Raw genomic sequence first — 138,023 nt, 5'->3', positions numbered from 1 at the left:
AGTTTGAATGAAATTCTTTAACTATTACATATCTCCTCTCCATGTCACGGACAGGTGCTCATCCAAAAGTTTGTACATCATGTTCAATTATTGGAATCCAATTATAAAAACTACATCTTGTGACAGATGCAAAACATGCCCAGCTTCCTGCAGAACAGGACACAACCAAAGCATGTGGAACAAAGTTCTGATGTTTGGTCTTAATATCGCTGTGAAATGCTTACAACACACTAACAGAACCAAATCCTTTAACATGTATGTTCAATGTTAAGTCACAAAATAGTTTCTGGTCTTGAAATATTTACTTGGTCTTGTCAATTAACTGGGAAAAAATCCAGAAACCAAATTTAAAGATGTCATGGTTCAATTCAAACTTGAGTGAATCTGTAATTTATTATGACAGGACATTTTTGGATATATGGGTATTTTCTATACTTTATACATGTTACGGTACACTGGCAGAACAAATTATTTGTTTATATATGAGTCATGTTTCCTTTTTAATTGGAAGCAAAGGAAGGATGGGTTTGGTGGGCAGAAATATTATATGTATTATACTGAGTTCTTTTACCTATATGCTGCATTACTTCTTGTATACAACTTGGAAAATGAAAGAATACAAAATAAATAAATCTGTAAATTTGAAATCATCACACAGATGCTGTTTGATGTGTCACGTCATTTAATTTGCATATAAAGTTCACGTAGTCACACAATAGTTTTTTTCCCCCATATCAAGTGTACCTCTTACATCCTTGCAGTGAACACAGCACATTTGTCAACAATAACAAGAGCTCATGATGCAGAAAGTACACTGAATTGTAGACATTTCATATTAAATTGTCTGCTAAAATGCATCATATTTCACATGAAGTGGTACATACAGGCAACCTGGTGTTAAAAGGCTCCTTAATTGGCAGGTGATTGGATGAACACTCTGTCCTCACACCTGAACCACAGCTGTAGCAATCTTAAAACATCTGCAACACCAGCATTGGAATAAAACTGACCAGAAGTCAGGTTATTTGTCCCATACAATATGAAAATGTTTAAAAGGCAGAAGAGGCACAACTGCTAGATGTCATTATTGGGTTACTGGTCTTAATTAATGACTTTAAGGTATTTTACAATCAATAGAAAACATCTAAACTCATTTACAGACTTGTCAAATCAGAGAGCAGAGTCTCCACACAGTCCATGTTTGACACATTTGCACCACAGCTGATTCAACTTCCACAAGCAGCAAAGTTCAAAGCATGTTTCTTATCAAAATCTACTCTTTGGACTTTTTCTTTTTCTTTTTCTTTGGGGGAAGTGACTCCTCGTTGATATCGTCACTTATTAACTCTTTGTCCTTTTTACACTTTTTCCTTTTCTGCTTTACTGGAACGTCTTCCTCCATAACTTCTGTTTCCTCTAAAACAACTGCGGCTTTTTGCTTTTTACTTTTTGAAACGCAGTCCTGCACCGGCTCCGATGGGCTGGATTCTGTATCATCGCTCTCCTTTTCCTCACTGTGATGCTCTGAGGATTTCTTCTTCTTTTTCTTCTTCTTCTTCTTCACCTCAGCATCAGTGTGAAGCTCAGCGGTGCTCTTCGGTGAAGGTGCTCTGTCTTCTTCGCTCTGCTCTGCATTGTTTTTCTTCTTTTTATGTTTTCTCTTTGTTTTCTGAGAATGGTCCTCTTCACTGTTTTCTACGCAGATCACCTCATCCTCAGCAGGAACTGCGTCAGTTGTTTCCTCTGTGTCCTCACTGGCTTTCCTTTTCTTCTTCTTCTTTTTGGGCTTAACGTCTGTTTCAGGGCTTTCACACACTGCATCCCCATTTAACTCATTAACGCTCACGGCAGATTTCTTCTTCTTTATCTTTTTACTCTTTTCAGCCATATCCTCCTGCCCCTCCACTGACTGGGATGATGGTGAAACACCCACTGGTGAATCACTTGCTACTTGGCTCTTCTTGCCATACTTAGCCATGAACTCAGCCTCCTGCTGCTCCAGCCTGGCTAACTTGGCGCTCATGGTCAAGCCGTGCCTCGCTCCTCTAGAAAACACAACAGTAGCACTGAAGATTACATTCTGTCCTCTATTATTTCACTTTATTTACTCTGAAATATGAATATACATTTTTAATTGAACTAAAAATAGTTGTTTTAAAAAAAAAAAAAACAGCCTTCAACTTTAATATGGGAATGAGCACTCATGCTTTGTTGAATTTTATGGATCAACTTACTTGTGAGCCGTTCTTCCTCCACAAGCCTTCAGTAGATCGGCATCAGAGAGGCTGTTGAGTATTAAGGAACAAGTACTTCAGTGAATAAATCAAAGAGGGTGAATAACAAAGTAATTAAAAGAAGACTGATTAGAAGAAACAGAACATCAGCTGTACAGAATAAAAGAGGGAAGATGGCATGAAATCAAGAAGTTGTTATTGTCATGTTGACTGTGATTAAATATTTGGAAGCTTTTGACAAAAATAATGATGAATCTGATGAATAACAGCTGCATCGGATGAAGCTCTTACTTGGTGGTGCTGGAGAGATCCAGTTTCTGGTCTTCTTCTTCATCTGAGCTGCTGCTGTCGTCAGAGCTGGACGACTTCGGCTCCGGATGCTTCTGACCAGACAGCAGTGTGGCTGACTGAAAGACGAGCACGGAAATAGATTGAATTGATAAGAAAATGTACAGGATTGTTGTGCTGAGTGCAGGATCTGAAACAAACTAACCAGCATGTTCATGTGTTTCTACTTTAATCCTCCAATAATCAAAGTTTACTAGACTGGTGCATTCATTTGTAATTGTTTAATGTCGTTTATAACCACTGTCACCTCATTCACATTCAGCCACCACAAAATATTTTCAGCCAGTAGGAAATGGTGGAATAAGATTTGTTGGAGTCTCTAATTTTGCAGGATGAAGGATATTTAAAACTCTGCAGAGTCAACAAGCTGCATTTGGTGATGTGAATCAAACAAAACTGATAAAAATGTTAACTTTTCTTTCCACTGTGGGATGCAGGCTGTTAGTTTCATGCTGCTGATCAACACACATGCAAGAAAGACAAGATCTCACACACAATTTAAGCTATATGGATAAACTGACAGTAAATACATCTAAAATAAAGTGTAAAGTTGGTATTAATGTCTTTTATGCGAACTTTTAATGGATAAAATAACTCACTTAATATTTTCACAAGAAATAAGAAACAAATAAACACATTACCTTGACAAAGCATCCATAAAGTTTGTCTCTAGCCAGCGCGGCCTTCCGTGGTCTTTTATTGGAGATCATCCCATCTTCTTCTTCTTCCTCCACCGTCTTCTTCAGCATAATACCGTTCTGGATCACACAGAAAACCAGAAAACACTTTACCTCTACACTAATCGGTGTAATAAGTGAGTGATCTGTAGTATTTAAAAAGCAGTTTTTTGTTAAAAGTGACAGAAAAGTTTTTTAGCTTTCATTTACACTTCAAAGTTGTTGCTTTGACGTATCAAGCTGCTCCTGAAAAGATTCTCATAATGACACAACAGAGTAACTAACTACAGCTACATTCACACATGGAGGAGGTGAAGTTTCTCCAGTCCTGAGTCACGCAGTAAACTTCGCAAATGTTGGACTAATAAATGAGCCGAATATAACTAGTGATTATTTTCTCATTCTGAGGTAAGTTAACCTGCGACTGCAGAAAAATAAACATCCAAATGTACACGACTCACATAAAAACCTTTACATAAATGTGTAATGATTGTATCTCTACCTTTAAATAAAATGTCCTGATCATGTTGTAATGAGTGCAATGATGTGTGTTCAGTCCCTGTCAATATATGCAGTCTATCCTGAAAATGTTTCGGGAACATTTCCTGCATGGGGTCATGTGTGAATGGGAGCAGGGATCGATATTCAGGGAAATCTGTACCGACAATTTCCCATCTCAAGACGTGGTAATATTTCAGGGAAAATACGGCTGTGCTGCGAATGAAAGCATTAATAGTAAGGGACGAGCATGAGAGGGTAATGTCCGTCTGACAAAAAGACGATTTCAAGCAGAGCCAGCAACTCAATCACAAAACTCCTACAATAACAAATTTGAATCTGTGACTCATGACAATTTTTTTCACAAGTGATTTGATACCTGACCGGCAATACAAGTTTTTTAGTTTGCACACAAGCTCATTTTTTTTCAAGAAAAAACAGTTTCTCATCTGGCAATTTTCTGGAAATAATAAAATATGTCTTCTGCATCATGCTGGACTGTCCCTTGCCACATCTATTCTGACATTACTATGCCACAAGTGAATAGTGGAAAATCAGTAACGGCACCTGAAGGGTTATCCCAGTCATTTACCAGGACCTATGTGTGTGTGAAAGAGGCTTTTGAATAAGTGCTCAGACATGTGAGGTTATTGTAAGACCTACCTGATCAGACTCCACCTGCAGACTGGAGGAGGCCTTATTAAAAACATGATCCCACCAGTGGAAGGTGAACTGATCTCCTTCCTTATGGCCAACCTGGTAGAGAAGAGAAACACACAGTATGAGTCTACAAACTACTTTCTACACAAGACGACTACTACAAAACTGTTTAGATCAAACAAGAAACACTGTCGGTTCATTAAAATTAAAGTCAATTCTGCAGGAAATCAAATAAATGTGTATCGTCTTATACTCACCCCTCCTTTGTCACATTTCACTTTGACCTTGATAGCTTCTGATATGCCGTTCTCAGCTCGGCCCAGTCCTTTACCTGAGGACACAGTGAACTGAATAAGAAAACTGCAGGAGTTTGTCACACTGCAGAGTTTGAAAAAAAAAAAACTGAACATCAGTATCGATGAAGTATCTCACCCTGTTCCCAGCCGTGTCGCAGGAGCTGCCGCTCGGCAAACTTCAAGCCTCGACTTTTCTCTTGTTCAACTTCAGCCATCTGTTTAAAGGACAGTTTGAAGAAATATAAGATAGGACACAAAAAAAATCTGATCTATCTAAATCTAAGCTACTGTTTTTATTGTTATGAGGCTTCAGCAGTCTGAGTCAGTCATATCAACATTTACAGTCTTTTTAGTATCAAATCCCCTCTTTGTGTTTCCCTGTTGAGCTGAAGTGGAAGTAAAGTAACAAAAAGAGGGACTGCATATCCCCACTGTTGGCACTTTAAATGAACATTTAAAGAGGTCCTTCATGTACTCGCAACAATACACTTTATGATATTAACTTTCTAGATAACAGGCACTCTCCCACTTTATGAATATGAGCATTCTTTCAATTATGACTATTTTAAATCATGACTTTTATCCAGGCCTATTCATTTTACACTGCTATTTTTATTACACTATTTTTTTCTTGTCTTTTAAGGGAAACAATACTTTGTTTTTCTTATGTATGGAAGTGCATAATGAAAATGACAATAAAGGAATCTTGAAAAATATCTACTTGGTTTGACTAATATGGACAGCTGAAGCTTCATATTGTCATAGTGCGTATTTGCACAGAAGATAGATAGATAGATAGATAGATAGATAGATAGATAGATAGATAGATAGATAGATAGATAGATAGATAGATAGATAGATATACTTTATTGATCCCAAGCTGGGAAATTACAGTGTAGCAGCAGCATTACACAGACACATAGTGACGATACAGTGACAATAACAACATATAGTATAAGGATATAAAGAATAAGAATATAAGAAAAACAAACTATACATAATAAAATAGCAAAATAGCAGGAGACTTGTGTATTTTGGTTTTCATCACTAACATTTTAAAGTGCATTATTATGGTATCTTATTATCTTATTATTATGTGGCACACTGTTAAACCTCCAATAAATGACTCTATTCTCTTTTTAAGACAACGTGGATCTTTATATAAAGTACCTACATGTCATAAGTGGTACTTTTCTAACCCTGTACTACAATATGCCAGACTCTGCTGCTGCTACTCTGTATTTAAACTTAAAGTGTGTGTTAATATGTGTGAGTAGTGAAGATCTAAGGTTATCTATCAACCTGCTGCTTAATTAATCACTTTTAAGGACATTAAGGAATACAACAATATGACAACAACCCGTAACAACACTTGGACAGTATTTGCATCTCTTCCTCTTGGTAACATCACACTAACACAATAGAGATTAAAAACTAAACAAACCTTTTGATGTCTTCTGTCACTAACATTTCATCACTGACACCGCCACACTGGAAAAAATATATATATTTAAAAGTGGTAATGTGAGTTTTTAGCCATGCGGTTTGAGCAGCAGGCTGACATGACACAGGAAACACCTCACACGTTTATTCTTCTTCTTCAGTGTTTGTTAGGAGTTGGTAAAACAACTTAAAAGCTCACTACTGCCACCAGCTGGACAGAAGTGTGGGACAAGACATTACTGTAGGAAAGAAGGGAAATTCATATGGAATAGTACTGCTAATAAAAGAGGAATACAAATAAATACATTAATTAACTTATTAAGAAGAATAGACATAAGTCAGCCTTTTGCTCTGTGATATTGCTACTAGACTGGTCAATATGTTGAATCTGAACATAAATGTGTTTGGTCTGCAGTGCATTTAAATAGGAGCTTGTGTGTAAATGGATCAGTGAAATAAATAGGTCCCTTCTAGCACATATCTTTGGGATTGCTGTGTGTTGAAAACGCCTTTTTAATAGACTGATGACAGTCAAATCGGGTGGTGATTCACTACACAAAAATATATACAAAACCTCTGAAAGAGGAAAAAACCCAAAATGTCCTCAAGTACAGTTACATAAAATCACACAAAAATCAACATGGTAATTACATGATATAAGATCTTCACTAGACTTAAGAGTTATGTGGGTTTGAATAATGTTTGAATGGAAAATGGACTGCATTTCTATTCACATTTCTAGATGTCCCACCACTTAAAGCACTTTTTCACTACAAGCCACAGTCACACACACATTCACACACTGATGGCAGGCTGCTGTGCAAGGTGCCTGCTCATCAGAAGGAGCTAATTGCACACCGATGGCACAGCCTTCAGAAGAAAATTGGGGCTCAGTATCTTGCCCAAGGAAACTTCGACACGTGGACTGGAGTAGCCAGGCATCAAACCACTGATCTTCCAATTAGTGGACAACCCAGTCTACCTCCTGAGCCACAGCCTACTTAGCACTTACATGCCCAAAGACTGACTTGCAAAACAGAGAGGGTCACAGTGAGAGAATAAGTAGCCTTGCAAGAAGTCACTAGATGGCAGTATTTCAAGCCAAAGAATATACCATCTCTGGAGCATTCAAGTGATTGTAGCACTCCAGGTGCAAACGTTTAGTGATCTTCACATCAACAGACGTATGGGTCTGGACTGGTCTGGACGCAGATGTTCAACTGATGTAATGGCAGCCCTCCACTCTAATCACAACATATCTGGCAGATTATCAACAAATGGTTCACTGGATTCAGGATCTCCCAATAAAAAATCCTAATAAAAGACCAGTTCACTACCTAACATATTATCAAACCTGACTGAAAACAGTTTGAACTCTCTGCTTCCAGTACAATGAGAAAATACAGACCTCAATCAAATATTGTGCATTTTCATTATTATGAATTTCTCTTTAAATGTCTCCGGAACACCCAATAAAGCCTCTTTGTAAGAATAGACAATATTTTGAACCTCTTAGTATGTCAGCAGGCTTTTCCCAAAACTCAATTACTTGTTATTACATGTGTCTGCATGCTTGGATCTGACATTCAACTCTTTAGTAGAGGTACTCTGGATACTGCGAATCCTGAGGCCATGTTTCCAAAATTGAGAGATAAAGATTTTAATATTTGGAATGATGTTTGTTTGGGTGTAACAGAAAGTTACACCACTGTGCTCGGTGAATACCTTTTCTAATCTTACCAGGACAACTGACAGCGACTCTAACATGATGACTCCCCCTCTCAGTGTCCTCTGCATGGGACTGCTGCACGGCCCCTATGTGGCCTGCAGGAAACAATTTTATTTCCCCTGCTTTTGGTTTCCGTGCAGCAAGGATGTGTGCTCCACCATGACTCCATCCACGAGTTGTTTATCTGTGTCAGCACTCAGCAGGGGGGGGGGGGGGACACCCGTCCTGAACAGGCTGGTTATCATGGCTGCCCTACTGTTTGGGAGGAAGCCTTCCAACTGCTGCCTGCAAAGGCTGGCTCACAGGAGGTTATTACACAGCTGTCAATAAAGTGTGTGTGTGTGTGTGAGAGAGAGAGACAAATTGTGTGGGTGTAGATGTGTGTGTGTGTGTGTGTGTGTGTGTGTGTGTGTGTGTGTGTGTGTGTGTGTGTGTGTGTGTGAGAGAGAGAGAGAGAGAGAGAGAGAGAGAGAGAGAGAGAGAGAGAGAGAGAGAGAGAGAGAGAGAGAGAGAGAGAGAGAGAGAGAGAAAGTGTGTGGGTGTAGATGTGTGAGAGAAACAAAAAGAATGAAAAAACGATATATGGCCAGAAGTATATAGACACCTGCAGGTATTCACTAATGGGTAATTTTAGTCTAGTGACGTTTTTCATGTTTTCTTATAGAATAGAATTCTATTTTGGACAATATTGTGCTTCCAACTTTTCTGTTTCAATATAAAAAAAGTGCCCTGAAGTCAATTAAGACGTGTTTTCTTGGATCATAATTGTGGAACTGCACCTGTATGCACAGAGTCCTAACTCCAACCACACCAAACAGTTTGGGACCTGACCTCAGTGATGCGAGTGCATAGGAGCAAATACCTGCAGCCAGGTTCCTTGTTATAGCCATTAATGTCCAAAAAGATTCAGGTGTCCACATTCTTTTGACCATGTATACTGTAGATCACTTGAAAGATGAAACGTAAAAGGAAAAGCAGCAAAGGAACATTAATAATGTGCGATTGATATTGTGTCCGCCTCCAATTCAAAATATGTTTTTCTTCTTGTTTCTTTAGTTGGAACTTTGAGCTTCACTGTGCAGAATGATGTATGTGCAGAGTTTGACACTAGAAGACACATTCATGAGCTGAAAAAACTCCCTCTGTGCTTACCAAAAATCTAAATTAATGGTGTGTACCTATGAGCATGATTTGTGACATCACAACAACTTTGGGAGCCAGATGTTGTCAAGTATGCAACTTACATAAGTGTGATGTGGAAACTTCAAGCCTCCAGTGCACAAACACTGAGAATGGATTTTACAGTGAAGCTGGAGATGTCATTTTTATGATTTTAACAAGGTAATTGTTTTTAGTGGAAAAAATATATCAGACAAAAAATGTCAGAGGGGATCTTTAACATATCTCCCTGCCAGAGTGCAATGAAATTTGGTCGACCACAGAGAGTACTCTACCTGTTTGTAGCCTACATGGTCCTGGAAAGTCCAACAGACCTGGGGATAAAGAATCGACTCCATTATATGGGGATTTTACTCATGGTTGCACACATGGCTGAGAAAAACATCATGCATAAAAGTGAGTGGCCATATGGTTCTCTAGCAGGTAAAAACAGTTTAAAGGTGAGTGAAGGTGATGCGAAATATATTGAGATGATATTTCACCAAACATTAACTAGGAACCCAAGAGATTTAATACAGATATACTTACAAACTGCAGACCAGAAATAAAATTAATGTAGTGTAAGGCAACACCTGCAACCCCAAATGTTGAAACGTTTGAACTTCAAAGTCCAGAAATAATCTAATGCTACATCTGTAAAACTGAACACAGGGTGCTCATGTTTAGTTTGTGACTTCAATGAGTTACAGTTAATGTTTGCTTGCCTATGCCTTCACCAGTGGTCCATTCTTGTAGCTTACCAAGAAGCAAGCCACACTGAACAGCTGATCAATGCTTCCATACACTGATAATGGTATGATGTTGTCAAAGAGTTTGTTCTCCTTAACCCTCCGGATACATCTACCAACATGGACTCTCAAGCAGGCAGTTGCTGAAGTATAGGTTGGGGGACCATGCCCATATAAATCAGCTAACAGGAGGCTTCATTAACACCTCTGATAAAGACTCCAGGCTTTGGCAGTCAAGACATGTCAGGTAAATAATAACACCCCATTCGTCTTTATAAAAGTCAAGAAACTAAGTGAAAAACAGACAAATGAATCTTATCAGTCTACACCTAGATAGCTTTTACATAAAACTCATTACATTACATTACATTACAACATTTAATTAGCAGATTCTAATTAACTAGAAATGTGTTTACACTCTGTCCATGATAGAGGGAGTTTGACACCCCTGGATGGATATTCTAAAGGTGTCGTTATCTTTCAGTTTTATAAAGCAGAGATCAATTAAATCAGACCTATCCACAGTATTAAGCATGACCTTAATTTATTTTGCTCTTTGAGACCCTGATTACATAACTTACTGATGCTCTTAGTTGAGTTGGCTCATTGCTGTTGGCAGAGGCAGCATTGGCACAGTGAGCCGCACCATCTTAGTTTTACGACAGGCTCCACCACTTGCCAAAAGGCCTGGAAATGCTTGTTTGACGCACATCTAAGAATGAAATCATAATCACTTCAGACCTTTTTAGATTATGGTTGTTAACACTACCTACATTATTGAGACTGACAAACACACATACACATAAAGGACTAGACACACATACACAGAGAGAGAGAAAGAGAGAGAGAGAGAGAGAGAGAGAGAGAGAGAGAGAGAGAGAGAGAGAGAGAGAGAGAGAGAGAGAGAGAGAGAGAGAGAGAGAGAGAGAGAGAGAGAGAGAGAGAGAGTAAAAATGCGTTCATCTGATCCTCCAAGATGTTGCAGCTGTAAAGTTTCAAGCTGGTTTTGTAGCCCATGTATTTTTCATGGAAAATCAATCCAGGCAAACAGAGAAGGTACAGCTCCTTTGTTGAGTCTTCTCCGGCCTCCAACCGTCACAACAAAATCACCTGTCTAGAAATGCCTACAGAGGTGAGTATTTTATGTGGGTTGGAAGTTGTGTCGGCTCTTATTGAGCGACTGACCCCGAACCTCAGGATAGGCTGGAAACTGACTAGTACATCGAGGCACACAGCAATGTAGACAATTTTTTCTCTTGCTGTTGATATGTTAATCGTTTCTCCTTAATCTTAAAAAACACTCGATCGAACACACGGTCGCTGTTGCTACTCAGGTCTCCCAGAATCTCCACTATGACCAGAAACCCTAACCCATCTAGCAGGATAGATTTATGAAAAACTGATTTATTCATGTTTATGTCATGTTTTATTCATATGTTTTAAGTAATATATAATCCCAGTTTATAACTATATAAGGATCAGGTCTTATTCTGCCGTGTTTCTACAGAAGCCCAGAACAGAAAAAAACAAACACTGGCTCTAGAAAGGTCAACGTAGGCCACCATAGGTTCTACACACTTGGAAGGGGATCGAGATATTCAGTTGGTTGCAATCTTCAATCCCACTATCCCATCAAATCTTACGTACTGATCCTTTAAGAGACACTCTTGTTGACCAGGCAAATTCTCATGCACTAATTTGTGCATTCAATACGATGACAGAGCCAGAAGACATATGCAGTTAGCTTAGATGAGTATAAAGACTGGAAACAGCTGGAAACAGATAGCCTGACTTTGTCCAAATTCGTAACAACATCTGATAGCCAGCACTTCTACACCTCACTAATTACACCATACACTCATTTGTTTAATCTGTACAAAACTAAAGAGTAAAAACAGGAACGCATGTTGTTCAGCTGGACTTTCTCTAAAGCCGGCCCCTTTCTCTAAAGATTGTGAACACAAACCAGACAGCTTCATACCTCTCCAAGAGCAAAGTCAAAAAGCAGTCAGGCCCTTAAATGGACACTTTCACAAACTGTTATACATTCTTACAAACAAGTATGGTCATAGATGATCTCACAGACACCTAATGGTCAATAACTTCAAACAAGGACATTCTTCAAATTTAGCTCATGCCTCATGATCCACTCAGTTTCTAGGACAATAGGCTAAAGGCAAAATATATCTCTAGCTAACCCTAGAGGTCAGCAAACAACCCTCACATAGAAACAAGTTCAAGGGTTCAACTAGCCTATGAGTAGGATTTCTTATATACCACAGTGTCACAGTGACATTACCATGACATTGAATGAGAACAGACATTGGCACCTTAGTTTGAAAACATTTGTAACATATATACAAGAAAGAAATACATCTATTTAAATCTCTCTCACGTCATCTAATTCCTGCAAGAAAGTGAATAAGCGTATTCATTAAAATATAACTATTCCTTTGAATTTGTTGTAGATATTCACAGAGAATGAATTTTGGTAACACCTTGACTTTTCCTGAAGTGGCACCATCAGGGTATAATTTATAATAAAAGAATAATCGAAAACTAACTTTTACTGCAAGAGCACATTCATGCTGGCAGGAGGATAAACTATTTCCATCTATACTAAGGCCACAATTTAATATTATGTCATTTTTTCTATCTATCTACAGTTCATAGAGATAAACAGAGCTGTTTCTTTCCACCTGCAAGAGTCAGACAAAAGTTCTGCTTTCCATCAGGTGTTATCCCTCTGGACCATTTATCCTCTAAAAATCCCTACACACTTTGACATGAAGGTCTGCAGTCGTGCTGAAGACAAAAACAACACGCTCAATCCCCCGCCTCTCCAGAACTCCCCAAACTCTCCTCCTTCTCCTCCTCCTCCTCCTCCTCCCTCCTCCAGCAGTCCCCCTCCGCTGTCACAGTTTTTCCAGTTTCTTTGGCTATACTTCAGGACCCTCCCCGATGGATGCGACTGGTCTCTTTCTTTCTCTTTAACCCTCTTCTAAATGTTGATACCGCTTGAAGATTTTTCTAGGTGTGTAAAACGTTGAACTCATTTCTTCTCAGTTTCTTCCTTGGAAGTTGATTACCACAACTGCAATATTAGAGCCACAGATATAGTCGGGGAGTTCTTGACCGCCGGCAAGGTGAGTAATCGCTGTCACTAAATTCAAACCAAACCATTATCATGGCGCTTTTATTGCTTTGTTTGAAAAGCAGGGTTTTTTATGACAACTGTAACATGATTGTTTAACAGAAACGACTATATTGTTTGCATTTGCGTACTGTATGGGAATGTGCTCTTATGGAAATAGTGCGTGCAGAACCAGTCCCAATGCGTGGTGAAAGATGTCAATTGCGAAAAATGACTGTATGATTGCTAAAATAACCCTATAGACACTTATACTGTAGTGTCTTAACTGTAGTCTTCTATTGCGTGAGTTTACAGATGCTTTTATGAACCTTATGGACTTGATTCGCTAAAATATGATATGAAATTAATCACATTTGAACAATCCCTTGCAAAAAAAAGTCTTGCAAATCTCTCTTGGCATCCTCTAAAAGGTTTAGGCTCTGTGTGAGCTGCCACAGGCATTTTTCTTCAGTTTTCTTAAAAGATGATACCTTGCACATGTGTTGTAAACTGTGTTGGAAGTATTCAGATCATTTACTTGAATAAAAGTACTGCAATGTAACCCCCCCTACATATAAGTGAAGAAGAAGGATTGTTAGCCAAATCAAGTAGCAAATGTAAAAGTACTCTCATACTGTTATATTTTAATGTTTATTATGATATTATTTTATCATTACTGATTCAGTAATATGTAAGAAAAACTTGCTGGGTAGTTTGATCTGTAATATGTGGGTCATGTGCCATATTTTAGAGGCTCATATTGAATGTAAATGCTGCAAAGTAAAAAGTAATGATACCCGTAAAATAAATGTAGTGAATAAAAAAAAAAAGAGTATTTGCATCTTATATCTATCAGAGTAGAAGTTATTATGGAAATGCTCTTATAAATTACAAGTTATGTTTGCAACCAACAATTATTTTCATTGTTGGTTTATCTGTGGATAATTTTCTCGATTAATTAATTAGTTGTTTGGTTCATTAAAATATCACCAAATGGTGAAAAATGTCAATCAATGTCTCCCAAAGCCCAAGGTAACGTCCTCAAATGTCTTGTTTGGACCACAACAACCCAAAAATATTCAGTTTTTCTTTTGAAAAAATACTTCAAACGATTAAATGATAGTCTTTAATGGTTGCCAATTAATTTAATAGTTGGAAACGAATCGATTAATCATTTCAGCCCTATACAAGAATTCAAGGATTAGGTACAGTACTGGACTAACTGTACTTTCCACCACTGGTTATGAAAGATAACATTTCATTACCATTTTTGGCACATTTTCAACACAGTTTGGTGCTTGTTCTTTATTCATGTACCCTATAAGTGCATAGACCTCTAGTCAACACACTGTAACAAAAAAGTCTGTATATGTGTGTTCATCAAGAGTCTATTATTAAGTCAGCTTAAAAGAACATAACAACCAATGCTTATCAGTGAGTGAACATAAGCCACTTGTTTAAGTAAACTGCTGGCATTGTGTCACCACTTTAAGCACTTGCTGTTCTTATCCTACTCTGACCGAGTTTTTTGGCATCTCTGGTTCCCCTTTGAAAACGTCTCCAGCCACTATTAAGAGAGTGTGATGCAGAAAAGCTGTTCTCCTCTGGCATATCTCTTCTACTGATTCATTGCAGAGGAAGTCGCTGGGAGAAGGTCTGCTGTTTCCTCAGTGCTGTCCTCCTCCTCCTCCTCCTCTGTTGTGTTTGATTTTCATTAAGTCGTTCAGACTTGATCCAAGTGCTGGATCGACCTCTTGGTTCGTTGTCCGGGTCACAGAGGAGATGTGACTCAAGCCAGTGAAACGTGGCGGCAAAGTTTCTGTGGCTCATACAACTTGTGACATCCTGTGTGTGTGTGTGTAATGGTGTGACTCAACCTTTATGTCCTGTCAATGAAGCTAATCAGATGAAGCAGATGGAGATGGAGTGTTTTTTGTTCCCTCTCTGCAGATGTGAGAGGCGCCAGTGGGTTGGTTATGCTTTCGTGCTTGTGTTGTGGATTTATGTGGCTGGAACACAGTGTGTGACACTGAAAATAGGTTGTTTACAGCACTCTGATATGCAAAGGACCATTGATTAAAGGGAATATGATTAACTATAGCATCACATGGGTTTATCTGTTCATGCACTGATTGTGTCCTCATTTGATGTGATGAATTATTTTCTTGTGATGGTGCTGATCTTTTTGCTCTTGTATAAGAGAGTTTTTTGCACTTTCACAGGTTCTTCGTAGTTCCTTGTTAACAAATTGAGTGACACTTTTACAGTCTTGATCATCTGGAAGTTTAGAGCCATAAAATGATAAACTGCTGTACGTTGAGGTGCACTGTTTTGGAAACAATTATTTTCCTCTGTGGAGCTGTAAAATCAGCATGTTGACTCACCATTTTTGCACTTATTGCTAGTGACTTATGAATGAAGACTTTTTGATTAAGTAGACCCTGGTACCATTTAACACAAAAACATCTGTGAGAAGGGCAAGATATGATTAACTATCAGAGTAAATCTCAGCCACCTGGTCTGGACTCCTGACCTCACATCTGCTCTGGCAACCAAAAATCCCCAGGAAGTCTCTCTGACTGCAGACTGAACTTTCCTTTCTCCTCATCCAAATATTCCTAAAAGCATCGTGCCATTTTATATGTGTCATTAATTAAATATATTGCTTTAAAAGTTGAAGCCTGCATGTGAAAAATAACACAACTGTATCTCCCTGAAGTAGGCCATCTTTGTTTTTCCTCTGTGTCCTCATATGAGATCCTCATAGAACCCTCCCCACCCCTACTTGAAAATGTATCTGCCCTCCTCCAGACTGTTTCAGCTATCAGTGGTATAATGGTGACCCATTTTTTCCCCCTTTTTGTCTGGTCGAGCAACAAATTCGTCTCTTGTCTGACAGCTGAAGATTTGGCTGACTTACCATCTGTTTGTCCAGGAGAGGGCTCAGTCTCAGGCAAGCTATTGGATATGTTTTGGTTGGAGATGACACTGGCCAGAGACACAAAGAGATGAGGTAGTAATAGAAAAAGTAGAACTGAAGTAAGAGTCATTTGTGTTAATTTGATCCCCCTGTCCCTGGACGTTTTTAAAATTTATTGCAACACCATACAGGGCACCCAGAGTGTCTGCATGTTGTCCTTTGAAAGCCACAACTTTTCTTGACAAGTTTATACCCGATGGCCACACACTATTCTTGTGCTATTTAAGTGAGATCACAGACTGAGGTCTTTGTTTATATTATCCCTTGAAGCATGGACTCTGCTATAGAATTACCTGTTTATAAAGTAACTTGAATTGTTTTGCACTTTAAAATGTACATTGTGAGGCATCTGGATTTGCGACATTGTAACATCAGGCAAGAATCCATCTTGGTCAGTCATGGGAAGGACTCTCGTGTGTTCTTGTGAATCCAGCTGCCTCGTAAGGTAAGAAGGTGATAGATGGTGAAAGATAGCCCATCAAATTACCTGCCAAGTATTTTTTGAAATGCCTGCCCTTTTCCAAACAATTGCCAAGGACGACCTCTCAGATGTTTCAGTGTAACAAACCATCTGGTGTGTCAGGTTACTTTAAAATGGTCATCTAAAAAAATAGAGGATCGGTCAGTCAGTCAATCCACCACTTTGGTGCAGACTGAAATATACAGAATTACATTTTGTACAAACATTCATGGTTACTAGAGAATGAAACCCACTGACTTTGGTGACTTTTTTTTGATTGCCAAGATATCCATGGTGCCCAGAGTATTAATCCTAAAGACTGATCGCCCAAATTTTCATCTAGCAACACAAGCAGGTCAAAGGCACTTATCCAGTGAAATATCCCAACATCTGCATGATGGAATTAGTACAGAATGGTTGCCAGATGATTGTCCTATTGACTTTGGTGATCATTTAGTTTTGTGGTTTTGAGTGAAATGTCTCAATGTCTTAGCTATTGAGTGACTTTCCTTGAGCACCCTCTTGTCCTCCTCAGGATGGATAATGATTTGGTGATTCCTTAACCTTTCATTTAGGGTCATCATTAGGTCAAAATTTCAATTTGTATATTTTGGTTTATTTTTAAATAATATTTGCCAAACTTCAGACATTCACATTATCATCAGTTGTACTTTGGCATGCATTAAAGCTGCTAAACATCACTTTACTAGCATTGTCACTGTGAGCATGTTGGTGTGTGGATGTTAGCATATACAGTAGCTCAAAATACAACTGTACAGACTTAGAGCCTCACAAAACCACTAGGGCTGTAGACTCTGGTCTAGTTTGACATTAACATTTGGCACTAAACAGTCATTGTGATGCTATTTTCCTTGTGTTGTAGGGTTTTCACATTGTAACATTAATAACCAACAAATATTAGGCCTATATCTATCTTTTATTTACAGTATATCTTGACTAGTGCATATTGTCATTAGAATTTCTGTTTGTTTGACCCACACTCCCATTTTATACAACAGTGACGAAGTTTTCCTAATAAAACTTAACTAGATGTAAAAAATGACCTTTGTTCATTCCCCAGGCTTATATTTTTGATGTTAAAATAGTTCATGATGCAAAAGACAAAGAGCACAGGGAATTCAAAAGAAGGTGACACGAGTTGGATATTCCTACCACAGGCTTATATAAGCCTTTCAACCCCATGTGCTCTGCAGCCTTGCAAATAATTTGGAGCAGACTCGACTGCAGCCCTCCAGCTCAGGGGTTTTGGGTCGCTCGCTCTGCTCTGGCTGTGGAACACGTATAGTTTCATTGGACCCTGGCTCAAATAACCAATCATAAAAAGCAGAGGTCGGGGGGTTTGGGGCTGGAACAGAAGGAGGAGCTAGCAGTGGCTTGGTGGAGTGACCACAGACTACTTGTACTGTGGTGAGGGTCCTTCCTGGAGTTGCTTATGTTGGTGGTTGGTGGGTGGCGTTTGGGGTAGTGGGTGGAGCAGCAGTGGAGACATTGTTCATTAAGATTTCAGGGGCTTTCATTGGTGTCTATGTCTCGCTGTGGTGTCTATGCAGGATGACTGGAACCAAGTGAAACCTGAGATGTAGAATTAGAGGAAATACAGCACCAAATTCAAGGCCCAGAGGGCTTCTCGCTTTTTGTTTCCATCTCTGTGATGAAAATAGGCTTATGTTTATGTTTATGTTTGTTTTTGATTCAAATTAAATCAGTTGCACAGATGGAACGCAGAGTGTTTATTTAGTCAGTTATGACATGAAATATCATGAGTTTGCCATAAAAGATGTGAGTTTTGCATGTGAAAAACAAATGGCCTTTATGTCATGCTTGGCACCAAGAGGACATGAACTGCTAGAACTCTTGATGTTTTTCTTGAGCTCAAACCCAGATCCATTCCACCAGCTGTGCTAAGCTATGACTCTCCCAGTCGTCCATCTTGCCTTTTATGAGAAGACTTATTTTCTTTCTTCTATATTCTATTTTCCAGGCGACTTCTGAAAGACAAACCTGAGCTCAGGAAAGGCAGCATGACAGATTATCACTATTTTTCAGCATCCCCATTACTCACAACAACACACACTCTGTCTGGAAAAAAAGGGTTCTTTGTGAAATAGGGCACCGAGAAGCCAAAAGGGGTTTGCTGTTGGAAAAAGTAGCAGAGCGAGTATGGTCTGATGGCATCGTTCAAGGACTTTTCCTATCACGCGCCTCACTTCATTCCAAACTCACTTCTGTTTACATGTCAAGAGGAGGAGAATGCTCAGATACAGACCTGGATGTACATGCAAGATGTTTCCTATCGGCTTCCTATTGTTTGTCCCAGCTTTCATTTCCCTGGTGCTCTGCACTGATGAGTGAAGACAGACGAGAGAGCGTGGACCTGAGAGACTGTGGAGAGCGTGTTTAATTCTGTTTTTCTTTTGCCCTGTTGAAAAGATACTGAAAGAAACTCAGTTGAAGAGATGAAATTATTAGGTGGAGACAGAAGATAATGAACCAGGGAGTTGTAGTCAATTAAAGAGTAATGAGAAAAACATGTTGTCTTCAAAGACATTGTCAATAAATTGCTGACAAGATACTCTGTGGTAACTTTTGGTTTTGTAATGTGTTAACAGCAAAATTACTTCCTTGCACATTAATTGGTATATAGTTGAAGCTAATTTGTAGCAGTTTTTGAAAAGCACTATTAAGCTTCACTGTGATTAAAAAAAATCCTCCATGACTCACAGGTGACCTGCTGTGCCTCCCGCTGCTTCTGTTTGCCTCTGGGCATCCAGAAAAAAGAAAAGTGTTAACAGTTTCCCCTCCACTGGGTTTCCTCAAGTCGTGAACATCATACCCAAACAAGATGACAGGTCTCCAGTTCCATCGCTCCCTTTCACACAGTGTTTGCCCTCCCACAGTGTTGTTTGCCTAGGATGTCCTGTGTGGTGGCTTGTGTCTGGCTCTTGTCCCCTCTTGCCCTTTGTCTTCCTGTTGTGTTGGACAGATTTGCAGGTGTCATACCAAAAAGCCCCTAGAGACCAATGTGTTGCACAATGCACATGACAGTGCCAGCATTTTCTATTAACTGGATTCTGCAGAGCCTATCTTTCATCTTTCACTAGCCACAAGAGCATCCAACAAAGTGAATTAATGACACCACCTGTAGGGTTTGAAACTGTTTCAGTCTAGTGACACTGCTGGGAAAAGCTTAGAGAATCAGACTAAGTAAAGGAACATCTCTGAGGGTTCACCTTCAGGGTAGCACACGTGGCCTGAGTTTTTGAGTGAAGAAAATAAGGCTTTAACTTCCAGATGCTTGCAGGCTGAGGCCCATCTGGAGAGACGCAAGGAGAAGGAGCTTTTGGTGCTATGTGTAAAAAAAGAAAAAAAAAACTTCTTTAAAATGATCACAGTAATAAGTTGCAGGTTTCCACCTAGTCCTCCAGAAAGGCAGCACACCATGTACCAGAGGTAGGCCAGTAAATCAATGGGGTTTAACTTTGAGGAATTTATTGGCCCAGGCTGGACTTCCTGGAAATTGAGATAGAGAAGGGAAGCCAATAGAGATAATAACTGATAAACTATTTTGTTGAACTCTTCTTGTCTTGGTGGTATCCTTACGGCTGGTTATTTTAATGTTTTGCCAAACCCTTCCAGACTATCTAGGTACCTCACATTATCTAGGTACCTCACATACAGCTTGACCACATGGCATTAATTGAGATGCACATCTGTCTCCCAGTGTGCAGCTCCTACTCTCCTTGTATAATGGCTGTACTCTCCTGCAGGCAACACTTGAGTCTTTGCTAAATCACCCAGGTGTCGCATGACTTTTCCTTGGAGAGGAAATGGTACAATAGTTTAATCCTGAAAACAAATGGCAGAAAAACATCATCAACAACATCAGAAAAAAAGATAGCCACACCGGCTCAAATGGTTTCCAGATCGCTGTGTCGTAGCAGCTGCAAAAAGAAAAAGAAGAAAAAAAAATCAGCCATCCAGTCACATTAGAAGTGTTGTCTTAATCAAAACCAGATGCAGCATGGTTAAAGTCTGTTACTGTAAATTGCTCTCTCTTTCATGCAGCCATGACTTAGAGAGTCATATTAAAGCTGTTGCATGGGAACGTTGTCCACAGTATGAAATATGTTGTTCTTAAACCTTGTGTCGCAGTGAAGGATGAGGCTTCCTGTGATATTATTCAGATACCGCAGACAGTCAGAGGGATCAGTATAATCTTGTAAGTCATCAAGGACCCCCCAGGTCGCCCATATTTTATCCAACACAGTAACAAAACACAGAATTTTTACAATTGTTTTTATACAGTAGGCATAAAGAATAATATAACTCTATTGGAGAAACGTCATTCTTATGAAGTGCAGCATCCACAGGTTTGAGATTAGTTTATAATTGGGATTTTTAGACATTGTAGCTCATTCAGCTTCTGTGCTCTTGGTCAGCTTTGCCAAAGCAGATGGAGTTTGATTTCACACCTCTCCAACAGAGTTTGGATAGCAGCTCCCCTGCCACGAGGGTCAAGACCACAAGAGTAAGCAATCTGCACAGTCTTTAGCCAAAACAAAAGTCATAATGGAAAGAAAAGAGAGCGCTGTGCCTGTGTGAGTTGAGGTACAGGGAACAGGCAAGGTCTGTGTGTGCACATCTGTGTTTATGTCAATGTTCGATACAGAGTTTTGTGATGACTTGGCAGTTTTGGCTGCCTGCAGTGGTGAAGCGTTTCCCTTTAGTGGCTGCAGTCTGATCGGCTGTTTCCCCTCGTAAGAAACTACAAGTAAAACAAGCGATTGTAGAACTGCACAACAGTGATCGACCAGCCTGTGAGGGATAGACTGTAAATCTTGGCAAAGCTGTGAAATAGATTCAGAGTGTTTTTGCATCTGTCACTGTAGCTTAAGTAAATCCAGATGTGCACGATGCACACATGACACCCCACTGCCATTGTAAATAAATCTTTTCACCAATGACAGTCACTATATGACCGTAGAATGACTAAATTATTATTTATGTGTTAGTAAAATCTTGTCTGGACTTCTCTTCAGCCTCAGGATGAGTTTGGTGTCATCAAATTGCAGAAAAAAAACTAAACAATGTACTAACTTGGTCTCACCATATTTTCTGTTTCCCCTACACTGTGGCCACAACTACAATGGCTCCTACTGAAGGTGTAAATCTTTAAAAACAACTCACACATTTTTATTTTTTTTTCTTGTTTTTAAAGCTCAGTTATTACTTAAAACAGCTGAGAACTGTAGTTTTTAGTAAATGTTATTCAAACAGGAGTATAGAGTTCCTTTGCTGTGGACTATTTATAGCTGAGGACACATTTGGTGCTCTAATGAGTAGCTATACCGCAGCAGGACTACAGTGGAAGATGTCACCTAGTGCAACAACGTGGCTCACTGACAGGTTTTTAATAGTTTTTGGACAATCAGACAATTGGATAATTTGACAGTCATGTGAGAATATTCACTCTGCTCATTAGGTAGATGTATACGGGCAAGGCTGTAGCCAGGATTTTTCAAATACCGAGGTCAAAAATAAGACCACAATTTATGTGACTGTTCAATTTAATCCATCATGTATTTATACGGCTTTCTTGCTGTGCATTTCTCAGTCATGGTCATTCTTGTGGTCCAGTTCTTTCTTATCACTTCCAACTTTGCAAATTAAATCAACTCCTATTTCAGTATTCTACAACTTCCATGGTTGTATTAAAAATTATAACTGCAATATATTATTTTCTTTGTTTGTTCTTAAAATGTGGAATGGAGCACGGCCTGCTGGGAAAGGGAGAAAAGGGCTCATCCAATGAATGAACAGTTTGCAAAATTGGGTCAAGTCCAATTCACAAATGTAGACAACATATTTCTGGTGATTTCAAGGCTTCACTCCACCGCTGGCTATAGCCGGATACTTTTGTTTTGACATGGCAGCGGAATCTTCAAGTACGTGTCACATGACAGTCTGTTGCTGCAAGGATAATTGTCTCGTCGGCTATTTTCACTTCCCAATTAAACGAAACTTCAAGAAAAAAATACAGAGGACATGACCTCGGTGCCCTCAATGGTAGCTACGGCCATTTATACGGGGCAGGAGTGACACCATAAATACAAGAAGATTCAGAAGAAGGCAACGTACTTTGTTGTTAATGCAGCTCAGACCTCGGTTCATTCTCCGGCTAGCTGCTAGCAACTATTGATTTTGCTCGTTGAGGTCAGATCACGTTATCACCACAATCGCACCACTCTACAATTTGTGTGTGACCCGAACAACATTGCTGTGGTCAAATCTGCCCAAACTAATTTTACCAAGGTGTATAACATACCAAAGTCCGATTGAACCAAACTAAATAACACACATTTGAAAATACAAGTCTTGCAGTTCCTGACGGGTTTGAAATCAATTAGAAACCAAGACAAGAACGTCTCAAGTCTTTCTGTCTAGTAGTCTAATAGTTAAAAAACTAAAACTAAACAAGTACTCTGGCAGCATTTGTAGTGATGATGTTCTGGTTACTTCCACATGAACAGAAATGTTGGCATATCAGCTTCACATGACCTCATTGCATACAGATGTTTCTACAGGTGGGGTGTCATATTGTTTGCAAATAAATTAAACATTAATGTACTGGACCTGTGCTCTAGTAATTTGGCAGCAAGACAACATTCAGTACAAGATCAGTACAAGTCCAAGTTAAAGTCTTGCCCTGAAACAATAGCTTTTGCTTACTTCTTTATAAATAATTACTGACTTTTTCTTTTAACAAAGGAGTTATTCTGCTCAGAGGCAACACGATCACAGTTTGTGATTGTTGGATTGTTTTAAGAGTTCAGTGGAGGTTGAATCTGTTTTCTTAAGCTGTTCTGAAGATTTCAAAGGCTCTTGACCCCATAGTCTGGTTTGTATATGTTGGTGGAACTCTGCGTACTAATAAATATGGATGAATGTGTTGGCCTTTGCATAGTTTTATCATGGGAAGATCAGCAAAAGACACAGCGACTAAAATTCCTTATGAATCTTTTTTAGAGCAGTGTTTCCCACAACTTTCTGACCCTGAGAAAGGAGGACAGAAATAATTTGTCTTTGAGGCGATATTAAGCGAAGAGAAAGACAATGATTAAAGAAATTAGCTTGTCATGGTGGGAAAATGAGCATGGGGATGATGCCCTGTGATGATTTGTACAAAGTATTACGAACGAAACATCAGATAAGCCAATGGTGTAGACTAATTAAATATTACTAACATGCTGAAGGAGAGGCTACAATGTCAGGGAAATGTCACTGTGCAGCTGCAGCTTTTACTGGACAGTCTTTCCAGAAATGTTGTCATAAAGGGCTGCTAGAAAGTTAAAATATCTTCACAACTTTATTGTTTGAACACACTCAGGTTAAGATGTGTTTTTAACTTTGCATTGTGAAAGTAAAGCTACATGAACATCTCTAGCATGATCCAATGTTTAGTTTTCTTTTTTTTAAAACATTTTTTAAATTAAGTCAGGGTCAGTAAATCCATAATATATAAGACAAGACAGAATTGTTTTGTAAATCATCCAAAACATTGGCTTTTTAAACTAATTAACTAATTCCTAATTGACTTTAATGAGTATAGATCTGCAATAATTAGGCTATTAATCAATTAGTTGACTGATTTGTCTATTTTGATAATAATCAATCCGGTAATTTTCCTTAGATGTGAGAATATTCTGCTTTTCTTGGTCTTACATGACTTTATAAAATAAGAACTATAACAACAACTATAGGACAAAACAAGGCATCTGATGATGTAACAGCAGGGATCTCGGATATTTCAAAATATAATTTTCACTATTGATCAATTTTGTATAGACCAAAAGATTAATTGATTAATCAAGAGAACAATATGAATAAATAATTGTTAGTAGCAGCCCTTAATTGAGGCCTTTCTCACATACAATATGAAAGACAGCACAGCTTAGATTAAAAACACTTTGAGTACCATATTACACACTATTAGATCATATTTTAGTGGAAGTACTAAAACACAATCATAGCACTTGTTTAGTTATATTACAAACATCGCAGCCTGACTCACAGAAACATTCATAGGCAGGAGTATAAAGAGCTTCCTGGAGGGCCGCGGACAGGCAGTTAGACAGTAAAGCGCAGGAAGAGATGAGGAGGAAGTTTGTGTCTGAATCAACAACCTGCCTGTGATTCAAGCTGAAACAATGGCACAAAGGACATTCCAACAGATCCATTAAGCATTGCCGCCATTAGAAATACCCTGCTTATAGAATCATTATGTTTTCAAATAGTTGCAACATGATACACAGATGTTTGAAATTCCTGCGTCGTTATGTGGTCGATGTGTTTTTCATTTAAGGATGGATTCAGTTCATTACAACTTGGATCTTGAACATGTTGTAACAGTCATCACAGTTTAGAGAACAAGTTTTTGGTATGACTTTGACCTGTCGTCCTGTCACAGTTTTCCTGTTAAGGGGTTATTACTGATATTATGGACACTCTAGTCGGTTTTACCTCCAAATAAAGAAGTTGTTACAAACCACTCTACCAGAGAGCTCATATTTCTTGCCCTGTTGGACTGTGCATGTTCCCAGATCTCAGCAATTACTGTACTCTGTTGAGTGTTGAATGTCATCGTAACTCATATAAATGATGGTAAGTAGTAAGAAGATTGTAAAAAATTGTAAAAAAGTGGGATTATTTTTTAAGTACTTTATTTTAGCTACAGAAAGTGCTGATTTCTTGTTGACATCTTTCTGAATGAGGCTCCCTTTGGTTCCACAGTTGAAGTTGAAGTCAAGGTTATCATGGTTTGTTTAACCACCAGGTCACAAGGCTGCCATGTCAAAAGCTCATTTGCTGCTAATTACAGTGTAAATCATATTAACAAGCTTGGATACTATTCTGTAATTATGTGACAGCACCACACTGTGGAGGTCTATGTGACAAATTGTGTCGTCCTGCATAAAACAAGTTATTTTCTGGTGATCCCTCATGCTTTGAATTTTGAAACGCTTCTTATGAGCTGCTGCTCTCTAATGTTGTGAACCGAGAGGTTTTTCGCCTGTTTTCTAACTGTGACTTTACAATGCAGAGCAATGTTTTTGGTCATGGTCTGTGGAAAGGCTGTGTTCTTTACAAGAACTCTATGTGTTTCTGCACATATTATGATCCACAGAGCATTACAGCACATATAATTACAGCACTGTATGGTCATGTCCCTCTAAAACCTCAGCCAGAATCTCCATTTTGGGTTTTCCACCATTTCACTCACTAATGTTTGGATATAACTCTAAACTTGTTTTAAGAGACCAGACATGATTTTAGTCCAAGGTGTGCAAGTCTGTGTTTTCTGTTTATTCTCCTGTATTCATCATAGTGTCTTACTGTTTGAGTTTGTTTGTGGACCCCTCTGCTTCCTCTGACCGATGAAGCCACAGTCATCCTGCCTGTGGTTTTGGTCTGGAGTGTGGAGGACCAGGCAGCAGTTTGCACTGTGGGTCTGCGTACTAGAGCGCACGAGCCTCAAACGTGTCAGAGTAATGCAACAGGGAGCGCAAAGGCCTCCAACTGGCAAGAAGCCCAGCTCTACGAAAAAACACTTTCACTGTAAACCACATCAAATCACACACTTAGGCAAAAAGTAAACATTTCATGGAAAAAGAAAACAACGATTATTATTTTTTTGCTCTTGAACATCCCCAAAGATTTTAGTTATAGCGTTTGTTTTTATTTTATTTTGTGACAGCAGCACTTGGCATTAAACACACTTGGAGTGCTTGTGCAGTCATTCAGTCACATTTGGTCAGAAGGATCAAACCATGAATTTATTTTTGAGAATTAAAGGATCTAAGAATACATTTGCAAAACACACTAGTAAAAAAATACAGAAATTGACTGGCTTATTGACCAAACCAACAACTACTCAGTGATTACTTCTTGATTAATAACTACAAATAAATGAATTAGTGGTTATTTAATGATGACTCAGTGTCTGGCTGAACTCCGAACATAAACGCCAACACCGCCACTATCAGCATTTAGAACTGCTCAGTGATGATGAGGAGGATGGTGCTAACTAGAGTCTGACTAATAAAGCTACAGTATCAGCCGATATTTCCTCATTGCATATATATTTGTATCAGAACATATTTCAGCTAATAAATGATAAGTACAGAAAGGAATGTTTTGAAACAGTGTTACTGTAGTTCACCAGAGAAAGTTTTTTTTCTATAAAATGTAATCCCCACCACATTTATTTAACGGAACCTTATCAAACATGTGTATTTATGTGAATATATAATTATATAATTATCAGATTTGTTCAACTCTGTAGTATCAATATAGGTTTTGGCCTCATGAATCCAGTATTGGTCAATCCATATTGACTGTAAACTATCTGTATCACAAGTCCTCTTTCTCACAAGACTTTCTAAAACAGCAAAATTCAAGCCAGCCCACTAATGTTGCTCAGGGAACAGTGGTCTATCATGGCTCAGTAAGTATTTGTTTGGGTCAGGGGCATCATTAGTGGGAAGCATGATTGTTTTTTTTTTGTACCTGATTGGAGTAATATGCCATTCGGTCTTCAATCTATTGACAGCTATTGGCAGTTGATGTGGAAACAGTCAAATGTTACTTACATTATCCACCAAAATTGTCTCGAGTGACTTTGAGGTGAGCGATAGGCCATTCAGTTGCTGAATCATGCTTAGTTTTATATCGGCAATGTTTGGTTTAAGTAGAGGTTCATACGGTTCGTGTTGAGAGATCGCTTTAAACCACTCCCCATAGTTTCACAAATAAGTCCAGCTTCCATCTCAGCCAATTCTTAATGGATGTTTTCCAGATGCCAAAGCTAAAAACAACTTGTTCTTAAACCAAAAAGTAGTTTGAAACATAAATCTCTTCATTAGATGTTTCTGTAGGATGTTTGTCTAAAAGTATACAAGTTTTTATCTGCCTATTGTTGTTGCAGTTCCTACCGGTTACAGATAGGAGTCAATACACAATCAGCCTGGCACTCAGTCCACTTTACTCTATGTTGAACTTATGTTGATGCCCTCATGTGGTCCACAACAACAGAGTTGCCATGGTGACCTTATCACTGCTGTTGTCCATGGGCTCTGTTCTCCATCAATGCTGAGATGGAGGCTGTGAAATAAGCTCCAGTACCTCTGACTCATAGTGGCCCTCTCCAACACAAACACACACACACACACACGCACACACGCACACACAAACACACACACACACACACACACACACACACACACACACACACACACACACACACACACACACACACACACACACACACACACACACACACACACACACACACACACACACACACACACACACACAGATCTAGCTTATCTAATTGTTAGCTCTTTACCACTACAGGAAAAGGTGTGGTCAACCTCTCAGATCACATTGTCTTAAATCTGCTTTCATTCTCACGTAGGTTACGTTAATTTTAAAGTTGTTATATTTTTTGGTCTCCAACCTTGGGGTGTTTGGTTGGTGGGTATACTTCTTTATAAAGTATAAGACCTAAACAGTGAAGTGAAGGGAAGCGAAGTGAAGTGAAGCGCAGTGAAGTTAAGTGATATTCAAGACAAATAACTGACTTTAGATCTTCAGCCTGAGGAATCTGTGCTTCTCACAGTCATTGGTTCCCCCTGGACCCTGAACCAGAATGAACGTAAATAGGGACCATGAAGACGGGACACATAATGTATCCTGTTTTTCTCAGTTAAATAATGTATCCCAGGCCACAATGCCGGAGGTTGCCAAATGAAAGCTGGCCTGACGTTGCTGTAGAGATGATATGAGGTGATTTCATTAGTTTTTCCATTGCAGCTCCCCTAATTAACAGAGCCTTAAAATTACTCGAACCCAAGGACAGATTGGCAGGCCTCACTGGGCATCTGTCATTGTATTTAAGAGCCTGTTGGTAAGAGGACATTGATGAAGATGATCCAAATTATTTATTCCCATGTTATGACTGGAAACTTTAGTGGGGCGGATCTGCTGACTCAAGACAACATGATTGTCTAAAAAAGGAGACAAAAGAATTGCGAAGGTGTGCAGTGTTTCTTAAAGTTCAAAGGTCAAAAGTTCAAGAATTCTCAGCTCACTTGCATCAATCTTGCAGATAGAAAAGACTGCAGAGCTCACTCAGCGAAATTCAGACTTCCAAGATCTCTGCAAGGCCTCCCCCTCCTCCCTCTCTCTCTCTTTCTCGCTAGATCATCCTTTTGTCATGCAACTCCCCCGAGAACAGTCAAGTGCATTTGAGCTGCCAAGAGTTTTCCACTCAAAAGCTTTTTCCAGTGTGGGGGTTCAGCTGTTGTGGCAGAATACCACCTTTTACCATATGATGTCTTTACTGTAAACGGAGTGAAACGTGTTGATGTAGGCGTTGTGATTTCTCACTGGATAAAGTTGATAATGTGGCAAAAATGGATGCACACCATGAAATCTGTGGGTGTGTGTTTTTTTTTTCTTTCTGGAGTTGAACGTGTGTTCTCACATTACATTTTTGGGTGTGGCATGTAATTGTTTCTCCACGTCCCCAGTGTGTTGTTAAGGGTCTCTGCTGCCCCCCCCCCTTTTAACCCCACCCTCCACCCCTCAAACAAAACCACCCACCCAACATGAGGCATGGCAGCAACTGGGGAGTGAGTGCCAGCCTCACTGCGGTGCTGCAGCCGAACCCATCCAATGCGCAAAGACGAGAACCCAGATGCAAAGGATTATGGGTTTACAGTAACTCTGGCTTAATGTGAGGGTGGGATCGGGAGGAGGGGGAAAGGGGACTGCGGCTGCGGTCGGTGTGTCACATGGAGGACTCTGGGTAATTTATTCCAACTGGCAGTTTCTGTCAGTTTTTGCCCTGGAGCAGTTTTATAGATTTGTTATTCTAGGAACTTAACTGTAAATTTGTGACACAAACCTTTTGCTCACTGAAGGCTGCGTTCTCATTCGGAGGGTGTTTTTCGATAGCTATAATGATCACAATCAGAGGGTGATCATTTAAATCTCCTTAAGGCTGTGATACAGACTACAACTCTATAGGCCAAAGTTTCAACTGTAATGGTGCACAGCATTGCTTTAATCATGTGCAGTGTGACCATCATGTTGCTAGGAAACATTTGACTTGATTTTTGTCATTTGGTCTCTCTTTCTTTATCTGCTGCTCAAGGTTTTTGCCAATTTAAAAAATGCTCAACATGCTGCAGTGTATTGGTTTCTGATTTTCATGATGAGGCCTTGTTAAAGGGCCCCCAGAAAGCCACAAACTCCTATTTGCTAAAATGTTGTCTCAGGGAGCTAAATTTGACAACGTTTTACTTTGTACACAGCTTACTGTAGGTGGAGCATTGGGGAGTAAAGCCTGATAGAGGAGCAATGATTCTTCATTTCTGCTCTCTCATTGTTTTAATGGCATTATAATACAGTTTAACCACTCTATATCCCTCCCTTTGGGAAACTCTGGCAGATTAAATCACTCCTTAAAGTTCAGCTGTATGCTGATGGGTTGGGCAAGCTATTCTTATTTTATAACCAGCTTACATTGCAGTGACTAATTACCTCATTAAAACAGTCATCATTAATTTGAGGGATTAAAGAAGAATAAAAAATTGATTCTGATTACTGTCTTTGACTTTGTTATTTTTCACTTTATTTATTTGCACCGCAATGACAAAGTTCAGGAACCTGATACCGTATTTAAAGCGCACATTTTATAAAGAACATCTGCCTTCATTTAAATGGTACTCCAAGTTTCTTGATTTTATTTTAAAAGTATTCCCAGAAGTAATCCTCCTATTTTTTTCTCAAACAGCTATAATTGAATGCATCTTATTTAATACCACACAAGTTAAGTCAATTTTATTTATAAAGTGCAAAATCACAACAAAAGTTATCTAATGACACTTTTCATATACAGCAGGTCTAGTCCGTACTCTTTAATTTAAAGAGACCCAATATTCCCCCATGAGCAAGCACTTGGCAACGGCGGTGTGGAAAAAACTCCCCTTTAACGGGAAGAAACCTTGATCAGAACCAGGCCCTTTGTGGCCGACCATCTGCCTTGACCAGTTGGGTTGAGAGAGAGAGAGAGAAGCACAGCAACAACAATAACAACAACAACAACTACAGTGATAATAATGGAAATATGACAAAGAGATGAGATGACAAAGCACAAAAACTCAAAGGAAGAAGCAAAGTTAGTAACGTGCATTAATGGGATATGAATGCATTCAGATGGAGAGGGAAAGGAGGAGAGAGAAGCTCAGTGCATCATGGGAAGTCCCCTGGCAGTCCAAGCCTATAGCAGCATGAACTAGGAGCTGGTCCAAGGCAAGTCTGAGTCAACTTTAACTATAAGCTTTATCAAAAAGGAACGTTTTAAGCCTACTCTTATTTCTAGAGAGGGTGTAAGCCCCCTGGAACCAACTAGAAGATGGTTCCACAGAGAGGAGCGCTGAAGGCCTCCTATTCTACTTTTGGAGACTCCCGGAACCACAAGTAAGCTGCATTCTGGGAGCACACTGTTGCAGTGGGGTACTATGAGCTCTTTATAGCAGTATCCACTTACAGTTTTGGTTTCTAGTAAAATACCCTAAATACAAAACAAGCTTGCCGCTTTAACTTCACATCCATCATCGTCAAGTTAGCCTAAAGTGACCTTATTATGAACTGTTTTCCATCAGACATTGTAGTGGTGATGTGGTGCTGCTATTAAAATTACTTATTACTAGGATAGCATGAAACAAGACATAAATTACCAGCAGTTTGATTCACGTTATGCCAGACAGGAATGCTTTGCACCTGCAGGAAGTGTTATAACTCTGGAGCAGAAACAGTCTACAGTATTTCACCATGTTGAAAGGCAACATTTGGTAGCCTCAGTATTAAGGATGGAGTTTTAAAATAGTGCAAAGAACAAAGGCGTTTTAAAGTGTTTATGCTATTGATTCTGGAATAGCATGGTGGAGTTTGCAACACCAAGATAGTCTCAGAAGCAGCTTTGAAAAAAAAGAAAAAGATAAGTCTGGAAGGTGGAGATGTGTTCTGCAGTTTCTCCGTCTGACTGACATCAGAACAACTCGACATGAAAATGAACTTGTGTTTGGCGGGACTCTCTCTGTCTCTGTCTGTCTCTCTTAAATCTCAATCAATATGACTGCCTTTATTGGCATGACGTTATGGATCAAAACAAGTTGCCAAGGCAAAACGTCACATAACAATAGAGTATAAATAGTAAAGAATAAAATGAAATAAACAGAAAAGAGAAAAACAGAAAAAAAAATCTCTAATTTCTTTATATTTTGGACACCTTGTGAGAAAATGAATTTCAGTCTCAACTTCTCCTGGTAAAACAATGAATTATCTTTGTTGTTTGTTGCCATTCTGTCTTAAAGCAACCAGTTTCAACATCAAGTTTATGGTCACTAAGTTCATATCAAGTCAGGGTTTGTGTTTTTGTCGGATGTTTTATTTGGGTTGAATATTGGCTAATTGAAACACTCTGTCCAGTAAATGATAGCATTCCAGTTTATTTATTGATTGGATTATCTGTTTTCCACTGCTTGGAATATCTTACTTTATTATCTTTGCCTGTTTGTTTCATTCGTGCATTGGGAATTATTTTCATAGCATTACTTTGACATTTGAATATGATTTCCTCATTTGTTCCATTCCAGATATTTTTATCGTTTTTTATCCTGTCTCTCTCTCCTTCTTTCTCGCTCTCACTCTCTTTCTGTCTGACTCTCTTAACACCCCCCTCACTGGCTGTGCACTACATAGAATATGTCATTCAGACTATTTTATTTTTCTTTCCCCCGCGACTTTTCCTTCCAGTGAGTGACTAATATTTTCTACCTCAATTAACACTGCAACTGCATAGAAATAAATAGAGAGACAGAAATCTGAGGTTGGACGGAAAGGAAACGGGGACACACAGTTTGAATCAACAGTTTGATCAATGCCATGTGCTTTTCTTAAAACTTAAAACTTAAAAAAATAATGGAAGCTAAATAATGGAAAGTATTATTTTAATCACAAAGTGTTGAAAATGAAAAATATTTGATACATACATAATCTATTTTGGTCTTTTTTTTCATTTTTAATAGCTGAATCCATCCAATACAATTAAAACACACAATATTCTGCGGCTGGTCCGCTCTGCATCACGGCTCATAGATAATGCTTTGCAATTGTAAACACCTTAAATGGTTTGTAGTAGTCTAAACTGTCAAAAATGACTCACGCAAGTGCAAGTTGTTGTTCATTTTTTGTAATTTAATGTGTTTCCAGACTCATTGCGGCCCTAGATTGTTGTTGAAATATTTAAAGTGACTGCATGTTACACTTTGTTGTTATTAAAAGGTGGTTATACATTTTGGAAAATACTCAGAGAGAGTTAGATGTGACGATCGATACGGCTCTCATGTCTTTTGGTTCAATATGAAGAAGAAGGCAGTTAGCTTAGCGTAGTAACCACACAGTGACAACAAGACCTCAACAGCAATTTATCGCTTTTGGAGCTGTTGAGCTGTAGACATACAGACAGGCAGATATTTTTTTTACCTTTGGACCGAGCCATGCTAGCTGTTTCCCACTGTTTCCAGTATTTATGCAAAGCTAAGCTAACCATCTCTTGGCTCCAACAACATATTTATTGGACGGATAAATATGTCTCATCTTCTCATCTAACTCTCGGAAAGTAAGCCATTTTCTCATAATGTTGAACTCCTTCTTTAACAGGTTGCTGTTGCTTTATGCTTTTGATAAACACATTAGAAAATGAGGTCCTGTTTCTCCAGTTGAACTAATATGAACATACAGTCCGACCTGTCAAGTAAATGTCTCTCTTGCATGAAATTAAATCAAAATAATTTTTTCAGTTGTCAGTGCTTACACATCCTGAAGGGCCCGTGATTGGAACAGAATACGGTAATAACATGGGTACTTGAATGTCTAGTGAGATTAATATAAGACCAGTGCATCTGTTTTCATTTGGGCTTTGTTTTCACTGAAGCCCCTGTGCGGTTCTGGAAAGAGCGTTGCGGGACCCTTAAACCCGCTCACAGCATTCCTCAGTTGGTACAATGCATGTACGTGTGGACTGTTGCTTTTTCTCTTCAGTATAAGTCAAGAGAAACCCAGTGAATTAGCAAAATGTCCTCAGAAACTAAAAATAGTTTCTCTCTGAACTTGTTTCAGCGTATGGGACTCATTTGATGTGTGTGTGTCTCTAGAACATGAAAACACATGATCAGTCCTTGAAAGAGTTGGAAACTCTGTAGTGGGTGTTGGATGTGTGTATGTGTATGCATGTGCACGTTATGTGTTTGTAAGTGTGGTGCACATGTACGTACAATACGCCTGTGTTGTGTGTGTGTGTGGTATTTTTGCCTATTTTCTATTGGTTTATAGAACCACATGAAAGTTTCACTGCGCTGGATGAGATTGTCTGTTTTTTTCATCACGAACAAGACCAAAAATATGTTGGAGCAACCTCTACTATTGTGGTTTTTTTAACTGATCGTGGTCCAGACTTTATCTCTTTAACCAGTGAATGTGAACTGTGTAGGTGTACATATAATGCTGCCAGTTAGCTTTTAGCTTCATTCATCAAACGTAATTAGAAAAACTGTAGTGACATCATGCTACTTGTGCTTTTCTGCTGAATAGCCAAACTTCTCAAAGTCAAAATGTTCAGCGGCAGACTGGAAAAAGCTCAAAGGAAATTGTATATATGTACTGTATATATTGTATGTACATATGTATTATTGCACATAATGTATTATTTCTATTATTCTAGGATGCCTAACAACATCAGGAAAAGTGACAGCTGATAATAACTAGCCTTTTGGCTAACTCGGGTACATTTTCATTGCACATCCCTTTTCAAATAAAATAAATTGAAATTGACATTATGATAATTTAGGACTGATTGTAATGGAGTTGGCAGCCATTATGTGAGAAAGTGGAACGAATAAGAATCAGTCCATGGTTGTAGTTGTAGTTTCATGTAAAAGTTAATTTTTTAAAGACTACCTGCACTCCTTTATTCCACTAAAAAGCAACTCCTTGAAGACTCATGTATCCAGATGATGATATACTACCACCTGGAGCTCCAGACAACTACCTGCAATCCCCTGCAGCCCCCCCGCCCCACTACCTAAACTTGCAATGCAAACAGCAACTGAGTTTAACTTCAAAACAACTCCGTCTGCACTCGTTAAGCAGCCCAGCCTGCTCTGTTTCTCAGCATTTAAGAATTCCCATGTGGTTTGAAGCCTTTCTCTAATGAAGCACAATTAAAATGAAAAGAAGGTAATGAAAAATATTTACCCCCAGTCCAATGGAGTGGCTGGTGAAGTTGATGACTCCTCTTAATAAAAACCATATGCCTGTTCTCATAAAATTCTGTTTTTGTGGCACAGATTTCTTAGGCGTAAGCTTTTGTGCCAACAAGTGAATTAACTTCTGACACCGGGTAAGAGAGTAGTAAGAGGCAGTTTATCAGTAGCAGAAGATCTGTGCGCTCAATCTGATTTATGCTACAGTCCTCACTATGCCAAATCTCCAGCAGCGATAACCAGACACTGGACAGAATCAGATGTAAATCTGTTAAATGAGCTTCTGATTGATCTCAAAGGTGTTTATGATGGACAATCCCAACAAACCAGGCGCTTAGCCAGTAATGGGCCTGGGCGGCACCGCCTCATCCACATTACTCACTGGCCTTCCCAGCCAGTTTTGATCAAAATACATTTTGTAACTATAAATATAAAAAGAATATAAAAGGATATAAATAAATATAAACTTGATTTAATGTTGACTTGACGTGTCAGTTGAATTTGTAGCCTTATTGGTTGCCCTGGTTCTGACATGCAGATTTCCTGAGCTCCTTTTAGCCAACTAGTATGTTTTACATGCAATGTTATATTAACACTGCAAGCAAACTAAACAAAGCTTTTAATTAGTTATTTAAAAGAAGTTAAGAGATGAGAAACTCTACCGCCTCCATCGCACCTTGGCGGTAGAGCGCTTTCTCCTGGTCAGCCTGATATGTATTCACCCATAGCTGCGGGAAGTTAGGATGCTGAAGGTGCTGCAGCCTCCAGGTGGCTGTTAAATATTTCCTTTTGTGTTGTTGCAATATTTTTATAATATCTGTCGTCTGCAAGCTGGACCGGCAACAATAGACCCTTTGCACTCCCTGTAAAGATAGTTGAATGGGGAAATGAACCGGGCGTGAGACCCAAATGGTACATGCCTGTTAGAATTGTCTCCGGCAGCCAGATTACTAAAAACTGTAGTTGTCAGGACAGAAATTCTTCAGAGGAAAATGTGATTAAATATTTAGCTTCTGAAATACACTTTTTAGACAGCTCTGATGCAGCTCAGGATTTATCGGGAGGACGACTTCTTCACCCCAAACAATTTCACTGTATGAACCTGGACGTTGTGTTTGAGACCTTTTGGATGTGTAGAAGAACACAGAACATCTATAAACATTAGATGCTGACTGATCCTGCCAGCAAGTCACTTTGTGCAATACAAGAGTTAATTAGTCTTCCTGTTGCAAATATACTGTATTTTATGCTGGATAGGCTATAAAATACGCTTCTTGTCTATACTGCCTTTACAGATTGATGCTCTGATTGGTTGAGCCGGTTGGATAAGTGGTTTGGTCGCTAAATTTTCAGTTTTTCAGTTTGTTCTTTTTTCTTCTTTTAACTTTTCATGAGTCAGTATTTCTGGGAAAAGACAGCCCATCCACTTTTGTATTGGCCCACCCAAAATACAATCTCTGTCTACGCCACTGCTACAAACACATCAATAAAAACCTCTTATTCTAGATTATATTCTTATCCAATAAAGAACACATTTAGTGTACATACTTGAAGTGACTCTGATGGGAACTGAACCACTGACTTTGGCTGAATTACAGGCATGTATCACTCACCAAGCCACAAGGCAAATTCATTTCTCATCTCAGGAAATTTCCCAAAATGAGCACAGTGACTTAAAATGCAAATATGTGTATAAAAAGTGAGAGAAATACGTTTCTCCACCAAAAACAGATGACTTAAATGAGACATTGCCAGAAAGTGGTTTGACAGTGTAGTGATACAGTGGAAACTTCTGCCAGCAACCAGGGCCAAATCTCCAAATAATATTCTACAGATTTCATTTTGAGTTCCTTATCTTCTTCTAATTCTTACTTAAGTTCTAGTAACGTAAAGCTAGCGATAAGATATCTTTTCACGCAGGAAGAAGTGAAAATGAATAGTTAATGTCACAAAAGATATGTTTGAGAGTCCATAATATATGACATAAGGGAGACAGGGCTAGAATGATAACATAGTTTGACATCGGAGGGATGCTGTGGAAACTTCTGCCAGCAACCAGGATCAAATTTCCAAATCATACAAACGTTTTTACTCATTCAGTTTTGAGTTTATCTTACTTGTGCTTGGCTGAAATCTTACTCTGATCCTTGCTCAAGCTGTAGTCTCCTAAACATAACTCCATGCTCCATGCTCATGTTTAAGACATTTTATGAAACTTTGTTGATTAAAAGTTGGAGAGACGTGAGACGTGTCCTCCCTTTGTTATACTGAATCTGAGATGGTTGTACATTAGATGTTCAACCATCTCAAAGACGTTAATCTTGATCTGAGGTTGCGATGTCACTGTCCCAACATATCAGAAAACTCCCAAAGGCAACTTGTAGATGACATGAGAAGCTGTCGTACCGTAGTTCTGTCAGAGGGGACTTGTTGAGAAAACAGACGGGAACAGGCCTGACAGATCTTATGTCAACACGCTGTTCTCTAGAAATGCCGTTACATTCCCACGATGCTTTTACCAGAAGGCCTATGCCACTGCCCTGCTGAACTTCTGTCCATTTCCAAGGGATATTTTAAGGGCGAAAAAATCGTCTCCCTTTTGCTCCCTGAGAGCCTAACAGGGTCCCCGTGCCGAGCTGCTCTCATGGGCCTCTGCTATGATCGGATCCAGATGCTGCCGGAGTGTGTAAGGGGACAACAGAGGAGTGTGGAGGCTTCACTGCAGCACTGATTGATAGAGGTCACGATGAAGATGGGAGTCACGTTTCTTGACTTTGGGCCCCTTCACTCTCTCTGACTCTTTCTTTCTTATGTTCTCACTATACCCCATCTATCCTGTTCGCTGTCAGGTTGTCTCATGCTGCCTGTGTTTTATGTGCCCTGTTGGGATGGTGTGGAGCACGGCGGGGAGCAGACAACGTTACGCTTCAAGTTTGGCTCTTTGCCTCACCTCTGCTGCGCATTTAATGAACTCTTTTACAGTCAGAGGCTAAATCTCAACCGCGATTTATAGGTACCGAGAACCAGATTTCAATTAATCTCTCTCTCTGCCACACAGTGAAACAGCAATTATAGTGAATGAAAAACAAAAACAATGAATGCAAATCTGTAGCTGAGAGCGGGAATGGAACTTTTTTTGTGCTTTTTCCATCTCTGTGTGCAACATTTTCCACTGTACGTTTGTTTCACTAAATACTACACAGTTATTCTCGTGTTTAAAGGCTGAGCAGATTCATCACTCATTTAAAAACAACACACTTGAAACAAGTATTGCTTTTGCTTCAGATGTTTGGATTTTTGTTTTTCAAAATGGTATGTCAAATTCTATAAACTTTAGTTTTTATAGGAGGTGGACACCATGAAAAATAAAATAAAAAACACCCCAAAAATGGCTCAGAAATGGGTTGAAACACTGCATCTCTTGGTTAAACAAAACTTGATAAGCTAAGTACAGTATTTTGTCTTGACTGTGTGCCATCTAAGCTGGAATATTTCGTTTTTTCTATCCCACTGGAAAAGTCTGTCCTCTTTCCCCTCAGGACCATGCCGACTCTGCAGAGCTCCGCTGTCCTGCTGCTTCTTAGCTTCCTCATTGGTCTGTGCTTGTCTCTGAACCCGAGAGACCCCAATGTGTGCAGCGTGTGGGAGAGGTGAGGCCTGTTTAAATACGAGAAGCAAATAAATTTTGTTGTTGTGGCATGAAATTAAACAGATTTTCTCATACAGAGCATACATGTGTCTGAAAGTTTACTCTGTAGTTTTAACAGGATTCAGGAGGGTCAGTGTTGGTCAAGTACCTAATTTGTCACTGAAATGACAAAAAAAAAACAAAACAGTATTATTTGGCTTGAGAGATAAATTCATAGTTGATCACCTGCCAAAGGGCTAATCAGAACATCATCACTGCCAAAATCAAAATTCAGAGCCAACTGGCAAGTGTACAGTGTTAATTTCCAACCTGATTTATGCCAAATATGTACATCAATCCATAGCTTTCAAGAAATCCAAGAAAAAATACAATCAGATCTTTTTTAGTAGTGTCTGAGCTAATTTTTGCATTTTAAATTAATCATTTTAAAAGGCAGAATTCAGATGGACAAAGAAAGTACCACTTTACAAACATATAGAACAAGACAACTAATATCATTTTTGATGTTATTTGAAGGTATTTGAACTTGTTCAAAAGTGAAACTAATCTAATTTCTTTAAAAATCTTTTCTTTAATAAGTATGTTGTTCTGCTTTTCAGCTTCACCACCTCAGTGAAAGAGTCCTACTCTCATCCATATGACTCAGTGACAAAAGAGCCTTGCTCAGACCCTCGGACCTCCTATAGATGCACACGCCACAGGTACCAGCAGCGTGATGACTCATTTTGTGCAGGACCGACTTCCTGTTCCTGTTCTTGGTAATAGAGAGTCAAAGTTGAACTGTGTTATTGTCTTTAGGATCACCTACAAGACAGCTTACAGACAAGCAGTGAAGACAGACTACCGCAAGAGATACCAGTGCTGTCCAGGCTATTACGAGAGCAGAGACAAATGTGTCCGTAAGTAACAAGAAAACAACATTTTAATGATCCTCTCATTTGCGTTCTTCATCATTACTGAGACCGACAGTTGGAAATTTGACATGGAACCAGTGACGAAGGAGAAGAGAGGTTTGGCAAGTTTCAGTCCTCAGCCAGAAGGGAACCAGAGGGGAGTTTTAAACACTATTAGTTCAATTTATATCAGAATAAACTGATCCACAGAGTCGATTGTCAGCAACTTTAAAAATCAGAATTAGCCACTCAACCAGTATGTTTACATATTAATCTGATTATTATTAACACTCAATCAAAAACAAGTGCAAAACGCAATCACATCTTGTAACTGCAGTCTCTAAAGGACTCACAACACTGTTGAACACTCCCTTTGAAATGTTATTTTTCATTATATTAAAGAAGTTCAAAGTTTAAAGCCCAAATTCAAATCTGTGTCAGATATAGAAATATAAAACCAACTTACTGTAAGTGTCTGTGGCTACAACCACAGGACCAGTATGCTCCTCTAAGCCAGACTCAAAACAATATCAGTGGGTAAACTGCAAACTAAAACAGAATTATAAAGAGCTACCTTAAAATCAACAAAGGCACTGAAGGAATAAAGTTCTAAAAAATTATATATATTTGTATTTTGAAACATGAAAGACCCAATTTGGGCTTAAAACATCGTACTTTTAAAAAATAATATAATAAAATAGACTGTGTTGCATGTCCTTGGGAGGTTTTATCTGATCATCATTTTACATTTACTGCAGGAATCTGGTTCCATGTAAACGTGGTTCTTTGTTAGGAGATATACAATAATCAATTTTGAGTGTTATTTGGCATTGCACTGTGTAGTCATAGATCCAGCGCCGAAAAGTAAGGTGATGCTTGAACATAATGATGATGGAGGAATACTTTCAGCAAAATGTTTGCTTTGCTTGTGGTGTGCAAGAGAAACAATGTTGAGGAGAATAACATCATCACATTTCTGTACTCACAGTAAGCTGTTCTTTCCATGCAGTGTGCATAGTCAATATGGGTAGCACATGACACGAGAATTACCTAAATTATGGGTTCGATTTCCCTGGGGCTTCTCATGCTGAAAACGTACTGTATGTACTGGCTGCTCGGGCTGCTCTGGCTGGAATTATGAACTTGAAACTGTGTATTGCTGCCGTAGTGTGAAAAACCAGACACTCCCATCATGGTAATTTTCATATTTTCATTTTCACATAATTTCGACAACTTTTATTTAATTAACAAAACATCTGTTAGTGATGAATTCAAAGGTGTGGCTCAGGGGTTGAACAACAGAAATGCATGACATGAATGTGTTCGTGATAACTATGAACCCCAAAAACACCGGAGCCGATGTGCAGTCATGGAGTAAATTATAAAGAAACAAACATACATCAAGTTGAAAACAGGCTGTCTAAAACTAGAAGGACTTGTGAGGTCAGGTCAGGGTGATAGATTTTCACTAAAATTGTAGTTTTTCTTTTGTATTTTATTGTTTTGATAGTGAAGTGAAGTGTTTTAACTTGTTATGCTTTGATTGATGTGTGTTTTGTAGATCTATAAATAAATTTAAATCAAAACCATGTTCATGGAAAAAACATTCCTCCATTTGGATTTGATTCGTTGAATGCTAATTGCTTTATCTTGATTTTCTTTTTTTTAATATATACTTTCAGATGTTAAACAAGTTCCAAAATTTGAGGTGAATGTATGTAAAACTGCTCTGTACCAGTCAAAAACCAGGGCTTTCACTTGCTCTGAATACTCTGTTTGTAGTTTTACCTCTACTTCCCCATCCATCTGATCGGATCAATTGCACATGCACTCATTTGCATATTTCGGAAAGGATTGAGGCTCGAATGTGTACAGATGTGTTTAGGGAGTTGCCATTTTTAGTAAAGAATGTTATAAAGAAGCTTAATCTGACTGCTTTTGTTTGTTTATGTAGCCTATGGAGCAACTGGAAGCCTGCCGAGGGCCAGATTCCAGGAGCCAACCAATTGAAAATAACACAGCATGCATAACATAAATTAGAAGTTTTTTTAAAACAGTTTTTTAAACTTTTTTAAACATGGAAAGATACTCCAGTTGAGTATGTCCTCTTTAAGCACTTAACTTTAAAGTTAATAGTCAGTTTTAGGCAGTTATACTTCACAATTAATGTGCAGTCACAGGAGTAAAAATAAATACCAGTGAGTTTCAGCTGTCAACAGTTATCTTATGACACTTATAAACAAAGTGAAACATGCACGGTCTCACATGGGTTGAGAAAATTCCAGCTTCGATTTACAAACTTCTCGTACATCACTGGATAATTTCAGAAAAGAATGATGGTAATAACAAGGTTGCTGTGCTTCGTGCCTGAAAAGCTGACATTCTGGAGATACATTTTTTTCACCAAGCAGAGACAATATCCATTTTTGGTCGTTTATCGTTGAGCCATCGTTCACAGTAGTCTCCTGCGATACTGAATGCTGTATGTGTTTATTTATGTGTGTGTGTTCGTGTGTGTGTGTGTGTGTGTGTGTGTGTGTGTGTGTGTGTGTGTGTGTGTGTGTGTGTGTGTGTGTGTGTGTGTGTTGTGGAAGGTTTTCTTTTGTAACCAAAACACAAAAGCCTTTGGTTTTACACACTAACATCAGAAAAGCCAAGATGAAGTCAATTGATGTTTTGAGTTTTGTATCAATATCTCTGCTTTCAACATGTCATCTATGACTAAAATTACTTCCTAAACCCACTTTCTGTACAAGCCAGTGTTTTTTTTAACTTTCTAAATATATATAATTAGATTTAATTATATTTACCTCCTTCATTTGACGACACGTGAGCCTTTTCTTAGTTCCCCCCAAAATCTCCAACCTCTACACCTTCAACTACAGAGGAGAAAATAATCATTGAAATTATTGTTTGTGTTTAGATGGAAAGAAAAAAGTGTGCATACAGCTCATGGTTGGAAAACACTTGCAGAATTATTGGTTCTCAGGCATAAATGCATGTTTGAATGAAGTTAATTAATAGCTGAACCACTTACGATGCTGGCATGCACACAACTCAAATAATCTCTTTTTCTAAAAAGAGGAAGCTCCTTGACAGTGTGAATGGTATCTAAGGCTGGTGCTGTGCTTTCCATTTGCACGGCTGAGCCCAGCTGTTGGGCTGGCTCATGCATGTTTATGATGGGTGGAATAACTCTATAGGGAAAGAATACAATTCAGTTGAATGGGTTTTTGATTGAATAAAAAAACCCTCAAAAATGTACATTTGAAATAGATTTAAGTGGTGCATCGTCTATAACTCTTATATACTGTTCAGGGTTAAATTTAACCCATATTATATCCGAGAGCTGTAAAAATACTTTTTTCTTTTAGCCTGAAATTTGATATATTCCCCTAATGTGACCCAGAATATACAAAAAAGGAAATATATTTGACACGTTTCAAAAATGTTCAGCAAAAAATAGCTCTCATGTTTTATGTAACGTTGGAGCATAATATAGTGTCTTTTATATTGTTAAATCATAAAAACTAAAGAGTAAACCTTGCTCTCTGAAAGCTTCATGAAGGATAAATCATTTTTATCTGTGACTGACGAGGTCTTTATGAATGATTTGTGGTTCAAAAGTTTGGTATAGAGACTATGTGACGAAATACATTGACGAGTTAGAATATGAACAGTATGTGAGGGTTAATTACTACTCATGTAGCACTTTTCTTATACAAATGGCATTACACTAACCTTGCTAATGTACTATGTGGTGTAAACTGTAAACTGTACCTGTTTATAGGTTATTAAAATCTTAGGTAACATAACAGGGATGGATAAACAAAAATATATGTGCAGTCTCAGTGAGGCAGCGGGTAAAATACAGAGCTAAAAGCTTAAAAGCTTTTCCACTACTATATGGAGTAATACTAATGCAAACCTGACAAACCTACTGATTTTTTCTTTTTAAAAGGGCCCCAGCCTAAGCACTGACAGTTCTAGTATGCCTTGTTCTACTATGCCTTGCATGAATGAATGTTTTAAAAAATGTGTATTTATATAGTTATTCATGTTAAATAGCATCGCGATCAGTTGAAATGAACACATTTGGAACATGACATGTGGTGTTAATGAAGGGATATTTGAGCTCTTAGGACCACTGTCCTATACAAACTGTACTCTCTACACTGTACAACAGGTGCAGATAACTGCACACCTCACTGTATGTTATCAGCTGCATATTAAATATGTTATAATATGCAGTTAAAGTTGACTAATCTCCACATAGCCAAGTCTGTTACTAATTCTGTCTCTCATCAACAGCTCGCTGCACCAAGGAGTGTGTTCATGGCCGGTGTGTCGCTCCAGACCGTTGCCAGTGTGAGGGAGGCTGGCGAGGAAGCGACTGTTCCAGCGGTATGAGGCAGCCTTTTTCCCCTCGCTCACAGACATTTCCTCACCTCTGTCTCTCTAGTTTGCTCTTCCTCCTTACTTTTAGTCCTCGTGACATTTTTCTCTCTTTCTTTTTTTCCTTCTTTTTATCAAGGCACACACACACATATGAAAATAAACTTCGTATACACAACAGGAAATGACAACTGGACACTAATCAAGTGGCTGATATTCACATACACCACTCCATCACACATAGAGAAGGCCTTTCCAATGGAAACAGCAAGGGAGCATTACAGCATCCAGGGCAATGAGTCATTAATGTCAGCCTGAGTCCAGAAAACTGTTTACTAGTCCAGAAGGACACCAAGCTGCACCTCCCCTTCGTGCTGACAGTAATAGTCGTCATTTTTATTACAGCTTTACCTCATAATTATGCAAAGTGCTCTAAAGTGTGAATAAAACAATCAAGTGATATAAAGATGAAACCTCTGACAAAGAGAAGAAACAACACACATTTTGAGTTAAATACTATTTCATGTACTGAAAGTCGCTACAGTCCATTAAAAAAGAGTTAAGAGAGACATTAAATCTGCTCTTTCTACTCACTGTGATGTCTTTTAATAGAAATAGTTATATAATAGTAATTCAAGGCACAGATTCAGAGCAGTGAGTCTAACCCTGTTTGGTTTGTATGAAATCTCCTTAAACTTGATCACCCAAACAATGTGGAGTGTGAAACTGGAGCCGCATTTCACTGGGCTGCTGTTCCCCTCGCTGAAATGAAGTTTCCACTACCTTCAGCCCGTTTCATCGCGCTCAGCTGGGTCAAAAGTACACAACCCTCCTTCATTTTCCCCCCTGTTCCTCTGCAGAGAGAAGGAATTAGCTTTAACGGGTAGTGGTTGATGTCTTGACAGGGGGATGATGGGAAAGGGAAATGGAAAATGTTACCCCACTCTCACTCTTGCAGCTAGCTCCATCTCTCCTTACACTCCCTCACTACCAGACCTCACTACTGTCTTCAATTTTCTCTTTTCTTTCATTGTTTTCACACGTTCTCTCTACTCTTTTGCCACTCTCTTCTTCCACTCCTCTTTCTCTCTCCAGGCTTGGCTCCACAGTATTGTCCTATAATGGAGTCTTTTTGGCAGAATAAGACCCGACACTTCCTGGATGCCTGTGTGTTGAGCTATCTAACTGTGGGAAAGAGGAGAGGGGCCTGAGGTTTTCATACTGAATACTCTCAGGACTGTTTGCCCATGAATATGGAGACTCGAAGAGAGGAGGGGGAAGTGTGCTCAACACTCTTCACCATATACAGGAAAGAAGGAGAGTAAAAAGCGAGGAGGGGGAGAGCTGAGATGGAAGAGACTGAAAAATGGGAATATAGTGGTAATGGTGATGACTGAAAGTAATAGAGAGGGAGGACTGTGGCTCATTGGGAGATTAAAAATGCTGTGTCAAAGTAGTATTTGCTTTATGTAGCCTTGTTTCAAAGCAGATTTTGATAGAGGGATCAAGAGAGCTGGAATTAAAAATGAGTAGTGTGGTCCGGTTAGATGTCCAGAAGATTATGTGGACTTTGGACACAAGCAAAACCTAAAATACCACTTTAACAATGCACATGGGAAAAAGAAGAATTTTCCCACCATATCAGTGTGCATTCCTTATAAACAGCAGTGAAGTGTTGCCAGTTCTGAAGTGTGTGATAATCAATGTGTTCACACTCAGTGTTTGTTTCACTATAGAGGTTTTGTTAAAGACACTCTGTGTGGATACATATTCATGTCGCTGAAATGAAGTTAGTAAAACTTAATTTATTCAGGAAGTCTCATTCAAAAGCAGATCAAAAGCTCTTTTGCAAGGAGACATGAGAACCTATTATACACAAACACATTCTCAAGTATTATACAAAAAAACAGCAAGTAAAACTTATGCTAACTTTAGTTGGTTTTGCAGTTCATCCCAGTAGTGAGGTGCAAAGTAGTCGAAACCAGTCTTCTCCAGTGCAGAGTTAGTATTATACAAGGAACAAGGAATGCATCTCAGGATATTCAGTATTTCTGCAGCTGTAGCACCACTGTAGGACAATCTGCTGTCTAAGATCATCATGATGCTTTTGATGCTCTACTGTATTGATTACATTTCCATTCAGGGCATGAGTTATAATCCAAAACATCAAAGTTTGACGCTGTTTTGAAATGTATTCTTTCTGAAAGTTAGAAAAAGCTTTAAATTAAAGACAAATAAAAGAGTTCTGGCAGTCATCAAAAGCTGACTATAACCCAATGATGGTCTTGTGTGTGGCAGATCCATTGATATAGAGAGTTAAAGCTGAAAACTGTCCTGGGACTCAGGGGCAAAGATCAAGTTCAACCTCCATACAGCAGGTTCATTTCAGGGCATCAGTTGCCACAGTAATCGACACAGACCTTCAGTAAACAGGGTTTCTGAAACAGGGGCTTTCCTCTGACCACAAAAAAACAATTTTTCATAATTGATTTGGCCATGTTGTCGTATTTTTTGAAAATGTCACTACATTTAAATGTCATATGTGAATTTTCTGTTGTGGTTTGTGCTTCAGGGCCAGTGAAATCTGTTGTGTTACTGTGATAAATAATCAAATGTAAATAATCAAACACGCTGTAAGTCATTTAACTACCACGCACAGATGCAAACACTTAGAAGGAAAATGGCCATGAATGCTCCTTTGATGTCAAATGTCAAATTTCTGGCAATGTTGGGTTGATCTCTGCTCGCCATTACAATGATAAAAGTTCGACACACTTAGGCTAAGATAAGTGTTTTTGACAAAGGTAAACAACTTCAGCAGCACTGTTAGAGAAAGTCGTGCACTTGGGGATGTATGTTTACATGCAGATAAACAAACAGATGAGAGGAGTTTTGATGTTTGTCAGTGGAGGGCTGAGACTCTGCCAGCTGGTCCCAGTACAGTTGTTGGAAAAATCACACATCCAGCGTGGTAATTTCACCTATTCACTCACCCACTGTCTGACTGTATCAGCTCTGTACACTCTTCAGTAAATCTCCCATGCTGTCCTGGAGAATGTCTGTGTAAACTGTATTCACTGCTGCAGCTGAGTTTCTCATTACTCAACGTAACACACTCCGGCAGACCCTCTCTCCAATGCCCACACAGAGAACAAGTGAAGTTATGATTCATTTAAACAAAAGAGGCAGGGGTCCTGCTCCGAGTTAGTGCAATAAACATTACGGTCCATGGCAGCGCACTTTGCTCCAAGCCAAATTTGGCTGTACTCGACCTTCTGTGTAACTGTCAAAGGAGTGCTTGTGCTTTTCAAAGCTGTGGCAAGGCAAATGTGCAGAAGAGGCAAAGGTGAGGGGAGAAAAACTAGGACACATATGACGTGTATCTCAGGCCTTGGTGAACAGTTCATTGTGTGCACGAATGTGTGCTGCTCACCATTAAAAAAAGATGATTAATAGAGGTCAGCGTGAAATTGTTGGAACCATTTTTAGCTTGAGAGAAGATAACTGAAGCCCATCCATCAGTGATGTCAGCCCTATCGGATATCACATTTTCTCCATCATGTCCAAGACAGTTGGAGTTATTGATGAGAAATTTGAAGAATGCATGCATGACCGATCTGGGTTCTCATAACGCGATAACGTGACCCAGTGGACCGAGATCACTCTTAATCATGAATTGAAATCCAAAACTTGCGCGAATCTCCACTGCCCGCTACCCATCCCCAGAGCTAATCCTAAGGCTTCTGTAAAATTAACCATTTAAAACTTGTCCGTCTTGTGAGCTCCATGCAAATCTCCTTGCCAATTTGAAATTTTTGGTTGGTAATATAACACTCCTGAGCTAAAGGGGCCGATTTCGATTTGGAAGCATGTGGGAGATTGACATGAATGTGTGGAAGAGACAGTATGTACCCCCAAGCACTCCTCCTCTCTTGCGTCTGTTCTGTTCTTCATCTTTACGCTGCAAAATCTAATCAAATCTCTTTCTGTTTATTTGTTTTTCATGACATCATGTGTTACTGTAAGTTTACGCCACAGTATACGAGGGGAAAATTGAATGAGAAAAAACAAAGCTGACTCAAAATCGCCATACTTGCACTGTATGCAAGTTAGAGTAATCATGTATAATCTTATTTTGCTTCAGTGTTTTTATTTCCTTGCATGTGGAATAGGTTTGACTCAATGTTTAGAGAAGCAGGCGCATAGTATTACTGGAAGCTGACTGGTTTGAATCGCTGGAAAATGTGGGCAATGAAAGTAAGAACCTCCGCGGTGTGAATGTGTGTAGCTGTTGGAAGTGCAGAAATAGGGGTTGTAATTTAAAAACGCGCAGCATAAACATGTTTTCTAAGACTGAAGTAATGTCCTATGTAAGTTTAGATGGTAGTGTTTGATTTTTATCAGATCTCTTTTTTTCCAGGTAGTCTTGGTGAGATTAACCTTTTTTTTGGAAATCCAGAAAAAAAAATTCATGTTTTTTCATTGTTCTTTTACCTTTCAGCCTGTAATGACAAACAGTGGGGTCCGGGCTGCAGTCAGCAATGCAAGTGTGAGAACGGAGCTCTCTGCGATCCCGTCAAGGGGGGGTGTCAGTGTTCTCCGGGGTACATAGGGCGCTACTGTGAAGAGTCTTGTCCAGCTGGCACCTTTGGGAAGGGCTGCCTGCAGAGGTGCAAGTGTGGGACTGGAGGATCCTGTGATAAAGCAACAGGAGAGTGCATGTGTCGGGACGGATTCACTGGGACTTTGTAAGTGTGCTACAAAAAACATTTTCAAACAATATCTGAGGAGATGCATTTCAAAATAATTTGAGTTCCCCTACACTCAAAAAGGTGTTTTGCTTATTGTTGCTTCACTTGGACGTTTGACCGTTGCTGTGAATGAATGAATGATGTAGAGTTTGACACTGAAACACACAGTTTTTTTTGGACAGGAAAGTCTGTCCAAACTTTTTACTGGTACCGCATATACATATATTTATATAAATACCCTGCTTTAAATAATTATTTGTGTCTGGTTATGGTCTTTCCACAAAAAAAGTCCAATTGCCTCGTTAAAATCCTTAAAATTACATTTCCTCCTTTTTCCCTCATAAAAAAATCCAGAATCTGTAAATATGCAAATGTTTTTCATCTCAAAAGTTTAACTGCTGGATTCAAGCTGTCTGTTAATTCAATAAGAAGTCCATTCTCAGTGTAAAATATGTTCAGTGGAGGCTTTAAGTCAAAATAAACTTTTGTAAGCTGCATACTGTTTCATGATTGGCTTAAAAGTAGTTGTGATGCAACAAATCACGCTTGTAGATTTAAACTCTTTAACTCAGATTCCTGATGAGCAGAGCAACTTTCCTCTTTCAGCTCAACATCTGCAAATACATCAGCCACCGTGAAGTGAAGGAACATGAAGCAAAGCACATTTCTGAGTGCCGCGGGGACTTAAACCACATGTTACAAACTTTGACAATGTAATCTGTCAAAATGTGCTTTATTTTTTGGTATGAGACATTTTTAAGATCTAAGAGATGTTGTTAATTATTTCATCTGAGAGGCACTTGATATTGTTAATTTTTCAGGAGGTCTTTCTAACACTGATCCTACCACATTATTTTTGTTTCTAAATGACAAGATGGTGAAAAAAAAGCCCCTCATGTATGTTATAGTCCATGAGTCATCTGTTACGCCCTGTTTTTCAGATGCCCCTGAGGATGAGTAAGGAATGAAAATTCTTCCCCACTAGATATTAGTGGAAACTGTTATACTGCCAATGTGAAAACACAACACACCACTTTGAGCTGAATAAAAAAAAAGAAAAGGGGGCGTGGGGCTTGGCAACAGTGATTATGGGATAAAGCTCCTTGATGAATTGCGCGTATTTGAAGTATATCCATGTTATTTTACCTCTAGGGTGCATTAGAAAATGTAATGTCCCAAACACTGAATTGTACTACAGGTAGTTTCAGCCAAGAAATCTGATTGGTCAAAGACAAATTCCAACTGCGCTGATGACTCCCATAAAGCATGGATTGCAGCTACGATGCCAGGTCCTGTAGTAATAAGGGAGCTACTGTTTATATTTTTTAATGCTCTTTCCTTGCTGTCTATTTTTTTAAAACTACTTTCCTTCATGGTGGTTTAAGAGTACATACTGTTTGCATTGTAAATTTGTCGTCTAGAAGGACATTTTTGGAGCGATTATGCATGTAGAGTTACATGATTTCCACATTTTTAAGCTCTGAAAGTGGTGATATCAATATCTCAAGCTTTGTGCTGATGCTTTATTAACTAATTTCAAACTGTTACAAAACAGTTCAAAAACATTTACTCAATTCTTCAGGAATGTCCCTGGATACATGGACTGTTTTTGACTAAGTGGTCCATTATGCCGTTATTAAGCATCTACTCTATCCTTTCCCCCAGCTGTGAGAAGGTGTGTCCCAGGAAATGCCAGGCACGATGCCCCTGCCAGAACGGTGGTATCTGTAGGGGCAAAGGGATCTGCGCTTGCCCCCATGGATTGATGGTACGTTTTCAAGTTGAAGCCCACGCTGACTCTGCTGTTATCTGTGGATGTTGTCAGATTTTTAAGTTCAGAGTGAGCTCATTTGTTGTGGATGTTCCAGCTGGCTCCCAACTTTGGACAAGTTTTTTTTTTTTAAATACTGATTTATTTCTAAAGACATTTCTGAAGGCAACCTGTCATCTCTGGAGATATGCAGATGCAGAGTTTTCCAGTTATGTGAAAAACTCATCATGAGGTTTTTTTTTTTTGGAAGACATGCATGAGAGGAGTCATGATTGCACTCCCACCAGAGAGCAACTATCTGTTTTTTTGATTCCAGTTTTTGCAGTGATGCATTCACATTTGACATTTTTCTTTATCCCTCTGTGCAGGGTGAAGTTTGCACAGAGCGTTGTCCAGAGGGAAGATTTGGACCAAACTGTGCTGAGGAGTGCGTCTGCCACAACAGGGGCAAATGTGACCCTGAAACTGGACAGTGCCAGTGTGCTAAAGGTTTCACTGGTACCAGGTGTGTATGTAAAAGTGTGTGTTGGAATGTGTGAAAGAATAAATTATATTCCTGCATGTGCCTTTCTTTGTGTCCTATGGGCCCATTCATGTCATTGTGTCTGGTAAAGTCTTCTCCCTCCTTTAAATAGTTGTTGATTGAAGCCCTGTTGTGTCTTTATGGAAAATTATAAATCACTAAAATTTTTAAAAACTATTTATCAGGAATGAGTGATAAATACAGCCTACAGTCTAACATTGTACCACAATACAAAAGGATGTTAAGATTTGGTTTCATGAGTGAATCAACAACAGACTTCTGCATCATTTCCTATTTGTCCAGGTCTTCTACTTATCTATATAACCTTCTGCTTCCCGCCCTCAGGTGTAATGAGGAGTGTGCTGTAGGCTCGTACGGTCAGGACTGTAAAGGTGTGTGTGACTGTGCTAACGGCGCTCGCTGCTACAACATTGATGGAGGCTGCTTATGTGAGCCGGGCTTCAGTGGTCCACAGTGCAGAGACAGGATGTGCGCTCACGGCAAATACGGCATGCACTGTGAGCGCATGTGTCTCTGCCAAGACAAACACACTCTCAGGTGAGTGAGTGTCTGGAGAAGATTTAAATTATGGAAACATTTCTCTGAGGCAGTGCTAATCAGAGGTCCAAATTTAATCATCTCATTGGTCAAGTTAATGAAACTTCAATGAGCTGAGCTACTGAGACACCATTTTTCACGAGTTACGTAGCTACTGGTAGCCTCACATATACATCTTAGCTCATAGCTCATCGGAGGCCTGGGGCCCATTTTACCAAATTTGCAACACCCAAGCTGCGAAATGCAACATGAGGTCATTTTCCTCTCATGTTCATTTAACTATTCAAAAGAAACACAATACTTACTGACCCATGCACAAGGATTTGCGGGTGGCAACATTTTTAAAACTGAGCACTGAAACTATTTGCAATCTGAGCATAAGCAGTGCTCACAAATCACTTTAGTGAAAGAGGCCCCTGTCCTGTAGAATTAGTAGAGTTTAGGGTAGACAGTGGGGAAAAGTACCCAAGATAATTGCCAAAGTCATCAGTTAGTCTTCATCCTCAAACTGTTCTCTTCTGAACATGAAACATATCATTTAGAAAAACGTCTAAAAAAGCAGAAATCTCACCTTCGTAAAGTCCAAGTATGTTTTCAAGGCCATAGCACCTTTTGATGGTTGGTCTGATTAGCTCGTTGTTGACATGTGTGTCCATAAAATGAGTGGGAAGAGATCTGTTAACTGCTGAAGACTGCAGTTGCAAGTGGTTTTACTCTTTCAGTCAAGGCTAACATTAGCTACCTGTTAACTGGAAACCCATGAACTGTGGTCAAAATTAGCCGTAACCTCTAATATTATTTCAATTGTCATCTAGCAGCACAGACTTGGCAGAAATATTCATAAGTATGTTTTTATTAGTTTTCAATAAGTTGTGTTTTTGTTGCCTTAGGATGAGCCTTTTATATGTTTCTACAGTAGGCCAGAATAGACACACCAAACACTGCCTATTTTTTGTGAGTGTCGTGGCCACTGTTCTCCTGCATGCTTGAAAGGGGAGGGGTGTTTAGTTTGGTTGCAATCTGCAACCTCACCGCTAGATGCCGCTAGACCTTAAACACTGCACCTTTAACTGTTTACACCACACATTTTGCTTTATTGGGGCTGAGTGGCTCCACACATTTTATCATTGAAGTCCAACAAATAAATGGTACAACCGCATTTATTTTATGTCTTTTTTTGCTGAATGAAACCCCCTCTCAGGACTGTGTGGTCATGTACTGGCGGTACTCACTCCTCCACAGACCCATTAGAGTACACAGCTTACAGCAACACATTATAGTGTAATTTATCATAGTTATAGTTATTTTCTTGTTTTGGTTTTTCTTTTGTGTGTGTGTGTCTGTGCTTCTTAAAGTCAGCAGTTTCTTGCTGCTTCATTGTGTTTTTGTTGCGATTTTATCTTATGAATTTCTGTTTTCATTGACCAGCTGCCACCCAATGAAAGGAGAGTGCACATGCCAGCCAGGGTGGGCTGGACTGTACTGTAATGAGACCTGCGCTCATGGTTTCTATGGTCATGGTTGCCTGGAGCCGTGTTTGTGTGTAAATGGAGGGGTGTGTGATGGCGCCACCGGCCAATGCCATTGTGCCCCCGGGTTTACGGTGAGTGTGGATGAAATTATAAGTTTATATGAATCAGTCTGTATTGATAAACAATAGCTCTCAGACATAACATAAAACCTCTTAATTGTACTGCATGTGTAATGTCAATATCTCATTTAGTCTGCCTTCTAGGGTTTATTACTGATGTTAATATGTTTTATTAATATAGGGGATTCACTGCGAGAGTCCATGCAAAAGTGGCACCTACGGCAAGAACTGCTCCCTTGAATGCTCCTGTGACAACTTCGTTGACTGCTCACCGATCGACGGGACGTGCTTCTGCAAAGAGGGTAAAAAGTTTACACAGAGATTGACAGTGAGAAAAAGGAAGTGTGTCTGAAAGTCAAAATGTGATTTGCTGAAAGACTAGTCACAGAACCTTTTATCAACCATGTAACTGGTTTAATATGGCTGATGGTCCATTGTGTTTCTGCAGGCTGGCGAGGGCCGGACTGTTCGGCCCCCTGTGCTGAGGGAACCTGGGGCCCAGGATGCAACGCCACCTGCCACTGTGCCAACGGGGCAAAATGTAACCCTGCAGATGGATCCTGCACGTGTACAGCCGGCTGGCAGGGGGTGCGCTGTGACCAATCATGCCCGGTGAGTGCCTGAAAAAGACCTTTTAGCTTAATATTTTTGTAAAGTTTCCAAGATGATTTTTAAAGATCCATCACTGTGACAAACCAGAAAATCCAAATTCAAATCCATTATATTTTCAGAAACGTAATAATTATACCTCACAGTGCAAATCACTCTGTGCAGAGTGCTGACTATGATTATTATGAATGATCTTTAAAATGCAGACAAGCACCAAGAAAATCTAAAAAATTATATTTCATTAAACTTGTGTCACTTGGAATGATAGATGAAGTTATTACCCCACTACTTATCAGTTTGTCTCCCAAAGCTAACAAATGTCCTGGATTCAAGCCACAACATTGCATAAAAACACATGACACTTTGTAAGATAATACCAACTCTACAGGATAAGAAAAATGCATACATGTTTATTCGATGTCAAGCTGAGTAGAAAAATGAGCTGTTATCTTTGATAAGACTAATACATAAATCATAAGGGTGATGATTATACAGAACATGTCAGTTGTGATTGGAGAGTCTGTAGAAGTATTGTCCAGCTTTTCATCCCTTACCTCACCCTCTGTATGCTTTAATCTGTTTTTGGACGTGTACTTCTCTTGTCTTTTACTGTGCCAACCCGCCAGGCTGTCTATACTACAACACACTGCCAGTGTAGTATTTTGTCTGATTCTGACTAAGCTGGCTGACTGTTGAAGAGATTCCCCTGACGATTTTCTGCCCATTGGCATTTGTTCACATGTGCAGATGGGCACGTTTGGGCCAGGCTGCCTGAAGAGGTGTGATTGTGTTCATGCCGATGGCTGCCAAGCTACCACTGGGGAGTGCCACTGTCTGCCAGGCTGGTGGGGTAAGTGATGACGTCTTCCCGGTTTCGCTGCCAGCTTGGCTTTAGTATCACTGATAAGGCTCGTCCAACAGAGCTGAGTGAGCCACAGGTTTTCAACCATCCTCACTCATGTTGAAATAATGGACTTGAAGGATCATCAGTGGTTTTGCACATTTTTGATCATTATCTACAAATCTACTTGACATTACCATCTTTTTTCTAAATATACCATCAATTTGACAATCAGTTCAACCCTTTTTCACTCATATTTAAGTGTGCATGGATGCTAAAATACCTGAGATTTCAGACAAAGAAATTGCAAAACAGCAATATTTTCAAAGCAGGAAACAACCAAATTCATATTATTACGACAATCCGTCTTGTATCATATGCTTGTGTCAAAAGCCTCCCATAAGGAGCTACTGGCTCGGCTTAGGTGTAATGACAGTAAGAAGCAACTATTCGTTCAAAACAATCCTAATCCTAAAGAGGTTAGCATAGATGCAGCTATAGCATCTGTTATATGGGAACTGGAGAGTATTTCTTCATTGGAAAAAGAACAAAGAATGGCACTGGAGGCTTTTCTCAATGGAAAATATGTTTTTGCTCTTCTCTCGACTGGCTTCAGCAAGAGCTCTCCTAGTATGTCATATGGTTCGTTGATCTGATTGGTTGAAGTTAGCCTGTGATAGACAATGATAGACAGATGGTTTATCCAATCACCTGCCAAGTCTTTTTTGAAAGAGCCTGTTTGGAAAGTGACTTTCCGAACAGTTTCCAAGGACGACTTCTCAGATGGTTCTGTGCAACAAACCATCTGGTGTGTCAGATTACATCATTTGTCCTCAGGGTTGTATTTTTCATGCAAAGGAGGAAAATAATTCAGTTCATTTAATCAAGTTTTAGACCAAAGCGCAAATTTAAGAAGTTTCTTAAATATTTTCTATTTTAGGCGACTTTATATATATTTTATATTAACTATATTTCAGGGGTAAAACTGTGTAGTCTCAATTTATACTTGAACTTTTGATAACTCTATACATTTCACTGCTGATGCTGGTTAACTTTTACTGAAAGCAGGACTCACCTTTTTCCTTCCAGGTCCTCGCTGCAGTGAGCCATGCTCAGAGGGCCTGTGGGGGCGCCACTGTAACCAGACCTGTTTCAAGCATTGCCCCAACAGTGATACGTGCTTGAGGGAAAGCGGAGCATGTGTGTGTCGCCCGGGCTACTGGGGAGTTACCTGTCAGAACAGTGAGTGTTGTTATTGGACAGCTAACACACAACACAAATCTGATTAGAAGAAACCCTGAGCTGTGCTTGATTGACTGTGTAACTTCTGCACTTGTTTACTCTTTGTCTGGCAGAATGCAGAGCGGGAATGTATGGTGACCAGTGCAGTATGTCCTGCCCGTCCTGCAGCCAGTCGTACCGATGCCACCATGTGACAGGAGAGTGTGATTGCCTTCCTGGACACACCGGACCCAACTGTGATCAAGGTTGGCATTTAACACCAATAATTATAAAGCCAGGTACAAATTGAATGTTACTGTATGCTTTGCTGATTTCAAACAGGAATATTCTACATAAGTCTCTACGTAAGCTAGTGCAGGTCATTTTACAGGTTGCATTGCGTGTGTTACAGTTTGTCCAGCTGGCTATTACGGCAAGCATTGCTCGGAAGTGTGTGTCAACTGTGCCAACAACTCCACATGCGACCACCGGGATGGTCACTGTGAATGTTTGCCCGGCTGGACGGCTACTGACTGCTCGATATGTGAGTATGACATTATAATGCAATCAACAAAAGTGCATTATCCGTAGTTAAATGCGTTGCGATTGCTGTGTGCTGACTAACATGAAATGTAACTGCAGCAAGACAAATACAGCTGATTGCTGCAGCAATCTCACCATAACATCCATGAGGCGCCTGTGGTGTTATTAACTTACTGCTATTATGAGCACATAAAGGCAACTGTTATAATCAAGGTCCTGATAGTTGTTTTGAACGCCCTCTTGAGTGTCATGGCTTTGCCTTACAGTTTAATATTTCTCAAGAGTTAAAACTTTTAGTAACTTCTAATACATTCTGAACACAAATCTGGTAAATTATGAGCACACAAATAGAGCATTATTATCTTTGCAGCATAAATAAATACTTGGATGTTATGTTTATCGTGTGTTTTTCAGCATGTAGTCCAGGACGTTTTGGTGCATTCTGTACTCAGACCTGCTCTTGTCCAACCAACTCCATCTGTGACCGGTTTACTGGGGAATGTTTGTGTGAAACTGGAGATGACTGTAAACAAGGTAAAAATACAAATGGATTTTCCCATGAATACAAAGGCTAATACAGAGACTTTCATTGACTTTGCTCTCCAATCTTCTTTGTGATTTAAGTGCTGTGACGTTCATGAGATAATCAATCCAGTTTGGTCAGTCTGATTCTTGGAAAATGATGGTTAAAAACTTCTTTCAACTGCTTTGATTTTCCATTTTTGATTTCAATGATAAAAACTACCCATTTCCTTCTGATTGTTCCACCTCATAGACTGAAAGTTAGTTAAAAGCTGTTGTAGCTGCTATACTTGAGTTTTCTTTTCACCCCCTCTTTGACAGACTCAGTGCAGTCAGGCAGCGTAATGGTTCCTCTTCCCCCTGGTGAGAGGGAGTCATGGGGGGCCATTGGTGGCATTGTTGTGCTAGTCATCCTGGTGGTCCTGCTGCTGGCTCTCCTGCTGCTCTACCGCCGCAGGCAGAAGGACAAGCAGAACAACACACCAACTGTCTCTTTCTCCACCAGCCGCACAGTCAATTCTGAATACGCCGTCCCAGGTACAGTACACAGGATATTTCTGACAGGTCATACAATGTAGTGAGAGTCGATCAGAAGATTTTAAGTAGCTAAAACACAAGGAAAAATATTCTAGATGTCTTCTGAGCCAATTCTTCAGCCTGAATTACAGGGAAACCTAGACTAGACTAGGGCCAAAACCCAATGTCCACACTCACTTTGAGTCATGTTCCTGTTAAGTCCACAAGGGATGTCCCACTGTCAAATTGTCAAGTGCATGATGGCTCCCTTGCAGAAATTTTGAGCCCTTTATGCACATCTTCTGTAAGTCTGCATTCCTTCAGACTTTGCCTGAGTGAATTCCACATAGTTCATAGCATTGTGATGTTAAATAAGGGGTTATATGGGGAAGCCCAGAAGCATTTTTAAACAAACAAAAAAAATGTATGTCCAAATTTACAAAGAAACACTACATTAACAAGGATTAAATATGATACATAAAGTGTGCAAGCATAGGTTAGATTAAACACCTAGTTTATTCCAATGATGCCATTTTGACATAAACAAGTAAACTGATTGACTATTACCTCTCATCCACTCAGTAAGGCAAGGGTCTGGACCACCTTCAAATCAGGCCCTTAATTGCCTTGGCAACGAAGAAAGTAAAAAATGTAAAATAAGAAGGTCCAAACCCACAATCGTATGTTACATGTTTTGGTATCGTCAGGGTAATGTGAAAAGTCACAAACTTCTTTCCAATTACTATTCATACCATATTACACTCTCTAGCAGTGACGTCAATTTAGCCCATTAGGTTTCAGGGTTTATGCTTGAGTGGGGACATTGAGATTGGGCCCAGAGTTTGGGAGGTTTAAGGTGCAATGTCTGGCATTTTAAAACTGTCAATAATTTAAATTGTTTTACATCTAATAGAGCTGCAACTAAGGTTTCTTTTCATTATCATTTAATCTACTGAATACTTTCTCGACTATTTGTGTGGTCCACAAAATGTCAGAAAACAGTCCATTCAGCATTCCCAGGTTACTCTTCAAAATGTCTTGATTTGGCTGACCATATTCCAATCTCCAGCCCCAAAGATAATAATTATTTGGACTAGAAGAGTATAAAAACAGAAACATATTAAAATTTAGGAAGCTGGAACAAGTTTTGCCATTTTTGCTAAAAAGGGGGGGGGGGAGCTTGATTATTCAAAATTGACTTACGTAACAACTCATAAATTAACTAACTAATCATTGCAGCTCTAATAGATAACTGTCAAATGGTCAAAATGCCAAGACAACAGCCTCTACTGTATCTCATGCAAGTGGTTTTGTGAGTGTGAGTGTTTCTCAAACATGAGCTCATAAATCCCATAAATCTGACTGTTTTAGTTTTGTTGGAAATCATGTAAACGTGTGCATGTAAAAGAGTGAAATCATTTTTAATGCTGACTAGTAAACATTAGGTTACAGTTCAATTTTTACATTGGATATGTAGCATTGTAGCACAAAATTATTCAGATATATTTTGTTGCAGTTTGTGCATAATGTGGATTTAATAATGTTTTTGTAATGGGCGTTCCACAGAGATGCATTTTATTAACCTTGAGGTAATTTAATTGCAGCAGACGTGATTCCATGTGTTTGTTTTGGCCTGCAGATGTTCCTCACAGTTACCACCATTACTACTCCAACCCCAGCTACCACACACTGAGCCAGAACAGGCCTCCACTGCCACACCTGCCCAACAACCATGATCGCACCATCAAGGTGAATGTCAGCTTTGATTATCTGATACTAAATGTAATGCTGAACTGCAGCAGTGGGACAAATATACAATTTATCCAGTTAACAAGATGTAGCCATGTATCCAGGACTTAGTCTGTTACTATATACTCTTTTGTGCTACATTAAATTGTCATTACTCTATGTCAAAAGCATGTTTTTTTTTTTGCACTGATGATTTCTGATTGGTTTATTATTCTTTCTATCATGCAGAACACCAATAACCAGCTGTTCTGCAGTGTGAAAAACATGGAGCGGGAAAGACGGGGCCTGTTTGGGGTTGAGAGCAACGCGACTCTGCCTGCAGACTGGAAACACCACGAGCCCCGCAAAGACTCAGGTCCGTCCTTATGACTCTCAGATTGAGGATAATTTAAATTACAATTTAAATTCCACACTTTTGCAGAGAAACATGCGGCTGTAGAGTTAAGTGAAATGAGTGGATTAACATTTACAAGCTAATAAAAGTAAGGAGTTGGTTTCCTGACCTCCTGGCCGCAGCTTTATAAAAATAATCTGTTAAACCTGCAACCTGTAACATGTGATCTTCTGCTAACACAGCTAAAAAGTAGTTCCTTATTGAGTGTCAGTGGAAAGTTTTAGTGTCTGTCATACCGTAATAATCACAAGTTTTTGTCATCTGGTCAGAACCATCTTTCAGGAAATAAACATAGAATATGTTTGACAATAAAATAATCATTCTTAAAGACCTTAAATAAGAAGGAACATCTCAGCTATTAGTAGCCTAAGTGTAAAAATACCTGCATTGATAATTGCTTTCAAAATGCCAAATGTAACAAAATATTCTGCTCACCACAGAAGTAATGTAAGTGCAGAGAAATTCAACACAGAGCCATGTAGTAAAAGCTAAAAAAGAAAACTTTGAAAGTATCTTTTATACAGTATAAAGGAAAGTTTATCGACCATTACATCTCCTTTGGGCAGAAAATCATTTCAGTCAACAATACACATTTAATGTGTGACTATAAAAACAATAAGGATATAATAAAAAAGAAAGCAAATGCTAAATGTATCCAAGACGTCTTATCTGCTTTTGATTAATTTGTCTTTTATTGTTTACAGGAGCTTTTGGAATCGATCGGAGCTACAGCTACAGTGCCTGCCTCGGAAAGTATTACAATAAAGGTAGTTTATCACCCTGTTTTCACCCTTTATTTATCACATGCTCATAGAGACAAGTAGAAATATCCAAACTACGTCAACAAGGTATGAAAGCATAGGTGCTGTATTGCAAAGACTTTGATCTTTTTAACATATCTTTCTTTTGTTGTACACCCATAAAGCAAATAAATACCGACTATAACTTATCTTAATTATTTTAATCCAAAACACTCATTACCTCGGAAGTACTCATGACTCCAATTATGTCTGTTAGCCAGGCTAGTGGCATGGTTTTATAGATGTTACAATGTTGGACTGTCAGTCAGTCAGTCCACTTCTAGTCCAGACTAAAATATCTCAACAACTTTTATACAGACAGCCATGAAATCTTATCCAGACATTCATGATCCCCAGTGTATATATTGTAGTCACTTTGATGATCTCCTGCCTTTTCATCTTGCCACATCATCAGATTTGAATTCTGTTTTGTTCTTGGGTCTATGATGAATGTGGTAAACATTTGGTTTTTGACCAAACATCTGCAAAACTAATGACATTCCCATCAAACTCTGCTGTGCCCTGCGTTTAAGGCTAATTAGCAAATGTTACCGTGCTAACACACTAAACTAAGATGATGAATGGTTGTCAACAGTGTACCTGCAAAACATTAGCATGTTAGCATTTTGCTCCAAGCACAGCTGGGCCTAATTAAAGTCTCACATAGTTGTAAACAAGGCCAAAAACTCTTATTCTTGTTTTTAACCATTATTGACAGCTGAGAAGTATCACTTTTGTTGAAAAATGTGTCCTTTGAAACCAGCCAAAATAATAAGATTGAGTATTGAAAAATGTCACAGCTTTTGAGGTTGATAAAAAATGATTTTGATTATTCACGGGTCATGATATTTAACTCTCCATCAGGTTTTTCTTTAAACCGTCTCAACCCATAAAATGAAAAGGTATTAAAACTGAACTTTTTTCAGTCAGTCTTGGGAAATCATAACTCATAAAGACATTGAAAAAAACTTGGAATGCTTTCAAGTTAGAGCCCAAACTAGTAGTAGTAGTCTTTGATCCTGCTGTGCTGCTTTCTGACTGTCAATGTGTACTTCAGATGTGTTTTAACTTTCTTTCTTTGCATCCTGTGTGGCGACAGAGCTTAAGGACACGGTGGCGGTGAGCAGCAGCTCTCTGAATAGTGAGAATCCGTACGCTACCATCAAAGACCTGCCCGGCCTGCCCTTCTGCCCCCCAGAAAGCAGCTACATGGAGATGAAGTCGGCAGTGCCCAGAGAGAGAGCGTACACTGAGATCAGCCCTCCGCCATTCAACACAGCTACCTTACGCAGAGGTGAGCAGTATATGTCCAACGTACTGATTTTTATAATGTGACACAGGCTTCAGCACAGCATAAGTCAGTGTTGATATTTACTGATATATTTATAGTTATTTTAAATCATATCATCGTTATTTTTGTGACCCGATAACACACAGTATTAGCTTGCTGAGGATGAATGTGAAAGAGAAGGTGACAAGAAATGAAACAAAGCAACATTGAACATATGTAAGCCATCAGAAACAAATAAACAACATACAGTACATCTGACTTTCATTCCAACAAAGAGTCTCAAAACTGTGTCTTAAAGGTCAACCAGTGTAACAGACGAGCATGTTGCAAAAATGCATCATCCTTCCACCTTTAATCAAAATCAGATTATGCACACATGTCCACCAATGTGATGATGATGCGATTTCAAAGAAAATTCACTAAAGTAAAAACTCATTTGGGTTTTTAAGAGTTTCGACCAGTCAAACTTGAGAAGAGGATTTGTGCTCATGGCCTGTCTGACAGATGGGAAGGATGGACTTGCTCACATCCGAGCCTGTTGAATAAACAACTGTTTACAAGAAAGCACAGAAAAGACTGAAGGGAAGAGTCTTCCTCTTCCGCAGGAGAGAGGAAAATCAGGGTGGCCCAGGATGTTCTTTTATTACCGCTGCGTTTTATTATAGCATAGACATCAGTAATACATCAATGTTCAGTCAGTTCAACAGTTCAAAGTTGAGGAGGATCAAACTAGATTAATGGAAATATTGGCTCGAAGGAGGTGGCAATGTTTTCCCTTGAAGTGTTTTCCCTCTAATGAAGTCGAATATCACCAGTGTGACGCTTGAAAACTTTGGGTGAGGAAAAGAGGAAGAGAATCGCACTCCATTCCATCACAATACACTTTAAGGGAAGAATGCGGTTAACGATAGAAAAACAAACATGTTAAGTCAGCTTTGCCTTCGTAATTTAATAACAGGAACAAAGTTTGTGTAATTCATCCTTGCCTGTTTGAATTTGTAAATGTGAGCTCCAGGAGGCAAACTGGTTAAGTATAGATCAAAGTCAGTCCAGTGAATCCTTTTTAATCCTTCAATCTGAAACATCAAACTAACAAATGCAATGAAGTCTGAAAACTGAGTACTATCACAGACCAGGAATTACTAAAAAGTCAACATGCCTCCAAAACCAAAACCAAAAAAATCAAAACATGAGGAGAGCTGGTATTTTATTTAGAACATGCACTGGAGTTAGAGGAGGACTGTGTGGATTTAGAAGTGTGTAACAGGGTATCTGCAGATCATTAAAAGCATTGGATTGAGTTAAAAGGTAATAAGTAATAAACAGTCTTCAATTTCATGTACAAACATCTGACATTTTTTCATCACGCCAGCTATAAAATGTCTTCATATGTGATTGCGGGCTATCGGGGATTGGGATTGTTTTGACAGTGGATTGTGGACGCTGGAGTTTCAGTCGGCAGAGTTTGAATCATTACTTATTTTCTCTAGTCAACAGTCCATAACCCCTAAATATCAAATTTAAAGTAATGTATGACCAAGAAAAGCACCATATTCTCACATTTAAGAGCCATGAACCAGTGATTGTTTGGTATTTTCGCTTGAAAATGTACTTAATAGCTTAAATTGTTATTTAAAAAGTTGCCAATTAATTTTTATAATCATTGCAGCTTTAGCAAAAACCTAAATGAACAAATGAATGAATCTTGTTTCATTGGTTAATTCATCCATCCATTTTCTGCAGTTTATTCAGGGCCAGGTCACATGAATTAAAATGATATCATTAGGAATTTTATGTACAGTACCCCATATTGTCCCTGCTGATATTCCATCATACTTACTTTGGCTGTTATGATTGTGAAATGGATATTAATTGCATTCTAGCCTATGTGGTAATAAAAATGTGTTAAAAAGTATTAGATTGAACTTGGTGAACCCTGCACGAGGTCTGGTATAAGGATCACTTCTCGCTCTTATGTCTGTTTATCTCTGTGTGTCGTTAATCTTTTCCCTCCAGAGCGTCAGAGTTCCCTCGGTCACGCTCCTCATGAAGATCCCCAGAGCCACTACGACCTCCCTGTGAATAGTCACATCCCGGGACACTACGACCTGCCACCGGTCCGCAGACCCCCTTCCCCTAGGAGAACATCTCAGTGACAGTCACATCAGCAGAACAAGTTTTACCCCGCTCCTCACTTCACTTTGAGGATGATTTCAGGCCTGTGCTCGCAAAGAAAAGAGCAAACTTTATGCTCTGCTCTGACAGTCAGAGCTCGGACCACCCACACGGCAGCAGAGCCGTCTGTCCTTCTGAGGAACTATTGTTTGCTGTGGATGCCCCCCTTTCCAACTCAACACCGCCCCTCTGTGGGCCAAAGTGGTACTTATCTCACCGTGACAGACTTGTCATCCAGACTGGGGAGCCAGCGAGCTGCATTGAGGAAGGCTGGACTGTGGCGACGCCAGTGGGGCTTTTGCTGCATTTACCTCCCATGGGAAAAATACGCCATAAAGACTTTGCGGTTTAAGGGAGCAGCTTGGGAATGTTTATGTGTTTGAACTCATCTAAACATGCTGTAATTGTAGTTTTCCACACGTTTTGCTTGCTACTGATCAGCTGTTCTGCATGTTAGAGGATCCCTTTTTATCAGATTTACAAAGTTATTTCTGTCTTTACTGCCAAAGATGACTAATGTAGACATCGTTTACATTGTTATTTTGCTTTTTTTGATTAACAGTGAAGTATTTTACATCTTCAGAATCCACCTTTTTTACAGGCAGCTTTGGATGTATTCATGTACTTGCTTTGTTTGACTCTTTGACTAAAACAATGTAAACTGCCAAAAAAAAAAAAAATTTTGTTAATGTGTTAACAGCAAACAAAGCATTGAAAAAAAAATACTGCCATTAAATTGTTTATTTTCTCCGTTTTAAATAACATTGTTTATACTCTACTGTCGTTTCTCAGGCTGCTTTACCAGCACACCATGTTTACCACCTGAAAGCAGCATGTTTTACAATGATTCATGTGATCATCTTTTCCACATGTGGCATTTAGAGACAACAAAAATACACGTCTCCTTTTTGTTTAAACAAAACTGGTTCACTTATTGCTGCTGTCAGATTTAAACTTTGTAAATATAGATATACATATGTTGTTATCTTCACATTAATGTAGAAGAACTGCCCTATTTTGAGATGAACATGTTTTTAAGTGGTTTGGGATGGGTTTGTGTGAGGTCATACACATTTTGCTCATTTATAGATACCAAAGGTAAACTCGGTGTATGTAGTGAAAATAAACCATCATCAAACTGAGAATAACAAACCAAATCAAAGCAGCACTATGAATGTAATAGCAGTGGACTACGGCAATTCCTGTCGGCTGATTAGGGATTTTGCCCAAAACCAAATTGTTTAAATAAGCAGGCGAAATAAACTTTGACAAGTTTTCTAAATTAGTTCATTTACATGTCTTGTTGTCAGCCGATGTCTTGTGTTATTTTTTAGGTCATTTTAGAAATACTTTACTCTGTTTTGTATCAAATCTGAACCAAATGCAGTTTGTTATCCTGCCCATTAGACAGCAGAAACCATGTGTAACAGAATGGATGTTCATTGTGCTTTAAATGCTGTTGTGTTTAGATAGAGGTTCAGCTTTTTACATATGACTATATATATATATATATATTTGAATGTAACCATGGGAACATGTGTATATATGTAAATAAAATGGCTGCATTTTTCATCAATGGTTTTCAATGACTATATAGTAAACAGAAGAAATTAGGACAATGAATTACTGGAAAAAAGAATTTACTCCACATTATTTTCGAAAAGGAAAAAAAAAGCACCAAAAAAAAAAGAAAAAAGAGACATTCATTATATCAACTGAATGCATGGCTTCACCATAATGTTAACAGCATCGTTGTGATAGATCTGACACAAATCCTACTTCAAGCTAATTACAACTTTGGCATTAACAGCTCACAACAAGAAATCCCTTTGGGTAACATTTTAAATCCTCAAGTCGTTAAGATGATTCATGAGGCCTCCGTCGAGATTTTAACAGCGAGGGTTTGAGATTTCACAAAGGCCTTTCGAGGGTTTTTGTCATGTACAACACATCTGTGTTTTGAATCAGACTCTGAGTGTCTTTTTTCTTCATTAACTGAAACTAACACTGCGTACAAATGTTAAAGAGCAGCTGTCCAATTCTTAAGAAAACATTAAAGAAAAGGGTTGTACAGGAAGTCGTTTTTCTGCTTTTTAGCCAGTCAGAAAGGCCTCTGTAAAACCCCCGACTACACCCTTTATGTTATCTGTCATAAGTGGGATGATTCAGTTAGTAGTTGTGCATAGAAAACACATTTGCATACAGTAATCTGGTCTCAGAAATGTACTTGTACATATGAGACAATATCAAAATATGTCTTTGTTCCTTCTGAATATTAGCAGCTGGCCATTACTCTAACTAGTGATTGTCACTGACTTTTTTAAGGCACTTTCAAAATGTCAAAATCTGAAGGCAAAAAAAGGAATCTAATTTGGCAGAAGTACCATCTATTAAGTACAATAGAAACAAAAAAAATGAAAACAAAACAAAAAACAGCCATCAAGTATTTTCCGTAAATGCTTTGATATTCTTTTCTCTCGAGTATAAATGATTTAAAGCTGCCTGACTAGAGTACAAATCTACCTGCTGTGCATAACTGGCGAGACCCTCAATAAAAGCAGCGCATGAAGCCAAAAGTCACTAAGTACACCAACCCTGCAATCCCACTCAGATCCCAAAATCATGGCTGGGGATTTGCAAAGCCAGTAAGCTTAGAGGAAAGGAGAGAAGAAGAAGAAGAAAAAAAGCCCTTATGACCAGTTTTTAGGGGCAACACAAATCAGAGGATGTCTGATAGTCACAAGGCTGCAATACAAGGCATGTGAGCAAAGAGCTGATTGTTGATGCTTTTTTATGCCCTCAGAAGGCACTTTTGTATTTATCATCTGTAAAAAAGCTTGTTAAAATGTAACACAAACTACTGTTGTAGTTCTACTTGAACAGCAGCATCAGTTCTCTATTGGAGTAGTGTTTATACCTAAGAAATGTTATAAATACTGTGTGTATATATATATATATATGGCACCAAACTTTTCAATAAAGACTTAAAACACAGAACTTAAATCCTGATAATTCCCCCAAATAGAAAACATGATGAAACATATTTGGAATTAGTAAAACAATGAAGCAACTAGTTTAAATGTACGTATCTGGCAGAGAAACACCTGCGGCTCTGTTGCCTGGGTAAATTCAACTTATCCAACAAAATAACAACATCCTCATTTCCACAGACGTTCAAAAACATAATCAAATACATTTCTCTGGAGTCAAGCTGTTAACTGAAGAAAAATAGATATAAATTCATCTCAAATAATTATTATCTCTGTGCGCGCCATAGGTGCTAAACCATATCATCTAAATCCACGTAGAAAATGTTCAACACTTCTTTTTGTGTAAGGCTAAAGTGAAGAGACTGGACAGAACATGCTGAACACCCTGAGCTTACAGTACTTTGGCTTTCTTTGGAGAATTTTCAAACATAGTTTCTTAGAAAAAAAATAAAAATAAAATAACCGTCTTGGTTATTTTTTGTGTAGTATATAAAGATAGTGTAACACTGTTCCAAAGAACAAGGGAAACTACACTCACTGGCTACTTTATTAGAAACACCTGTGCAATTTAATGCAACCCAATACAACAGCTCTGCCATAAATTCAACATTTATGAAGTTTATACATTTTAAGTTTTTGTTGATATAGTCAGAAAAGGTCATCATTCTAATCAATGTTAATTATTGAGGTTGTAGTGTGTAGTGGTGGTGTACTAAGGTGCATTATAATGAAAGGCGTTTCTAATATTTTGTGCACCCCATTTACATACATGAGGAGGGCAAAATATTAGGAACACCATTTAATATTATGTAACCCAGTGCAACACCACCACTTTGTACAACCTCAGTAATAAACAAAGTAGAATAATCACCTTTCTGACAATGTTAACAAAAACTGAAACTGTAAAAGCTTCATAAATGGAGAATTTATAGCAGAGTGTTTATATTGGATTGCATTAGATTGAACAGGTGTTCCTAATCAAGTAGCCACTGAGTGTAATTTCAGCCATAAACATCTCCAACATCTCAAATAAAGATTTGATCAATTTGATGGGCGACAGACATGATCAACAAACCCCGCAGGATTCATTTTCCTGTTGTCTGTATGGCTGTAGAATGGATTCCCGTACCCAGAGTTATTCCTGACGGGGGTCACTAGCTGTGCGTGTTGAGTGTTGACAGCCTGGCCATTAAATGTGAAACCCCGACTCGGACTGAAGCAGAGGCACTGGTCAATGGAGCTCTGTGTGTGTGTGTGTGTGTGTGTGTGTGTGTGTGTGTAACAGTGAGTGTGCAAGCAGAGCAGAAGACAGCACAAGCATTAAGCACAGCACACATGCAGTAATATAACTTGAATATACAAACTCAAAAGAAGCTATAGATATGAAAATCCTGTGCCCTTAGCCAAAACCTTGAAGCAAATCTAACCTGCAGATTAATCGTATACAAAACAGGACAAGATCATATTAAAAAAAATAAAGACAAAAATCCCAACAGTAGAAAAATAATTCTCCTATGTGGGCTAAAGGATGAGGTGGAGAGTTCAGGCGAGGTGCTGTCTGGTTTTACATGACGGAGCAGTTCTCCGGCTTGACACGACCCTGAAGGAAGAAAGTACAGCGTTAAACATGAAGAAAACAAGAAACTGGAGGGATATTAACACTCCAACAAGACCTAACAATGAAATGATTTTTGTTAGTGAGATCTATGAGTAGGACTAAAAAAATGCTGTGTGAACTTATTGGTTAGCTGTTCTTTTTCTATTCTTTATAAAATAGTTTTTCCAGTGAACCACGGTGCAATATAACCACACAATAAAAGTGTTTGTAATAGCCTGAATATGCAATTCAGTAAAATTCGCTGCACTTTATTTCTTGTAGTGACTAAATTTCAGCTTTTTGTGATTTTTTCAATGATAGTTTTCTTCATTTGAACAATATGAGCAAGTTTGCAACAATAAAAGTGTATTTTTGAACACTCAGGTTTGACTGATCAGGGGTTTGTAAATTCTGAATAACTGACTGTTGTTACATTTCATCAAGCTGCCTTGTATACATACATTTGTTTGTTCATACTAGTAGCTGAAAATTAAAACAACAGAAAGCATGAAAGCCAAAAAATATTTGCCTCCAAGGAGAAGACATATCAGATGCTCACTTAGCCAATCAACAATGATTTTCAGTATCAATGAATCTGCTGATTAATTTCTTGATTGGTCAATTAATTGCATCAAGAAATTCCAGAAAACAGTTAAAAATGTCTGTCACAGTTTCCTAAAAAACCAAGTTGGTGTCCTTAAATTGCCTGTTTTGTTTGACCAACATGCCAAAATCCAAAAATATTGAAGTTACAATCACATAAAAACAAGACAAGCAGCAAATCCCCATAAATGACTGGCTGGAGCTGAGGGCTGTTTGGTACTTTATAAGTGACTATATCGATTAATTGAGGAACCCCCAAGGTCTATTGCAAGAATTATTTATTTTACTCAACAGTGCCAGCAATTTACAAAAGTTGCTGCGTGCTGCTTGTTTAACTGTAATGTTTCTACATGAGCATTTTTAATAAAATAGTTTAGTCCAAGATGCCTTTGAGAAGGAGTGTCGCCTCTGCATTCTTGGATTTGAATCAATATTTCATTATAAAATAAAACACAATGCTGATCTGCTTCATGCTGTGCAATTACTGATGTTCATTTTGTAATAAAGTAGCTGTACAGTACCTGTCTGGGCTCGTTGGTGCCCATGAATGAGGAGTGTCCCACGAGGCCTTCAGGTAGACCACCGCCGCCGCCGCAGCCGCCCGAGCGGTCTGACGGCTGCCCGCAGGAGTCGCAGATCACCGTGCGGCTCCGCAGGTTGTACTCGTTGTCTCCGCCGCTCGTGCTGTGAGCTCCCTGCAGGGGGCGACACACACACAACAGGGTGAGTTACTGAGCACTGCTGCTGGACCAGGAGCTGCTGCAGTCACAGCCGGCTGGGAGCTGTGTTGTTTCTGATGCATAATGTACGCTATTTTCAGATTTGCTGGATTATTTAGGGGATGTCTGAATAGAAGAGGAATTTACCATTTCGTCATCGTCATCATCCTGGAAAAGGGTGCGTGTGACTTTCCTCATGGCCATTTCCTGGTGGTGAATAAAGTGAAAGAAAGAAAACAAATCGATGAAGTTTGGAAGTTGGAAATGAATATACATGTAAGACATTTTCTACAAAACATGAAATTAGACCTCTCCGTTGGCACTGATGAGGATGGTTTGCAGGAGGTCACCGGTGCCCCAGGAGTTCTGGTTCTTCCACACCAGGTCAGTGGGGGGGTTGTGGCTTCCACCACCAGATGCAGCCCAGATCTACAAAAGGTCAAAGGTCACAGAGTTGGAAAGAGATCATGTACTTGACCAATCATTGTTGAGCTGCTACTGAAATGTACTTAAAGAAAGAAAGAAAACAAGAATCGACCACATTAAACCACAAAGCAAGCAATGATATTAAAATTTTAAAAAAGACAAACACGAAACAAGAAAACCTGCTTAACGTACAGTGACGGTTCCTCCAGCCTTCAGGCTGAATTTGTGTGGAAACTTGTAGGCGATGGGGCTACCATTCCCGATTTGTCTCTTCACCTGCCAGTTGGCCAGTGATTGGTCCTACATGACAAAAATGGGAAGAGAAATGGAGGATGGACGAGATAATTTTTTTAAAAACTGAAAAAGGAAAAGATGGAGGCAGAGGTTACAGATAATTATGTCTTTCCTTCCTAGAATATATTTTATTTTATATTTTTTGTCAAAAGTAACAGCAAAAAAAGAAGAATAACAACTTTGACGATACAACAATCTTACAAATAACCATAACCAGTATATGTAACCAGGACAGTAGAGTGTGATGAATCATCAACTATTTTTAGGATAGTGAGTACGTCATCTTTTATCTTTAAAAGACTAAAAGACTGTCAGAGGAAGCTGTTTCTCATTTTAGAGATTTTAGTGTTTGGAAAATCAGCAGATAGATAGACTCAATTACCTCATCAGCCTTGTTGCTAAGGCGGATGTACTTGCCCTCCAGGTCAACCTCGTCCACAGTGACACGGCCGCTGGCGGAGGCGTGCTGACTAATGCGAGTCTTGGTCACGGTACCCCCCACAAGGCTGGAGGTCTCGCTGTCGTTGTCGTTGAGGCGGCGCTTCTTGGCGCTGGCTGTGCCGGAGGAGTTGCGGCTGCTGGAGGCGGTGGTGGAGGACTGAAGGAGGCGGCTGGTGTGGCTGTGGGCTGAGCCGGAGGTTCGTGTCACCGTCACCTTGGTGGGCGGAGGGCTGGGTGACAGACGCAGCCTGTGGAGAGATGGAGGTAGAGGTTTAGACAAAGGGAGTTGTTGTAATGTGCAGACACGGTTTCCCATTAGAAAATTATATCGCTATAAACTTCAACATGAGCATGATGAGATACTGAAGAAAACAAACTGATCTTATCAGAAATAAACAATACATGATCATATATTTTACGAGCGGAGTGTTTGGCTACTTCAACTCATCTTTTACACATTTTAAACATTATTATTTATTTATCTTGTTGTCACCAGCATTTATTGCTGAGCACCTCTTTTTATCCTTTAAGGCACATTTTTGATATTTATGAATTTACCAAAGAAAAAAGATTTTGTCAGGTTTTATATGGTGATATTTTTAAGGAAAATTAGCCCACAGGCATTGATTGATTCAGGTGATGGTGTAAACTGAACTGAACACCTGGTGTGGGCGGTGTCAGACAGACCCTACAGAATGCACAGACACAAAGTATGACTCAAGATTTAACCTTTACGCATATATTTGCAGCTGAAAACATGCTTGGTTCAATTGCTTTGACTTTTGTTGATCTGTGACAGAAAACACACAAACCATGTCCACCACATCATAGCCAAAAAGTATGCAGACATCTGAACATTACATTCAAGTGTGACTGTTGACCAACTCTTTCCAAAACCACGGGCATAAACATGGTAACTGCTGTAACAGCCTCCATTCTACTGCAAACACTTTTCACCAGATTTTGAACCTGGCCTCAGGGATTTGATCCCATTCAGCCACAAGAGAATTAGTGAGATCCAAACCCTGATGTTTGGCGATAAGGCTTGGGTTACAATCCATGTTACAATTAATGCCAAAGGTGTTGGATGGGGTTGAAGTCAGGGCTGCAAAACTGAGAAAACCTTCTCTTGAATCGCTCTGTGCACGGGGGAACTGTCACGTTAAAACAGCCGAGGGTTTTTTTTTATGTGTTGAAAGCGAACTGTTGTCTACAAAAATCAATGTTTGCTGCAACAATAAGATTTCCCTTTTATAGATAGGGCTCCCAGACCATGAAAATGTGCTTCAGCTGAAAATGTCTGCATGCAGAGTGTTAGTGATTCAAGTGTTTATTCATGACACAGTTTTCTAATTTCAGCTGATCTGTCCTGAATTTTTTAAAGTTCATAGAGAGAATAATAGTGTCACTGTTCATATTCTGTTTCTGTAATGAGGATCATGATGACAATGCACATGTTCTGCCTCCTGAAGTTCAGTATTTTCCTGCTTATACCTAAAACCAACTCTTCACTTTCAGACAGACTTTCATATGTCTCAGGACAACTGTGTTTTACAATGATCTTTGAGTTGTTCTCACCTCTCCTCTTCTCCCTCCAGCAGCTTCCTGTAAGCATTAATCTCCATGTCCAGGGCCAGCTTGATGTCCAGCAGCTCCTGGTACTCGTCCAGCTGCTGCTGCATGCGAGCTCGGATTTCAGATATCTCCCGCTCTTTATCATCAAGCCGCCGCCGCATCAGGTCCCGCTCTCTCGACATCATCTCCTCAAGCTCCCGTACCTTGGACTCACTCATAGACAACTGATGTGGAGAGAACACAAAGGTTAGTCAATTAAGACCGGCCAATTAAAGAGTCTAGTTATTAAATCAAGTGAAGTTTCATGTTAAATTAATTGTCTGTTAAAACTTTGGAGAATTTGTGTCAATATCAGTCAGCCACACAGCAGCAAGGGCTGTGACTATGTGTGTGTGTGTGTGTGTGTGTGTACCTGTTTCTGCAGCTGGCTAAGCTGGCTTGACATGCCCTCCAGTCGAACACGGGTCTGCTGCAGCTCTTCATGGGCGGCGCCAACCAAGTGGTTGTTCCTGTCAGCTGAGTGACGGGCGTTCTCCAACTATCAGACAGAAAGATGTTACAGTCAGGCATCTGAACTACCTGCTAACTCTGCGGTTTGACAGTAAAATACAGATAATCAGCTAGTCCATGTTTACTGTATTTCAAATGATTTAGTCAGTGAAATCTTCAACTCTCGTGAATAGCAAAAGACCACAGTAAAAACATCTTGTTGCCTCCTTCCTTTTAAGTTATCTAATTTGAAAACAGAAATTCCCTCCTCAATATTTCTATTTCCCCATGCCCCCTCATTGCTATCTTTGGTGTGTCTCCTGTTGTGGGAAAATTAACAAGCTACCAAGCTGATCTTGTTGCATTTGCCGCTCTCATAGCCAAACGCCAAATATTGTTGCATTGGAAGAGCCCTAAACCACCTGGTACAAACTCCTGTTTGGAACAGGTAATGTCATTCTTGTATCTTGAAAAGATAAAACATACCACCAGGGGATCCCTTAAGAAATTCTACAAAACTTGGGACACATTTCTTTCTTATGCACAACATCTACTGTCATCCAATACCCCAGTCTGATTAGTTTTATTTGAATTATTATTATTATTATTTTTTTTTAAATATATATATTTGGTGGTTACATGTTTTGTGTTTGTGTGCATTGTTCAACATAAGGAAAACTGTCAAACATGCTTCCTGTGAACATCCGTACTAGTTGTATAATTCTCTGTGGTTTGATCAATAAACACATTTGGAGAAAAAAAAGTCCCGATATAGGTTTTCTCAAGTGGTTTTTAAACACAGAACTGTTGTGGCTTCATTAGAAAGTAAATTCAATAACAAAAATCCTGATTAATTCCTGATTAATATTCCCACAGGACCACACAGTTACGCCTATTAAATTAATCCCCCTCCTGTATGTAGATAAAGGCGACAATTATTGACACACATTTTTTAATGGTGTAGATAAATATTGCACATTATCTAAACTGTGTGAATTTGGAGTTCATTAAAGCTAATTGCAAATGCAAAACAACCACAGACACGGCTAAACTCCTATTACTACTACAAAGTAACAGTCACTTCTTGAACTCTAGGTGGCGACAAAGCAGCGTCTCCAGCAGCATCCAGACATACCTTAGAGTTGTAGGTCTTCTCCAGTTCTGTCTTGTACAGGGCGACCTGCTCCTCATGCTGGGCTCTCAGCTCCACTAGGGCCTCAGCCAGCTTGCTCTCGAATTCCAGCTGTCGCCCGCTGTCAATCTCCACCATGCGAGACTCGTGCCGACGCTTGGACTCACGCAGCTCCTACAGATACCAGCAAAGAGAGGAGGACTAATATGAGATGCTGGAAAAACCCATTTAACACCGGTTGCTGATGACTATTAGTCTCAGTAGCAATTCAGGTTTATTGGATTCTGCTTTTATATCAAAACTTGTGTGACTAGAGTTATTTTGACTTTCTCACTTCTTTTTACTTTATCACAACTTTATCTAGCTATCCATAAACTACTTGAAGTCAGTTATATTTAAGGCTCTATGTGCAATTTTAAAGTTCCCACCTGTAAAAACCTCCTGTGGTCAATGAATTTAATAGCATTGATTAATCAGTCGCTGTGCACTAATTACTTTACAGACCTCCAGCGGAGTAATCTACTTCTCTGGTGACCTTTAAGCGACTCCCAATCATTAATTTTAAATTTGGAAAACACTGTTTTGCCAGTTTTGGTCCAGGTTTGACGACAACCAGAAATTAAAATTGTGACTTCATTATAGAATTAAGATGTTTGATAAGTAAATATACTATATAAATTCAACTTTTACTGCATTTTGGCATTTTTATGTAGAAAAAACTGAAGATAAGATAAAAGGTAAGCAGCACAAGAGAGAATCTGTGAGACAGATCTGTTGGAGGGAATGCAAAACGAACAAGTAGGTGGTTGGAAGCGAATCAATATCCTGTGGAAAAGATGAAAAGTAGGACAGATGACTTGGCAGCTAAATAAAAATCGAAAAGGCTAAGGTGAAGAGTTGGACCTCGTTGTAGATGTTCTTCTGGAACTCAAGCTCCTCTTTCACCGTCTGCAGGCGGTTCTCGGCATCCACTCTCCTCAGCATCTCATCCTGCAGCTGCCTCTTGGCATCGGCTAAGTTACCGTCCACCTGGGAGAGGAGGAGGAGATGGAGAGAGGAGAGAGATATGAGAAATGTTTGTTGATGTAACCTGTTCCTCAGTTTGGCCAGTAGGTGGAGCAAAGCCACAACTGTATCCACATCAGTCTTATGGTAAAACTCATTGATAAAACAAACAACAGAAAATGCAATTTTGTCTGCCTCGCCACCTTGTCCTCATTCATAATCAACTGCCTGAAGGGTTTACATAGAATTACTCCTTCCATTTAGGTATTTGTGGCCCAAAAGCACCCACACCAAAACAATAATTTCAAATGTCAGGAAATCTGGTTTTTACACAACTACTGATTTTAGACTTTTTTGACTATGGCGAGCAATGCAAGTCTTTCGAGGTTAACAGAAAGTTAATCTAAACAGCGACAGGATCACAACACATCACTCTTGTTCCTGTTTATAATTCATGGTGATGTGTGATGGGGAAGATGTGCTCTATTAGCTGAAATGATTCTAATCTTAGTAGGCACTTGCTGTACCACAAAAATAAGCATTTTTTCATGGTTTATGAATGGGTTTTTACTTGCCTTTACTGTCTACAAACAACCATGTAAATCCTTCAGTTCTCAAAACTGTTTTTACCTTGGCCAGCTGGGCTTTTAGGTCCTTGACCTCAGCCTCCAGGGCTCGTTTCTCCCCCAATGCAGTAGTGAGAGAAGCATCTTTAGAGTTGAGCAGGGCCTCCAGGTCTCTGAGCCTGGCTAGAGCCGCCTCCAGGTCAGATTCCTTCTTGCTGTTCCTGTGAAGACACGAGACGGACGAGATGTGAACATTAGTTGCTTTTTCTTCAGTAAGTATTGCACACTACCCCCTGCTGTAATTACTGCTCTATAATATCCCTGCTGGTGAGTTTTGACTTGTGGCCTCTCTCTGCTCTCTCAATGCAGTGTGTCTGTTTGGTTCATGTGATATATCAAATATATCACATGCATATCAAATAATTTTGCTCTTTTTTCCACTAATGCCTCTGCAGTTTGGGCACAGGTCATTTGGCCTCTTTGGCGTTGTGTAATATGTGTAAAGGTTCAGACCAAAGTTTGATTGCCAGACCTTTGCTACAGTTGATAAATGCTACTGAGTCACAATAAACCGAAGACTACCCACCTCTATAATAATGTTTTACAAGACAAGTGATTAATGAAAAAAGCAGAAAATAATGATATAAACTTATTAGGAACAAATTGACAAAGTCATGAACAATTGGAATCATGAGATAAGATAAAAAGTTTACCTGGTGGTAGGATGAAAGTTAATGCAGAAGGATAATATTCTGGGACATTTACATGACATGGTTCATTCTCTACGCCTTGTTAATGTGTTTCAACTCAGCATATGGTCATTTTGAGTCATTATTTACTTATAGCTTCCCGATCCCTTGTGTTAACACTAATGAGAACATGTTCCCATTTTTTTTTGCAGAAAGTGAAACTTGATAAGCATTGGATAAATGAACCACAGTGACAGAAGTTGTGCAGGACACAAACTACCATTGTACAGTGGGGTGAGTGCAGCAGTTGTCCACTGATGATGTGAGCTGAAGTCAGGCCAACACATAAACGTACTGTTAGTAGCCTTCCGTACAGAATAAGTGCCCATTAAGCTCTATCTCAAGGGAATCTGTGTTGAATTAAGAGAATTCGTGGTTGTTGCACACATGCTTGTTTGTGCACACGTGCTTGTTCATGTGAGCACCGCCTCTCTTGTAACATCAGGAACCGATTTTACTTTAGTGGCTGTTGGAAAAACAAACAAACTCGGATATGCCCATTGAAAAACAATACATTCCCTGCAGAAGATGAAGTGAGAGAAAGGGAGAGAGATTGTTAGCAGTATAGGTGGTTCATGCAGAGCCAAGAAGGAAATGAGCTCCCTGTTATTCTATTTGGCCCTGTGGGCAAGTCTTCATTGTCACTAATAATGGCCATCTGCTGGCGGAGATGGCTTCCAGGCTGCTTACGCAGTCCTCACGGTCCTCTGGTCACTGCCAGCCGGGTGTTAGGAGAGCCAGTGTAAGGACGAGGGGGCAGAGTGAGCTGCAAATGCACTTTAACTTGCTGGGAGTGTGTTTGTGCCAGAGTTAAAGTTACTCAACGGCAGAATGATGATTTAAAACAACGATCGAGTCCACTTACAAGCAATTAACTCAGAATCTAATGTGAAACTGTAACTTCAAACAATCGATACGTATTACTGCATTCAACAATCAGTCACGAAAATTCAATTCTGCTTCTTGAAAACAAGACGAGACAAACTAGTGGAACGGCAGGGCTACACTGTGACCTCACGCTTTGGGGATATACAGAAAAGGCAGAAAAATGAATGGCTCTTTTATGTTCAGAAAAAGTCTAAAATAAAATCCAGAGAAAACATTTCCCTGATGTTTTACAGATGTACAATGAAGCTCAGAGAACTCGAGTGGGTTGTTATGTAAATGCCTCCCAGACTGCTCATTGTTCATATTAAAAAATAAAGAGGAACACACACACACACACACACACACACACACACACACACACACACACACACACACACACACACACACACACACACACACACACACACACACACACACACACACACACACACACACACACACACACACACACACACACACACACACACACACACACACAACACTTATAAACAGTATAATTAATCAATTAATGGTTTATAACACTATAATGTAATTGTTTGCACATGTAAGTGTTTATTGATGTATTTGTCAACAAATGTAACTCCTCCAGACACTAAATGAATATATAGTAAAACATAGTTGTAACAATATGTCTTCATAAGAGCTATAATTGTCAAATATTGTACATAATAACCACTACATGGCCTTATACCTGCTTATAACTGCATTATAGAGTGTAATAAACCATTTATTAACATTTATATGCTGCATATAAATGATAAAAAGGGGTGGATTAAAGTAAAGTGGTACTGAGATGCTAAAATCACACAGGTCCAAGTCCCACTCCCACTAAAAAAAGACGCTGTCCTTACTATGTAAAACCCAGGAACATTGCACACATGTATATAATCTCAGGAACTTCTGCATATTGGATATTTATATATTACAGATTTATTTACACAGAGATTGTTTATTGTATATAGTGTTTTTCCCACTGTACTGCGGTGTCATGTTGAAACACCCAAAGTGGATCAATAAAAGATATTATCGTATCTTAGACATACACACACGTTTTCACAATGTGGATTATTAATGGTGAGTTGCAAGTTTCTTATTAGTTTTTATTATTAGTTTATTAAACAATCAATCAATCCTGCCTTCATGACTTCAGTATCTAATTAAACCATTTTAGAGAGGTGACATCATCTAATGACATCTGTCTGTGGTGCTGTTTAACTGTATTTTACTACACAGAGGTGTTTCTAATATTTAGTCTACCATCGCTGATATCAATGGGATTGACAAAATACTATTGCTGGCTGCTGTGTTGGACAACATAATTTTTTGGCACGGCCTAGTTAATAAACCGACAACTAAAAATATATCTTCTTTGGACACTCACCAGTGACCTCTGGCAGAGCACTTAACCTAAATGAGCAGATGTTGGGACAAGATATTCATGCATTACTTTGCAGCAATGCAACAATTCATACTTATTGGTAGCCCAGTCCAAATACACTCCTCCACTGTTTGGCTCAGTAGAAATAAACACACATTTGTAACCCTCATATGAATTAACATTGCATTGGAGGTTTGCCACATACAGTAGCTTACAGAGATGAAAAAGACAGGCAAGACTTTATCCCAGTCAACTTTTTTGTTGCAAAACTTATTTTGACTCATAAAGAGAGACAGGAATGTGACTCTTTACAAACCAGGTGTACAAGTGCTTGAGATTATGGTTATAACTTTACAGAGAAAAACATACCCATCAAAGTGTCAAGAACACACACACACACACACACACACACACACACACACACACACACACACACACACACACACACACACACACACACACACACACACACACACACACACACACACACACACACACACACACACACACACACACACACACACACACACACACACACACACTAATAACACCTACAAACATTCCCTGAATTCTTGCAAGTACAAAGACTGGTGCTGACTGTAAAGTAGGCGCTGCATTTGAAAGTGTCAGCCATCCATCAGCGTCAACACGTCTACAAGACAGGCAGATTAGTAACCAGAGTAAAATAAAACATGGTTACTGCTGTAAAATGTTAACGATTATTATCTTACAGTGACTACGACTTTAACCATCTCTGGTCGGGCCATATTTCCTAAAACGTATTAACTCTAGGTGATTATTAACTCTAAGTAATTTTCCAAGCTTGCTGTTGTTATTGTGGAACATTTTCACCACAGTGGAGGTCATTAACACATTATGGACTTTGAATAATAAATAGAAATTACCCAAAACAAGTCTGTGTACAGAGGCGCGTTTTCTTTTTATTAAATTTGGTAGTGAAATGTGAATGCATTAGCAATACGTACACTCACACACTTTCTCACATTTGTTCACATCTCCAGATAAGCACTGCTTGCAGCTCTTTGTCTAGATGTTGATATTTTTTCAATGAAACATTTTAACATTCTGATTCTGTGGGCAGATGAATGCTTGTTAGTGTATGTGAGTGCTGCTGTGACTTTCATTAGTTAAATTGGCCTAGTGGATCAGCTCAAGCAGTGAATTAATGGACAGAAGTGGCTTTGGTCTATTGACATGCTGCTTGATTATTTAATTCTCTCTTCATACACAAATAAGAGACAGAGAGGGTGGCTTAGAGCAGAATGGCATGCGGTGTAGAAATGTGACAAATGCTTTTAATGGAAACTTCTTATTCTACTCTGGCTTCAGTACAAGTGGCCCCTGTGAGATGTATTAATTACACTACATAAGCGAAGAGATGCCTTAATCATGCAAAGTAAAAGCCATTTTCTGAAGGGAAAAAAAGTGTCTGCAGGCATGCAGCTCTGTGGAGCTGTACCTAGGCCTAGCGTTGCTTTAAAAGTCAGCATGCTAACATCCTCACACTGGCAATGCTAACATGCTGATGTTTAGCAGGTATAATGTTTACTATGTAATGATTATTTTCAGTATTAATTAATCTGCCAATTAACTTATTATATGCTCATTTATAAACATGCCAGATATAATTTCTCAGTCACAGGTGATGTTGTAATGTCTTTTCTTTTTGGACAACCAACAGTTCCAAAAACCAAATATAATCCATTTACTATCATGAATGACAAAGAAAGGAAATAAATCCTGAAATATGATGATATTGCCTTTGTGCAGTCAATATTTCATTGAGTTTTATATGCCATTTCACAACTATTATTATTCCATGCTGGAAATAGCTTTTAAATTTTAAATTTTTCATTCAAGTACTACTTTGTTTATTTCCTTACGTTTGTTAGCTTATTGTTCTATATTGTGTTTATGGCAGCGAACATCAAGACACACACACAGGCCAATAAACAGATTCTGATTCTGACATGAGAAACTGAAACCAGCAAATATTTGTAATTTTCGATTTTCAAATTATTAAAACAATTATTCGATTACCAAAATAGTGAGATGATTCATTTTCTGTCGATCAGCTAACCAATTAATGGACTAATGGTTGTAGCTATATTACCATGTTCATTGTCTTAGTTTAGAATATTAGCATGCTAACACTTTCTAATTAGCATTAAAGGCAAAGTATATCTTGAGAGTTTTGCAGGTATTTGGCTCATAAATCAAAGTATTGGACAAACTGAAATTCTACTTCTACTATTTCTTGGTCTATAATAAAGGTCACCAAAGTCAGTAGGATTCATCCTCTTGGAACCATGGTATGGACCAAAGTGGTGAACACAGCTAGCATGGGTAAAAGTCCAATGGGATGAAATAAATGTAAAAGAAAAAAAAACTAAACTTGATGATATTTATGTAAAGAACAGAGGTAGAGTATAATGAGACATGGTGCTTATGTCCGTCCTGGACAGGGACAATTATGTAGCTTAACCTGACCTCTGAACTTAATGTAGAAAACTACTATGTAGTTGTTAGTATTACTGCTGACATTATTAGTTCTCAGGAGCAATTCTTTATTTTATTTCTTTATGCTACAGTATGTGTAACAGCTGCATTGTGCAGTGCTTTGGGTAATTGGACCAGAAGTACATTACCAAATCACATTCAATATGGGGTGTCCTCATGCGCCTGTCAAATAGAAGTATCAAGGGCTTTGAACAAGGTTGTGTGAAGATTTTTGACAAGATCAACTGGCCATCCCGCCAACACTGCAGCTCTTGAGCCTGAATTTTATCATAAACCAAGAATATATATGAATACACAACATAACATTTAATTTGGAGTGTTTTTCTAGCCTCAGATAGGTGAAAGAACAAGCCAACTCTATGCTGGAGCTTACTATATTCACATTTGACCAAGAAGCTTAGTGATTTTGTAGATGTAGTGAGCATTTTTGTATTGACAGGTTGGCTTTTCAAAGACATCGGTGGTAAATTAAAAGCAATTCATTTTAATTTCCCAACAACAGCAGCAGCAGTTTGGCATCAATTAACCACCAACCTATGCTGTAAATTTTTTTTTTAATAATACTTAATTTGACCATATTTATTTATGTAAGATCACTGGGTTTAACATAGATTAATTGTGGGTGTGGGTCAGATTTGATACCACAATTAAAAAAATATAAATAAATTTAAAAAAGTGATAGTTTAGAATAATTTAGTACGGAGCAATCCAGCCCAGAGAGATGGCTCCTGGGATGAAATGTCCACGCCTAGTCTGTTAACAAATATTAAAACCTGATTGAGCTGTTCATATATAATAATGAATTAAACCATATATATTTTAGATTACATGGCTCAACTGTACTGCACTGAGAAAATAATCCACAAACAGGAGTTATAACAATGACCATTAAAAAGTGGCTTCAGTTCAGCACAGCGGTGAAATGAACTGATCTGCTCTTTGGCATGTTGTCTTTGCTTCTGGCACCTTCAGGATGCAGTTCCTGGATGGCTTAAAACACTTTGTAGCATCTGAAGACAGCAGGAGGACACTGGGAAATATTGTGTGTGGGTGTGTGGGTGTGTGTGGGTGTGTGTGTGTGTGTGTGTGTTTGTTTGTGTGTGTGGAGCATAGACTGTGGTGTGGAGGTGTATTTTTTGCATGCTTGTGTTCTGTGTGCTCTGTGCTGTAAGTGTGAGTGTTGCAATAACTGTGTACTACTGTGTAACTCAAGTGCGTGTGTATACTGTGTGTATGCATGTGTGTGTGTACATGACATCAACTCTTGATGTGTTGTGAAATATGTGTCCCGACACATACAGGGCGTGTACGTCCTTGCATGCGTGTGTTCTCATATAGTATTTACATAATCCATGCAGGGTATGAGTGAGATCACCATGAAGATGTTTGCTTGACTACCTGTTTATATAATTCTATGAGAATTATGTAATTAGAGAGCCTCAGCATAAATATCCCCGGACTTCGTGTTTACATTCTGCTCCATAAAATCTCTGAAGTGTCTCAGCTTGTGCTAGGAGCACATGTGTGGAGTCGCTCTGCAGCTATTTTTAAGATTCACGCCATTAATATTTACAATACAATAGACAGTCAGCATGAGACAAATATGGTGCAGAGAGCCAATAGATATGCAAACAAATGCTGATTACATTTGGGAAATTAGGTAAATAAAGAGCGGGCAGTTTCATCAAGATAAGGGAAATCTGTTGCAAGTAAAACAAGGCAGACAGAGAAAGTCCTCTGTGCCACAAGGGCAGAGCTGCAGGTTTTATATTCTGCACTCAAAGAGGAAATTAAAAGCATAAAAAGAGATGTAATTTTGGCAAGCTTTGTTCTTGTTGTTTTGAGTGTAGCCCACTTTTCTTATTCGTCATACCTTCTCTCCTCCCACACACAAATGTCTGCTGTCTCGAAAAAAAAAAAAAAACTGAAAAATAAGAAATGTTTACACATCATTCCACCATTTTTAGCTGCAATATCTAAGCATTTTAAGGCGTTTTGTTACAGAGCAAATATGTAAATGACACATTTTGAGTCACAGAGACAAAATGGGAGCTATTGGACAGAGACAGTGTGAGATGGGGGAGAGCAGGAGAGGGTGGTGGGGGAGTGTGAAATGGAAATGGGAAAGGAAAGAGACAAAAAGAGAAAGAGAGGGGGGGGGGGGTGGGGGGGTAGAGACAAGAAATCTGAGGAGGAGGAGGAGGAGGAGGAATGTGTTGGCTTCGCTCCCAGCCTCAAGGATGACTCACAGCTATCTTTGTCCACCCCAGTAACGAGAAATGAATCCCGCCTCATGGAGTGAAAGAGAGAAAAAAGCCCACTTTCCCCCTCCTGTTTTGCTATGCCTTTGCCATGGCAACCAAGGCCTTGTCGTTAGGCCTGCTAGTATGCCATTTCAACCACCATGCTGTGGACGCAATGGAATAAAAAAAAAAAGTGCACACTTTTTATGTGCAGATTTTCAAAATATCTCAAGGCAGAGAGAGGAGTTTTTGTGCACTCCTGATTCCTAACCTATAATTTCTACAAGATTTGGCAGAGAATTACTGCAGCCACACAGCCAAAAGAGACTTTGGCAACACTGATGCCAAGTAGTCGACACTGGAAACTAAAACAAAACGTCAATTTGAAACATTACTTCAGTAATTTTGATACCAGATGCATATTTAAATTTAGAAAGCAAGAAAAATAATCTATTATTTCTCTGCACAATTCTTCAGATTTAGGTGTTGCACTATTTCAACACAATACTCTGGATTTCTGGAACAACTGCAGTAGATCTCGCAGTTGAAGTTAAATCCGTGTGCAGAATGTTTTTCCTGGCCACCTTACAGGACTTCAAGCGTAAAACATTTAAGACTACACAGTTTCCTCGCCTGAGCTTCGAACTATTGGAGTAGACAGATGTGTCCACTCCTCTTTTCCTTATTTTGCAAACCAAATCCATGCTCTTACCCCAGTTTGTTACTTGTAATATGAGGACATAGTCTTGGTTGCACTTAATCAGCTTTAAAAAGGTCAGCTCACTTACCTCCAGTGGTATCTACACATAAAGATTATTTGACCAGGCTTTGAAATAATTGTCAATTTCTACTTCCACTACAGTACAATGTTGGTAACTGGATTTTAATCTGTGGTACTCACAGCAGTGGAAAACTGCATTTTTATAAAACTCAATAGTGTAACCATTAGTCTGAATAATTCCCAGACGGTCAACAGCTTCAATGGGGAGAATTTTTCCTCTAAAAAGTAGTTCAAGTGAAAATTGTTGCATGTAGCCTGCTGTCTGTTTCATCAACAGTAACAAGGACATTGTTTATGGGCTAATAAAACTATGATGGCCTTTACTTCTAAAGATAATAGAGATTTGATTTATTTTGTAATCTGCATTTGTTTCATAAAAAGACAAAAATATTCATATTTATGGCCGTCGCGTTGAGGAAGCACAATAGCTGCAAGGCATTGAGATACCTACTCACACACACACACACACCTGGGAGCTGCCCAGTACAGCTGCATTCTTGTACCGTTTACCACGGAGCAGCTCCCCTGCAGCAGTAGGGGGTTTAGTGTTCTGCACAGGGGCACATCTACAGACGCTGTGCAGTAATAAGGTGGGGGGTCTCATCAATTCACCACCAAGGTTTTCTCTGCTAGCGTGTTTGAAGCAGTGACCCTCTGTAACGGCCTGCTGTAGTAACAAGAAATTCATCACCAAGTCCATTTCCTGTATTACTACTCAAAGAATTCCTTTGACATTCAGTAGAAGTGTTCATTAATCCATATGGTATGTTACTACAACACACACACACACACACACACACACACACACACACACACACACACACACACACACACACACACACACACACACACACACACACACACACACACACACACGTAAGCATGTGTGGACACGTGTGGGTGGGGTTTCCCAATGAGTCACTGTTCAAACACTGGAGAGGAAAAAAAGGGGGGGTGTTCCCCCAAATTCCCTGTAGATTGTTTAAAATGTTCCCTTCTCCAATTATAGCCTACCTTTCCTCTTTCTATGCTCACTATGTTTAGCTTCACCATTCACAAAGCTGCTTTATGTGTAGAACACTGCAGGGAAAAGGTGACTAAGAGGAAGGCTGTTGAATAATGGAGTCAACACCGGGGCCCAGAAATAGTACTATCGTCAAAACATACAGTATAACACTGTGTTACTAGGCCAGTACAAAATAAAACACCTTGTTGCTAAGCTACAATTAATTATTATCATCAAATAAGCCATCTTTTTTTAAATGTATTGATTTATTGTTTAATTTGTACATCCATCATATTTTCCCAGAGCCCAAGGTGATTTCTTCAATTTAGGGCTAAAACTAAATGCTTGTTTTAATTATTGATTAATCCCACAATTCATTTCTTGATGTTAAAAATAGTGAAAAAAATGCCCAACAAAATGTCCTAAAAACCCAAGGACACATCTTTAAATATCCGACCAACAGCCCCACACCCTAAAAATATTCAGTTTCATATTAAAGAAGACTACAAAAAGCTGCAAATGCTCAAAAACTGGAGATCAGAACTGGAGGATGTTTAGTATTTTCTTTTTACTTTTTTTATTCCCCGAGCAACCAACAGTCCAATGTTCATAAGTATTCAATTTACAAAGATATAAAACAAAGAAAAGCACAAAACCCTCATATTTCAAACACTGGAAAGAGCAAATGTTTGTCATTACTTATTGTGTATGACTTTCTAATCTATTTAAAAGTTGGTGACTTTCCTGCTGTGACAAGTACAGTATTCAGTTTGTAGCTAGGCAACCTCTAAGAATCACTGCAAACAAAATGATACATGATCTATACATGAGTAGTATTCGACAAACAGAGACTGTTCATCACAATCTCAAAACCCAGATTGTAAAACAACAACACAAAAACCATTTAGGCCTGTTGCTTCAAGTCAACTTTCCAAATGTGTTGTGTCATTTTCACAAAAATCTGCAGTAAAATAAACATTACAGGCTGGCACATGACCATTTCAAGCATCTCTTCTGGGTTGAAGAGCACAATAACAGGGATTGTGCGTGTATATGCGCGTGTGATAAATCACCAGAAACAACGCAGCCTTTGCCATGGGCCACCCGTACACATCCACATGTGGCAAATGGGAACAGAGTTCTTAGTGTTTCCAGTCTTAAAGCAGAGCAAATGCCGAGCGGCTGATAAGTTTCAGGGAGACGACTGCTGATGAGACGAGCTCAGAGGGAGGGGGAGACCGAGAGGACGGGCAATATTCTCTCATGTTAAACTCATGGTTTTGTTTAAGCTGTCAACAAAACAAACTTCGTATACTGAACAGAGTTATATGTACATTCTTTGTCCCATTCAAGCTTGCAATAAATTAGCATTTGCTAATACAGTTTCTAAAACAATGTGTCAGTCAACAAGAGAAGGAGAAAGGTGTCCCACCTGCTTGTATAAAGAGTGTGTGTGAGTCAGGGTGTGTGTCCACCCAAAAGGCATACGTAACAACCCTTGTTCCTCCCTGTACGATTAGTTGATTCATCCAGGCATGCTGGTTGTCTTCGTGTTAGCTTGTAAACTACTATTCACTGGTACTGAATCAGATTATCGACGAGGATAAGAGGCAGCTACAAGAAACGGAGCTAGCCGCCTCGCCCTCACACATTCATGTTTACAGTGGTGTTAAAGCTGAAAGCAAACCAGTGAACGCTGCAGTAAAGATAAGGAATGTTAGCAATATGTTTTGATAAGGACTGTTTAGGTTAATGGTTACTACAGTATGCCTTTAATGAGTTACCTGTTCATCATCTTAAGAAAATGTTGATCGGACCTGACCCCCATCCGTTCCAAGTCAACACTATCCTCTCCCAAATTATATTCTGAGTCAAACTTTTTTGAACCTGCAGGCATTAAAAAAAACTTGCATCACTTCAACAGTTTTTGCTTTAAATACATTATGTCTTTCTGTCAGAAAAGACTTGTGTCAATAAGCAGTGGAATCAGTGTCCCAGCGTGCTGTAATTGTACTTCTTAAATTGTCATTTCACATTATTCAGAGTGTCTCAATCTGTATCCAACTGCTGGGAGAGTTTCATTCTCATTTGCATTAACAAGACGACTCAGTGGTGTATCGCCACCCTCACTAATTCTCCGTGTAGTAACAACAGACTGTGTTTTAGTCTCCTCTTCAATGAGGCACCGTGCTCTCTTCAGCTGCACTGAGTTACTATGAAAACTCCAAGGGTGGAAAACAAGAGTGCTGCAAATGTTAAACAAAAGCCACTTGGAGTTTATGAGACTGTGATACGTTTCGGTCAGCATTGTTTTACTTGTGCTAGCTTACAGAGGAAAAAGGATTTAGTGCTCGAAGTGTAACCAAGTTGTGGTTGTGGGACGAGCCTGTCGATTGGGTTCTCTCACGCGAAGCCAGAACGGACTGGCATCGAACACCGACATGCAGGAAACACAGGAGAGCTCACTGGTGAGTACTCAGCAGATAATAGGAGGAGAAATTTGTTCTAACACCAAACGTCCAAAACAAATGGACAATTCACCGGGCGTCAGGTGAGTTGTAAAACACTAAGAAATGGCGCTGCATTGACTTTCCCGTGCTTTCCTGTGATTGTCTTCACTCTGGCACTCAGCTTCCTTCTATGTGGCAAACCCCACCTATCTGGCAACAAGTAAAAAAACACACAAACACACAAAACTTTCCAAATACTTGCTGTGCCAGAAGTGTGTGTGTGTGTGTGTGTGTGTGTGTGTGTGTGTGTGTGTGTGTGTGTGTGTGTGTGTGTGTGTGTGTGTGTGTGGAAAGACATCAATGGTTTTAAAAGATAAAAGAATAATTCCAACCATCCGTGACAAACATTTACACAGTAAACAGTAAAATAGTGGAGCAGTGCAATTTTAACACACAAAATACAGGTGATACAGATTTAAAAAGATACAAACCAGCATCTCCAATCACAACAAAAGACCACTTTTACTGTAAATGACGAAGACCCACATCAAGATGTTGAAACTTGGCTCTGCGTGACATTTTCTTTCCTAATAAACAAGAGCAACAGCTAATGCAGAACATCTGACTCATCTGTCAGAAATTGATTGAAAGTTCAAACAGCTCCCCTAACGAACTCAGTGCTCTGTTTAGATTATATAGTAGAGCTGCTCCAAACATCCTATATAGCTCAAATTGATTTCCAGGTCTGGAATTAGATCAATTGTTACATAACTAACCAGATGGAATGGGAAAAGTTGAGGTTGCAGTGCACCCACTTTCTCCGATTCCCAATGGGAGAGTCCTTGTGCTGAGAGAGAGAAAGAAAGAAGAAAAGTAGAGAGAGTCCCACCATCTTAAAGTGATTTACCCTGACCATGTGCAAGTGACTCATCGAGGGTTTGGCTGGCTCTGCGGGCTCTATGGAAACTCTGCCTCTATAAACTCCACTAACACACACACACACACACAGAGCAGCCTGCCAAAACCTCCACTCGGTACCAAGTTCTGGTCCAATGAAGTCCAAGACCTGCTCTCTCATTACTCGCACACCAATAAATCAACAGTGTCGGCCCCATACAGCAGCCATCCAGCACATTTACAGGCCTGCCACATCTGTTTGCCATTGTAAAGAATCCTGTAAGAGGCTAAGAGAACAAATAGTCACCAAACCAGACCAGCCATACCCTCACTGGGCCTCATAGCACCTACTCACATATCTATAGGATACGTGTTAGAAGAAACAAATAAGATGCTGCAGTTACGAACTCTGTGCCCTTCAGCAACAAAACATCTGCATAAAAAGTCAATTATATTAGAAGCAAGCGAGGGTCAGACAAAAATAAGCAGCTCTTAAAATAAAATAATCTGCTCTACAGGTGAAATGATTTTTTGATCATCCAAAAAGATGATCAGAAGTGAAGATTTTCTATTTTATATCATTGCAAATTGTCAATCTTTGAGTTTGGGAAAATAATTTGTAGATAAATCCCTCAAAAAAAAATTTGTTGCAGCCCCTCTGTATTAATATTAACATGAATTTTAGCTTTATTTTTCCCACTGTGGAAAAAAATAAAACGTGTATTACTCCTTTATTTTTCATGCAATCACTTTCAAGCTTTGGCAGCATTCCTGTTTGAATAGGGGTAAATTTGCAGCCATTGTTGCTGTGTAACCTCACAAATAACTATGTAAACCTCCACAAGAATGATAAATAGATCCCTTTAAAAAGGTAATTCAGGCATTTTATTTATCACTCACTTTCATATGCAAAGCACTAGACAAGTTATTCAACATTGGAGAGCGCCTTCAATGTCATGGCAATGTTACAAAGAGCGATGTGATCCAATTTATACGACTGCTGGATGACACCCAAAATCATACACTCTTCTTCTGAGCTCTTATCTGCCCTGGCATGACTCAATGTGACAGACAATTGTTGGCTGTCACATAATACAAGCTGAGATCATCGTAGGGGAAGACAGGGTCCCCCCCACACCCCCCCGGGCAGCGAGAAGAACAGAAGTGAACATGATCAAATGACTTGAGAAAAGCACGATGACGTCACCCGCTGCTGGTGGATGGTGGTCTGCAGCCTGTTTTGGGCTCATATCGCTAAGCTTTCATTTAAAGATCTGTGAATTGCTATTGTTGTACTTCTGCAAATCAAATCTAGTTTGTTTGATTTCATTAAATTAAAATGTTAGTCCGCATTTAGAGTTGACAAGATATCAATGACAATGAGACAGATGCTTTTGAGAAAGAAAGACCTTTTTCACAGGAAAAGCACAGGTGTATTAACATTAATAATGGTAGTTTCAGGGTCCTGGTGTTGTGCACGCTGGCTAACTAGCATGACTTTCTAGGTCGCTTTACATGGAGTGGAGCCCTCATTAATGTGATTAGTTCCACCTGTGCTTTTCCTGCTTCGGCAAGTCAAAATGTCGGCTGTGAAAAAGGTTGCTTGGTGCAATAATTGTTGACGCAGAGGGATAAACGCAACCAGGAGATGTTTATGGATGTTGACACTGTGAAGGTGATGCAGTCAATCATGTGCTTTGTGTACTCCAGAGTCACCAGGCGAGGTGAATATTTGACTGATTAATAATGATATACCAGGATTACAGCAACCTGACAAGCTTAATTTTTCATCCCACTAATTACACTGACCCATTAACATTCATTAATTCTTCATTAAGTGTGCAAAATCAGTCTTTTAGATGTTAGGAGGAAGATGCTTACAGTATCATATGTCAAACCTAATTTTATACTGAGGCTGTTAACATATTTATATTTTATCTGCTGTACTTAAAGAGCTGTACTTTGCATGTATTTTATTTCTGGACTACACTGGACATTTTTTGTTGTAACAACCAAGATATTGTGCATTTTAAATATATGTGTGTATTTTTTTAAATATAAAGTAGTTGAGTTTAAATCACTTTGGTTGATTTAAATACAATATTTTGACTTTATTTAATTGTATTATTATATTAAAATGTATTCTTTTGTATTATATTTCAAACTGGTTTCTTGTTCATCAGTCTCTTGTAGTCTCCAATGTGAAACTTTTCACGTGGGCTGAGCTGACTGAGTACTGTACATTTACAACTTTCCATGCAGTCAGAGGTACTTCCCCGATCGAGAGCGAGAGAGACAGAGAGAGAAAGAGAGAGAAAGAGAGAGAAAGAGAGAGAGAATATAACGATGTAGTGTTCACCAGCCTACTCAGAGGAAAAAAAGAGCAAAGGGCATTTGAATGGCTTAACTGCATCATCAGAAGTGGAGTGCAGGCCTGCTCTTGTCCATTTTAGGAAGAGACTTTAGGGATAAATATTTGATCTGCAGCTTGAATGAGTCCTCCTGTTATCCACCACATGGCCCAAATAATAGCACAGATGCATAATGTGTTACCTTGGAGATGTGTTTAAAATTTCCCTCAAGATAAATATAGAAACTTCACTCACTGAAACTCAAGCTATGACTAATATTAGACCACTTCTGACGTCCACCTCTACACGTCTCCATCACGCTGCCCCCCTTTTACTTTACCTTCTTCCTCACATTATACAGAATGGCTTAATAATGAAAAACTTCTATTCATTGTGCTTCGTATGTGACGTTTGTTTTCTTTGTACCATGAAAGTCAGTGCCTACTGTGTAGTGTGTCATGTGCTGTACAAGGACAATTAAGTCTCCAGATAATTAAGCGTAAAAGGTCAAACCACAGCTTTACATCTAAATGGGCTATTACGATGAAGTGTAGTCAATGAGGAAAAAAACACTTAACTAAATGCAAAGAGAGAATTGAGGTTGATCTTTATAAGCAACACAAACAAGTGACATCGCTCCAAAACTACAACAACGCATGGGTCATTTTCAGTAGGAGACATGCAAAATTAAAGTAAATGGTAGCAGCAAAATATTCCAAATAAAAGGAAATGGGAATGTGTCATATGATAAGGACATTTCCTGCTGTGTTCTCTGGTAGTTGCCAAAGCTAATGTTTAACACTATCAGGCCATGAATGCAGCATTATAAAATCAACTTAAACCTTTAAACTTGTCGGCCCTGTTGCCAAAACGCGTGAGGGTTTTTTCTATTGTGATGTGAGCCAAATGAACAAGTAAATGTAGGATTTTTGTCCTCACTGACTTGGAAATTTGAGATGTGCTACCTTTTCATATTTTTTGGAACATGCTCACTGGATTTAGTGTTTAGCCTCACCTGCCTGCTGCCACACCCTAAACCAAAGTCTGCTGACAGGCAGGGCAACCACACTGAGATAAATCCCTGCTTTTATGTGTTCAAAGTAGATTATCCAGAAAAGGGCTTGGTTATTGACTCTTCAACACCTCAAACTGAATCTTATCCTCATCGTAAAACTTTATCTATTATAAAGAGCCGTTAGTGATTTAAGACAGCTTTTACAGTAGGTATACAGACACATGCATGCCACAGATATTAGTTATGTTTAAGGATAACTCTGCCAATTTTGCGGAATTTACCAATTGTGGAATAAACTGTAAAATTTTGCTGTGTAGGATGAAATTCTATCTACTTATCTTCCGGGATGAAGCATTAAGGAAGGGCGTAACGAATGACTCCTGTGAGTGACACTAAAGAGCCAATCCCCTGAAAAAGGCTCATCTCATCACGGCTGGTGGTTACACTTGGCAGGAGCCACCAGCCAGACAAATGACTAGTCTGTGACAAACCTGCGAACACAGTTCTGTGGTTACTGCTAAAATGCGCAATATTTAGCATTTTTATGACGTGTTTTGTTGGGGTTATTTTCAACTTGTATATCTTGCTTCCAGTCCTACGCTTCAATACTTTACAAGACCACATTCCACACCCACACCTGCTTTTTCTGCAGTTATGAATTATTTACAAGTCAAATAGTGCTGTTGGTAGCTGGCATGGTAGCCCAACAGCTTGAGGTTTTGCCTCGGGGGGGGAGAGCATGTGTTCCTTGTAGTAGTTATGCATACAAAGACATGAGTGTGGAGAGACACAGTGTCATGCCTTTGGGGTAAACAGGTGTGTCCTGTCAACTGAACTGCACCTATGGCTCCAACTGTTGCTCTGTGTTCTGTCGGACTTGGCCGGAATAACCAAAGACATCAAAAAACAAAAAGTCAATATATTGTGGGGTGTAGCTGTCTAGTGTTTGCTCCGCCACCGCCTGCTGCTGTCGTCACATGATACTGGGCTCCAGGGGCAAGTCAAAGCAGCCCGTCAGTGTGTATTAATATACATGACTTCCCGTTACAGACGCATACAGTGAGTCTACAGTCGGCCCATTGCAGCGGCCATGAAAAACCTCTGAGTCACCACCCCGTCACACAGCTGTGCCAAGACTTCCCAGAGCTCCATGGCAACCAAACACCAAACACGCTGGCTGAAGTATAACAGATAAAGCCGGCCCAGGCTGGATTGAGTTATTCTTCTCCACCACACATACGTCACAAGATTTGCTTCCTTTGGAAAACAGTGTGGTGGGAGCCTGGCTACTTCTCTAGCTGAGTAGCTGGGGAATTACAAGAAGCACAATGACATGGAGGATATTGTGGGAATGAATGAACATTTAATATAATACTCTTCTCAACACTTACAGGCTACACATCACCACTCAAATGGAGCTCGCAACAAAATCAACATCCTCACCCACATCCAGTGAAAGCAAATGAACAAACCATAGATTGATGAGCTTGGGACATTGTCATTGCTGACACAATGAAGGTCAACGCCCAAAAACACACATAAAGAATAGTGGCAAGATCAAAGACAGTTTTCATTCTGAATTTTACTTTTAATTGATTTAATCTTTTTTTTTTTCATGCACAGCACTGAATCACACCCACTGTTTTGTGCATATTCACATGGACATATTTTAGGGCACAGATTCAATAAAAATGTCAAACTCATGACAAGAACACAATGGTGCTAACTGGAGGAAATCACTCCCTGTTGTGTGTATTCCCAGTGTATACACACGCTGCTGTTTCAACACTGTGTTGAAATCCAGTCTGGGTAGGGCTTTCGTTTGGGGTTTTTCAAGGAATGTGTTGAATGCTCCTCTATTATCAAAACAGGGAATCTCTGCACACTCTAAAGGAGCACATGTAGTCTGTAGGTAAGTAAATCTGTGCGAGTACAAAATGCCCAGTGTTTCGTAGTTTAATTTCCTCCAACACCTCTAACCCTAGTTGAACTCTGCCAAGACGCTGCCACATTCTTTGGCAGCCACCACCGGCTGAGGCCAGCGGCAGTAATCTATTCTGCAGACCGATGTGGCTGTAATCACAGCTGAGCATAACACCATCAACAAACTCTGTCAGCCTGCTGGTGAGACCCCAAACACAGGTAAGAGGGGGAATGCACACTGTCCTAAAAGAGAGAGCAAAAGTAATGTAATTGCACGCTGGCAACGGCTATTACCTGACACTCTGTAAAGTTAATCATTTATTACCCTCACACACACACACAATCACCAAGTTATCACCAATCACAGTTGTGTCACACACTGTAATGAAAGACATTCTGCCATTAGAGCAGTCATTTTATCTTAACAGTGCAGGATATGTGTGTTTAAGGTGGAGCCTGCTTGGCTGGAGGTGTGTCATTTCAAACAGCCCTCGAGGCTTAAAGTCACATAATTGTACTTGCTAACCGACTAGTCATCCAAACTTAACCACGAGGAATGTGATCTGCAAATTTTGGGTATGGCGTCACACTTCCCACTACATTCCTTGTAAAAAGAGTAAAATAAAAAATTAGGATGTTGCACCATCTACGTCTTACTGAACAACAATAGGTGTAAGCTGGAGGCATAACTGCACAAAGGCAAAATTACAGCATTAAGCCGCACATGTTCAGTTGTTTTGACCACAGTGCTGCCTTAACTACTCCTAGGAGATGTTTTGGAAACAAATTAAGACACACAAAAAAAGAAAATGTCAAACTCATAACTGAAGTGGTGATGGCTCTGGAACCTCATGAATAATGCTCATTTAAGAGTGAACACAGATGCACGAACAAACCCGCGCTGGCTGATGTGCCACAGCGAGTACAGGGACATGACGTAACGCCATAATGTCACATACAGTATTTATGCTCTTATCTTACCATTACAGCTTAACTCTGCTTCCCAAAAGGACAATTTCATACTGTGTCACAGAGTAAACAATATTGTCCTATAATGTCTCATGCTTCAGAGTGACAGGAACATCCCAAAGTTATTGTAGGGTCACTTGCCCAAATAGCAGGAAATTCCCCCACAATGGAACAAGACAACAGCAAATAAAATGTTCTGTCATCATTATAGCAGCTAAATTTGGAAGATTTATGGATAGCTCTGAGTAGTTCTGCTGACTTATGAGGAAAACGTGGAAGCCTGTTTTATTTGAGACCATTTTTCAATGCACAGACTAGGTTTTATATGTGCAATATATTATATAAATGTGATACAAGTATGCCCCTTTGTGACATTACTATTGTTACAAGGCCTCTCCCATTCAAGCCCCACCTCCCACATGCTCCTCCTACCTGGCTTTGAGCTCCTTGTGGTCCTCCCTGATCTTTCCCAGCTCCAGCTGCATGCGTGCTCGCTCCTTGGCCACCTGGTCCAGGGTCTTACGAGCGTCGGCCAGCTCTGTCTCGTAGGCCGTCCTCATGCCCGTCAGGTCACGGCTGACTGAGGACTCCGACTCAGTGATGCGCAGCCGCAACCCGGCGTTCTCCGACTCCAGGGAGCGCACCTTGTCGATGTAGACAGCCAGCCGGTCATTGAGGTTGCAAAGGTCCTCCTTCTCCTGCAGTCTGGTGATGCGGGCCGGTGAGACGGAGGCGATACCTCGGCTGGTGCGTTTCTGGCTTGGGGTTTCCATGGTAATAATGGCTCAGCAAGAGGTGGAGAGAGGGTGAGTCACTGGCTGTGGGGGAGGAGGACAAAGAAAGGAGAGTTGAAGTAAACGATAGTAACTGGGCTATCTTCCCTAGAAAGGCAGTGCACCTAATCATGGGCTGAATCACACATTCAACTTTAACGAAGTTTACACTAAAGAAATGTTCCAGTCCTGGATAATCCTGATTCTTTTCTGGGCAGCCTGCCTGGAGTGCTGGGTCAGCTCAAAGTTCTGTATGATCATTTACTCCTGGATAGTTTTCCATCGTCAGTGAGCACATTTGGAAAACCTTATTTAATAAGTTCCCTGTACTGTATTTGCACTGCGTGATGTTAGAGAGGCAAAGCTTGTATACAAGATGTCATTTTGTAATTACAAAAACATTATCCTTTCATAAAAGATAGTTTAACAGTTTATCTCACTTTCCTTGCCATTATTCCACCTTCTATTATTTCTGATAACACGCCCGAAGCACACTGGTATTTCCCCTGTGTAACAAACTATAATAACATACACTGCTGATCTCTCCTCCGGCTCCATTAAATTGATGCAGGAGTAGTTAAGCCACTTTGCAGCAGTTCGCTCCTATGCAAACATATCTCCCAAAAAACACCACTCCCACCTTTGGCTCACTCAAAAAGGTGATTAAACACCTAAGAATTACTCTTGAAATATGCAGCCGTTACCAGAGAAATCAAAATTTATAAAAACGTTTTCATCCGTCTGTGGTCTTTTTGGTAAAATGGAGGCAAACCAAATAAAGAAAAAAACGTCTAAATGTTTTTACTTGTTTACTGTGATCAGCATGTTCAGCAGTAATCATCTCATCCACAACCAATCAACTCACACTGCCACCACTCCTAATACCAATGTGTTGACTCACATTATAAACATGTCCCGCAGGATGCCCTGATAAGGTAATTGTTAAGATGTGTTGAAACAGTAAAAAGTGAAAGGAAGCACTGTGTTAAAAAGATCCTGTCACTGAAGATGGGATCCTGAATTTTCTGATGTTACATTTTAGGGTATATTTGATAACGAGAAAAGAGCATTTCTTAAAGTTTCGATGGAATGTGTCTCCAACATTACAAATGTAAGCAAACATTTCAAGCTATGAATCTTATAAATCACTAACTATAAAGAGAACTCTACACTGCAATTATGGATGACGCCTTTGGCAATATCAATAAAACGTGCATGCAACTGTGGCTAAACAGGTGTGACTTAAGAATTATCACAACCGAACAACCCATTCCCATTAAAAGGCGGGAAAGCCTACTCCACTTTGGTTCAGCAGTGGGTGGACACGGCAAACTTTGCCATCCATCACCTCACCTCCCATTACCAAAAGTGCGCGCACGCCCATGTGGGTGGGATGGCGCACACATGCATGGATATGATGCGTGCACACGCCCACAGGAGCAAACCCATACAGCCACAAGTACTCTCTCAACTAACTTTTTGAATAAATTAAGCATCAATTTAAGCTCCCGAAACGTGCTGAACATTAACAGGTCTGTTTGATGTTCCACTTTTCACTATTTCAACAGTTTGAATTAAAATGAGCAACAACTTTTACTTTACTAAGTTATTTCACACCACTCCCTGCCAATAGGCAAATGGATTTGCTGACTGACTGAACAAGTTAAACAAGCTCTATTTTATGACCATTACTATGATTATGATTTCATTCCCACAACACTACCACAGTCTGTCACTATAACGATTAAAAACTCTCACAGGGAGACAAAAATCTGAATAGACTGTCTGAACCTTACCTCATTTGTGGGAGAACCTCTCAACTTCAGCCTTCTGACGTAGAAGACAGTGTTCTGGTGCTTTCTACAAGTTTATCTGCTGGTGTTAGTGTGTGTGAGCTGCTGTGAGTGTGTGTGCCGTACCCCTGAGGAACGTAGAGAAGAGGATCCGTTGAATAATGTAGTCTTGCTCTCTGCTGGTGGGTGTGTGCGCCTTTGGCTCGTGCCCTGAACTGCTTTCCTAGCTGTTGCTCACTGCACATGTACCTACTGCTGAAGCTCGAGAGAAGGGGTGGGAGTACAAGAGAGGGGAGGGTGGGGCAGCGAGGAGGAGTCAGGCTAGACAGACTGTGTGCACACACAATCTCACAGAGCAGCTGCTGAGCTTTATCTCTCCCTGCACTGGCCCTATCTTTCCCTTTCTCATTTCCCTCAGACAGAGTCCATGCAGACGGACTGACCTTAGCAACTGGTGCAAGTGGTCTGTCAATAAAATGCAGTGACACTGGTGATACTCAACAGCTCCCAGGTGGGTAACAGTGTGTGAATGTGTCGCTCTCACCCTGCCCTCCCCTGCTGCTATGTAGAATATATTCTTAGCCCACTTTTCTGGTTGAAATGCCTCTGACAGCCTACTCTAAGGATAGCCTAAAGACCTAAAGATAACCTTGGCATGCGCAATCACACAGCATGATAAATAAGAAAACTACATGCAAATCATTCATCACCTCATAGTGTGGATCTGGTGTTATCCATCGCAGAAAAAAATCCTGTCAACATGGTTGTCCACTAAATCCAAGGAGGAAAAAAGCCACAAATCTTTGATATCATATTCCCAGTGAAAGGTGGAATAATTCCCACAAGCCATCTTCAAAGTCTAAACGTCTGTCTCTCGACACCAAGTTGATTCTGGTCTTATTTATTTGCTCGGGGTGGAGTTAATGGCATCACAGGTCCAATCAAGTTCTGGTGCAAGGGAAAAAGACATTTTCTGTGTGTGTGTGTATGTATCTCCTCACCATGGAAATGGAAGTCAGTCCATTCATGTGTGTGTCTGTGTATGTGCATGTGGTTAAACAAGGGGCAAGACAGCATCTCTGTTTTTGGGCATGGGGCAGGCCTAGTGGCTAAGGGAGTATCCTGGCTTCAGTGTGGCCTTCCAGTGGAAAGGAGCCGTCAGTGTCTGAACCTTCCCTGCGTCACACATCCATATTAAAAGCAGCTCACTTGTTCGGCCTCCTCCTCTCTACCTCTCTTTCTCCATCTCTCCATTTCAGGTTTTCAAACTGATTTCCTTTTCTTGTGCTGTCCATTTGCCCAAACAATCATGACATTTCATCACAAATGTTATCAAGCTGAAACAGGGCTACTCAGCTGTGACATAACCTAGAGCCCTGAAGCATGAATGAATGATAAATGACATGTTTTCCTCACGTTATAGAACCAATCTGATGGTGGTTGATCAATAAAGAACTCATAGTTTCAAAACTCTGCTTAAAGGCATTTGAAGACACAACTCACGCCCTATTTACACCTCACTGCTCATCTTCTACGAAAAGGACTAACAGATCAAAATATCTCAGCTACAAGGGAAGTACTTTTACTAGGGCTGCACCTAACTGACTTCACTGTCAGTTTCATAATCGTTTTGTTTATAAAATGTCAGAACATTGTGGAAATATCACAATATACCTGAGCCGTAGGATACATCTTCAAATTGTTTTGTTTTGACCAACAGTGCACATCCCAAAGACATTTCATTTACAATGATATGTGACAGAGAAAAGCAGAAAATAGTTCTGATGAATAAGTTGGTACTATACCAGCAAATCACAAAAAATGTATCGAACAAATAAAAGATGCCGATACGTTTTTTAAATTAACCAAATCTTCTCAGCTCTATATTTTCCAGTAATTTGCACTTGCATTTGTTTTCTATTAACACCTGTTGGATAGGTGGTAAATTAAATTGGATTATTTGGATGCTGCTTACAAAGATGTAATGTGGCAAATTTAAGTGGTAAACCATCACCTTTCAGCTGCTAATTTAAACTGCTACCAATGCACTCAAGTGTTGAGTTGTCTGTCTCACACATAGTATTTAGGAGTCTGGATCCCAGATGCACTCATCAAGTGCAAAGACAGGAGCAGGCATGACAGACTGTGATGCAACTCACCACACAAGACAAGTACTGAACAGCACATTGGCAGTCAGCTGCTTTCTTCAAGTCACTGCCTCAATCCCTGTCTTTCTCTCTCTTTCTGCCCTCACAGCATTCCAAATGGGCAGCAAAAAAAACCCACAAGGCGTGCCTGTTGTGCAACCTCGAGGATGTATGTCTCCACCGTGAGCTACTAACTTGCTGCTGCCCTGGGAGAAAAGAGAGATGACACAAGAGGAATTTTGGCATGACAATAATGTTTACTTTTTTTTTTTTTTTAAAGGCAAACAGGCTACTAAAGACAGGGTCTTATTCCAGTGTTAAAAAACATGACGAACAGCTGTCATGCACACCAGGACATAAAAATGCTTTTTTTCCTTTTCATCTCATTCCTTTATCGCCTTTTCTCCATTTCCTCCTCAGATGCACAGTATCTCTCCCTGTCTTGATTGTTTTGCAGATAACGTGGCGGCACTGCGGTAACTAATTTGTATAATCTAATAGTTCACAGAAGCATTAGTCTTTCATTTCACAAACTTTCACCATCAGTTACTAAGAAACACGTTGACAAGTGTATATTTGCGTTTGCTTTGTTGCTCAGCAGCAACTGTAACCCTACAGCAGTCTTTCACTTCTTTATCTCTGTTCTTCAAAAGGCCATTGTTCATACATCTGCAAAGGCTGCTACCATATCTCTGTCCAACGCACAAGAGCCTGATATGCTTTGAGGGTAGTTAAGGATAGCAACAACAAAAAATTGGACTACGTTTGCATTTGATTCATTAAATTTGATGATCCATCCATTTCTGCACATTGCGCATGTTCAGTAACATGTCTAACAATGTTGCTTTGTGAGTCCTTGTTTTGCTTACCATGCAAATCATACTAAAGATGATCACAACGACCTTCAGTCTTATGTAAATTTATTTTATAATTTTTGATAATGTGCTGGCAATGTGGAATTAATCACGTTGGGACAGGCAGTACAATGTGTTATCTTTGATGATGGACTGCTCTTTCCTGGGTGGGTCGGGATCAGATATCAGGAGGGATCAAAAGCTTGTCTCATTACCTCAATCAGCAACATGACGAAGCAACTATCCCAGAGGGAAAATGAGGAAACTGAATGGGACAAAATACTCAGAGCCAGGCTAAATATTTCCTAACTACTGTGAGTCACATCATATGTGGCCATGAATAGTGCAACTCTGGAGCCACGTGCTTCCACCAGCACCTTTTTGTAAGTCTCACATCCACTCTGTAGTTATCATTTCTTTTGCACTTCTTTCTTCTTCTTCTTTTTTTTTTTACTGAAATAACATTTTGAATGTATGACTAATATTTATAGTTTCAATTTAAGTCCCATCCAGGCATGTTTTAGGACATAAAATACTGCTCTAAATAATGTGTCTTTTATTTCAACTTTAACAGTGAAGCTCAAACATCCAAGTGAAATAACACAAACAAAAGCACATGTTTTGAGTTAGATGGTCAGTTTAAAAACCGTATGTGTGCCCCTATAAATGCAGTGCTTAACATCCTTTGCCTTGTAAGGCAGCCGGATGAGATTATGAGATCATGTAAGAATCAGGCGTCAAATTATACATGCTTGTGTCCAAACCACCAGGGATTCGGACGTATCAGCGTCGCAAATCCAGCTGCCTCACAATGTAATAGACTGTGATTGTGAGATGGTTCATCCAATCAACTGCCAAGTATTTTTTCAAAGTGCCTGCCCTTTTCCAAACAGTTTCCAAAGATGACTACTCCGATGGTTCTGTGTAACAAACCATCTGGTACATCAGATTATCTCACCTCTGGAGCCAAAGATGATAAATACATCAAAGATAACCCATTTAAAATTGTAAAAGAAAAAAAAAAGCAACTATTCAAACTATTACCCAGAAAAATGAATCCATTTTCAAAATAAGGCTGATTAATCAACTAATTGTTGCAGTTCTGATACCAACACTAAAGCTGAATGGCTTAATTGATTAGCAGAAAATGTATCTGCAAGTATTTTGATAATCCATTAATGATTTCAGCCACTTGTCAAGCAAAAATGTCAAACTTTTGCTGGTTCCAGCTTTTCAAATGTGATAATTTAATGCCTTTCTTTGTCATATATAGATTTAAACATATCTTTTGGAAGGGTTTGAACATCACTTTCTACAGAGTCACTGATAATGAAAATACTGCAGCCCCATACACTACTATATATACTATACTCTATAAACCATACACTAAGTACAAACTATCATCACTGATACTGAAGGGGTGGACAAATATAACATTTAACATCAGAAGAAACTAAAGCCAACAAAAAAAGACCATGAAGTTGATTAAGCACTTCTCTAAAACAAGAATTGGGGATGTTCACCTTCACGGAGACAGGATTTCATCAAATTTAACTGGGTGCACTTTATAAACCGGAGACTGAGTGTGTGTCCCTGCGTGTCCCTGCCTGCTTTCCTCATGAATGATTCTGCAGCTCTGAGTCTGTGCCTCTCTGGCGCCCCCTGTCTGCACTACCGTCTGTTTGGGTGCAACAGAGACGCACGTCACGTCATTCACAAGCACACAGAGCAGATACGAAGCGCCATCCACTGGTGGACGCACTGAATTAAAACTTGCAGCTGATACCTCTCAATATAGGGGGGGTCACAGAGTTCATAAATTGGTTCAACATCCTGCCTGGTTCTTTAAAAAAACAGAACAACTCCAGAATTATGACATAGCGACAAATTCAGACTCAACAAACCACATTTCTTACCTGCTTTCTTTGGAGAGACTTGAGCTTTTCTGCAGTCGTTTAAAAAATGCGTCCCCTCCACGGTCACTATTGACCTTTGAAATTGTCCACAATCCAGTTAATCATTATATTATCCACTGCATCCAGTTTGCTATTTACAAATCGCCGAGGAGGAAGTCCACCGAGTCCAGCCAGCAACAAACAGACACCTGCAAATCAACACACTTGATTAGACTGACAACCTCTGCTAATTACAATGCAGCCTATAGGCGCCACCTGGCGACCATAATTAATGCTTTGGTCCGCTTCGTATCAGGATTATTTTTAGCTGTTGAGGGTTTTTCTTTTTTATGAAGGCAGCAGGTGAAGTTTTGGAAAAAATAAATGAAAAAGTGCCTCGGAGTAAGAGTAATCTCAAGGCTGCAGAGAGAGAGAAAACAAACAAATTCTCCACAGATCCTAATTTCATTTTGTTGTCCTCTGAAGAAAATGTGGTTGATATTTCACATCACAATTCAGATATCACAACCATTATCAACACACGTGTCTGTCAGTTGCTTGAAATGAATGATATAACAGTGGTATTCATTTTGCTCGGGACCCCCAGGAGTGACTTCAGGGGCCCCTGTGACCCCACTACTTGCAATGATTGATATACTGACCTGAGCTGGGTTTCACATGAATTGATAATTTAATTAAAGTGGCTGCCAGGGAGTCATACAATTATTCCTCAAGGCAACTACCAGCACGACTGCTACTATCAAACTGTACAGATGGCCCAGTTGAATGGCACAGTCACTTTAATTCCTCTGTGATCCCAAAAACTCATTCTAAATACAAACAAAAACACAATTTAAAAACAACTGGAGCGGGCTGCTGGAGATATTTTATATAGAGCTCCTCGTGGATATGCTTATCATTATGTAACCGCAGAACATGAATTTTACATGATCCATGTTACCGAGCTGTAAATGGTTTGTTTACATTCATAATGGTTATAAATGATGTAACAGGACTGTGGGTCACTGGGAGGCATCATGATCTCTGAGACAACAAGGTCCGAGAATGCTCCCACGCTTGCTGTGATTGCACTTGTAGTCTAGTCTGGTATTAATACTGCACCTTCAGGGCACTATCAGTTTGTCATCTATAACTCTAAAGAAACAATGACATAATTCAAATAAGGTGTACATATTTTGATGCTTTGGTACAAAACTGTACCTGTTGAAATGACACAGGTGCTCTGTGTCCTATTTGGGGCTCCAACTCAGTAAAAAGTACCTGAAGTACCACAGGGCACATTTGCCCGATGGTGTTGATGCTGCGGTCTCAAAAAAATCAGTCTTCAAATCAGCCTGGATGATAAACAGTGGTGGAAGAGGTATTCTGATACTTAGATAAAAGAATCAGTACCACAATGTAAAACATTTAATTACAAATGAAAGTGCCAAATTCATAAAAGTCTTACTAACATCTAAATTTGCTATTATTTGATTTAAAAACAAATGAGACATTTCAGTTACTTTATATGCTGTTGAACAGTAGGATCAATAACAATACATCAAACTTTGTAAATTGATCGTGTGTTTTTTAATGTAATATCTTAATGCTAAATGTAACTATTAAATGCAGCTGTCAAATACATGCAGTGGAGCCAAAAGCATATTTCTCTCTGAAGTGGAGTCAATGTGTTAAAAGTGGTGGAAGAATTATTAAATATTTTACTTAAGTAAAAGTTCACCTACTACATTGTAATATATACTCCATTAAGTAAAAGTCATATACTCAAAATTGCTACTGCTGCAGTATAAGCAGCAAAATGTACTTAAAATATAAAAAATGAAAGTACTCATTATGCAGAATGGCTTTTTACAGAGTGTTATATTATTGTACCACTATGCATTAAATATAGTTTTAATTTTGCAAGTTGATAAAAGTGAAGAACATTTTAACTACCTTATATACTGTTGTGAAGTTTATCTATAAAAATGCATATTTCTTAGATTTGTATAGATTTTATACATAAAATCTTAATACATAAATTAATTAGTAACTATAGCTGAAAGTAAGTGCAGAGAAGTCAAATATGCAATACATTTTTACATGTAATGTAATAGGAGTATTAGTAAGTAAAAAATAAAATATATAAAATAAAATGTAAATAATGGAGTAAAGCAGTAAAACCTCTGTTTCTATCTAAGTACAGTGGATGAAGAAATGTACTCCATCACTTCCCATCAATGATGACACGTCTGAGAATAAAATGAAGGCTTTTAAAACTGATCTACTTCACACTTCATCCTTGAAATCAACAAATCTTAAAGTGCATCGGAGCTGCATTGTGTGCACTTAGGTATGCAAGTTTTTATTCCTAACAAGGCATCATAATTTAGTAACAAAATATGTTTGATTAAGACGAAACCCAAGAAATCATTTTACAGTGTGATATTGATCCCATGACTAAATCATTTTGCAGATTAAAAAATGCAATCTTTCGTTGTGTAATGAAAAAGTAATATCTGAATCAATCGATTGTTACATTGTCTGCAATGCATTCACTAAAATGAGAAAAGGATGCCAAGAAGAAAGTGGAGACCAGCAGGACTCCTTGAGTTCAAAGCTGACTGTGACGAGTGTGAGATCACCACCATACGGGAAGCAAGCGGTGAGGTGAGCCTTACTCATCACTAGGCGTGTCACTAGCTGTACAGCATCAATGTGATTAGAGAGACAGGGAGGGGAGGGGGCTGGAAATAGGGAAAGAGAGTGAGAGAGATGACCTAATACCCGTAAAAAGCAATGAAGTCATACTACCTGACTCATATTCCCAGCTGACACCAGCTCTCCCGGTCACAACACCCCTGTTTGTGTGTTTGTTGTTGGAGGATGAAGTGGTGGGGTGGGGTGGGTGGGGGGGTCACAGCAGGCGAGCAGAGAATTTATCTGAGGGTTTGTGTGTTCAGAGTTTAAAGATGGAAAAACTGTCAATCTGTTTGTCACACAGAAGGATTTGCTGCAAATACACTGATGTAACATAGGTTCTGAAATAATTGGCTGATCATTTGAATAAAGGAGTCAAAAGAAAAAGAATGGGTGATAAATTTAATGATGAGGTAATTCTTTATCAAGCAATTTCCAAATGTGCAAATAACTCTAGCTTCTCAAATGTGAGAATTTGCTGCCTTTTTTCTTAGCTCTGGTTTTTAATACCTTTGGGGTTCGGACTGTTGTTTCGACAAGACAAGCAATCTGAAGTTGTCACCTTATAGGCTTTGGACATTTTTCACTATTTTCCCACATTTAGTAGTCCAAACAATTAATTAAAAATCTACAGCAATGCTAGCAGCTGTGTAAAACTGTAATTAGGCACAGTGGTGCTTTGGGCTGAGTGCTGACATCATCCTCATGATATGCTCACAATGACAATGCTAACATGCTGATGTTTTGCAGATATAATGTTTACCACATTCACTAGCATGCTAACATTAGCTAATTAGAAATGAGGCTGATGGGAATGTCATTAGTTACTTTTAGATGAAAGTTTTAGAGGGAAGGTCAGGGGGTCACTGAGGTTATTAAAATTCTGAGGGGGAAATTAATGTCTGTATCAAATTTCACAACCATCAACCGATCAGTTTTTGAGACATTTAACAAAAAAAAAGCCAGGGAAAGTCAAGCGATCGATCACCCTCTGAGGCCTATGAATGTGGGAATTAAATTTCATGATAATCCACCTAATAGTTGTTGAAATATTTTGGCCAGTAAGTGGTGGACCAACAGCCTGAAATTGCCACCCCTAGAACCACTGACAAAAACTAAATGACAGATTAATCTGTAATGTAAATAATCTCTAGTTACAGCCCGAATAAACAGCCAGCACTGGGGATAAAACAACACATTCAGCCGTCTCACTCACACTGACACACAATAGTTTTCTAACAAGTGTACTTGTGGATCGCACTGCTCTCCGAGGAAATCCCCATGCATTGTACAAACTGAATAAGCATACCCAATAGGATTGACTCCAGGGTGACAACCTAGATTTGAATTGAATTACACTGAAATTATTTCATTGTATTTGGGCTTTGTCTAAAAATCACCAGAAATATTTGATTACTTCACAGAGAGCCTCGTCTTAGAGCATTCAAATAAGGGTGAAAAACATACTTAGAGCTTCACTTTTTGCTTAGTGTGGTTATTTTTGCTGACCAAAGACAGCGGAGTTTGGGAGGAAAAGGCCTCATTATCTGGGTCCCTGTGTGTCGGTCGACCTGCAGAAAAAATAAACATTCTGGTGATTCTAAAATGACTGCCAGAAACACTCAGTTGCTTCATGTTTGATGATGATCTTTCCTTTCAGAGTGTATTCCACCACTGCCTCTCCATCTCCCATTTTCTCTTTTCTCTTAAACAATTTTGTTGTTGTTTGTTTGCGATCTTGTGTCATTATTGTGTGCAGTCTGTCTGTCTGCTGCTGCTTTTGCCTGCTTACTTGAAAACAGTGGGGGGGAAAAAACTTACAGCAAATACAAGCAACACAAATGAGAAACAAAAAAATGTTACATTGTTTCTATTTACGGAAACACAAAGTAGCCTCTTCATTTTATGTTTCACTTGTTCAGCTGATCGATTTCAGGGCTCACGTCAGCTTATGAGCACAAGATGTGGTATCATTTGCATGAGGTCTTACATCATCCCTGTGAGCCCGTTCACTGTGGCATCAGCACGTGGTGCTTAGCCAACATGTCCCTTTGTGCTCGCAGAAGCCTCATTCAAGTGACAGCGGGGCACCAGAAAAGTCTTGAAAAGGACATCTGGCCGTGGAAGTCAAAGGGACGTCCTTTAGGGATTCTTAGACATATCTTTACAGCCTATTAAGCCTGTCCCCTTTTGAAAGACAGATACTGTCCATAGGTAGAAGCAATATTTGCATGGTCTCTTGGACAAAGAGATTGGTGTGTCTCTGCGGCACAGTAAACCAAAGCATCTCCCCAAAGATGCCAGTCAGCCTTTCATCAGAGGGAAAAAAAGAGAAAGGGGACCACTCTGACGACCAGATGGTCAAGATCATTGAGTTTTTTATGTGCAAGTAACATGACCTCACTCTGAGTTTCACAAGTATCCTGTAACACACACACACACACACTCACATGCACACATATGAGTACAAATGACAATTGCAGCGTTCAGCTATAGGCAGTGACCACATCAGGCAGCTGTAAGCCTGCCCCAAACCAGAGGAGGTTTATTCAGGGTCACAGAGGTTATGTGGTACAACAGCATCACCAATCAGGCCTCCAACAAGCCACACCAAAACACACACATTAAGGCAGAGAGAGGATTGTGAAAGGGGGGAAACACTATCCCAGATCCATGCTTTTTATTGATTGGGGCTCTCGGTTCCCGGCGGACCCCTTTTAATGGAGCCAGACGACCTCTTGGACACACTACCGTGGTCGGTGCACCACTGAGAGGCCAGCCCTTGTGTGGTGCTTGTCCCCATCCCAACCGTGCTCCCACCCAATCCTCTGGCCTCTCCTCTAGGTGGGGTGGGGATTGGGGGCAGACCCCCCGGGCCCACCCTCTGGTCCTTCATGCATCACGCGATCCTGCTCTCCTCCTGCTGCTGTTTTTTATCCATGTTATTGGGTGGAGTGGGGGATGTTTTAATCCTGGCCTCATACCAGGAGTCTCCCTGTGAGTTCTCATCTGCAACACACCCTTGGGGAACGAACCCCTTTCTGATTGGCACCCTGAGAGCGCGTCTAGACTATGATTATGCATGTAAATACACACGCTCCATCTTTCTGGTACCATTTTATCACAACATTTATATTGTTTCTATTTACAGACCTGGTGTTTGGAAAATCGTGATTGTATTGTTGCTCTATTCTATGTGTTATTAAAAGGCAGAAGGCGTTCTCACTAGAAATGCTAAAATATTCATGCCGAATCTCTCTAGTAGTCACATGCCATGCTCAGTCTGTCGCGTAAGCTCAAATGGAAGACTGAGTGTATTTTTGTTTTTGTTATTAAAGTTGTAACCCAGTTACAGTGTGGGAAAACACCACGTGGAGAATAATAAATTGAATTTAATAGATGGGGTTAAAATGCACAAAAATCATCACAGTGAATTCAACACCTCCCCTGGGAGCACAAAGCAAGCACACACACACACACACAGGCCGATTTCAAAGACATTTCACTTAAGAGCAATTTATGATTCCAGGTGCCGAGCCCCTCAACTTCGGTGTTTGATTGGGTCATTTAAAACACATATTCAGAAGTTTTTAATTTTGAGTGGGGTGGAGAGTAAACATCTCCAGAGTTTGCCTTGTCATTCAGGTAGCCTGACACGTGCATATGCACAGATGGCAACAACAGGCCAAGCTGGAGTTAGACTGACACTTTGAGGAAGCTCAAAACATGGACTTCAGTTATTGCTGTGTGGCAAAATCTACACCAGGTCCAACATTTCCTCAAAGCTTCATTTATGGTGGTGACCCAAGTGCAATCATATTTTTTAACACTGTTAAAAACAATATTTATATCATATAATAAAAACATCCATGCATTTTTTTCTGATCTTTTGTATTAATTGTAGATAAATACACATTTGCAGGATTTAATGGTAATAAATGCAACTTCTAAGTACTTTGCTATACCTGTTTTGAACAATGAAAATTTGCTTAAAAAAACAAACAAACAAAGAAAGTCAAACCATAAGCATAAACTGTGCGATATAATAATTATCAGCAGTATTATTATTAACTGCAGTTTGAGTCTTTGTGTTATACTACAACCATGCTGTCAGGCGTGGCTTCTGTCGAGGACATCTTGGGGAGTCTGTACGCGAAACCAACGGCGCGGTTCTTTGTTCACCGGGGCTGCTGCACCCTTCTTCTTCTCCTCCTTTTTTTTTTAAAGGGAAATGTGCAAGGGCTTTTCTGATGGTTCACCCGCTGCATAGGGTCTGCAACGCCTGTCTGACAACTCCCTTTCTCTTCTCCTGCTCGTATAGGCTACAGTCCCCACCTCCCCCCACCCCCACCCCCCACCCCAGACACCCTCTCTCTCTCTCTTTCTCTCTCTCCCTCCTATACATAACATCCTCATGCGCAACGGCGCCGGAGACAACAACGCGGTGACCTGCCGCAAAGCACGGCTACATAGAGGTGGGCGGACCCCCCCCCCTCCCAAAAAAAATGTCACAAACTCCTTTACACTCAAAATTCATGTCAGATAGTCCACATTGCCCTCAAAATACACCGGAGCTGCTCGTTTTTGCTACCAAAGCTAAAAGTTGACATCATCTTTTCAGCAGCAGCACCACTAGATGACCATGTGCGCACTGTAGTTGCACCTTTTGATTCAGAAGTGTTTACATCCTGGATGGCCATTCTTACATAAGTCGCCAAAAAAAAAAATGCGGTTTTTCAGGCTATACGCTGCAGCTGTGGAGCTGCGGACGAGCCTGCGTTAACGATTAGGAGTGAGGTGCAGGAGGTGAACGGTGAGGTATTTTTTTCTTCTTTTTCTATAGGTGACGGGAGGCAGCTCGATGTGAGATGCCACAGGCTTGGGAACCTGAGACGGAATGGTACAACGGGAGGGCGGCTCGTTTTGTCTCGGCGAGGAGGGGAGCTGTGTAAACCAGACTGGGTGGAGCAACATATCGCCCAGCCCCATCTATCGCGCAGACGGCCTTGTGTCCCGTTTGCCTAGAGCTCGGGGAGAGACTACTGTACTGAAAAGTCTGGCGGATAGAGAGAGAGGGGGCCGGTCTATGGGAGGGACTAGCGCAAAGGGGGGGAATTGGAAGGAGGAGGGGGGCGAGGAGGAGGCGGCACGGGTGCTGTTTCTCCAGTCTCTTTCCCTGTCTTTGTCTCACACACTCTTTTGTTAGCCATGCCTAGCCTGCTGGTTCTAGCAGGGATCATGGAGAAAAATGGGGGCTACGGCGGGGATCTGGCCGGCTCCGGCTTCGGAAGCGAAGGTCTCCTTGTGCCGCCCGATGAGGAGGAAGACGACTCCCGTGCCCTCAGGGTCGCGCTGGGCCAGTTATCTCTACTGGGGCTCGGGGAAGGCGAGGACGGCGGCGGAGCCCCAACAACAGGAGTACAGGACCGGAGTAACAATAACAACAACCACCACAACCACACGAATAGCATCGGAGGTGGCGGGGACACGGCGATCCTGCAAGGGAAAAGCAAGTTGTGCGCCCTGTACGAGAGCTCCTCAAGTGAGACCAAAGGACGAGGCTGCAACATAACAGAATGCGTCCCAGTGCCCAGCTCTGAACATGTGGCCGAAATAGTGGGGAGACAAGGTAAACCGCTGGCTTGCAAATGATTTCCCTCCAAACTTGTGCTTTTATCCCACTAGCAGTGCTGCATTATCCCCGCCGTGGTTTCCTGTGTGCTTTGTTTTTTTTTTTGTTCTCTAACTGTTACCTGGTGTTATTTGACAAAGAAAAGGGAGTGGTGTGTGTGTGTGTGCTCGCGTGTTTTTTTTGTACTCCCCCGAGACATCAGCCTCCCACTTTTTTCTGCTCCAATGTTGCAAGTTGTGGTGCACTCACGTCGTTAGACTGATACATTGAAACAAACTCGTTCGCCGCTTTTTGTGTTTATTTTGCTTTGGAGTGAATTTGCACAGAGGCACGAAAGAGAGAGGAGAGAGAGAAAGAGAGACCCGTTCCCTCCTGGGCGAATTATTCTACATCCACGCCATCAATGTCAGCGCACAGACACACACTGGAGCAGGGAGAGCACTTGCTTCCTTTGTCGTCTGAGACGCGCCAGACTGTTCAAAAAGGCAACGTGCAGCTGGTGGAGAAAAGGAATGTCTTTCACTTTGAATTCCTCAATAAGAAAATAATCAGATTTAGAAATTTGCTCTTAATGGTGGAGGATGTTTAGCCTCTTCTCAAATTTATTCAGCTCGTTGTTTATGTTGCGCACTGCCCCAGTGACACAATTGGACAATAGAGCGAGGGAGCGTGGTCCCCTTGTTTTTTTTTCCTCCATAAGAGGGAGTTGGAAAGTTCAATTCCAGACACATTATAGATTCTGTCTATTTCTCTTAAAGTTGGAGGGTTTTTTTAGATTAAAATTTAACAAAGACTTGAAGTTGAATGACAGCAGCTGTCAAACAAAGGTGTGAAAGTGGGGTTGGGGGATTGAGGGGAGGGGCACATTAAGACAGTGTTTCTGCTTGGCACACGGGATAGTCTTAAAGGGTGACTCAGCGAGAAGTTGCACCAGGAGGTGGGAATCCTTTCTTTAAAACACAATATTCAGTTATTTGTGCTCATTTGCAACAAAGCTGCCTCCAGGTGATTTTTTCCACTTTATCCAGTTAACATATTTATGTTCAGTGGAGCTGCAAACAAGCTTGAACCTAAGTTGTTGTTGTTTTCGCTCTTCTTCTGCTTGGTGATGGTGTTTGTGTGGCTGCACCCATTGTTTAACTGTTGTGATGAACCCATGGGTGAGAGAGGGGCAGAGAAAAACAAGGATGGGCAGTATAGCATCCAAAAGCTGAATGGGAGTCACGCCTTGGAGCTCAACACAAGGGGCTCCTCATGAGCCCCACTTCACTGCACACACTCAATACCACATGGCTGTCTGAGTCAGGAGAGGGAGAAATAGGGGGAAGGATTGAGAGGGAAGTGCACCATCAGTAAATCTTAACTTGTGTTACTAACAAAAACAAACAGATCTCAAATATTGTCACAGGAGGTTAGGAGGAGTTGAGATATCTTCTTTTACCGATAGGTTCCCCTCTTGCTCCTCTGCTGGGGTAATGTGGATTTAGTTTGTGCTTTTAAGTGCCCCATGTCTCTCATTGCAGCTCCTGTTCTTTACTCTGAAGTGTAAGTTTTGAATTTTAATGGGGTAACCGAAGACAGCCGAAGGGTGGATCCAGTGAGCATAAGTGCAGCGAGAGGGCCCTTTTGCCTTGACCGAGAAGAAGTGCTGATTTGGGGGGATTTGAGATGAGCTGCTTTTTGATTCAGTCCCTTCGTTAGCTGGCACTACGTACACACCCCCTTCTACTCTGGACCGTTCATCACAGTGCGCCTTGTGAATCTGGCAAACAGAGCACTCTGTTATGATGAAGAAGAGATAGATATGATTGTTTTCCTCTGTCAGTGTCACAGGCATTGATTCCCGAGGATGCTCTTGCACCTTCCTTCTGGTGCTCTTCACATCAAGGGTGGCTTTGTTTTGAATCACAGGCACCTCTTACACTGCAGTTTAACAGTTGAAAATAAATTTGTCTCCAGTGACCTCAATTTCTGGTTGCAATTAATTAATCTTTGCCTATTTTGTTTATAGATAATTCTTTAATTGAGACATTAATTTGGTGTAATTAAAAGGTGCAACGTAGTTCGACAGTAGGAATTTGTCAATTGCTCTGTGATCCTTTATGCCTTGGAGAGGTCTATTAGCCTGATACGAGGCAATGGCCACAAAGGGTATTTTCAGGTTTAGAGTATGAGCAGTACTAAACCTTCAGAGCATCACTATCCCTCTGTCCATGCCACTGCTTCCTGAGGAGTAAGTGTTCCCGAACAAAGTGGACCTATTTAGTAGCATTAGGGAGACATTCGTCTTCAACTTAAAGTGTCTTTAAACCCCTAGGATACCTGCTGCTTTGATTTTTAGATAGGTAATGCAATGGTGTGATGTGTGATCTGAAGCAGCTGGAGACTGGTAAGATGAGCTCACTGAATAGACGCCTGATGGTTCTTGCTCATCCAAAGAGATGCACTGGCCTCTTTAAGACATGGCTAAGACAGGAGAGGCATGTTGGATTCGTCAATACCAAAAGTGAAACTCTTAAAGAGGATAATGACTGCATTTCTGAATGAAAACTGACCCGTTTAATGGTCTTCGTCGGTGTAATATAAACAGTATTGCTGTATTTTCATACCACGTTCTCTTTGACCTCAAATGTACCCGACAATCCTCCTAAATAATCACGGATTTAGTGTATATCCTGCTCTGTCCCATTACAGTGTCGGGTTATTTGTCATGAAATAACATTACCCTGCACTCTCACATTAAGACTCTACCTTAAAAGCACTTAATAGAGTAAACTATTACACACTGATCAAAAACAGGGCAGACGCAGAGCAATAAATGCTCAAAAACTGAGCACATGTGGGTTGCCTGTATTGTCTCTTAAGTTCAAGGAGAGGTCACGCAGTGATTGCTCACCAACATACTGCAAATGTATTGCACCTGCTGCTCTTCAACCCTTCACAACATTCATATATACGCTGGCCAATTCCTATGCACGACCCATGTATCTCTTAGTCAGTTGTGTGTCTGATTTAGAGCTAATAAATTAGTGCACTAATGCTTGGGTGCTTGAAACCTCTTAAATTATGGTAATACCTCTGTGTACCCTTTGCCAGCAAAAACCTGTGAGTTAAAATGATCATAAACAGTGAATAAATGTAAATTTACACCGAACAAAGGATAACTGTAGATTTCTAACAGCTCAGGTTGATAAAGTGTGTGCCCATGCGTAACCTTTTAACTTGATTTGTGAATCGCAAAATTGACATGGCGTATCATATTTACTTATTTTAAAATGCATGTTGTTGTCTCTCTGCAGGTTGCAAGATCAAAGCCCTGCGGGCCAAGACCAACACCTACATCAAAACCCCCGTTAGAGGAGAGGAGCCGGTGTTCTTAATCACTGGCCGGAAGGAGGATGTTGCATTGGCCCGCCGTGAAATCATCTCTGCTGCTGAGCACTTCTCCATGCTTCGGGCATCCCGCAACAAGCTGGGGGTGTCCTTTAGCGGCTCCCCGCCAACACCTTTGCCAGGTCAGACCACCATTCAGGTGAGAGTGCCATACCGTGTCGTGGGGCTGGTTGTGGGGCCTAAGGGCTCCACCATCAAACGCATCCAGCAGCAAACCTGCACTTACATCGTCACTCCCAGTCGAGACCGCGACCCTGTCTTTGAAATCACGGGGTCACCCAGCAACGCCGAGCGGGCCCGCGAGGAGATTGAAGCACACATCGCCTTCCGAACAGGAGGTCTGCACGACCACAATAATGAGAATGACTGTATGGGGCCGAATGGTGGAAGCAGCCCAGCGGGCAGCAGCGGTGGTCTGGAGAGCCGGCTTCAGCAGGTGTGGGGGCTGCAGGGGGGCCAGCGCAAGCCCCTCACCAGCAGCTACCGCCAGAACTTCTCAGATGCCATGGTTGGAGGGGGAGGAGGAGGAGGTGAAGGAGGGGGAATCTATAACAAGGGCAACTTCTCCAACTCCGGAGAGAAGCCCTGCTCTTATTTTGGATCTGAGGGTACCCAGAGCTGGGGCGACCCCGACTACCCCAAACAGGTGGCCTTCTACGCCCAGCAGCGTTCCAAGAGCTTCGGAGGCCTCCCTCTCCCTCTGACCAGACTCTCCCCAGGCTTAAACGAGTCCTGCGGAGGTGGAAGTAACAACAACTCTTCAGTCACCAGCATTGTGCCCGTATCCGGCTCACCTCATGCCCAGGCCCGCCGCGCCCACAGTGAGCCCACCTCAGCCGGCGAGGGGTTTCCAGGCCGTCTGCCAGTGCCGGACTCGCCACCGGCCACTGTGCGGGACTGCATGACCTGCTTTGAGAGCAAAGTTACAGCTGCCTTGGTGCCCTGTGGCCATAACCTCTTCTGCATGGAGTGTGCCATCCGAATCTGTGAGCTCAACCACCCGGAGTGCCCAGTGTGCCACACCCAGGTCACACAGGCCATCCGAATATTCTCTTAAGGAACCACATCAGTTTTTATCATTAGTTTTGTCAGTGTTTGTTCAATAATTATTTACTGTTATTATGATTATTATTATAATACACAAGTACTTTTTTGTTTTTCAGAAAATTTAAAAACAATCAAGCAGATATTTTAGAAGGCACTGCTTGCTTTACTAAAAAGTATAAGAAATATTTTTAAGTTTTTCTTTTATATATATATGCATATATATTTTATAAAAGTTTTGTTTATAAGAGAAGTATAGTACCTTGCATTTTCAGTTTTTTGACTGCTGCTGTTTTTCATTCATGAATCACAGTGTACGCAGAGGTAGACAGTAATGTGAACATTTTATTATTCAAATTTTTATTTTACCATGAAGTGGGTTTATATGGAAGGAAGAAGATGATTGTTGAGGTACCCAATCTGCACCTGACTAACCTAGAAAGTCAATGTTGTTATTAGAAGGAACAAATAAAAAATTCATTGCACCGCACCATACAATCATCTTGGGACTAAAATAAGTTGTCAATCATACCTAGAAAATTCAGGAGCTGATTTGAAGGTGAATTAAGACATTTCAGTTTGACTGTGATTGTGGTTTGATATAATTGGTCCAAAATAGATATTAATTCTAGCAGAGAAAATGTGGATAGATTGGATCTAGTCAAACCCTTGTAAACCATACAAGAAAACAAAAAAACAGCCGCTCATTTCACTCTTATACCTTCAAAAACCACATTACTGCTAAAATGGACATTACATCATTATTTATGGTAATTGGTTAAATCGTATTGGTACCGTTTTTCACAGAGCTAGATCTAAGTTGTATAAAGTACATTTTCTTTCCAGTAGCCATTGATTACACTTTGGTCACTGCAGTTTGTTGAAAAGATTCAGTAATGCTTGCTCCTCGTGGCACTTGAAAAGCATGTGGTTCCTCGGTTGGCTTAAAGCACTGATTTAATTTGTGAGGCCGAAAGCCTTGGAATTCATCCAGTTGGCTAGTTCTTGATATCTGTCTCCCCGATGGACTTGTTTCAAAGCCACCTTAACCGCGCTTTATTGTCTTGTGTGGTCGTTTGGCCACAGTCGCTGAACGATATAGGACAAAACAAGAGCTTCGGTCGACAAGCATTGCTCTGAGGTGTGCACTGTAAATAAGGAGGAGAATTAGTGTGTGGACAGAAGCCGAGTAAAACTGTAAAATGTCTCCTGATTCAGCAGCAGACTCCGATTAAAATAGTTGACACTGTAAAATACAGAGTCCCAAATCAGTAATCCTAACTCACGTCTCCAATAGGAACAGCATTATGTGTGAGCTCTGAGGGGCCTGCTGTCTCCCCTGTAATTAGCAAAGCTGTACAGGAGCAGGTGTTTCATGGCACACTGTGGCTGTGACCTCAAGTTGGAGGTCTCGCTTAGCCCCCTTTCTTTCTCTCCTTTCTTTGGGAGTGGCTTTTATGTCTCCCCCTGCTTACAGTTCGATCGTTTGCTTTCGAAGGCCTCGCTGAGAGGGGCGTATTGTCTGGGCCCAGCAGCGGCGTGGGCTGCACAGTGCTCGGACACGGCCTGGATCTACTCATTGATAATTAGGCAAATGGGTTGGTCCAGGTGCGGACCGTGTGGGGACTCTGGAGCTGTGTGAGGGGTAAAGACAGGGTCCTGCAGCGAGCCCCTTACTGCCCCGCCCCACTGTTACCAGCACAGAGGGGGCTGGATGGTCTGGATGCAGCTGGGCGAACAGAACCCCCTCCTTCCACTCCCTCTTACCCCTTCCTCCCCCCTTCCCTCTCCTTTTCTGCTGCTCTGAGCTATCCCTACTGGGGAGAGGGGGCCTCTTTTGTCCCAAAACACACATACACACACACACACGCAAAATTTGAAAGACACTAGCCGAATTTGGCAGTGCCTGTGAAATGAGGGGAGGCTTAGGAGCTAAATAAATTATCTACAGTTATCAGGAGATGCACCAGTTACCTATTTTGAACGTTATGTCACGCAATTTGCCATATACACTTTCCAGATAATGAAAATGTGCTCATTTTAACATACAAAGAAAGATTGCGTGATCTTATCACACGAGGTGCAGCATTAACCCCCCACCCCACCCCTTCCCCAACTGCACCACCCTGAAATTTGGGGTTCTGTTTGTGTGACAGCGGCAGCGCAGATCGAAGTTTCCACAAAGCTCCCGCCCCTCTTTACCTCCCGATTTCTCCCCCCTATGCCAGTTCGCTACTGTATGGGACATCCTGCAGCTGCCCCTTCACTATGGACACCCAGGCCTCAGCAAATGGCAGCCCCCCTTGCTTTGAGCTTCCAAAATGAAATCAGACAATTGTAATTGACAGGAAAGCAGAGGAAACGCCCCATTTAACCAGCACTCATGCTGAATCAAATTACACACCCTCTGCGTCTGCCTTAGCCCCAGCCTGGGGATTTCAGAGGGCTAGAGCAGAGCGGATGGGGTAGGGATTAAAGCTGTTGAATGATAGGAGGAGGAGGGGGGGGGGGTTATTCAGTTCGGCTGGAGGAAGAAAGAAGCATGCTCTAAAAAACATCTACCAATCTTACTGATCATTCAAGTCTTGCCGCAAGTTTTGAGTTGTTGTCACATGTGGGCCAGTAGAGATGACAGGGAACTATGGGGAATCAGCAGGCCTCTCTTGTGTTGTATCGGAGAACAATTAAACTCAGCTTCTGTCTCCCAAAAATAAAAAAAATAAAAAATTGACAATTGCAAATTGTGTCTTCAAGTACACAAAACCCCTCCTTAAAAAAAGCAACAAAAAAATCTGTACGAAGCAGACTACTCACACTACATGTGGACTGTAAGGAAAACACTGTACTCGCAAAAAGTACCCGAAATTCTATCAGATGTAGACGTAAAGAATAGTTATCATTTTATGGATGGAGAAATTGCACAGTGGTTTGGCCTAAGCTTTCAACGTGGAATTCAAGGCAGTATAACACTGCTCTTTGAACTTAGTATTTTTTTTTTTAATTTTCTGCCTTAATATTTTTTATTAAAATACAGCCATTACTCTGGCATGCAAGGTAGCAACTTTGGCCTTTCATAGTACCGCCCCCTACAAAACACACAACTTTTAAATAACTTATTTTTGGAGTAAAGAATGTGAATCAAATTGCAACGATGGGGATTAGAGGGATTCAGGAAATTAGGCTCCTCAAACAACACAACTTCAAAATGTAGAGTAAAGCACCTTATTACAAAACATGCGCATTTGAATAATACCAAACCGACCACTGATGGTGAAATATATTTCATAGAATTTGAAAGACATGCACATAAGGATTCCCTATCATTTTTTGTATTATGGTGGTTCTTGTTATTCTTAATACTAGTACTAGTGGTTATTTGGGAGACCTCTCGTCCATTTAGTCAATGCTGATGACTTGATTGAGCTTTGCACTGGTTTAATGAAGAGAGGGCTTATTGGAGATTCTCCCTGTTTAGACGCTGTATAAGTTAATGAGTATTGTACTTTATGGGAAAGCACTCTGAGCATCTATGTAAATACAGTATGTGTATCAGTTACGGACATCCAGACAAAGGCCTGCTTAAAGTGAGGTTTTGATTATTTTTACAAACTGAAAGTGTCATTGTCAATGTTTTAGCATATGGAATTCAAAATGTTTCTGAGTTTTAGGGAGAGTAAATCTTTTATATATGCGTCCCATCATCCTTTTGACTATAATAGTATATTAGATAGATTCATACATTTAAGAAATATTATTTAAACTGATTAACTTAGTATTTCATCCAAATATATAGATAAAAAATTAACCAGACACTACTATAAACTGTAATAATGAATATCCTTTTATGAAGCCGCTACTGTATAAATCCAGTCTCAAATAAAAATTCCAATGAATTGTATGTGTAATAACCTAACCCCTAATGAATAAATCAGTTTCTATGTATATTAGGATGAAAAGCAATAATAGGACTATACTGGGACAATAAACAGAGGAGCCTGCTTAGTCAGTTCTTTAAATAATATTCTATTCAGAAATTGACCTTGATTATTAGGATAATACCATTTCTGTCTCATGTCTACTCACAATTCATTATGGATTCACGCCAGTGTAGAAACAGAGATAATTAATTAGTAACAGTTTCAGGATAAGTAATTGTTCTTGTTGTGTTCATCAGGGTCTTAGTCATTTGATTGCTTAATTTTTTATTTTATTCTTTTTTTATGTTGAATATCAATCAGATCGCAGGGTGGGTCAGGACAAACTTGAGGATTCCTTCTCCTGAGTAGCACTGAAATAATGAAACTGTAATTTCTGTGACTTAAGAGGAAATCTCAGTTCCGCTGTAAAAGCGATCAGTCAAGTGTAAACAAAGCCAAAAGCGTAAACACTGATGTCTGTCCTGTTTGTTAAAAAGCAGGAGCTGGTGACTTGAGTGATGACAGACTGATGTCTTAAAGGCTTTGGTCAAAACTGTACACACAGCAGTGAGAACTAGAGGGTAGGACAACATGATATGATGTACTGTACCAGTCACTCTCTCAATGCAGTCATGTTGTCCATGTGAAGAGCTCTGATTCTTTACAGGCGTCTTACTTATAGCATATCTTAAGATGAGTTGTGTTTACATATTAGTAAGTTTCTGATTTCATGGCTCTATTTAATACTTGTGTTGCATCAACTTTTCATCTGTATTATTTTTTGAGAGAGCGAGAGAAAAATAGGTCAAACGTAGCCAAAGAACAAAATACATTGAGAGGACATGAGCTAACTTGTCACGTGAGTTAACTTATTTAAGCGTTACAAAAAATCATCTTGGTTTAGAGTTTATTGAATCAGGATTATTAAGAAATAATCTCAAAGATAGAAATACTCTGTTTACCCAAAAGTCTTAGACGCCACTTAATCGATATCTGTGAAATGAAGGCATATCATGTTTCAGTGTTGTAAGATTAGTTTAATACTACAGAGGCGCCGGTAACAGACTTACTTCTCCCCAAAGACAGCAGCTTAAAGCACATCCTGGCACTTACAGTCCTTTGAGTAGTTTTCTATTGTCCTGGTTAGATTGTTGGAGGGGGAAAACAGTCTAGTCTTAATCTTTCTGAAAAACTGACCGATCTGGAGAAGTTGAGATAAAAAGGGACTGCCAAGTATCTAAAGAAAAAACAAAAACCCCAGACTGAGAAAGAATCATGTTGACAGCGACAAGCCATTGAAAACGCAGACTGAATTCCTCATTTTCAAGACCCTCAGAGTTAACTGTAAGAGAGCACCTTCGATGTAAGTAAGGTGACTGTAATAGTGAACAAAGCAACACTGTGGTTTAAGTTAATATCGTTTAGAGAGCCATTGACTGTATCCTTGAGTTTAACTGCATGTTAGTAAAATATAGTACAGTAGTTCAGATTTATCCAAGAAAAAAAAAAGTTAAGATTGCATTAAGAATTCATCAGCCTGATACCTGGAGTGTATAAAAAGCTTTAAGACCTTAAAGTGAACATCGGTTTAAAATCATATATTTACCGTGTAGTTTAACTAATTGATACATAAAGTTTAATTATGATTCTTAAGAATATACTAAGGTGTAAGTTTCATTTGTCCAACTCACCCAGTAAGAAATACTTTTTAATTCAGTGGAGCTACAAAGGGGTGGGGTGACTCACAGTGACATTTGTTTTATTAATTTCTTGTTAGTATTATTTACAATATTGTATTAAGCTTACTATTATAGTAATGGTAGAAACTGTTGATGTTTTTTCTTCTCTTGATATGAAAAGGTCTTTATGCATTTATGTAGAATCCCTTTTAAGGAGTGATAGGAAATCCTTATTTTCAATGGATGCACTTAAGCAATTGTACCAACCTGTCTAAATCACACATTGAGCAAGTAATGCATTGAATGTAAAAAGAAAAAAAAGACCACTCAACTTAATGCACTCCTTATGCTTATTGTTTTGTCAATTTACAAGTGAGCTTTAAGTTTTTGTTTTTTGGAAAGAATTTGCGAGTTTTCAACGTAGACTATATTTGAGTTCTTCCACATACATTTATAGAAAGTAACTTAAAATGAATAAAAAAAACATATTACAGTTTCTCAAATCTATTTTGCTAACATGGGTTATTATTTCATAGAAAGCAGAGGAAAAAAAAGTCAGTATCTGGATGTTATTTATGAAAAGTAAAAAAAAAAAAAAAATGAAGCAACATATTTATGAGTAACCTCAAGACATTTTGTTTTTTAATTAAAATTACAAGAAGTTAATATATTTCTAAACACAGGGAAGTCAGTTTCTACTAATAAGTAAAATGAGAAAAGAAGTTTAGAAGTTTTATTTATGAAAGTTATGGATGCTCGTCTTTTCCATGTACTTCATGGTAAATGAAGTAAATGGAACAAGAGTTCCCCGTAGCTTAAATTTTAACTTCAGACATACATTAACGTCAACATCAGTGCAGTCACAATGGAATAATTACAGAAAATAATATAATATTTTTTAGAATTTGGAGATATTTTAGTCACAGAGCATCAATTTTGTGCCTCAATTATATATTTTTCCTGCATCAGCATTCTTTGTGCAGTGCTGCTTGCTGTAACCCTTCTCCCCCTTTCAACTAACCCCATGTTACTGACTGAAACGCATTACTCATTTCCTCTGTAATCTAAACTCGCTTTTACTTATCAAACGTATAAAACATGTTACGACTGCAACGCTTGGAATGAATGAGGCAGCTGTGGCCCTCTTTGCAAATGGGGCCACAAATAACTTGTACACACTTTCATTCATACATTTTCTACATCTACTACTCAGTTTGTGATCGATAGCGACAGAGCATAATCAGCTTAAAGAAAGCCTTTATGACAGACTTCCCCTAATGTGTTAATTAGGTGAAGTGTGCAAATTGAGCGAAGGCATCTAGGAGAGGACAACAGCGCACTGTGTAGTAGATCTATGTAACTAGATGCACACTTATACACACACAAACACACACACTCAAACAGATTCATTAACGTACTAGTTTGCATGTATGTTGTATGGTCACTTAGACAGGAGAAACTGTGCAAGTTCTGTGTTATCCTTTTAACATGAGCACACTTGGGCCGTTTCTCCTCTGTAGATTTTCATAGTTGGAGTCTCTTTGGAAACTAGAAAGTTGACATGAGTTTGTTGCCAGGCAAAGAGACCATTGCAGTCCCCATATCAAAGTCAGATTTTTTTTGTATTCTCAGTTACCTGTTACTGATGAAAGAGTTTGCACCTCATATGAATTAACTTGAAGTTATTAGTTTGTGTAAGAGTCGATTTCAAAAAAGAAAAAAACTTGACAAAAACACTACAATGGCACATTTTTCTGCTGCATGTACAAGATGGGGACTTAAGTGGCGCTCACTGGTGAAACTCGCAACCTTCTCCAAAGAGGCCAATACAGTCTGACAGTTTGTCTTTGGTAGCGTTTCCAATTTTTCCAGCACAGTAGAAGTGTTTCATACCGGTCTAATAGTGGTCGTAGTGCATTAGTTTTTGGGCCAGGATCACCTGGCGTTAGTTTCTGGTTTCTCTGTGAACAGTGAAAGAGGGTTGCTCATGTGGCTCTCTGTGGCTGACCGTCAACTTTGATGGATGGAAAAAAAGAAAAAAGAAGAAAAAAAAAAGAAGTCTTTGAACTCTGTTACAGTGTGCCATGCCCCTTACAAGGCATGTGATATTGCAGGTTTATTTCTTATAGCACATGTTTTTTTGTGAATTACATTTTTTGGAGACTTTTATTATTATTATTGTATCTGCGCCATGTTAGTTCTGGTTCTTTGTTATTTTTCCAAGATTCAAGATGTATTGTAAATGTTTCTAATAAAAACAAAAATGAAATGATCTCCAATTGAAACTAATTGTGTTTTTTTGTTTAAACATTTTAGAGGCTGAATCTGTCTGTTTTTAATGTAATGGTGAGGATGACCTTTCGTATTTTAATCCCAGTGATCAGAGGAACAGGATCACTTTTCAGCATTGTGCAAATATTGTGTTATTAAATTACAGTGGACATCCAAAATGAAAGTGAATGAATATAATCATGTCAATATTCTCTTATTAGCAATCATGGTACCTTAACTCGTGATTCATTCAATTAATTATGCCCCTCTACCAGATTCACTAATGAGGAAGCCAGCTCCTTGCAGCCGTTTTATTGTTCAAAAACATCTTAGAGACGTGAGACAAACTATAACAAATGACATTTATTTATACATATGCAGTCCAAATATACATATAATAGAATAAATGTTTAAAAAGCCCTAACCTACACCACCCAGTTTAAGACCTCTGATGTCAACAGAAGTGAGTGTTGATGTGGAAACGCATCAGCAGGACAAACACAATCTGTGTGCATAACCTTTCAATTTAATCAAGCCCCTCCTAACACTACCATCCTCTCTCCTTTTCCTCATCTATTAAACTATTAGATACTAACAACCCCAATCCTGGCTCCTGAATACAACCCCCCCCCCCACCCCCCCACCCCACACACACACACACACACACACACAGGAAATAAAGACAAGTGAGAGCGAGGGCAGACCTCAGGGAGATCCCGGAAGGCAGAGTCCTGTTCCAGTTACATACAGTGTAGAGAGAGACAGAAAAGAGTAGGTGAGAAGGCAGTGGAGGATTTCATTTACAGTAAAACAAGCCATCTCGGGTACATCAGAGACCACAGGAGCAGGGCAGGGCTGAGTGCCCTTACTACTTCGCCCCCTGAAACATTATCCATCCACCCATCCATCCATCCATACAAGCTAGCAGGCAGCAGCAGCAGCAGCGGCAGCAAAAGGGTTGTCCATGCATTTAAACCAATTCCCTAATCTCTCCCATTACACCCAAAAAAGGTCAGGCCAGGGGTGAGACGGTCATCAGCAGAGGCAATAGAGCTATCCCATCGGCGGTTAACCCATCCACTAGTGATGCGGCTATCCCATCTCATTTAGAGTTAATACTGTGCAAAGCTTGTAAGAGCATGACTCATCTGTAGAGTACAAAGTGTGCACAGAGCAGGAAAGCCTTCCAAACAAAGATCAAAAGCAATCAAAAAGAAATTACATGTCACTGTTAGGGAGGGATGTTATTGCTCTGAGTGGTCTGGTGGAACATAATTTGAACCAACCAGCTTCGACAAAAATTCCAGCATGTGCATTTAGGAAAAATGGCATGAAGCCCCTGCTCCTCCATTAGTGAGGAGTAGTTGCGCTTTCGAGCATCTTTACACGGAGATGATTGTGGGCCGAAGCAAAAGCAAAGAAAAGCGACAGAGCTCCTTTTGCTGTGTGAAGCAATCAGTGTGGAAAAGTTCAACCAACCAGTGTTAAAATACAAACCCTCTGGCCAAACAAAACCTTAATATAGTTTTCAATAAATATTGTATTCCTGCTTAACATTTTGGGAAAATGGGAATGACAGTGGTGACAGAAGGGTTGCACTTCAGTCTTTTGGATGTTTTTTTTATGTATTGCGCTTTATCCTGATAATGGGAAACTGAAGGAAATCATTTAGTGGCTTTTAATAAAATAGAGCTTTCAAAAAAAAGGGAGGACAGATTGAAAAGACAGAAATCATGATGAGAAACAAAAAAAAGGGGATCTTATAAATGTGTTAAATCTTTCATTAGATTGTGAATCAATTCTGATCATGTACCTCTTTCATTTTTAAAAGCTGATCAAGCTCCAAGTGGAACCACAAAACTTTGTGCAGGGGGTGCATCTCACCTGTTTTCTTCCCACTCTCACCACACCACCCCTGTTTATTATCTAAACTTTTTTTTTTTTTTTTTTACTACCCTTCCTTCACTGATCCCTCTCTTCATACTGTTAAATCTTCTTAGCCAGACAATGTACTAAATAAAGCCCAGTACAAGTGTCTTTGTGTGAAACGGTTCCCTCTACCTGTCTCTTCATTTTTCCCTGTCCATCTGTCTGTCCCTCTTTGTCTATCGGGCTTTTTCTCCAAATTGCCTGGAGGTGAAGGAGGAGGTCAGTGGTAAGGTCTCAGTTGGTCTGGCAGCACAGACCCTTATTGGCTGAGTTTTGGGTGGGCTCAACCGTGATGGGCACTACATTGGAGGCTGGTGAGAAGTCTGAGTCGCTTCGTCCTGACATCTGCCTCTGTGACACGATGTTGTAGATGGCTGTGATGGAAAGAAGGGTGAAAGGGAATGAGTTATGTGTAGATGCTTATAAATCCAGCCAACAGTGGGACATATTGTGATAAGGACAACAGCATGGCAAAACTGAACAACAACTGTTCTATCCAGACTCCTGGCAGCCGTGTAAGATTCTTTCCATCCTAAACTGGCATCGTTGTGTCATGTGGCACTACCAAGTCTCATTTTAGGCATTCCCCAAAGCTCCAACATGCAATCCATTCTGCATTAAAACTGCAATAACTAAATGCACATTATACATTATAGGTCTGTGATGTGCTTCTGTTGACCTGGATGCTCATGTGGATAAGTAGAAAGTACAAACAGACAGGAGCTCAAGCTTTAAACACAGTGAACTTCACTGCTGATCTTTTATTGCAGTTTACTTGACCTCAACATCTACTTCAATAAACCTCTGAATTCCAGTTTCTTCAACTTTAGCTCAGATGCCACTGGAGTGCTTAGTTGTTCAACGAGAGAGAGAGAGCGAGACAGAGACAGAGACAGAGAGAGAGAGAGAGAGAGAGAGAGAGAGAGAGAGAGAGAGAGAGAGAGAGAGAGAGAGAGAGAGAGACAGAGAGAGAGAGAGAGAGACAGAGAGCAGGACTAATGCGAACACCTCTCTGTTGCATACTGCCTCTTTAACTCCAAACTACAGCCAGATGTGGAACAAAACAGTCCTGAAATAAAAACTGCCTATTTAGCAAGAAAGTTAAATAAGAATCCTGGCTCTGACTGTGACGTGTCATGTCAGGTGGTTAAACCATGACTCATTACTACAGACCCTACACATCACCAGCTGCTGTGCCTATATAGACAATAACCAAACAGGATGACTCTCTGACCTGCGCTCGGTCTGCTGCTGATATATTCACTTGCAACATCTTCTCTGCTCCGCTGGGTCTAAAATTCAGTTCTTACTGGCCTGCTAATGCACTGCTAACTTCCTCTCCTCTCCTCCCTTAATGAGCTAATTAGCAACGTTAGCTCAATGGAGCTTGCTGGTTTGAAGTTTTTATGAATTAGAAATCACTGATAAAGCTTCGGTGTGGGCAGAATGGCTCAAGCAGTTCAAGTAGAGGCGTCAGGGAATTGAACACAGAGCAGAAGATGAATACAAACAGCAAGTGGCACATACTTGCAGACTGATAGCCCCTGGTGCAATTGAAGTGGAGGCACCACTCAGTGTTCAATTTTCCCTTTAGGCACTCCAGGGGTTGAGTCAGTCACAACAATTGCTTTTTTCTACATGTTACCAAATCTTCCACATCAAATGAACTTGTTAATGTGGCTATATGCCTCCTGGGGAACCTGCTCACAGACATTGATTTGAGAAAACATATCTGTGAACCACTACCAGAGTGTCTTTCTTCAACAAACACATGCATCTGGTACAGTGGGTCAAAGTGGATTTGAGACCACAATGACCAGTGCTTTGTAGTTTGCTGGTGATTGGCCATCTTCATAGCAGCTCTCACCAGGATTGATTGGCTGAGTGGTCTTTCAGTGTGCCAATTACTCATGGTTTTGACCTTAAAAAAAAAGATTCAGGTGTTTTTTCTTGCCACAGGCTGCACATCAGCAAGCGACAGACAACTGATTACATGGATTGTGCTGCCATCTAGTGGCAGAGGACAGATGGTGTTACGTAAACCCCATTAAAATCTGGATGGAAACATAACACTTTCAGACAAATCACTTTATAGATAAAACATCATCACTAAACAGCGTAGAGGCTTTGACATCAGTGCCCCTTCAGGATCAAATGTACTTTCACTCTACGATTTGATATATAGAAAACAATGTGAAGCTCACCTGTGAGAATAGTTTGGAAAGCCAGCTCCACATTAGATGAGTCTAACGCTGACGTCTCCAGGAAAGACAAGCCATGTTTCTCTGTAAAGCACAAGATGCACATGATGTCACAACGTGTAATAGGTCTGCATTTTATTTTTAACTTTCATAACTACACTGACCCATCGTGTACTGTACCATTGCAGCACTGCTCATCTGATAGAGGAAGTCATTATCAATGCAAGGATTCAGTGTTTAACTCTTACAGCAGCAGAAATGAACTCACTCCAGTGTTCTCCCAAGAAATGTTTACGAGCAATTACATTAGCTGCTTCCTGTTTGGTTGGTTGCTCTGCTCTGTACTGTATAACTACATCCTGACCAAGACTAAGCAGACAAAGTAAAGAAAATAACGGTTTGTAATCTGATAAAAACCTTTAAAAACCCAAACTTACAGGCTGCTGAGACACACACCCCATTTAAAACAATTATACTACTATATTACATATGTATATGCATAATTCACCTGTCGAATTTTATTCAAATAGTCAATAAATCTTTACAGTTGAGTATGGATCATTGGCACAACTTGACCTACTTCCAAAGGTGCACGGAGAAGGAAAACAGTCTGCAAAGTTCAAAACTCCAGCAACGCTTGTCGTATAAAGAATATCCTTATTGTGATTTTATTGTACTTGGGTACATCGTCAATGGGACAGAATCCAAGTTCAATAAAGTCACGACAAAATCAAAAGTTACCAGAATGAAAATGCTATTTTAACAAAAAAGCTTGACTCAATCTGACCAACAACCAAAAAATATCCAATGTGTTACATCAATAATATGCACATTTTTAACAGGGGATGTAGGTCTGCGTGTCTCTGTATAAAATGTGTGATACTCTATGAAAAAAGAGACACAAGTATCCCTTCATATTTGTGAAGATTGTAACCAGCGAATGTTTGATGCTTGGACTGGATTGATAAACATTTACATTATGAAATTATTGAAAAATAATGAATAAATCTGTTGATTCATTAGTTAATCAATTACTTTGTTTCTGCCCTAGTCTTAAATCTGTGCAATTTTCTCTCGGTACTTTTATCGCTTTTTAATCTGTACATTGCAATTTTAAGTATAAAGAGGATTATGAACTAAAAATGAAATTAAGAAATAAATGATTAGTATTATTGGTGAAGGATAATTGTCACACAGTGGCATAAGTGAGGCAACAGACTGGTGCAAACCCTTCACTTGTTGCATTATAATACTCTTTGCATTCACTTCTCCACCACATGGCATTTATGTAAACTAGGATCATATGGTGTGTAATGGTACAGACAGCAGTGTAAGCAAATAGCACTGACTTATGAAAATGTTGATCTTGCAGCGAAAATTACTTTCTTGACTCTAATATGGATCAACAGGATTCATATATTTCATGCTCTTGTAGCCAATCCAATCATGAGTCATTTACCAGTCAAAGCAGGTGCAACACTGAATTGGATGAAAGCCAATGAACCCAAGGTCAAGAGTAAACACATGGCCCAACCAATCTAAAATAATAAGTGTCAAAAGGTTGACAATGTCATACTTGTGTGGAATACAAGTCCGCCTTTAAAATATAATAAATCTGCTTTGAAACAAAAGCCCTGAAATTCTCAAAAGGGCCGAGACAAATGGAAGTTTAATGGATTGTGATTGAGCCCTTTTCACCTGGAGGTATTCTTTCTGGAGAGCTTCTTACATGTACTCAAACAACATTCAAACCAAGGACGTATGTCATTTGGCGGGCGCGTTTACGTAAAGTGCCTCACAGTATCGCAGTGCAAACATTTCCAACATGGGTGTTTCCAGTGGGAATAAGCGCCGAAGGAGGAGTGCAAAACTAAACAGTGCAAACTAAACTGAAAGAAAACTTATGACACAAGCATATGCATTAATTAAATTGACTGTCAGCAACACACATGATAATATGTTAGAGAGTCCTTCAGGGCAACATAACGACCTAATTAAAGCAGCTAGGGGTCAGTCCATCTTTGCTCATTATCGCAGCTTTAACCTGGCGATCAGCTAATGAGGCAGAGTGTTAGAACCTCACAGGCCAATACAGACTACATACTGTATGCGCTCACACACTACACCGTAATAGTGACAATACCTGCGAAGGCCTTGGCCTCGTCTGTGGGTACCGCCCTTAGGTGGCGCAGATCGCTTTTGTTGCCCACTAACATGATGACTATGTTGCTGTCTGCGTGGTCCTGCAGTTCCTTCAGCCAGCGCTCAGCATTTTCATACGTCAGGTGCTTGGCAATGTCATAAACCAAGAGGGCTCCAACTGCTCCACGATAGTACCTGGAAAACATAAAAAAGGAGTAGAAAGAAATATGAACTACAGCTAACTAAGTTTTTTCTTTTCATTGCCTGTTGATTTCAGGAATTTCTGCAAGTGCGTCATTGAATTGTAAGAGTGTCTGATGAACAACTGCAGCAGAAACTGAGAGCAAGAGCTAGAAATTAAACAGTAAAGCTAAAAAAACAACTGCAGACGAAGCTAAACATTTAATGATATTGTTTACTGCGGTGTAAGACTGGCTGCCTGCTTCCTCAGCGCCTGTGGGTGTCTGATACAGGACGTGTCACTGCCTCGGGGTTGGCTGCTGCTTCAAGGTAGACAACTCATCCAAAAAAAAGTGATAAATTGTGGAACAAGCCATTTGACCGAGAAATGAGGAGGAAACGGTGATTAGCAAAACGCTTTCTGCCCCAAGGCAAAAAAAGCAAATTTTGTATCTTTAATCACGTACATTATTTCTTTCTAACTTTTTAGGAATAATATAACAGTCCAATAGGTTGATTTTAAAATGAATTCATCACAAATAGGAGGGACACACCATTTCAAGTTTTGTACTGGACCTCACATAGCCAAAACTTGTGAACTATTTACTGTTGGGAATGCAAATACATGAGGAAGCAAAAAAAGAGGCACTTTTAAGTTCCTGTACTTGTGTGAATAAAACATGCTAATTTTAAGCAGTGCAATTGAATCTGTGTTTCTCTGGACTTATTAAAAAAGATCCACTATCGATCTGTTTTTGTGTGTGTGTGTGTGTTTGAGAGGAGTGTGTGTTTCAGTGTGCTTCTGCTTTCAAAACATCGTAAATAATGGGCTGTACTCACGCAGAAGTGATAGCTCGGTATCGCTCCTGTCCGGCCGTGTCCCAGATCTGAGCCTTGATGGTCTTGCCTTCTACCTGGATGCTGCGCGTGGCAAACTCCACCCCGATGGTGCTCTTGCTCTCCAGGTTGAACTCATTTCGGGTGAAGCGGGACAGCAGGTTGCTTTTCCCTACGCCTGAATCTCCAATCAGCACCACTGTAGAAGAAAAAAAAGGGGGTTTCAGACAAAGAAAAAAAAGGAACAATTATCAAAAACACATTAACATGGTGAATGGTGAATTCTACTTATAAACAAAGCAGTACAAGATATCATTTTTGAGAATTAAAAATACATATGGAGAATTGACTTTACATAATTATTATGTAGTTTGATGTATGCATGTATGTGATGGGTGTGTGTGAGGAGCACAGCTGCAGCCATAAGGACAAACACATGGTCGACCTTTGCTGAAACAGCCCATCAAGTCACAAAGAAGTTACACTGCACAAGATGGCTCGAATTCTAATTAAATTTGATTTTCATTCCTATTAGACAGCCTGCCTCGCCAGTGACGCACATATGTGGCTCCCAGCCAAGGTAAAGCAGAAACTCAGGGGACTCCCACCGAGTATACAAAAAAATATTAGAACCACCTGCTCTTTCCAGGAAATATATGCAGACTGAGCCCACAAATCCAGATGAAGCCAGTGATCCGCTCCACTGCAGATTTCCCCAGCGCATGTACTTCAGTCATGACTGTATTTGACTGTAGGGCTTTAAATCAGTTCAGGAAGAGTTTTTTTTTAATCATGGAAAGAACTGAGGCATTGATTATATCACATGTATGCACAAATCAATTTGTATGAGTAAGCTAATTAATCAAAATTCACTGCAAAAAAAAGTTTAGACAAACCCAAACCTAACCCTGTTTTAATATTTCACGCTTTCCAAAGTATAAAAATCCATCACGTCTGCTAACATATGATGATTACAGTTAACCTTGTGTAAGTTTACACACAAACTTCAGTGTTTTTACTGATATGAATAGTAAATTATTACATTTTCATTTTACAGTGAGCTATTTTAAAAATAAATGTTAGTATTGAATCATGGAAACAAGAAGAACAAGAGACAGAAGCTTTAACCCTTAAATAGGCAGGAGTGGAATGTTATATTTTTTACTTTATGAGTTGTATCTCCACTAGGATACGTTACCCCTATTAAGGCATAACAATGGTCATAATGGCAAGCAATTAAATGTTTTATTTGATAAAGAGAAGTGCTTTCTCTGATCATTAATATCACACATACCGAGGAAATAAGACTCACAGAATCAGTAACTTCTTTTAAATCCCTTCTCAAAACCTTTTATACAGACTAGCCTTTATGTGATGTTGTTCGTTTATTAGTGCTGTCTTTTGTTTCATTTCATTTTATTTGATTTATAGACTTTTATATGATATTTTCATCATCTCCTTACTGTATTTCATTGTCCTCTATCCTCATTTATCAGTGTCAGTCTTGTCACTGCTCCCTGTGTTTTGTGTCTTGCTTTGCATTGTACTGCTTTTGCACTATGTAAACTTTATTTTTAAAAAGGTGATACATAAATAAAGTTATTCATTAATATTATTATTATTACATACTAGCTTCTAAACTGATTATTTTATCATTTCTAATAGTACAGGCCTACCAGAAGCTTCAATTCTACCAATTCAAGGCACATACAATTGAACAACCACCTTCAACAATCATGCTCCTAAAGGGGGGTTAAAGAGTTTCTATCTCCTGGTGCACGCTGCCTGTTTAAGGGTTATATCTGTGTTTCCTCCTCTACGGGGTTATTCTGTACTGAAGCAGGCAGTACCGGTTGTCAGAAAACTACTTCCACAATTGTCAGGTGAGTCAGCCCGTCAAAAGGAACCAACCCCACCAACTGCACACCACCCTGCTATTAAGAAATAGGAACTTGTTGAGGAATGTTGAAACGGCATTAACAAATCGACCACGCTCACATTTAAGCAACGCTGCTCATTCTACAGGGAGACTGTGTGCGTTCAGGTTTGGCAGTGTGACGATGGTGTAACAGACACAGGTACAAACCTGTCCACATTCAGGGCTTTCTCAGCCAAACAAACAGAGGTCTTATTTCCCCATAAGCATTATTTAGACTTGTAATTAATACAAAATAGGAAAATGGGAAGCCTCGGGGACTACACATCCCAACAATGTGGCTTTCCTGCACACCAAAGAGGTAACATTCCCCTTTTTATCCCACACAAAAGATCTTGGGCGGAGGACAAAAAATGATTATGCAACCGTTTCCAGGTCTGCTGCCATCAGACAGGTAATACGATGGCTGCATTACACACCCATTTAACTAACCTATTGTTGGGTTTGCATTCTTCAGGTCAAAAGAAAAGACACTTCTCTATTATATTAAACAACCCTGCGCCCAATGATGGAGCCTAGCCTATGAATGACTGTAGTGACTCTAATGAGTCTACAGTAACTGTCTGTTCAGTGAGATTAAATTAAATCTTCTGAATCCCTTCAAAAGGAATAAAAGCTCACCATCATATAACCAATCCAATCATTTCTATACATCTGAAATTAAAGCTGGCTAATGTATAATTACGGCTAATGCAGGCTGTCAAAAAGAGACACCTTTTAGTACGGCAAGATAATTATTTCCTTATCCGTACTGATTTTATGGCCTCAAAATGCATCAAGAAGAATCAAAAAGCTGATTTGTTACGATTATTTTTATGTTTTAGAGTAATTTAAAATCTAAAAATATATAGCACACACTATCTATAATAAGCTGATGGCTTTTAAATCAGTCGTTTAGTTAGTGAAACATGCTTTCAACCAAGAAAGACCTGTTAATTCGACGCAACTGGAAAGATTTTGAACAATTTTGACAGCTGACAATGATCAAATACACAGAAAGAGGTTTATCTTCAGCAAGACAGCAGGATGACTTCCTGTGCTGATGCCCCCATCAGTAGGGAAAGGTTTATGTGACTCACTGAGAGCTCACCAAACTTGACTCATGCTATCCAACTGCGGGGGACAAAAGGAGGTTGAAGGAACAAAGGAGAGCCACAGCAACAATGTTAGCTCTTTCCTGGTTTAAGCGAAAGACTGAATGGCAGCCGATACCTTATCAGTATGTCCTTGCATTACTGCACATGATTCAGATAAATGTGCTATTTGGTCACCAGACACGATGTCACTTTATCTCAGAATGAGTGAGCAAAAATCTCATCCTTTCTATGCTCGGTGACAGAGCTCCTCTGTGGCCAAACACTCACTTCATGCAGGTATTTCCAGTTTGACAACACATGCTTGTTTAGGCTTCTATATTTGAACTGACTATGGACGCTTAATTTCCCCTTGCTTTTGTCAAGGTACACCTGAAGATACATATCGTACACAGAAGATAGTATATAGCCAAATGGAAACAATCACTTTAACTCCAAATACAGTACATTTGGTACCAGCTGACACATTATTAGATAATGCTTCTGCAAAAATATCTGACCACCAGATAACTTTGATGATATTTAAAAAGGAAGTTATATACTTTCTGAATTGTTTAGAGAATAATAACCTTTTATATTTAACTTGTTAAGTTTAAGTGGTGTAACAATTAGAGCAAAAGTTGGTTTTATCCTAGACCTGTATTCAGATTACAAACACAGGTGGTTTTCAGTCGACCCTGAAACCAAAACTAAAAGGACAAAACTCTTGGTAAATGAAGTTATATACTTTCTTAACCATTTAGAGAATAACAACTTTTATATTTGAGTTGTTAATTTCAAGTAGTGTGATCATTAAAGCAATAGTTAACAAAAAATACATGGTTTTATCCTAGACTTGTATGTACATTCATGCTACACACACAGGTGGTTACCAGTCGATCCTGAACTCCTCAGGTGCAAAACTAAAAGGACCAAATTCTCGTTAAATTAAGTTATACACTTTCTTAACTGTTTAGAGAATAACAACTTTTATATTTGACTTGCTAAGTTTAAGTGGTGTGATCATTAAAGCAAGAGTTACCTGTATGAGACTACAAACACAGGTGGTTTCCAGTCGACCCTGAACTCCTCAGGTGCTTTAAACTTAAAAAAGGACACAACTCTTATTTTTCTTTCCTCAACAAGTGTGGATGGAGGCTGGTTTGACTTGTCGGAGCTTATTATGACCCCCTTGTTGACCAACGCCGCATCCCAAGATGATTGCATCACAGGCCTGCAAGATAATGACTCCACACAGCAGATGCTGCTGCTGCTTAACGTGAAACACAAGAGTCCGTGTTTAAGCTGCCTGCTTATGTTGCAATAATATGGCTTGAACAGCTTTTGACGCCAGGTCGTAACTTATGTCTGGACTATAGCTCTGTCACAGTTGAGAGCAGGTGCCTTTTTGTGTCTGATAAACCTCGTCCTGTGTGTCGTGTTGTGAGGCATGCGGGTCAACACTTGAGACAGCTCGGCATCAAATGACGCTGCTGGCTCACAGGTGAAATGTAGCTAACGAGGCTGGGAAGATAAACAGCGTAACTCACCTTTAAAAAGATAGTCATATTCGTCTTCTCTGTTGGTCATAGTTCCTCCTCTTCTTGCGTATTTATACTCGAACAAACTTCTGATGGGTTTTCAGCCGGGGTCGCCGTTCACGACTTTAGCCTCGCCACAGGAAAGACAGTCCAAAAAAAAAACAATCTCACTCAGACGACAACAACGCTGACTCACTGACTAGATAAACGAATATGAGACTGAAATTGTGCTCGGGCATCAAACAGTAACTACCAGCTGGCTGTAAAAAAGTTTCCCCTCGTCTTCCTCCTCACCCTCTGTCACTTGCCATTACAGAGGCTGCGACGTAACGTCAATTCTATTGTCCCCGCCCTCTCTTCGCTCCTACTGGTCAATAGCTGATCGACACCTGTCAGTAGCGGCGCTCTGATTGGTCCGCTGCGCTGCCGTTCATGATCAGGCCGCTGGTCGTTTAAATTTGGGTGACGTCAGCTTCTCCAAGCCTCAACAGGTAATGTGTGGAGCCGCAGGTTAGTTAGCAGCGACGGCGCCCAGCTGGCAAACAGTGGTATCACAAATACCTCAGTGCAACACGTGTCACTGCAGCCTAAACAGTACAAATAAAGTACAAATATAGTGTGGTAGGGTGGATTAGGGTAATGTGGGACATTGACTAATATAACTAAGCTCCAGTACATTTATCTCTTTTTCTTTCAATTATTTTAAAGATAGCTAGTATATGCCAGTATACTGGGTAAGTTATATTGTTTAAAATTACACATGTACATACAGCCTACTAGTTTTTTAACATAAAAACTATGGGTCTTACGAAATTAAATGACCAAATATGGAACCAAATTCTGAAACAGCATGAGGAATATTAATATAAGTGCCATGTTCCTGTTGAGTACAATATCTAAAAACTGTCTTCTGATTTAACAAGGAAACATCTCAGAGATTTCATAATGATATTAAGTGTTGATATAATGTATTGGATTCATATGTAAATAAGGCAAACAAGTCAGAATTGCAAAGAGTGTCCCACATTACTCTAATCCACCCTATAACACAGCAGGAGGACAAAAGAAGCCACACTGACAAGCTCCGTGGAGACCTTGGCCCCTCTTTATTAGCCCTAAAATATACTTCACATTGTTTTATTGACTTGAGTCCGAACGATATATTGGTCAACTGATATTATCGACCGATATTAACCTCACAGATGTATTGGTATCAGTGAATATGTTGCCTAATATGCGCCCAATAAGTTATATAAACAGCATTTTATGTATACTTGATTTTTTCTTAATTCAAGTTTACTATAAGCATGTTTTTTTTTATTCATATCTAATTATAATTATTAAATTACCAGTGGAGTTTACTGTTTCAGTACACTGTCATTTTACACTTTAAGTTTATCCTCAAAGTGTAAAATATCATGGCCTTCATTACATATCTTTGTCACAAGTGTTTGATAACCACATTTGAGGGGTCATTGCTAAAAACAAAAATGTGTGTTCAACTATATATTGTATACATATAACATTATTGGCCAATATGTATATCGGATTTTTTTGCTCCCTAATATCGGTATTGGTATAGGCCCCTAAAATCGGTTGGGCCATACTTGATACAGTGGGACTTTTTGCCTATATATAGGCCTGTACATGACTTTGAACTAATAACATGTTTAACCCTCCTATTGTCTTCCCATTGACCGTGCAAGTTTTGTCCTCACGGGTCAAAATTGACCCAGTTTGGTTTGACTATTTATAAAGCATAAGGTATAAATTATCACCCAATTCTGTGTTTTTTTCAGCCAACTTCATTCCAACGTATTACCACGGGTTTTACACATATTTTTTTGGAAATTATAGTCAATAGGCCTCATTTAAATGGAGGGATATCTCACTTTTGAGTTAATGCCTGACAACGCCAGATATTTCAGCTAGAAAACTGAGTATTTTCACTGAAAAATCACCCTGTTAAGTAAAAAGTACTACTCCAGTGTATACTCCTCTGAAGTATACATATATATATATATTGGTGTCGACAGTACTTTTTACACAGAGCTACCCCTCCCAAATCCCAATGCAGTGTGTACACATACCACCTCATTACCCTACATCCTGGGTTATGTGAAGGACACAAGAGAAGAAAAATACACATTTAAAGGGAAAAAATGTAGATTTTTTTCTATTATCTGTGGGGCCCCAGACAATAAGGGAGTAAAGTCAAAGTCAATAAAACACAAGGGTTGAATAAATCTTCCCACTTCCTCCTAATTTTTTCCTTTTGAGGCAAATAATTCAAGGTGAACCTCAGGTACCAGAGTCCATGGTACATACAGCTCCAGCAGTCCACCTTGAATTATTTTCCGTATACATACTGTATGGTCTATTAAGTAGTTCTCAACTGAGATGCAAGGACCTCCAAGTATTAATGTTAGGTTTTGTTTTTCTAATGTTCCAGCTTCTAATAACCAGATTGGTAGTATTTCAAAATGACTGAAAAAGAAGCAAGAGGAAGACATGAGAGATCAGCATTTACAACAAAGACAAAGAGCAAATAGTTCGTTTTCCAGTGCAGATATTAGTTTCAGGGTATCAAGATTGATACTAAAAGTGTTATTGAATCCAGTGACATTTAAGTTTTGGTTTGGGAATTTGCTTCTGTGGATATGTTATTTCCCAAACATCAAAAACAGGTTAACAATGTTTGTTTGTTGTTTTACAGTACATAACAGTCTCTGAAATTATACTTCCCTACTCCACACAGTTCAAATTTACCTTTAAAGGTGACAGTTATTCTTAGTTCTGCTTTAAAGAAATCACGAGTCCAAATATCTTTCTGTAGGTGCAGTCCCAAAACAGATGAGTTTGATAACATATTTTCAAACTCATCTGTCATATAGTCTATTTATACTTATAAATGAAAATACTTACACTAAAATAAGAAACTATAAGAAGCTAAAATAGAATCTAAGATACAAACTTACCATCTTTAATAAATAATTGTGTACATTAACGATAGAAGAAAGTCTAAATAAATGATAAAAATATAGTCTAAACAATACTGGTATTCATTAAATTAAACAGTAGTTGGTATTTCCCATTCTTTCAGTGCGGAAAGTCCCTGAAAAAACAACTTTCAGCATTTCACTGCAGTTTTTACATACTGCTTCCATGCTGTTGTGGTCAGGAAATTTCATATCAGACATGGACAACACAAACTGTTTGATTTCCATTATTTCACTCTTATTAACTCCTGTTTCCTCTGCCTTTATCGGGCAATTCATTAATTTGTTTTTACTGTTATTACATTTGCTGCAGGAGGGGAAAAAAACATTTTATCATATCCCCCCAGCCCTTTAAAGTGGCCTGTCTATTCATTCAGTGCTTGAATTGTCATTCTGGTGGAGTTTAGCCAACAATAATTGGGCAAGTTAATTATCTCAGCCCAGTCAGAGGAAAAGGAGATATCATGCTTGAAAAGGGTGCCCACCCCTGAC

The 138,023-nt window shown here is 39.7% G+C and overlaps 5 protein-coding genes across 8 annotated transcripts; 2 read left to right on the top strand and 3 right to left on the bottom strand.

Annotated features, from left to right (window-relative positions):
• Nucleotides 1–693: 693 nt before the first annotated feature.
• gpatch4 (G patch domain containing 4) lies at nt 694–6,292 on the bottom strand. The gene is made up of 8 exons (XM_062422676.1): nt 6,158–6,292; nt 4,850–4,928; nt 4,675–4,748; nt 4,421–4,513; nt 3,224–3,340; nt 2,526–2,641; nt 2,235–2,285; nt 694–2,045 (listed from the first exon to the last, which is right to left on the bottom strand). Exons 2-8 carry the CDS (start codon nt 4,926–4,928, stop codon nt 1,274–1,276), a joined length of 1,302 nt encoding a protein of 433 aa, XP_062278660.1. The 5' UTR covers nt 6,158–6,292; the 3' UTR covers nt 694–1,273.
• Nucleotides 6,293–38,318: 32,026 nt separating this feature from the next.
• On the top strand, nt 38,319–64,069 carry pear1 (platelet endothelial aggregation receptor 1). Its single transcript, XM_062422207.1, has 22 exons — nt 38,319–38,425; nt 39,024–39,125; nt 39,223–39,323; nt 43,629–43,721; nt 48,214–48,460; nt 50,129–50,231; nt 50,603–50,739; nt 51,103–51,315; nt 52,744–52,918; nt 53,088–53,208; nt 53,355–53,518; nt 54,263–54,365; nt 55,446–55,598; nt 55,712–55,843; nt 55,990–56,121; nt 56,535–56,654; nt 56,964–57,179; nt 58,798–58,907; nt 59,136–59,262; nt 60,006–60,068; nt 61,201–61,395; nt 63,409–64,069. Exons 1-22 carry the CDS (start codon nt 38,319–38,321, stop codon nt 63,546–63,548), a joined length of 3,054 nt encoding a protein of 1,017 aa, XP_062278191.1. The 3' UTR covers nt 63,549–64,069.
• Nucleotides 64,070–65,190: 1,121 nt separating this feature from the next.
• LOC133983020 (lamin-A-like) lies at nt 65,191–102,153 on the bottom strand. Of its 3 annotated transcripts, XM_062421935.1 has the most exons (14): nt 102,079–102,131; nt 97,288–97,422; nt 95,028–95,413; nt 75,469–75,625; nt 74,737–74,862; nt 73,837–74,007; nt 72,625–72,750; nt 72,216–72,436; nt 70,579–70,885; nt 70,095–70,202; nt 69,786–69,905; nt 69,624–69,683; nt 69,279–69,452; nt 65,191–68,157 (listed from the first exon to the last, which is right to left on the bottom strand). In XM_062421935.1, exons 3-14 carry the CDS (start codon nt 95,366–95,368, stop codon nt 68,122–68,124), a joined length of 1,947 nt encoding a protein of 648 aa, XP_062277919.1. In that variant the 5' UTR covers nt 95,369–95,413; nt 97,288–97,422; nt 102,079–102,131; the 3' UTR covers nt 65,191–68,121. The 3 variants fall into 3 exon arrangements, with proteins under 3 accessions (XP_062277919.1, XP_062277920.1, XP_062277918.1); XM_062421936.1 differs by lacking the exon at nt 97,288–97,422 and having other exon boundaries at nt 102,079–102,153; XM_062421934.1 differs by lacking the exon at nt 102,079–102,131 and having other exon boundaries at nt 97,288–99,805.
• Nucleotides 102,154–109,965: 7,812 nt separating this feature from the next.
• On the top strand, nt 109,966–114,839 carry mex3a (mex-3 RNA binding family member A). The gene is made up of 2 exons (XM_062422941.1): nt 109,966–110,386; nt 113,689–114,839. The coding sequence occupies exons 1-2, from the start codon at nt 109,966–109,968 to the stop codon at nt 114,837–114,839; spliced, it is 1,572 nt and encodes a 523-aa protein (XP_062278925.1).
• Nucleotides 114,840–123,355: 8,516 nt separating this feature from the next.
• rab11al (RAB11a, member RAS oncogene family, like) lies at nt 123,356–134,836 on the bottom strand. 2 transcript variants are annotated; one of them, XM_062422366.1, is made up of 6 exons: nt 134,542–134,836; nt 129,986–130,181; nt 128,967–129,160; nt 126,827–126,907; nt 126,490–126,543; nt 124,934–124,996 (listed from the first exon to the last, which is right to left on the bottom strand). In XM_062422366.1, the coding sequence occupies exons 1-5, from the start codon at nt 134,579–134,581 to the stop codon at nt 126,527–126,529; spliced, it is 528 nt and encodes a 175-aa protein (XP_062278350.1). In that variant the 5' UTR covers nt 134,582–134,836; the 3' UTR covers nt 124,934–124,996; nt 126,490–126,526. The 2 variants fall into 2 exon arrangements, with proteins under 2 accessions (XP_062278349.1, XP_062278350.1); XM_062422365.1 differs by lacking the exon at nt 126,490–126,543 and having other exon boundaries at nt 123,356–124,996.
• Between the last annotated feature and the right edge of the window lie 3,187 nt (nt 134,837–138,023).

The sequence above is a fragment of the Scomber scombrus genome, chromosome 7 (assembly GCF_963691925.1).
Source record: "Scomber scombrus chromosome 7, fScoSco1.1, whole genome shotgun sequence".
Lineage (NCBI taxonomy): Eukaryota > Metazoa > Chordata > Actinopteri > Scombriformes > Scombridae > Scomber > Scomber scombrus.
This window is presented reverse-complemented; position numbering and strand designations above follow the sequence as displayed.

Coding starts and splice junctions, on each gene's coding strand:
- rab11al (XM_062422365.1), bottom strand. CDS start 134,581: ATGACCAACAGAGAAGACGAATATGACTATCTTTTTAAAG. Junction 130,182..134,541: donor ATATGACTATCTTTTTAAAG/GTGAGTTACGCT, acceptor TTTCTTCTACAG/TGGTGCTGATTGGAGATTCA. Junction 124,997..126,826: donor TTTCCAAACTATTCTCACAG/GTGAGCTTCACA, acceptor TTTCCATCACAG/CCATCTACAACATCGTGTCA.
- pear1 (XM_062422207.1), top strand. CDS start 38,319: ATGCCGACTCTGCAGAGCTCCGCTGTCCTGCTGCTTCTTAGCTTCCTC. Junction 56,122..56,534: donor GGCTACTGACTGCTCGATAT/GTGAGTATGACA, acceptor TGTGTTTTTCAG/CATGTAGTCCAGGACGTTTT. Junction 59,263..60,005: donor CGAGCCCCGCAAAGACTCAG/GTCCGTCCTTAT, acceptor TATTGTTTACAG/GAGCTTTTGGAATCGATCGG.
- gpatch4 (XM_062422676.1), bottom strand. CDS start 4,928: ATGGCTGAAGTTGAACAAGAGAAAAGTCGAGGCTTGAAGTTTGCCGAG. Junction 4,749..4,849: donor GCGACACGGCTGGGAACAGG/GTGAGATACTTC, acceptor CTGTGTCCTCAG/GTAAAGGACTGGGCCGAGCT. Junction 3,341..4,420: donor TGCAGGTGGAGTCTGATCAG/GTAGGTCTTACA, acceptor TGTGTGATCCAG/AACGGTATTATGCTGAAGAA.
- mex3a (XM_062422941.1), top strand. CDS start 109,966: ATGCCTAGCCTGCTGGTTCTAGCAGGGATCATGGAGAAAAATGGGGGC. Junction 110,387..113,688: donor CGAAATAGTGGGGAGACAAG/GTAAACCGCTGG, acceptor GTCTCTCTGCAG/GTTGCAAGATCAAAGCCCTG.
- LOC133983020 (XM_062421936.1), bottom strand. CDS start 95,368: ATGGAAACCCCAAGCCAGAAACGCACCAGCCGAGGTATCGCCTCCGTC. Junction 70,203..70,578: donor TTAGCAACAAGGCTGATGAG/GTAATTGAGTCT, acceptor TTTGTCATGTAG/GACCAATCACTGGCCAACTG. Junction 69,684..69,785: donor TCATCAGTGCCAACGGAGAG/GTCTAATTTCAT, acceptor ATTCACCACCAG/GAAATGGCCATGAGGAAAGT.